This window comes from Anser brachyrhynchus, assembly GCF_964034855.1.
Source record: "Anser brachyrhynchus genome assembly, chromosome: 9".
Lineage (NCBI taxonomy): Eukaryota > Metazoa > Chordata > Aves > Anseriformes > Anatidae > Anser > Anser brachyrhynchus.
The window spans coordinates 11,827,956-11,943,468 of NC_137703.1; the positions used below are offsets into that span (position 1 = coordinate 11,827,956).

Consider the following 115,513-nt stretch of genomic DNA (forward strand, 5'->3'; position numbering starts at 1 on the left):
CAGGGGTTCATCCTTGCTGCCCTGGGGAGGCATCAATAGAGGCTAGAAGAGACCATCCTCAGATGGATCCACTCTTTAACTGACCTGCAAAAACTTCACACCTGGCCAATCGTGCTCCTTATCATAGGTGGGAGAAGCATAATAGCCTGCAGAGGGGCTTTAAAATAAGACAGAGCCTCCCAGGGCACATCTCTTCATGACCCCGTTAACTCAATTGTCAAGGAATTGCACAGAAAAAATCTTCAGAAGTCACATCCAGATCATCTTGTGCAGAAGCTGCAGCCTGTACACAGCCTTCCCCAGATAAAGCTAGAGAGCAAAGCACTGCTGCAAAAAAGCAGCCCTCCCAGGAGGGCTGCAGCTCCACACCCCATCCCTTCCCCATTCCTGCAGCTCCCTCTCCCCTCCGAGGGATCCATCTGCCTTCTCCCTGCCCCTTCCTGCTCCACCCAGGGTGCAGCCTGCCTTGCTGAGGAGCAGACCTTCTGGTTCCTGGGCTGCAATCATAGCAGATTACTGGGTGAGTTTGTGCCAGAGGCCACAACTGCCTGACTCACTGAAGAAGATCTGTCCCCACCTACATCTGCTGTAGATACACAGCTAAACAAGCTCCATCCTGGCAGGCAGGCTCCCAAAAACTCAAGTGCCACTCCTGTCTTCCATGTACGCTGTCCAAGTTCCACTGAAAACATGAAAATGAAGCAATGCAGTCTGATTTTCCTTAAAAAAGTCCATTTATTGAAATTGTTTAAACACTTTATACAAGTTCCCAATACAAGCATCTGCTCCCTGGCTCAGGGTTAACGCAAATACACAAGCACAGACCTCAGCAGCTCTCTGATGTGACCTGAGCTGCCACCCCTTAAGACAAGGTCTCAAGAGGCAGCTCCTGTGCACGGGCAATCAATCCCCCATAGAGAAGTGGAAGCCTTGTGACCCAGCTCAAGTACAGGCCAACATCAGACCAAGCCCGAAGCAAATGCTTTGGTTGGTTTAGTAACTTTGATTTACGTTGCAGAGAGTCAGGTCAAACAGAAGTACAAGGCTTATACGAACCACTAATGCTGTGGTTGTACATGCTCAGCCCTAGAAGCTCTCCCAGTCTACAAAGGAAATCAAGAAACCTGATGCCTCTGAACACGTACACCATTGTAAAGCCTGGTCAGAAGCAACCAGATTCCTTTCTTAGAAAAATCAAGGCTGAGCTTTGGAGAGCTGGTACTATACTTCTAGGAATAAAAAACCTTAATTCCAGCCAGCCTCACTTGTGTTGGTCAGACACTGGTGACAGACTGGGTGTTTCAGAGGAAGGGGTGGGAACCTTTGAGCTGCATTTTTCATATGTGACTTCATATGCAATGATGGCTTTATCTTTTAAAATGATGGGTTTCTTCCTCTTTGGTGAGCTTGGATTAAAAGAAAATGCTATAACCTTTGGGTCAGTTTCCTTGGAATTTGCCTTCATATCACTGAAAGTGTTTGCAGGAGTAAAGACAGGGTCAAATGGCAGCACATGAGGTATCTGGGGAAACATCAAGGAGTGGCAGTGCATTCTGTTTGGTTTAACATTTTTCGCTGCGTAAGGCAAACAGATCAGTAACTTGTAACTAAGCCCAAATGGGAACGACTCAAGGGAATAGGAGGGAGCTTGCTAAAAGGCAACCTGTAACAGACAAGGGCATACAGCCTCAAACTCAGTTAGGTACTAGGGTGAGAACATCAGAAACAGTCACTGGCAACACTCAGTGTCTAAGGAACAGCAGCAACAGCCCCACAGAGACACCAGCGAGAGCAGAGAGAAACAGGAATGTTTCTCTGCCTCTTCCCTGGCACCAGGGAAGCCTGCAGCTGCTTTGGGCATTTGCTAACTGCTGCAGTTGCAGTGTTGCTGCCGCTGGCCCAGACACAATCAACTTACCAGATCTTGTCAAAGGAGCGATGACATACAGTTAAGCCAAGCTGCCTTACGTACTACATCTCTTGGCCAACAGCACATGCATGGACAATTACAGGTTTTAGTTTAACTCACAGCAGTTTAATTCTCTGACCATTTGTCATGCCAATCTGCACAGAAAGGAAGGTGCTGAATATGATGCCAATAAAAAAGTACAAAAACATTTTAGATCTCTTCAAACTTTCCCACATGTAAAAGTCATTTCCCCAGATTATGTTTCCCCTCAAGCTATTGGTTTTCTCTTTGTATATATGCTCCTTTAATTTCTACACACGCCACACTGGGCTCTAACTTAATGGGGTATGGGACTGAATTGTTACCATCTATTTTTAAAAAAACTAAAAAAGCACCAACATCCATCTAAAAACAGTATCATTTTCCCTTTTACTCCCAAATACTAAACTCAACCCAAGCTTGGAGGCTTCATCTTTCCAGTGGCAATACCTACAAACCTAGGCTTAGCCTTCCTCCACAGGTTGGGAGAGAAAGGAAAAGTTATGTCCAGTAGCAAAGATGATTACAAAAATATACACATTTCTGGGAGAAGAGGAAGGCAGAACCTAGAGTCTGAACTCTGCTCAGGACAGTGGCATTGTAGTGTCCTCTCTGAAACGCTTTCACTACTAGTTCTGGTGGGTCCTCTTCCTCATTCCATTATACGTAATCCTTCCCTGTGGAGGGGGCATTTTTGGGGTAGCCTCGGGTGGGTGGATAGGAAGTTTCTCTCCGTGGGCAGGAGCAGCAGAGAAAGGCTCCCCCCAGCATGGCCAGTGAAGCAGCTGCCCAGCCAATGAAGAGTGCTGATCCAAACTCAAATCTGGGGAGAAACAAGGAAAAGTGTTATAAGTAATGCCTCCAGGTTACAGGCATGTCCACACAAAGCAGAAGGGAGCAGAAATTTATACAGAGAGGCTTCCTGCAAGGCTGCAGTTTAAAGCTACCTGAGACCCTGCTGACACTCAGGCCCAGAGCTTTGCCCATGCCACCCAGCCAAACCAACCTCTGCAGACTAGGCCTTAAGCATTTAGTGGAGAGAAAAACTCCAGCAGTTAAATCTGTGGCAGTGATGCTGCTTTAAGTGTTGGCTTTAAAAGTCACAGGTGATGAGATCTGCTCCTAATGCTTCTTCTGCACAGTAGGAAGCCAACCCAAGTAGCTCAGGAAGTCCCCTTCTGTGTTTGGAGCCACTGCTACTGGAAACTAAGCCCAGTGAACATTTGTCATGCAGTACAGTAGTGTTAAATCAAATGGGTCTGTACCTGGTGTTAACAGGCGTGAAAGGGTCATAAAAGGCCCGAGCCACTCTGTTGCCATACCATGATGTGGCCACCAACGCTGACAAGCCTGCACATGAAGGGAACACAATGCCATGCCTTATTATTAGGAATAGAGCAAATCAACAAAATCACTACAAAAATAAGCACATAGCAGAACCAACATCTGGAATGACACTGATATGCTGGTACTTTGGGGAGATGCAAGCCTTCCCCTGCACTCTCTCATCCTATGCAGTACAAATCATTTAGGTACTGGCAAATTTTAATATTAACAGATTTGTAAGTCACCAACCTGCAATTATGAAGATGACCCCACCAAAGACAGCCATCCGCATCTTCTTCACCTGGTCATCTTCCATGCACTTCATGCATTTCATGCCGGTCACGGCAACAAATACACCGACAAGGCCCAGGAGTATCGCAGCCACCATCAAAGCCCGCGTGGCCTGCAGACTGCCTAGAAGACATTAGGACTTGAGTTACCACAAAGAAAACTCAAGGTACAGATAGGAAATTCAAATTCCTGGGCTCAGCAATCACACCTCAAAACACCGCTGTGTTGTACAGGATACAACCAGGAGATTCCTTTCTAGCTTTAAGCTCCAGGGCTGTCATGCATGAGGATCAGAGGACTTTCAGCCTCTTCTAAAAATACATGGCAAACAAGGGCATACAGCTCTTTGCAGGAAATGACCTGGGAATTGCCTTCAGACATCTTTTGTTCCCTGATCATTTGAATCCCAATTGGAAGGACATATCTGTTTATCAAAAGGAGCATTCAGATTTCGGTTCCACCTTGACAAAGCATTTAAACATGTTTTAATATGAATAGTACCATACATATGAATAGTCCCACAGCAGGCAACAAAGACCCTTTATTGCTCAACACTTCCAAAACCTGTCTTTTATACAAATACCTCAGTGCTGATTTAGATATTTTCATTTAGTCTTCTGTATGAGCCCCAGAGGGTTTTAAAAAGTCACAACTGCAAAAGAAACAGGCTTTTCCCAGCCAAATTAAAAACTTTTTGCCTGAAATATTTGACTTAAACACAGATAAACAAATGTTTTAAGAGCTTCTTGTGGTTTTTAAAGAATTGGATCAAGGGATGATGCCTTCCCACAGGCGAGGGTTGTCTTAACCTGGGTTCTCAGCAGACAGACTCAATATACTTCCTTATCCAGAATTTGGCTTTATATTGACTCACCACGCTAACCCTATGTACAATAGCTACAGAATTCAGATTTTCTCGATAACAAAGCAGGAAAAACAATGACAGAAATTAAGCCATTACTGATAAAAACTTTCAGGTGACAAAACACTGTCAGGAAGAGTAAATAGCAGTGAAATGAGCCTGAGCTTTATTGCCCGGCAAATCAGGCTTGTTTGAACAGCATGCATTCTAATATGCAGTCCTATAACGACATGTGAACAAACAGGGCTGGATAATCACGGGAACAAGCTCCCAGGAGCATGCTGTGACTAAGGCAGAAGTGTCCCCTGACACAGAAGATTATCTAGCAGTAAATGTGACATGCACAGCCTTAGCAAAGTATCGCCAGAATCTACTCCCGTCTGGAGCCCAAATTCTGTAGACCTGTGTGCACTTGGACCTTGGACAACAGCAGCTGCTACTTGACTATGCTTTGCAGGAAAATTCTTCTGAAGCACAACAGGCTACTGGCCTCTAGTTCTGCTTTAAACTAAATCTGCACTAGCCTCTACGCACAACCACCGTATTGTTCTAGTAGTTCATTAAAAAACTGAAAAACAATACAGTAAAAAGACATTATTTAGAGCAATTAGGAAGTGACACACTTTCTTAAGAAGAGTCTTGGCTTTCTTAGGAAATATCCCACAATCAGCTCAGCCAGCTGACATCTCACTTCCTTCAAAGGGGAAGGGTGATACACCTCTGCACCACCCAGCTGTTAATCAAAACCCATCTGCTGCTTCGATTGCAGAAACCCATTTACAAAGCCGTTTATCACAAGTCACAGTAGCAGTATCCAAACACATTCTTGGAAAGATTGCTCTCCAGTGTCAGGGATTGCACACTAAAAGTAACTTCTAGCTTACAGAATTTATGCCAGTTATTCAGAAGTACTTCTGCTGACGGGTCACCACCTACTGCCATACATTTAAGGCTAAACTGTATGTTACAGCGGCAGCTCTGGAGAGGCTGATGGCTGAAGACATCAGCTCATCCTTTGCATGGGAAAGTACACATTCTGCAGAGGTACGAAATCATTTCAAGTCTGCAGTAAACCAAGCTTAGTCTTGCTGCAGAAATTACTCTTTCAAAACTTCTACGGAGTTTTCATGAAGCTAAAAAGCTACAGTACGTTATCTTAAATGCAACTACAAAATTAACTGTAAGAGGGGAGAGATCTCTCACGTTCAAACACGGGACAAAGAGGTTTAAGCATGGGTTCATAGGAAGATGTTTGAGAAGTTTATATGACCTCAGGAGTCCTACCTATGAAATCAGCTCAAACATGAAATGTACAAGTATTAACTGGATGCATGCCATGACAGCTCTGCAGAAGCAGTTGAACAACAAAAAAAAAAATCAGCATCTTCCTCGAGGTAAGAAAACAGATTGTGAGCTTTTCCCACGGCCACCCTCTTCCAGCATGGGACCCTGTAGGGATATCCTTGGTGCTCCTTACCTCCAGTAAACAAACCCTTCCCTTATCTACGTAAAAGAACAGAGGCATTTAGAAAACTTGCAGCATTAGCAGAACAGACTGTCCCACTATCTCAGGAAGTTTCAAATGTGACACCACTATTAGCCAACTGCCCTCCTCTTCCCCCAGACTGACTGCCCTGTGCTCTGGAAGGCAGCACGTTTGTCTGTGGTTAATGATAAAACAACTGATTAGTTATTATTTACTCATTAACAACTGCATTAATGAAAGCTGCACATCCATAGGATGAGGGAACTAGTTTAGTATTACAGCACCGTGTGAGCAACAGTCACCAGATTACACAAACATGCAGAATTGTCTTAAGCTGCTAAACTGGACATGGTAGCAACAGCAGGCAGAAGTACTCTACAGCAATTTAAACTTATAACTCTATTCTATTAGAGAAAAACAGAATTTCCCCTGCACTCCTGGCTGTAGCAGCTGCCCGAGGAGCGGGACCTGGTGCTGCTGTGCAGAGCCTCCCACACCAGACCAAGGCTGCTGCAAAGCCCAGGCTCGGAAGCCCTTGGGACAGAGCAGTCCTGCACCACGCCGGACAAACTGGCTGGACATCTACCAACAGATGTCAACAGTGTTTTGTCAATATTACCCACTATTTACTTAGAAGCCAAGCCTTTTTATTGCTAGTTAGTAACTGAGACCCGGCCTGAAAATGCCTGTAGCAAGAAAGCAGTTAAGTAAAGAGTCTTGAAACTACTGAGAAAGGTTAATAGCAACCACGAATCGTGCAGGCCATTATAAAATACCATACAAGTCCTTGTAGGTGACATAGCAGCTCTCACTTGTTCCACGCTGTGAAACTAACATTTTATTTTTAAAATTTGTTAACAAACCTGCTCTGACTTTGGGGATTTGAACACAAACTACACGATGCAGTTTTATCTGAAGCCTAAATAACATTCCCACTGTCGTTACCAGACACAGAAGCAACTGGTTAGTTACAGAAGAGAACTTTATCACCACAAGTTCGGGTTATTTTTGTCATCACATTTCCTTATTTATTCTATCAACTATATAATAGAAAAAAAAACTACTGGCAAAGTGCCACAGGATTTTTGTAATGCCTATTTGTAATGCAAAATTGCTGTGATGGCTCTGTGTGGAGATTGTTTTCTGATAAGAATGCTCATTGACTGTCTCGTTTGCATATTTTATATGGACTTTTCCTTCCCTTCCTATGGGCCTCCATGCAAAGTGATGACAGAAGACAGGTGAAGCATGGATGCTGTACAGCTCCCGCTAACACGTGCATGGCAAGTTGCCCCGGAGTTACAGGCATCCCCGTAGCATAAGGAGCACGTTATACCACGCTGAGCTGCCCCTGTTTCGGCTGGCTCCACCTTGAAGAAAAGTCGGCAGCCTTCAAAGCCTTCCCACTGGGGTTTCATCAGAAAAGCCTGATCTCATCGAAGGAGCCGATTTGAGATCCTGCTGCTCTGCTGTAACAGCATATAAGCATAACTTCTGGGAGGCAGGCAAGGGACTGAAGATCTGAGCAAGCAGTAAGAGCTTCAGGTGCAACCAGCACGACTGTCACACTGCGACCACTCTGGCTGGACCTAAAACCCTGCTAATGGCTTGGAGGCTTTCAAAACCCCGTTACCAGCCCCTGCAGAGACCCATCACACCCATCTCTGTCAGATATCCCAGCCTGGATTCCTCCAAAGCACCTCCCCACAAGTCTAGAAGACCACACAAGAGAACTTAGGCAGGATAGAGACTCAAGCAGGGCATGGGAAGGCTGGGGAGCCCCCATTGCACATCCAGATCAACAAAAACATGTTCAGCAAGCAGTAGTGGCCTTGCACTCTGCCTGCCCCAAAGCAAGCACGGTTCAGTGCCCTCCTGCATTCACTCAAACAGCAGAGAAAGCTTATGAGTAAGGGAACACAGCACCACCACTTCCAGATTAGTGGTCAGAGGAGACCTGGGCAGTCTGTTTTTCTACAAAACCTGCAAATTTCCTTGCTGAGAGATTTAGTGAGGGACTAACAGTAACCACAAAAGCTGCTTAGCAGAAGCTGCTTGTAGAGCAATAAAGCCAGTGTATTGCAACAGACTCCTGTCCCCTCTACAGAGAGAGCACTGCACAGAACAGGAACAGCCTCGGTGGCATTCCAAGTAACCCTCTACCTTGTCAAAGCACAGCACAAATGAGACTGCTTTATCACTCGATCACAATTTTTCGTGAGGCAGGAACAGGGATTGAGAAACACTGGAGCAAATTAACCCTTAACCCACATGAAAGCACACATACTATCAGGTTCTACCTGCTTACTCCAGATGAAGAGGGGTGACAAGTGATTAGGACACATTTGTCCCTCCTGCTAACTGAAAGGCCAACCTCCCAGCTCCCCCACCATCACCAACAGCAGCCTGAGGATGAACCTTCCTCCCTCCCCCTCACTCCCCCCATCCTTTCCCCAACTCCGGGAACAGGCTCAGCCAGGGTGGTAAAGATGTAGGAGGGAAGATTTCATATTTCCATGATGTTGTTTGACCCAGAGGGCATCCAAACCCTTGTTTATTTTCTGAGCTAGGGCACAAACGCTCATTGTGGATGTGCTAGGTTTGGTGATGAAGTAGTAGATGAGTCTCAGCTTGTCTCAAGCACAGAACATCTCCAACCAACACCATCAACCAGGGCGATGAGTATCTGCAGCTGAAACAGCCTAAACAGGACACTGAACATCCCCTGCTTTGAACATAAATGGTCAGACAGTGCTGAGAACTTCCAAAGACAGACACCAGGAGGCCCTGTCCCTCCTGGCTGGTCCCATTCCCGAGACCCTGGAGGAGCACAAAGCTGAGCTAGCTCCATGGACGATGCTGGAGGGCTACAAGAACAATGCTGAGGCTGGGCAACAAAGCCTGGTTGCAAGGGTGGCTTTTGTGCCTCTGTGCCTGCATGTGGCCACGCTTTTTTCCCCCAAGCCAGCAAAACACAGCTTGAATAGGAGCACGTCCCGGCCTGACATAAGCCCTCAGCTGAAAGCAGCTGTGGGAGAAGAGCCAGCATGGGTGCACTCCAGCAGCGTGGCCACACAGGGAGCCAAAGGCCCCTCAGGTGGCTAACGGTGCCTCTCAACCTTGTGCCAACCCCATCTCAGACATGCAGCATCAGCCCAAGCCAACATGGATGTATCTAGTGAAGTGGCAATAGCTAACAAGTATCCAAGAGCTCACTGGCAAATTTTTTTTTTTTTTTTTACTGTTCCCATGACCATGAATTACTGCAGGTGAGGAGACTCAGCCTCTTTTTACAGGGAAATAAAATCGTTGCAGGATCTGTGTGCACCTCTCCCATCAGTGCACAAGGCTCTGGACACCTGGCTTGGGGCACTTAGGGCACGTGAAGCCCTGGCAGAAAGGCACAGCCAGCCAGAAGTTTCCCTGCCCTCGTAGCTGTAGGACCACAACCTAAACCAAAAGCAGTAAGGGAGCTCTTACTGCACACCTGTCCCAGGGCACGGCTGCTGAATTGGGTAAAAGCTGGGGGGTGTCATACCTCCAGCCCAAACAGCATTACTGTCACTGCCCAATCCTTTGTGGCTGCACAAAACCCTTGAGGGGAGGACAGGCAGGGAAAACAGAGAAGGTGGATGTCAGGAGGCACGAGTGCCTTGAAGTGGAAAGGGCACAGCCCGCCAAAGCAGGGGTGCCAAAAGCAAAAGGAGTATTTTAAAACTTTTGCCGACTTTCCCAAGCAAGCAAGCATCCCCTGCTACTTCCATATTTCTTATGTGAATGTTCAGCCGCCCCGTAGGGCCAGGGGCTCTGTAAGGGGATAAAAGGCCGTTAACAGCTCGGGGTCAGTCCCCAGCACCTCACACCTCCCCTGTAGCCTTGGAGGAGCCTTCATTGTCCGCAGAACAAAGGTGAAGGGAGCAGCTGCCATTCAGCACTCAGCCCTCAATGGGGCAGGTCTGGAGGTCCTCGGGCAGGTTTTCGGGAGTCAGGCAAGGCTTGGGTCTGGTTCTACAGGCAGGTTTCATTTACAGCACAATGGGCTGCAGCCACAGCCCCCCAGGCGAGTTTACCTTTCGCAACTGATCCAGGGGGTGGCTGGAGATTCCTCAGCCCTGCTGGCATCTTGGCCCCCCACCCCCAGAGCGAGATAAAAGGCTGGAAGCTGAGCTTACACATAATTACCGCTCCACCACCCCAGAGCCTGTGCTCAGCCCAGCCCTGATTATCCGCAGCCCCGCACCCTGTCGGTGTGAAATGGGTGCACCGTGCTCCCGAGGGGGTAATTTGCACCTCCACCTGCTGCTGCAGGGCCCACGGGGGCTGAACGGGAGGGACCGATGTGGGATAGCAGTGCAGGTGGGGCCAGGGCGGCCAGCTCCGCTCCGACACTGGGCAAGGGCTGGTGGCAATCGGCCTTGGGGACACTCCCAATGGTCCCTCTGCGGCGTATGCGAAACTGCGTGCTCGTTCCTCTGGGAAAGAAGGTGACCAAGCTGATAATTACTATTTTATTAATTAGGGAGGGAGAAGGCTGATGTTCCAGGACACACTGACCTCACTGGTGTGTCCTTATTGGACGGGGAATGAAGGGAGGGAGATTGGGAAAGGACTTATTTTTTAACCCCTTTGGGTGTCAGCGTAAGTTAAGGTCTGAGCAAGTGCTGTAGCGCTGCGAGCCCTGGAGCCAGCCGAGATGGGGGCAGCTCAGTGCGGACCCCCAAGTGCCGCCCCAACAGCAGGCTGCTGGCCCTGCTTCGGCACCTCCGGATGGGAGCAGAGCCCCTGCGATCACCTGGATGGGCCAACCTGCCTAAAATCTGCCGGGCTGGAACCCAGCTCACCTGCCAGCTCTTTGCTTAAAGCAAATAATAATAAAAAAAAGTCACAGGAGAAAAAGTGGCTTTCCCAGAGAACAAAATTATCCCGTACAAGAGTGCAGCAAAACCTAACAGTCAAACACAAAAAAAAAAAAAAATAGAAACAAAAAAGAAATAAAAAAAGGATCCGTGCTGAATAGACAACTTCATCGCTGTTTTCTCGAGCTTTGCTCGCTGCTGAGCCGTACCCGAACAAAGACAGCCCCTGCCAGAGTGCCTTCCTAAAGCTCTTGCAACCACGGCGCTTCCCCAGACACGCGTGGAGGACCCGATACCCACCCCCCCACACACACTTTCCCGAAGTTTTTTTGGTGGGCTGCGGGACGGTCCCGGCTCCCCCCCCCAGGTGCTGCCTACCCCCGGTGCCGGGCGCTGCGGAGCCCCGACGGGGAGGGCAGCGTGGATGGAAGGGTCTCCCGGCGGGCTGGGACACCCCCACCCCCCACCATCACCCCCCCAATGGACAGGTGGGGATGTGGGGGGGCTTCAACAGGGCAGAGGCACCTTGAGACCAGCCCCCGGCCGAGCACCGGCGGCAATAGGAGCCGGAGGGGCGAACCCGACGGCACCCCACTAGACAGACAGAGGGTGGGGGGACCCAACGGGTCGGGCACCCCCGGTCCCACCGCTTCAACCCGAGCCCCGACAAGACCAGCCAGGGCTTAAGGCGGGAGGAACGACCCGATGGGACCGGCACCCTCATCCCCTACCGGAGGGTCATCGGGGTACAGGGGGTGACCCCGACGGGACGAGCACCCCGCAGCTCCTAAACGCCAAAACCCCGACGGGACGCGGCCGGGCAGCCCCCGTACCCCCTCCCCGACTTACTCTCCAGCTTGAGCAGCGAGTCGTACACCTTGCACTGGATCTGCCCCGTGCTCTGCATGGCGCACGACATCCACAGCCCCTCGTAGAGCGCCTGGGCCGTCACGATGTTGTCCCCCGCGTAGGATGCCATCTTCCACTGGGGCATGGCGGTGCTGATGATGATGCCGATCCAGCCCAGGAAAGCCAGCACGAAGCCCAGGAGCTGCAGACCCCCGCTGGCCATATCTACGCGGGGCTGCTCCGCACCTGCGGAGGGTGACAGCGGAGGGGGGGGGGGGGACACGCAGGAGAGCTAACCCGGCTCCGCGCAGCGCACTGGCACCCGCGCAGCGCCCCGCGCAACTTTTAAAGCCGCGCAAAAAGCGCCCCCTGGCGGCCCCGCCCCGGCCCGGCGTGGGACACCTCGGCCACCCCCCCCCAGCCCCCAGGGGTGCGCTGGTTGTGTTCGTGGGTGTCCCCGTCGCTTACTGCTGGGGGTCCCCGGGGTGTGAAGCCGCCTCCGGTGCCCTCCGCAGTCGGGTGGTTTCGGTGGGGAATGGGGCAGGGGGAGGTGGGCTGTGCCGCTCACCCCACTCGTGTCCTGTCCCCGCGCCACCCCAGTGCTGCCAACGTGATGTAAAGGTGGGGGGAATTTCCCACTGGGCACAGAGCACGTGTGGGAATAGACTGCTGAGGGGGAAGCACTGGAAATTCTCTGATTTTAAAGGGCTTTCCAGGAGGCAACTGACCAAACCCTCGTCATCTGGGTACAAATGCTGCCGAGACCCTCAACCCAAAGTCTGGGGTCTGCCATCTCAGTAGGGACCACGTGCTGTGCCTCTTGGCATTACTGGGTCTCTCCTAAAGCAGAAATTTCACTTTTTGAACGCCTCAGTGAGCCCAGTGACTTAAAAAGGTTTATTGAACAAGGGGATTACAGACCAGGAAGGAGAGTCCTCTTTCTCAAGCATGTATTTGTCTGGCTGCTATAGTTTCCCTTTCTCCTACATGAGTATTTGAATACTGAGAACAGGTGGGGTGAGGAAATAGTGTCTCCTTCGGAGAGGTGCACATGGCGGGGCTGGGTGGAGCTGCCTGCCTGTAACCCTGGGCTGGATGGAGGGCCCGTTCAGCCTGGACCTGCTGTAGTTCGGGGCTGTGAAATAAACAGGTGATAATTACTGATAAAGGTCCTGCTGGAGGTGGGGATGGGGTTGTATTGTTTTGACACCGTGGTTTAGTGCGTTCTGATGACTTAGGAGATTTTGCTGGAGCTGCTTCCTGGGGTTTGCAAACAGACAAACAAACAGGCTCGTGATTACCTGACCAGTACTGCGCAACGATGGGGGGGTCAAAGGGGAGAAAAGCTACTGCAATCTGACCGCACCGGGCAGGGACAAAGCCAGGCTGGCTTGCTCTCAAAGCACTTGCAGCTGCCGGTCCCCGGCTTCTGCGCAGCAGCAGCACTGCTGTGATGAAATCGAGCCTCGTTACTCGGTAGCAAACTTTTCCAGTCCTGTCGTTTTTCACTCGCAAAGGAATTAGGCAGCTATGATTCTGTAGCTGAAGGAATGGTGTTTTTCTGGGTCTCTGTGGGCCCCGGTTTTGTAGGTTTGGGAGTGAAGAAGAGGGAAACAGCAAAGTTTTCCTTGGCAAAGAAGAGGGAACAAAGTAGCTGCATCACTCTGCACGTTCATCAAAACCCTGCTACAGGGAGCAGAAAACCCAGGGAGGTTCTGGCTCCTGGAGCTGCTCCCTGGGAGAAGCAGCCCCTTGCCTGATGAAGAGGCACGGCAGAAACCCACGCTAACCCGAGGAGAGCAGGGTTAGAAGTGTCTGGATTTGATCATTGATGTCTGGGTAGTCATATCAGCCTGATAACGTCTGTCTGCAAAGGACTGTGTACTGTTCCTAGGTGCTTCACAACCCTGAACTGACTCACCTCACTCCTGACCATCCTGCCACCTCCCTGCTGACTCCTGCAGCTGAGGGCAGCTCTGGACAGGGGGACAAGTTCGAGATGCTTCTAGCAGGCTAAGTACCTTTGGCTACAGGCTCCAAGCAGCTGGTAGGAAGTTCTGTGGGGGAAGGACTTGGAGTTTCTACTGGAGCTTATAGGAACACAAGAGGAGGATTCCTGGGTGCCATCAGGCTGCACTTGCACCAGGAGAGACATCAAGCGTGGGCCTGAGGAGATGCATGTAGTGTGCATAAAGGCATGGGCTTTGTCAGGTAGCACTCTGACCGTGTTGCTGGCTCCTTGAAGGGCTGCGATCTGTACTTGGGAAAAGCTGGACTACGTGTGTGTCCTGATGGCACTTTTGGGCCAATTTGTTCCAAACCTGTCTGTAGCATGAGTCTGACTGCTTGGACGTACAGTAGGACACCATGAGTCCTCAGTTTTTTCCCCTTCCAGAAGGCCGTGGAACTTAGACTGAAGACAGCCTTACTCTGCGAGGGGGGCTGTGGGGTTAGAGCCTGCAGCTGCCTGGATGTGTGTGTCTGAGGGGCTGTGTGGGGTCCCATTGCACCTCCATCCCCAACAGGTATTGCACTGAGCAGTGCTACTGGGTGAATGCATGACAGAGTTAAGTTGAAAAAAGCTGATGTAAGGCCATACTGGGGTATAGCCATGTGCTCTTGGCCTCCTGATTTACATTTTGCTTTCCAGGGTCAATCTGAAGTTGATACTTCTTAGTCACATTTCATGAAAGATTTCAAAACCCAGCAACTCTTTCTGTGGACATCACAAGGAATTTACAGATCAAGATAAAGCACTGAAACTGTGCTTTCCCCCTTCATCACTCATCAGTGTTCTCAGCACTCTGGAATTTGCTGAGAATTTTACAGCATTGCTAAAATCATCAGGTCTTCTCTTCTGGCCTTCCTTCTTTAATTTAAGACATGAAATATCTTCTTTCTTTTCTTCAAATGATTTTCTGCAGTGGTTCAATGGGCAAAATATACATCCTCTTTACTTAATAGTCACTGTCTTTCCTCCTCTGCCTAGGATTATTTTTTTTCTCTGAAGGTCCCTAAGAGTTTTCACATGCTAGCACCAGTTTTTTCTACCTGGCTTCTAAGGAAATACCATGCCTTCACATCCTTAATCTCAGCTGAAATACCTGGTTTTATCCAAGATGTTGCAATATCCTCTGTATTCTCTAGGCAAGAGGTCTGCACTGTCGGTCTTTAGTGACTGATCTGTTCTTAGATAAACAGGTGAGTCTTCATTCTTCCTTCTTTACAAAAGCAGCATCAAGTGCGAAGATGCTAAAGTACATGTATATAGATAGTTACCAAGATCCGACTGCAAAGTTTTAGTCTGCAAGTAGACAGACTGCTCTAATTGTTCATAGAGATTTTCCTCCTGCTATATACATGCTGTGTTGTTCTGTGCTGAGCAAATGCTTAACGCCGTGGTCATGTTTTGTTCCCTTGGGTGGTGTCAGGCAGAGGAGCAGCCTCACATTCATGCTCAGCAGAGATTTGTGCTCTGTGGGTAGTTAATGATACCCATTTCCTCTTCTGGCAAAAACAAGCTTTAACGCTTGCCAGGACTTGCAGGTGAGAAGCCTGGTTTCCTTTTCTGTGAGATATTTCTCGGGGAAGGACTTGCAGGTGTGCAGAGCAGGCACAGCTGCATGGACCAGGTTTCAGAGCAAAGACATGAACTCCACATCTGGATCAGAAAGTGGGAATCAAACATCAACCAGCCCGCTGTGTCTGGTGACAGCCAGTGGCAGGGCGAGGGAACAGCACAAACACATAGTGATCCTTCTCCAATATGTGCTGCAGCCCACCTTGATCCACGTCTGAATGCATCCTGAGCCATTGCTGTTACTTTTAATTTTAGCTGTGCTCACTGGAATTTTTTCTCTATAAGTTTGGCTGTTTAATTTTTGAAATTTCTGGCCTCTACAGCATCCTGCAGCAAGGGGTTTCACAGATTAACTCCATGTTTCACAGGAAAGTACAACACTTTGTTTATTTTTAATCCTAACTTGCTGTTTCATTAGTTGTCCCCGAGTTTCTCGGGAAAAAGGACAGACTGGTGGGACCACATGCATTTAGCTTAGGTTCACATTGCCTAGAAAAACCTCCAGCATACTTTGCTGTATGTCTGCAGGCTGCTTGTTCTTCTCTCTCTCCCCACCACTCCCCCATCCACCCATCCATCCAAGAGGAACAACCCTGCTGAACCCTAGCTCCAAGCACCGTTTTGCAGCCAGCACTGCTGTGTTGTCTTTCCCCAGATGTCAGGAGGATCAGAGGCTGCTGCAAACCTTCCCTGGGATTAGTCAGGGATTGTGTGAGAATGCGTCCAACCCAGTCTGCAGTGAGGGGCAGACGTTGTGTTTGACCATGGGGGCAGCTGGAGCAGCCAAAGATCACAGCTAGCAGGGCTGGAGAGCACAGCAGCGCACACACACACACACAGAAAAAAGCTTAACCCTTCATCAGCTGCTCACTATCGCAGGACCGCAAACTCAGTACAAAGTTTTAAGGAAGGTTGTTGGAGAAGACCAGCTCCAAATGACTCACTGCCTAAAAGGCAACAGGATAGCAACCAACACCAAAATTGGAGCTTTTCCCTGCACACCCAGGTTGAAATTTCCATTTCCAGTAGGAAAGCTCAGATTTCCTCTTTGGAATTAAAATATGCAGTTGATGAAGGAAGAGTCAGATGGACTGGCTGTATTTCTTTGACACTGACTACCCAGGGAGAATGTATTGTGAAAACTGGATTTGAAATGGGCTGCATGAATTATTCCTTTTCAAATTCTGAGGGTCAGAAACAGCTCAAACCACCCAGTGTTTGGTCAGCAGACACGACCTGGAATTTCTAATCTGCTAGAGATAAACCAAGCTAATAATCAACCCTCTCCCTGCAGTCATTCAAACATTTGTGTTTCCTCACTGGCTATAATAAAGCTGCAGTTCTGGGAGTAGTTTCACTCTGCTCTTCACATGATTGATTTCATCTGACTCTGGTTAAAATGTGCTTATATGCCACGTACTGAGGTTGCAGGAGGCTGGAGGGTCTTTGATCGCTGGCTTCTCCTCCAAACCACCCTCTGGTGAGGACTCTGGATGGGATCGTGCCTGTTCCCCGTCTTCTTGGTTTTCACCTGTTGCCATTGTTTTTCCTCCTCTCCTGAATCAGCAGCCCACAAATGACCACAAGGCCTGAGAATGTTCCTCAGAAAGCCCCAAAACACTGAAATCGTTCCCATCTGTAAACAAGTGGTTTTGGCATGTATAAAGCTGCATCGTGTCTGTCATTACCCGCAGTGCTCAGCTCGCAGGGCTTGTCTGTGCAAGGCAGCAAGCTGCTGAGAAACAAACGTGGCCCTGCACCCGGCCACTCATCTGTTGTTTTCCAAAGTGATACTGGAGGCTCTGATAAAGACTCCATGGCATGAAACCTATCCCATGGAGGCCAAGAGATTTGACCCATACGGTAGGATTTGTTTTGCTTTGGATTTTTCTATTTTAGGATTGTTCTTTTGCTGGACGTTCTGTACCAGAGGCCAGAGAGAAAACAAAAGTTGGACGCGGTCAAATTCACGGAAAAGATGAGCTTCACAGTACTAGAGAGGTAAGGGTGGGAAAAGCAGGGAGTTATTAAACTGGCTTCTGTGTGCTGTTAATAGAAGGCAGCTCTATGCCACATCACTAAAAAATGTCTCTCTCAGATTGTGTGGAACCCTAATCATGGTGTCAGATGGTGGGACAAATGTGGTGGACCATCCAGGGTCTCAATAGGTAAGTGACAGGTGGAAAGTTTGCCTTGTTGGAAGGGTCAACCAATAAAAATGTGTCTGTTTTCTGCCTCAGTGGGAAAAAGTGTGCCAAAAGGTGCAAGTGGAGCACAGCAGCTTCTGGTGTTGCAGTTCTGGAGCAAGGGAGGGGAGTAACCTGCGTGAGTGAGACCCAGAGAGGGAGAGAGAGGCAGATCCATGCGTTGCAAGTGTCATACTCAGGGCATGAGTGCCTGAGATGTGCACCAAGGTCCAAACAAAATAAAATTCATCCCTGGTACCTTCATATCCACAGAAGAGTTTTCTAAGAGTAGTTCAGAAAACATCTCTGAGGTCCTTCTGGGCATGGGCTCTGTAAAGATCTAAGCCTTGTCATCCAGCCATCCTCCTTGCTCTCACCATGTTCCTGATGCCTGCAGGGTCCCAGTTCTGATACACCAGGAACCAGTTATAGTAGAGACACACTTTCTACCTATATCTCCCCAAGTCTTCACCAGAGGCTCAGTGATGCCTGTGCTCATCTCTGAGCTTGATGGCTGAGCTATGGAATGAATTTCCTGAAACTGGCACATGAAGAATCTGATCGCCTTCAGGATCACCACTGAAAAATTTTCCTCGTTGCTCATGTGGCTCTTCCTGAAATCAGATGTAGGAAGGAGGAGGAACTAGAATGGAAGAAAGGTATAAGAAGCAGACAGAAGGAGGCAGAAGAGAATATGCCTCACTCAGATGCCTAATGAGATCTGAATGCCCCTTCAGGAATGGCTGTTAAGCCAAGGTTGGAGACAAAGTCCTCACCATGAAGCCAGAATTACCGCCATTTATGTTGCTCACCCAGCAGAGTACCTGTGAGTGTGGTTTCGGGGCAACTTTCATGTCAAGGAAAAGCCCAAGCTGTAGTCAGCATTTTAGAGATTGCTCAAAGATTCCCATCCCAATGTATGTTTATGTCTCACCTCTTTGTGCCTGGACCACATCCTCTTTCCACTTCCTCAGCCTTTATGACAAGTCAAATAACTGACGCTAGGAAGATAAAGTAATCCAGGGCCCTTCCTAGAAAGGCTGTGCCATGAACTGCTGCAGGGGTTGTAGATCAGACTGTTCAAGCTGTTCATGTGCAACATAAAGGCTAGGGCATGAGTTTTCAGGTCTCTTTGGATTTCTGAACTCAGCCAATTTCACATATTGCTGGGAATTCCTCTGGGGATCCATCAGACCTAACACATTTGGGATGTGTTTGGATATTGGAATGATTCAAGGTACACAGATTACAGCGCAGTAGAAAATCTTATGAGAGGCTGGGACTGGTGAACTATTGCTCAGCATCCTCACAGTTATGCTCAACCTGCACAACCATCCTCCAACAAGTTGTTGCCTCTGCAAAAAAATGAGCGGAACATTAGGATGGGATTTGTAAGCCCCTACATTCAATACGCTTCAGTCCCTCACTGAAATCAGAGCCAGGTATTTCTGAAGCACTCAGCAGCTGCCGCTATGGCACAAATGGCTGGATTTTCCAGCAGGGAGCAGGGTCAAACCTGCAGAAATCTTTAAACGTATCTGGTTATTCAAGTGCCCACATGAGAATGAAACACTTGAAAATCCTTCGCTAAGTGCAAGACACACCTGCCTGGGAAGCAGCATGTGCGTGCCTGGGTGTGCAAGGAGGAGGAAGGAAGGAGCGTCTCGCCTGGCCTTGGTGACACACCTGTCCTGCTGTCCCTGTCGTTAGGACGGGGAGAGCACATTGGCAACTTGGGGTCATATTTCAGTGCCTCGAGGGAGTTGAAAGCCCCAGCTACCTGGCTGCAGGCCAGAGGCTGTAGGTGTGTTCCTCACAGCTTTGCCTCTCTTTGTTCACGAAATCCCTTCCAAGGCCTGTGCACACCAGAGGTTTGGGGCCTGCGGCCTGTGCGGTTGACGAAGGCCTGAACGAAGCATGAGTAGAAGCAAGGCAGAGAAACTCCTCGTGGCTGGTGTCCTGCACCAGTTCCTTAGTGAAAACGAGGACTTTGTCTAGGCTGCATGAAAAAGGCCTTGAGAGTGTAGCCTGGGGACTTCTGCTGATGTGAGTTTGAAGCAGTGGGACAGCCAGCATGACCTGTGGAGGCAGGGGCCCAGCAGGGCTCCCAGGTGTGACACATGAAGTGAGAGGAGCCCTAGTACTTGGGAGAACAGGAGAGGGATGGGAGCAATGCCCAGTGAATGGGCAGGTTGGTCCAGGCCCCCGTTAGGAAAGAAAAGTGAATGCCCTCCTCATTTATTTGGGATGCATGTAGGATGCAAGGAGTGGGAAGTCTGCCTTGGGAGAGCTTAGATGAGAAGCAGCACATCTGCAATCAAGAAGAGAAAGGGAACCTAGCCCTGCCTGGACAGCCAGCTCTGGGGTACAACAGGGACAGAAGAGGAGAAAGAGGAAAAGAGCATGCCATGGTCTCCTCTCTGAGTGCACGGAGAGATTCCAATGCAGAGGAGAGGCCTGGGTGAGAGAGAGAAGAGGAGAGAAGGCCCCTGCAGACACTCCCTATCTAAATGCTTTGGCCAAGATGAGTTCCAGAGGCTGGAGTCACCACTGCCATCTCCTATCCCAGGGCTGGGAGTGCAGCTCTGTGCCTGTGGCGCCCATTCCTCAGGGAATTTCCATCGAGGACTAGCCTGTCCTCCCCGTCCTCCATGCCCTCGCTGCTCCCTCCCAGCCTGCAGCAGGGCTCTGCTCCCGGGTGCTGGCAGAGGGTGCTGGGCCGAGTGCGAGCCACCAGGGGCTCTGCTCAAATTGTCGGCTCGGCAGCACAGGCAGGGGTTTTTCTGCCCTGTCCCCTCCTGTGCGGGGACAGGGCTGGAGACAGAGCACAAGATGCTCTGGCTCTGATCCACAGCACAGGAACTGCCGGGGTGCACCAAAAACTTGTGGTGATGATTGACGGGGGAAAGGGTGCCTCTGGTGAGGGGGCAGGCGAGTCCCCAGGGTGTCTGCAGGTGGCTCTCCTCCCTCACCAGAGCCCCCTGTGATGGGCAGACCTGGGGTCGCTGCTGCATCTGCTCTGGGCAGTGTTGGATGCGCAGCAGGGGTGCTTGGTGTTAAACAAGGGGACAGAAAACAGGTAGCAAAGGACCGGTGCCAGGCAGGTCAGCAGGCACTGACCCACACTCACCCAGTCAGCTCCAAAACCTTTCCCGTGCTCATGGACTGTGAATCACAGCCACAACTGTTTTCTCCCAAGCCTTAACTCGTTCTCTTCTTGCTTTTCTGTAGCAGATCAAACATCCTGAAGCCAAGCCATTTCTAACTGAGCAGTCCCTTTTATCCCCCCTCAGTGAGTCTCCTGGAGGGTCTTTTATCATTCTCTGATAAGAAAGTCAGCTGAATAGGAGCGGAGGGGGGGGTACCATGGCCTGGAGCGGATGCTTCTTGTGCAGTGAGTCACCGGAGGGGCTGGGCTGCAGCAGGGAGCACGGCAGGGCAAGAGGCACGCACACAGCACCCCTCCGTGCCGCGGACGTGAGCCCTGTTCCTGAGAAGCAGCAGCCGGAGAACAAGCACAATGCAAACTCCTTCTGTGGAATGATTTCTCTTCCTTGGCTTTTCTCTGAAACTGTGGAAAGAGCGTAAATATGCTCCCTTCTCTCCGTGTCCTTCCAATATGATTGCAATTAGTGGCACGGACCTTGTGCTTCACTTGCGTTTTATCACTTCTGCATCAGGGTGCGGGAGAGTTCAGACTCACGCTGGGAAACCTGTGCTTGGAAGAGGATGACGAAGACACAGGGAAGTGGCAAGGCATCAACAACCCCCAGGGTGCCTGGGGACAAGGGCTATTCACGGGAACTAGTGACATGCCGAGAGAAGGTGTGTCTGATCCACTGCCCTGCTCCTCTGTCCATACACGCCTACGTGAACCTGGTATGCAGCGACGGCACTGTGTGTTCTCGGTGGCTGCTTTCAGGAACCCGGAGCTGCTGTCATGCATGTTTTGGCGGATAAGGATCTCACCACTCCCATGCAGAGAGTGCAGCCACCGTGCTTCAGGAGGAGCGGGGCTCTGACTCCTCGCTCTCGATCTAAGTCACTTGCTTAGTCACCGCCTCAGTTTCCCCGCTCTAAAATGGGGTTAGTAATACATCCCTGAGATCATGTGCTTGTCAGCTGTGGATTTACTATACAGCTATAAAAGAAAATGTATCTTACTGAAGAGAGATTACAAGGCGTATCAGAGCCTGAAAAGTCTATATTGAAATGTTTGTTTTATTATTTGTTGCATTGTAGTAACTGAAAATACTGTTTTAAAGGAGTGTATGCAGGCATCGTATCTACATGTGTATTACTCATACACACACAAACGCACACAGTTTTTACTTACCTTTAAGCCCAACTCTAATAGAAAATGCATTTGTTTTTCCACTTTCATTTAATCCTATATATTGCCTGCTTGAAAAGCAGCAGGTTGCTCAGAAATTTTACTGCCCTCTGTGGGGTTACCCAGCTAACTCCAAGCTGGCTCCCAGGGCTCTGTGACCACATGCGCACAGCAGGACAGGTATGTTGCAGCTGACACACACTGCCCAGATCTCTCCATCACCTCTGGCTCCCATGCTGTGCCTGTCTGACAAGCCCCTGGCCCCGAGCATGACCATTGCACCACTGACGGTGTGCTTGCTTGCAATTAGATCTGTATTTCATGTATTGATGTGCAGCATCAGGGCATCCGTCTTGCTCAAGGCCCTCTGCTACACTGTGTGTTAGATAACATGGCAGCAAAGGCAGGACACACTTTTTCCTGCTCTTGGGACTGCAGCCTCGCTGCGGTGTTGTTCAAGAATGATTTTGTGGATGTGCGGCTGAAAACCAGCTATGATCCCCCCAAGCGTGGCAGTAGTATCTATCACTCTCTGTAAGTACATCCATAACAGAAATGAGACCATAATGGCTTGCCTTTGACAGGGAGCACAGACCACCTTGTATTAATGGAGTAATAAAAGCAGTCGACCCGGAATGCACTCATCTCATTGCTAGGAGCATGTAGCCCAGGTGATAAGGCTGTTGTTGCCTTAGGGAAGTTGTGCTGCATTGATGCCACGCAGTTTAAAAGCCCTACAAAACCAAGCTCTGATAATTATTAGGACACCCCAATGCTTTTGTTAGTGTCAAAATACTGCAAATGTTAGATTAGCTGACAGAAAAAGATACAGTTTGTGTATATACTGCAGCCTACAGATCCATTTGAAAGCTATACTGAATCACGTCAGCCTGGTTTTAGGCTATACAAAAACATCTTGGGATATTTTGAGTGAGCTGATTTCCAAAGATGAGGGGACATCTGTCATGCTAAGCTAGGAACACATTTTATAATGAGAAACTGCTACAGACTTTGCTTCATGAAGATGTGGATTTGTTTTAAATAAAGACGATTATATATTTATCCTGTCGATTTCTATTGTATAAGAATACTGCATTCTTTCTAACAACTCCAGCAGTTTCCATGGGACTGTTTAGAGAGGTGAGCCTAATGAAGGAGCAGATACTGTGCTGGTCTCTCTATCAGGTGAAAATCACAGACCATCATATTGCACGCTGTGGAGCACTCTTACACTAGGGGAAACTGGAGCATCTTGACCTGCTCTGCCACCAGAGCCAGGATGTTCCTGAGCCCTGAGCAAGATGCAAATGGCTGGTGTGAGGCCACTTCACGTCCTTCGTCCTTCGGTGACTCATGGCCAGGGAAGCACTGGCATCCTGCTCTAGGAAGGGTCATTCACATGCCCTGCCCTACAGGAAGGGGACACAGGGAGAGATGATGGAGCTGGGACAGCAACACGAATCACTGGACATGAAGAAAATAAACAAGGTGTTGTCAGAGCTATGGAGAGAGGGAACAAGCCACTGGCAGCCCTGCACCTGAACACGCTGCCTACAGCTCTTTGTGGAGTTTGTTCCTTGGGCTGACAGGCACAGACAACTGGTGTGCTAAGCCAGAAGAATTGAGTGTGATGGGCTCATGACAAAACTCCACTCTGGCTGTTAGTTTTATTTTTATTTATTTATTTATTTATTTGTTTAGTCTGAGTTCAGGACAGAGTGAGAAGGTAGGGAGATACACATGGCCATAATACGTTCTTTGGTTAGTCCAAGCTCTGCTACTCTCAAGCTCTGCACTTGTCCTCTCTAAGGATTCAGTTCTGTTTGTGGGAAGGCTCACTCCAATTTTCCAGGTCTTTTCTGAACTCACCACACCACTTTTTCTGAGTTACTACTAATAACAGTTAGCCACAGTACCTTACTCTGAAAACTGGTGCAGCCACAGGTTAATTAACATAGAAGAAGGCAGGTACAGGAAGGTTATGCATATTGTCAGTACCTGTCTCATGTCAATGTAATCTATATACCTGTGGCTAATGAAAGTCATTACTCTTTATGAGGCGTGTGGCCAATGCCATGTCCCTGTGGGTCAGAACTGTTGAAAACACCAGCTTGCCCTTGTTATAGAAAGTTATAAAGTGAAGATCATGGTATTTTTTTGCCTTATATAGGCACTTGGAAGCAAGAAAGTTCAGCAGAAATCTTCATACCCACATAACCATGTCAAGAGATGAACCTGGCAGAAGGAAGAAAAGTTCCTCGGTGGTCAGCTTCTGAGAATGGAATTGGAAAACACAGAGCAGGGAAGGCAAAGCAGCACAGAGTCCTACAGACCCTGACTTTTTGACTTGGGCATTTTGTTCTTTATCCGGTGTTTCCCAGAAGCACGTACTGAGGACTTCTGCAGTGTGTCCTCTGAAGCACAGAGTGATCCTGGGGTCGAGGCAAAAAGTTAACTCTGACAGTAAAACTGCCTCATGAGGTTATGAGAGGAATTCTGCAGGTTATATACTACTGTAACAACAAACTCGTTATTGCTATTATTTTTGGAGGGAACTCTTGTAGAAGAGAAAGCAAGCTTCGAACAGCTCTGTAAAAGTACAAACTGGCTCCATCTTCAGGTGGCAGATGAGGTGACAGACACGCTAGGGTTGGGAAAGCAGATTGCAAGCAGAGCAAGAATCTGCTCCTCAGCCCTGCACTGAAGACTTGCTCACTAAAAGTAAATCTCCACTCTTTTACAGCTTCTCTTTCAAAAAATAAAGATTATTGAGTATGTGATGGTTCTGTGCATATGGACCTTTGGGGCGGAAGGAATTACTAGTCCTTTTCCCCCTTGGTTTTCCTGGAAGGTGGCCCTTCAGCCTAGCTTAAAAAGGTCAAGATTCCCATGTGTGATCTGCAGTAAGGCCACAAACAAACTGATGACCAGGGCATGAGAAGTATGTAGGTTTGGCTTAAATGCAGAATAAATAGCTCCATATCTGAGCTGGGATGGTTGTCGGTGGTTCTTGGTGTTGGTGCTGATGGCCCATGACTGCTACCCTTTCCCTTCCCTTTCTGCATCAAACTAGATCATCAGGGTGCCAGAGCCCAACAGGGTAACTAAAGGGCCTGGGATGTTCACCTGTACACGCTATAGTTTCTCAGTACTAAGGCATGAACAAGTGCGGAGGAATAAATATTAATGTGCTTCATGCATGTGTGCACATGGATACTCTTTTGTGTGACGCCTAGAGGTGCTCAAAACCGCTGTCCTGAACAACGAGTTTTGATTCTTTTACAAAATCCCTACTTTGCCAACCCCTGCGACGATACCTTTTCCTTCCCTTGGAGGCCCAGGACTCCAGCTACGTGTGTGTCACTTCTGCACAGTCCTGTTTCCCTTCAGCCAGGCACGACAAGAGCTCCAGCCGTGCAGGGCTGATTGGCTGCAGCAGCTCCACGTTTGGCGTGGGCTCCCTCCTCCTGTCCCTGCTGCAGCTCTGCTTTTGCAGAAGTCAGGAGTTCCCATTGTTCATGGCCACTGGAAAGGGCAGCGGCGACCTGGACACGAAGGCTCTGCTTCTATTCCAGCTTTAAGAAAACAGACACGGGCACTGTTTTTCTCATGCCGCTGGATGTGCTACAGCCTTCTGGGATGAGGTTTTTCCTCCAGTATGCTGGCTGTTTTTTTGCTTTTTTCTCTACTGGGTTTTTGATAGCATCTACCTGGACAGACTGCTGGATGGTGAATGCTGATGATTCCCTGGAGGTAAGATCTTCTGGAGGACCTGATCTCCAAATCAAATGTGTCCTAGGGAGAGCATGGCATCATTGCTCCACTCTCATTTACATTTCCTCCGTTGGGCTGGATGAAAGTGGATGAAAATGAAACAAATGACTCTGGCAAGAGCAGGAGAAAAGTGGTCATTTTGTGTAATTCTCTCTGCCAGGCTCTGCTCTCAGGAAAAGTCTAGAGGCTCCAGATTTAAAGGTGCACGAACTGGAGCATGTTACCCAGCATCTCCAGCCTGCACAGATATTTTGGAGATGTTTCTAGTTCTGTAGGTCAGGCTTCTTGGTGAAGAAGTCCAACATGTACATCTGTGCTCTGCAAGCATTTTTCTTAACAGCCATTGAGCTCTAGGGCTAGCAGAAATGTATGGGGACCATGGGGACCACTGTCAGATCCAGCACTCGAAAATATTTTCTTGAACTTGTGCAGATATTAGCACTTTCATGTTAGAGAAGGGTTTTGGCAGAAGTAAACTGCAAGAAACAAAGGGGCAAAATGGCACATACATGTAAACTGTGCCCCAGACTCCAGACCCCAAACCATCCCTATTTCACCAGGACTCAGTACTGCAGTTTTCTTCCCCGAGCAGGCAGCATTTTCTGCATGTTGAAGGGCTACAGGGCCACAGCATGGAAATCTGCTCTCTGGAAAACTGGGTGCTTTGTGCCGAGAAGGTGAAACATCTCCCAGGACAGAGAGTTTGGCTGAATATATCAGGAGGAAACTTTCTATCTGCAGCCTAGCTCAGGAAACCAGAGGAGCTCCTCTGCATTCAGTGACGGTAATGCAATGTTCAGCTGTTTGAAGGAAGCACAGTTGAAAGGGCATAACAGGCTCAAGGCTGCTGACTTGAGAGGAATTGCCAGTGAACCCCAGCAGGAAAAAGAGTGTGGACCCTCTGGTGCTGGCTGGGATATTGCTCTTCATTTATCATCCTAATTTGGGAGTTATTTTAGATTAATTTCAGGAAACCATGTGAATCATTTGGGATCAGCTGAGGATATCAGTATGCTCAGAAAAGCCAAATGGATCCCAAATTAGGCATCATTTCCAAGCAAAACGGAGGAGGGATACCCAATCCTGAATAAAGTGAGTCCGGGAAAGAACAGAGCCTGATACCCCAAGGCTCTGTAACCTTGTCTTCTTGGCACAAAGGCACCTGTGCTGGGCTGTCCCTAAGTGCTCCATTAACACCCAGTGTGGTTATTAGCAGCCACCACTCTCACATTCCTGCTCTGAGTGTGAATACTAAATACTGGAGCAAAGTGCCCCCAGCCTTAATACCTGACCAAATGACCGCCCTAATGGCCCTAATGACTCATTGCCTCTTGCAATATGGGAACGCAGGGAAACTGTCCATGGCCAGAAAGGCCTGGAGTGCACAATAACTCCTCTTTTCAGCTAGGAAAAGGGTTATTCAGACAACTTTCGACTTCAGGAGAAAGCACCTCCATCCTCCTGCACGGAAATCCCCCTTGCCTTTGACCTTGGCCTCCAGCATCTCATCTCCACTGCAGGGCTCAGGATCCAGCAAGATGCAGCAGCACAGAGCTGGGCCCAAGCTTTTGCACTCACTGCGAGCATCAAGGCAAGCCTGGGTCAAGTTTTGCAGTGGTTTGTACTGGAAAAAGCCATAAGCTGCTTCCCAGCGAGCACTGTTGTGTACACTCAGTCCCTCCCTGTTGCAGACGGATTAAAAGTATCACCACCACTGTTAGACGCTGCCTGGTTCACTCTCGTGCTAGGCTCATCATCACTGTGTGCTGGCACCTTTTACAGTGCGGTAAAACACTGTGACTAATGTCTCTCACACGTTCGTCTTCTGTGCTTTCCCCAGAAGGGTAAGCGTGTGCTTGTTCTGTCATTTTTTATATTAGAATTGTTTTAGTAGTAATTATACATCCTGCATAGGATATGATTATATATATTACAGTCATTATGCAGTTTATGTTTTACATGCATACTTGTGTTAGGGAAAGCAGGTCGTGGCGATGAGTTTTGTAATCAGAGTGGGAGATGAGGAGTTCTGGCTGGGATGTGCAGCTCCTTGGGGAGTCCTTGGCTGGGCCTGGGGAAGCTGGAGCAGATTTGCTACGAGAAGAAAGAGGCAATGGGGTGCTACCAAAATGGTGCATGGCTCTGGCCATGGGATGACAGCATCAGTGCCGTGTCCCCATAATGGCCCCAGGTGGCCCTGACCCCTCTGTTTGCAGCAGCAAGTTTCCATGTGCCGTGTGTGTGCCTGCCCAAAGGCAGATGCCCAAGGCTAGCTCAGGAGCAGACTAACAACCATAAGGACAAACAGCACACAAAGCAGAGGGGAGAAAGGGATGGCCAAGGAAGTTAAGAAACTGATAACAAATTCTGGAATAGTTCGGCCATGGCTCAGGCCAGCCAGAGGGTCCCCTCTCTGACATCTGCTCCCATCACTCCTGCATCAGGCAATGAAACTTTTATCCCTGGCTGTGCATGTGCTGCAGAGTTCCTTGGTTTTTCCCATTGTCTGTGCTAGCAAGAGTAGGTGACAGGTGGCACATTCCAAGAATAAAAAAAAATTCATCATATATTTTTTTTCCAGTCTGGGAAGGGGGTAGGTTCACAAGCTAGATCATGATGAATTTTTTACCTCTAAGACCTGCCTCTGTTTTACTTGGAAGCAAATGAAGCCTGGAATGTTGTTAGCCTCTTTTTAAATAATTTAGATGAGGATGCTCCTTGTAAGATTTAAAAAACAATACTAATGTGAGCAAGTGAGGAAGTACATGAGAGTAGTAGCTGAATATAGAGTAGTATGAATAAGCCTACGGAGATTTGAGATGAATGTGAAATGGTATAAACACAAGTGGAACAAAATGCAGTTTAATAAAAATATGTTAATTTCAAGCACGGCACAAATGCTGATGAATTAAGACCGAAGAGGGGGTGCAGCTGTATTGAGGGCCACAGTAAAAGCTTATGCCTATGCAAATTGTTTAACGTGAAACTGTTCTCTTGAAAAATAAGAATCAGTGAAAACAGTTTTTTTTTTTCTGCATTGCTCGTCATTTTGTGATATTTTTCATTTGGCTTGCCCCCAAATTCTGAGAAATTGTAAGTAGTTTTCATCTTCACAAAACGAAACATGTAGATTATTTTCATTAAAACTTGAATGACAACTTTTTGCCAGCCTGAAATAGTGAATCATTTTTAGTCACCTTTAATCCACCGTGCAGTATCACGGAGAGCTTGTACAATTTGTACGCTGTGCTGTGAAGAAAGTACTGTGGCTGGCTACAGGTTTCAATACATCGTGGATTAGACTTTATTAAGCAGCTGAGACGTGTTATTATCTGCTTTGCGATTTACAAAGCATAGGAAAAATGAATTTTTTACATCACCCAAACCAGCACGGTTCCTGTCCCCTTTGTGAGACCCATTCACCCCAAATTTTTCTTTCCACTAGCAGCAGCAGGGTGCCCCTGGCAGCAGCGGGGGCAGGCTGGAGCCCAAAGCTGCACCCACATTATCTCCGCTCCTTTTATGAGCAATCCCAGGAATGTTTTAGAGGTGCTCGTTGCTGTATTTGCATTGGTAATGAAAATGCCTCCCATATTAAAGCGATTTATGAAAGGCTGGGCTGGGAATGCTATCTAAGGCTTCGGCAGGACAGAAAGGATGAGCCATGATGCTACTGCAAGGTCTGCGAAGTCTGGATGTCTCGGCGATGAGTGGCCGGGCGCATGCGGTCCCACAGCCAGCAGTGCAGTGGGAGCCCCAGGGCCAGGATCAGCACCAGCTGCCCCTGCTTTTCCAGACAGTGTTCAGGGCTGAGTCACTTGGGGCAGCCCTTCAGAAACATCTGGGAAGGGGCTCACCCCTTGCTCTGCAGCAAAACACTCCCGTATTGCGCTGGGGCCAGCTCTCCTGGTGTGAGGCTTGTCCCCATGAGTCACGAGCGGCTCCGTCCTCCTGAGCCTTCTCCGCAGGAAGGTGGTGGAAAGGGAGTGTGATGGCAAACTCATGGGTCGTCTGGTCCACAGCCCTGCCCAGCTCAGCCTGGGCAAGCAGCTGGCAAGGAGACAGCAAACCTGCTCTTGGTTACCTCCAACCAGCCACCCCCAGCTTCTCCCAGAAATTCCCTTCAGAATTTTTATCCTTCCCAAAATGATGGTTTTGTGCCCCAATGTCTCATCTGAATCTCTTTCATTCTAATTTAAAACCATGAGCAGGGACACAGAAAACCTTGCCCTTTCTCCCCATCCTGCTCCTTTTTCAGTTCTTCATACTAAACAAGTCCAGCTAGACATTGACATAACTGGACCAGGGTTCCTGCTGAACTGCCTAGCTGCCCACCTACTGCGTTGGTGGGTATAGTAATTTATGGTTTTTTTTCTCCTCTTAACCTGTAGGTGAGTACAAAATGCCGTGGCCTGTGGTGGGAATGTGTCACAAATGTTTTTGATGGGATCCAAACTTGTGATGAGTACGACTCCATCTTCGCTGAGCACCCTGGTACGTAAGAGATAAAGGTACTTCCATGAGCAGTGGGGAGACCTGAGTGAAGAACAGGGAGACAAAAAGAGCAGATAATTTGGTGTACCCATGTATTGCAGCCATATTTCTTTTCTCAGTTGGGTATTACTCCCAGGGGAAGCTGGAGAAAGCTTCACTCCAGGAAAAAAACGTTCCCACAGGACCTGACCCCATTACCCACCCACACGGCCATTCCTCACGCACTAGAATGATCTGCTTCTGTTCTGCAGTGAAGCTGGTGCTGACCCGAGCCATGATGATCACAGCAGATATCCTGGCAGGATTTGGATTTCTCTTCCTTGTCCTGGGACTGGATTGTGTGAAATTCCTTCCGGACGAGCCACTCATCAAGCTGCGCATCTGCCAGGTGTCTGGAGTTACCTTGCTCATCGCAGGTATTCCTCCACATCACCCCTGCCCTGCACAACACCCTTTAGCAAGAGGGGGAAGCTTTAAAGCCTTCCCTTATTTGGGGACAGGAGTTGGTGATTTTCTAGAGGGTAAACACAGGGGAAGGATGTTTATTTGCTTTTTTTTTGTGCAATATAGCTTCCACTATTCACCACCTGCCCCTAGCAGCAAATAGCTGAGTTTATCTGCTTTCATTTCATTTATTGGCCAGATGCCTTGGCTGCTGTGTTGACTGACTTCCATTTACTGCTGGTTTGCCGTGAGGAACTCAGTGTTGTTGATAGGGCAAAGAGGCAGAATTGCTGAAGGACTAGAAATGCCCTGGCACCCTGGTTTGGTTCCTTGCTCTGCCACAGATTGTGTGACCTTGGGCAAGTCACTTAGCCCCAAATCTCTGCAGTTGATTTGTAATAAAAGGATAATAGCACAGCTCTCCTTCCCAGGTGATAAATACCTGGCTGACCTAGGTGGTTTGCTGTTACAGCCAGTGGGAGGTTTTTAAATACAAAAATAAATAGACAGCTGACTAGGTACCAAATCATTTCATTTGACTTTTTGCCAATATTAACCATCTACCTCTACTTTAGCATCTGCAGATTTAACATGCAACTCACCCCAGCTACTGGGAGCACATGTACTTTGGGAGTACTTTGGGAGGTTCTTCATCCTCCATGTACTTCCCAAAGTTGACCGTTACAGTTCAGAAAGTCAAAGGAGGTTAGAAAATAAAAATCTCAAAGCAACTTTACAACAAGCTGATAAAATGAGAAAGGAGAAGCTTTATGCCTTTTAATGCAAAACACTGAGTGCTACCAACTGGAGCTAATGGTGACTGTGGCCACAAGGTGCAAACACTGCCTGAAAGGGCTCAGGTTGACATCAGTAGGGACAATGGTAAATCAGCCAAAGTGACTGGGCTGAGACAGAGCAGGGGACAAAACTTCATGTCCAAGAAAGTTCTTCCCATCCTAAAGTCTGCTCCAGAAGAGAGCAGGCTGTAGCTCAAAATTCTGTGTTTGTGGTCTCTTTGAGATCACTGCGGCCTGTGTGGGAGCTCCGTGTGGCACCTCCCTCCTGTCCTGCAGGTCTCCCAGGCATTACTGGCTCGGTGTGGTACGCCGTTGACGTCTACGTGGAGCGTTCCTCTCTGGTCTTCCACAATGTGTTTCTGGGCATCCAGTACAAGTTTGGCTGGTCCTGCTGGCTCGGCATGGCGGGGTCACTTGGCTGTTTCTTGTCCGGGGCCCTGCTCACCTGCTGCATGTACCTCTTCAGAGGTGAGGAGCTCTTTTAGGGCTGAAACGCACCTAAGAGACGGAGATGTTTCTCAGGGCCTGCTATAGGCACATGGCATTGGGAATGTCCTTCAGGTATGTCCTTCAGGATGGTTGCTCATCCCCAGTTGCAGCATCTTCAGCTGTAAAATGGGAATAGTGCTATTTCAGCAGCACTATAAAGCACATCAAGGGCTTTGGGTGGGAGCTGAGGTGTAAGTATGACATAAAATGTGTTATTACATCATATCTTTGAGTGCTTCTTTCTCTGTATTTCAAGGCTTTACAAGCTGAAAGTCACCAAGCCCTTGTTAGCAGATCCTATTTCTCTCCTCACAGAGACCAGCTCTGGAAGGCTTCACTCTGCTTACTCCTTGAGAAAAGGCTATTCCTCAGCTGGGACAATTGTAACCAACGTGCACTTGCCATCCTCACAAACAGCTACTGCCAAAATGTATGCCATGGACACGAGAGTGTGAGGAGGAGGCAAACACACCAGAAAGAGCTCCACTCCAGTGGGTTGTGCAAGGACCTGAGCTCCTGTGGTTGTGGCATAGAAGAAAAGTTGAATTTTGAGGATGTACTGTGTGTTACAATATTTGCATTATGAGAACTTCACAAAAATTTCCTTCAAGAAAGTAATCTCCACGAAGACTTTGCTTTAGGGATTCCAGCTTTCTCGAGTACTGGGGCTGCTTGCATAAGCACAGACTGAAATAGCCAACACAAAATCTTCCAGCTTTTGGCTCATCTCTATCAGTGCAAGTGAAATAAATCAGCTGCTCCTGAAGTCAGCCACCAGTGTTCAGTGTGAAGATCCCCACACTGCAAGATGGATCTGCTCCCTGTCTGGCAATGTGTTGAAAGAACGTACAAAGCAGAAAATACAGGCTCCTGTGGAGAGAGGGACTGATCATCTGGCAAACATCTGGGCCCTGTGCAGCCAGCACGGGGGATGCTGCTCCTGAAGGCAGCTGGGGAGCTCAACAGAAGATAAAGAGCTGTGTTAAATGCCTGGCCACATTTTTTGGCCCATAAACCCCTGCACTGAGGAAACACTGCAAATTCAGGTGCATTCTTTCCTGTAAAATATAGACTTTCTCTGTAGGTGCTAAAATGTACATTAGGGATTTGCTAGATTCACTGAGATCTGGAAATTGCCAGCTTCTTTCTGCTTAGTAAAAGTTTTGCCTGGACAGACGGTGAGTGAAGATCCAAGACCTGGCCTTGTGTATGGCAATGAATCTATGCCAGCTAGGAAGCAGGATAAAGGATTGTAAAAACTTCTGTCTCTTTCCATCAAATGGGTATTTAAATCCAGTTCAGGACTGCTGTCCCCTGCTGCAATCCAGGCTGCCTTCAGCACATTCCCTAAGGATGGGTGCAAAAGCACTAACAACCCTTCGATGCCTCTGAAGGAAAAAGAACTTGAGACATGGTTTTCTTAGGTTTGGTAGGAACTGCTCAAATCCAGTCTTTTCTGCCATGAGCACCACTTCATTTGGTGATGGGCACCAGAGAGTGAGAAAAGGCCCTCAGCACAGAGAGGTACCTGCCCAGGGGTGGTGGAGAAACATCAGCGGAGTTTCATTAGGGGTGTGCGCACCCTTGGGAACTGAGGGCCCACCAGACACAGGCTTCCTCCACTGACCACTTGGTGGACTGGAAGGAAAAACTCCTTCCTCTGATACAAAGTGAAGCCTGATGGCCAGAGGCAGATGGGATGGAGTGGGTTGAATCCCTCTGAGAACCCCTACAATGGAAGATGAGGGGGAAGAGAGGGAGTCCTCTCATGGGTTATCCATGGGTTATCTTTTTTTTCTGGGAAATTTTGTTTCTTGTTTAGAAGAGGAGGAACAGTCTGGGATCACCTGCTAATGCAGGTGTACTGGCAGATCTCAGACCATTGATTTCTCCTGTTCTTTTTCTGGGGTATGCTGTAGCTGGGGAGACTTCTGGGCCTTTGTCCTGATGGTCTTCAGCTTGTTTTAGGATGCCAGGAAGTGTTTTGTGACTTGCAACACATGGGTCACAACAAGTGGTCATTCAGTAGACATTTTGGGATTAAATGTTTAAGCTCTGGTCAAGGGTAAATATAGAGGACTGATCTTATTTTTTCCTCCAGCCTTGTGCTCCTCCAGGGGTACCAATAAGGCATATGCATACCCCAAATACTGTCTTAAATCACGGTGCACATTCCTCAAATATACATGTACACAGAGATTGTTGCATAAACATTCACAAGATTTTCTTTTCTTCAGTAAAGATGTGGAATAAGGGTTAATTCTGTTCTTCCTGTGCCATACAGTAGCTTTTGAGGATCTACGTCCTGCACAAGAGGGCTAAGAAAAGGTCACGGCAGCCCTTATGTTTTCTGGGTTAATGTTTTGTAACCATTCCAGTGCTGCATTGGTTCATTCAAATCCCACTGACACTCCATCTGATGTTTTGCACAGTTGTTAATATTTAATTGTTGATTCACTGATTGATTGAACTCTGATTTCATGACTGCAGTGTGCAGTCTTCATTAGCTTGTCATGATGCCACGATGCCAATCTATTTTTGTGTGGTCATTTACTCATTTGCAACAAACCCCCCAGAAAATACATAGGTCTTCCTTTCTCTTTCAAAATCACAACCAGTTGCCAAGACTAAAGACATTGCAGGTGAGATCAGGTATTAATGTGTTTTCTTTAGTTCTTCCAAATTCCTATCTGCAGCCTACTCAGCTCATGGGAGGAATGGGGCTGGATATGACAACAGACTGCCCTTTCCTTCCTAATGGCCACTGGTGGTTCACAAGAGTCTATTCAGCTGCACTTTCCAGCTGAGGCCCAACATTTAATCCTTCGATTCCAACAGGTTTTTAGCCTTCTCCCACTTTTCACTGACTCCTAAGGAGCATTTTTGCCTATTGGGGCATTTAGTCCACTTCAGTTTCCTTGTTTAGTTTATGAGGCCACAGAAAGAGCTGGGAACTGAGCCAAGACCTCCCCTTCTTCCTCCCTGACATCTCCTCAACCGCGTGTCTCCTCGACCCTGGGGCTCCCCATTGCACTCCCTACTCACATCACGCAGCCCAGCGCAGCCTGCCAGGACTCCAGCAGGCTGCAGGTTACGGAAATGAGCAATGTCTTGTAGGTAAGCTCTTTGCAAAGCTCATTTCATACCCTACAAATAGGTATTGATTTCCCGTTTTGATTTATGCAAGCAAGAAAGAGGCCATAAAACGATGACATCTTCAGTAGCTGTCCTTCTCTGCCTACAGCATTTCGTCCTCTCGCCATCTCAATGAGCCTTGTTCACAAGGGCTCTTACCCTAGCTCTAATGAGGACTCACTCTTCTGTCCTTGTAAACGAACATCTCATGCAGGTACACGGATATGTTCCAAAATATGGATTTCCCTACTTTTTGCACGCATTGCAATGTGATTTTTTTGTGTGTGAATTCAGTAGATCTCAACAATTATTTTAATTAGATAAGAATGCTACTTCAAAATTCTGTTTTCCTTACAGATTGTCATCTTTTTGAGATAAAATAAATGCAGTTGCCATTGAGTGTCAGCTTCCTCTAACACCACTTCCAAGTTTCACCCAGAAAGGAGTTTTGCCCTAATTCCTGGGAGGGAAATCTCTGCTCTATTGACAGGAAACCAGCCCCTGGGACAGTGGGGTGGATTCCAGAGGCTGCCTGGACCTTTGCCATTACCTGCAGATGCCAGACCCCAGTGCACATCAGTAGCAGCAGCTCTTTGAGAGCTGACAGACTTTGTCACTCAGCACATCTACTTCTAGTTGTTTTTTTAAACTTGCAAAGAGAGAAAAATAAAATTCCACCAAGAAAACTAGGCTTTTTCTCTCAGCTGGGGCTGGAACCCCACAGCTTGCTCTTCTGCAGCTTTTAACTATTGTGGACAAGCAATTAATGACTGAAATATTCTGCCCAAACACTGCTACAGGGAGCAGAGGACAATCTTGTCCGTGTAGCTATTGGATTCCTGCTGTAAGATGCCTTTGAGCAAGAAAGGAAAGAGCCAGAACTGTCCTATCTAGTGACCCAGAGAGAGAGAGAGCATCTTCCCACAGCCTCATCCTCTTCCTTACACAAAAGCCTTCAGATGACAATCAAAATAATAACAATAAAAAACACAGCAGATTAAAGAATATTTCTATTTTTTCACGTCTTTTGTTTGCAGCCCTCCTGGCAGCCTTGGCCAACCCCCCGTTATGACTCAGCTGCCTTTCTTTTTGCTCTGTTTTGCCTGAGAGCCAGTTTATGACTTTGTTATTCAGCTGTTGATGTGTGGAGGTGAAAGTCCAGGCCTGCACCTCCCCACGTTCCCTTTGTCTTTTGCTTCCAGATGGTCACCAAGCAATTATCTCCTCTGCTCTGCTCCCGTTTCCCCCTGTCAAGGCTTGCTGATGAGTTCACTCACAAATACTCCTGCCTTCCAGAGTTCTCCGGGCTTTTATAGAGCAGTTTGCTATTTCCTCTCAAAGTCAATGGGAAATAGAAATTACAAAATGGGTGGAAGTCAGAGGGTCACAGCAGAACAAGTGCATTTCCAAAACAGACCCAGCTCCTAAGGTGAGGAATTGTAAAGAAATGGCTCATCTTTCCTCATAACTCTGGAAACATCGGCCAAACTGCAGCAACTGACCTTGTTAAGGGCTGAGTGCTTACAAAAGCAGAAGATGCCAAGCAAAGCTGCTGCTGTTGTAAGGATGGGAACAGGGGACTGGAAAAACCTCGCCCACTGTGCTGGAACACCGGGGAGTAGGGGAGCGGGCAGGTAGAGGCAGCTTTTGTGGGGCAATGTGTGGTTGGTGGGGCCATCCCAGCTACATTGTCTGAAGGAAAGAACTCATCCCTTTCTCCATTTGCATGGTAAGGAAGCCAAGGACCAGGACGAGTCTTCATGAACTAGGCTGCCTTGCCCACTGAGCCATCAGTGTCCCCCCGCCCCCCCCAGGGGGCTCTCCTTCCTCACCCCAAACCAGCAGCAAGATGGGTTTACACCAAAAGCCCACCAGCTTGCCCCAAAACAATCCCACATGGACCCTTTTTGGAGATGGCTCCTGGTCTTCTGCAGATGTTGGAATTCCCCAGGGCTCCCGGTGTGTTACACAAGTACGGCAGTGCACGTGCAGGTGTTCCATGCTGGTGGCTGCAGCTGGAGCCTGACTTTGTGACAACTACTACTTCACTTTACTGTAAGCCACTTGCTGTGGTTTTGATTTAATTATTTTGTTTCCTTTTAAATAATTAAAGTGCCTCGAAGATGAAGCAGAATGCACTTGAATGCATGCTAGTAGCGCAGGAACACAAACCTGCTCCTGGGAATGTTTCTGCAAGAGCAGCAGCCGCCTCGGAGCACTGCTGAAAGTCTCGCTTGCCCTCTGTTGGGTGGCTGGGGAAGGATTTACCACCTCGGAAACACATGCTGCATGCTGGACCTTGTGAAAGAGGGACTCAGAGTGATGGAGGCACCGCAACCAGATCAGTCCTTGCTTGTTAGCCTCTCCAGTCATCTGATTAGAAGGTGACATTCAGTGAAATTAGAGGTGGCAATATATTTAGAGCCGAGCAATTAATAAGCGGGAGACAGCAGTGTTTTATGCAGCATGTAATGCAGACAGCCTGTGGAGTTCACTTCCACGAAAGGGTCACTGGAGCAAATGCCGGGTGGAGGTTGGAAGGAAGTGGTGGCTGATTTAATGCCCACGAGCAGGCTGCGCAAGCTGAAGTGACAAACATAATCAAATCTCATGCTTCAGGGCATAAATTGAAGGGGTTGAGTGGTGGAAGCAGTTATGTATGTAAGAGGTCTGATCCCGAGAGGTGCTAATCACCTGCAATTCTCACTAAGTTCAGCAAGCGAAAGGAGACTCAGGAACTGCTCGACTTCTCCGCTGGCTGACTCCGTACTTGCTAATTTTCCTTATTAATAAACCCTGCAATATTTCAGCCTGCTGGCACAAACATTCATTTTGCTACAGTAACATTTATTTCCTTTCACACAAGCGTCAAACATTAAAGCTGCTTCTAAAATAAGATTTTATGGAGATAATTTGTGGTGGTGCTGGCAGAGAATTTGTCTCTCAAAATATGCTATTATTCTTTATCTAGCTAAGGTACTTATATAGCCTCATTATGAGAATATGTGAGCACTTCATAACCTTTACTGGATTTATCTTCCCAGTTTCCTTCCTGAGCAGGGGAACTCATACCACCCCCACTCTACAGGTGGGGAGCTGCTCTACCAGGCAGGCTGTGGGCTTCAATTTATCTTTTGTGGTGCCTAAGATGGACCCAAGTGCCCACTTCAACATAGAGCTCGCAGTTCCTTGGGCACATAGTGCACGGCACTAGGTGTGACATTTGCGGAGGTGGCTCATAATGCAGCCCCTGGCTCTTTTCGGTGAGAGAGCAGAGGAAGAGAGGTCAGGCTGACCCCAGGCTTCAGTGGCCAGCTTGTGAAAAACAAAGGAAATCTTCTTTCCTCTGGAATCCAGCTAAGGGGGAAATTCTACATCTTTTCTCTGCAATTTGAGAAGTAGGCAGACCATGCCTCCCAGGAATAGCTCAGGTAGAGCTGATCCCAATTGAGTATAAGGCAGTCTGGATGGCTTCTTGAAGTCTCTCCCCATCCCGTCCGCAATGCTCACTTCAAAGAAAATGACAGTCTTTATCCTCATAATTTTCTGTAACCGAGCACCAAATCTCTGACCCCGTAATTCCTGTGTGTGGGGAGTGGCTTTGTGGGTCCTGGGCCATACAAGGTCTGCAGGCATGCTAGGGCAAGAGTAGTGAATTGGGGGCAGTCACCATGAAATTAAGAACAGCTCAAGTGAGCAAACTTGGTTTTTTTGTGTGTTTTGTAGCCTGCTCCCGCTGCCAAGATTGTCCCTATAACCTCCAGCCCTTGCTTTCCTTCTTCTGGCCTTAAATTCCCTGCTTTTTGGATTAGAAAAATCTGATACGCTGTGCTAAATATTTTAAATGTGGCAAATGATCCTTCATCGCAGAGTGGCATGATTGCATTACAATGTATTAGAACGTCATGACTTTGCCAGAGGGTGTTTGCTGGCACTGTTCCGAGTGAAGGAGGCAGCCCAAGCTTGAGAAGTAACTATCGAGTCATTTATCAACATCCAGTCCTAAAATACATGGGGTTGCACCAGCTTGAGCAGCCTTCAAGAGAGAAACCCTCAACACAGACAGACCTTTGAGGGAGTTTCTCAAAATTAAGTCGTATCAAAATGTCAATCTGAACCCCTGTGACAGATTCAACACATGCTTTTGGTATTTATTCTCTTGCATTTTGGCTCCCCTTTTAGGTTCAAATGAAATATGTGCTGCTTTTCAGTCTTTTGGGCAACCTGTGGAGAGAGCTGATCTGCTCCCACACTACTGCAGCATCATGGAGGGTCTCCGATGAACCAAGTGGGATCGCAGAAAGCTAACGCGTGGTGTCTAGAGCTTGTTTTCCTTCATGATATCCTCATAGGATGGAGGCAACTCAGTTCCCCCAAGGCTGAACCGCGGGGCAGGAGGAGAGGACGTCTCCATGTTCACACAGGGGTTCGGAGATCCGGAGAATGGGCACTGAGGGGCTTCACTCGCTGGGGAAAGAGCAAAGCCGAAACTGTAGCGCAGACAGTGAAGAGCAGGCGTGGGGGTGAGCTGGGGAGGAGCTGCCAAACCACTCGGGAACAAGAAAGGCATGGATGTAATTTTTAAATCACAAAACCTCTCGCCACAAACTCCAGATGCAAGAAGTGAGAACAGAGGAATTTGGGTGGGTTTGGGTGGGTCCTCCCTGTGGAGACATTGTTCATGGCCACCCAGAAAGCAGGCCGTACTTCCTCTGGGAAGGGCTCAATGCTACCTAATGACAGAATTAGCTTTATTCTTCCTGGGGGGCTGTTGTCTAGCCCAGCCTGCTGGCAGTACTCCAGGTCAGCACTGGGTGCTGCACACAGTCATTATAGTCCTGTCCTCAAAATTCTGGGTGTTTCTGGGGGAACGCTGAGGGCAGCTTCTGCGATGAGTAACATCCACCAAGACGGCCTCCTGACAGACGCCAGGGTGCATCAGCCAGCCCAGCTGCCTGCTGGGGTGGCTCAGGTAGGCCGGTGTGGTCTTGCCTGAGTGAGAAATTCAGGTGATGTGTTGGAAAGGGCTGCCTGACCCCTGAGTACGTTGGGCCGCCAAGTGCTCTGACACCGAGGAGGAGGCCCCACACCCCTCCAAGTGTCAGTGTGGCCAAGTCTAGAAGGCACCTTCGGGACATATGGACACACAGAGACAACCGCAGCCCGGCTCCCACTCAAGCCTGGCCACCTCTCACTGGGTTTTGGATGGGACCCGTGGGACCTTGCAGAGGGCAGGGAGAGGACTAACCGCAGAAAGCATCCGAGCTGCTGAGCGCGAAGACGGCCAGGGTGCGTGGGTGAGCGAGGCAGCTCCGCCGCTTCAGCCAGCACTGCAGGCAGCAGCAGATCCCGCAGGACAGGAGCAAGGCCAGGAAAAACAACATCAGGAACCTGAGGCAGAGGCAGCAGGGGAGGAACAGAGCCATCACCATCTGCAGGCAGCACCAACAGATGGCCGCCTGTCTTCAAATTAACATATTCATTAATGTATTTTGCAAATGGCCGTTAAACGTTGCGGTTTCCCCATCAGCGTGCTGGACATGATCAAAGTCCTGGGAAACCAATGTCTCAGTGCTGAGTGCTGCCTCGAAATTCTAGCATTTCTCTCTGAAATCATTCATCAGGTTTGCCCAGCTCAGTTGTCAGCGTACAGTGAGGATATGGATTAATGATTCCCATTAGTCAGTAAAGACAGAACACAGGGACAGCCCAGGAGCAATGATCTCCAACTATCAGTCTCTCTTAATGCCTTTCTCTCCATATATCCATCAAAGAATATTATTTGCCAGTTTTCCCTCTAAAACAGAGCTGAGCTGAAACTTACCACACATACCAGCTGCTAAAGTTTTCATCGCCCTGCCCAAGGCACCTAACAAGGGAGAAATAAGAGGAAGCTTCAGTCCAGCGAGTGGGGACCAGATTGGCTCCAGCACACGTCTATCAGCATAAAGAAAAGCATCATTGGTAACTACATGATTGAGAAGTTTTCCTCCATCAAGGGAACCTGATCGTAAGTTTCTCTGTTTAGATAGGAGCAGATGCAGACTTTGTACAAAGCAGCGTGCAACTGGTTTGCCTTACAACACCAGCACCCGCCACCAGTGTTTTTGCTGAAAACCCAGAGGAACAAACAGCTGCCAGCTTCCCGTTCCCCTTTTGGAAGAAAAACCAGGCAGCCAGTTCCTGAAAGCCCGGTGTGGGAGCAGCCACGGCCGCCTGCCCGTCCCTGGCTGGCAGTGTGAAGGAAACCGGAGAGACACACTCACCTCTCACCAGGCTCACAGTCGGACTCGGAGCCTGCTAACTGAAAACACACGTAAATCAGAGAGGGCAAGTTGTGCTTTCTGTTATTGTTGCTTTGTTTTAAGCCAATATAATTACTGATCTTGTCCTGGAGAGGAAGAGCAACAGAGGTGCTGGCTCCTGCACGGATGAAAACCGCTGCTCTCTCCAGGGACTGCTGTCTGTGTACTTGTGCTCTGAGCTAGCCCCTATTGAAATCAGCAGATAATCTCCCTGACAGCTCAATAAATTCAATAGTTAGCAGATGAAAGCTAAGCCAAGGGGGAAGCATTTCATTTTATGTGAAAAGAGAAGGCTGAGAGCAGGGAGACACAAGCAGGTATCAGAGACCTGTTCACAGAGCTGGACTTTACTCTTCAGAAATGTCTTCTGAAGAATTTCCCATGACTAATTCTTGGTTTGTAGCTATTTTCCAGAGGTTAATTGTGAACATAGCTGTAAATTGGAGTTGTTTTGACTGAACATGTGCTGTACCCAGCGTTTTTCTGTTTTTGGATAGTAGTAGTGCATCATTCCCAGAGTCAGGTTTCAGGTATGTGTATTTGCAATCGCAAATATGTGAACCTGAAACTTGTTCTTCAGGTCTATTTCCTACCCTCCATTAAAGCAAGTTTACTTTTGCAAGCCTTGTTGATCTTAGCCTCAGTTTCGTATTATCTGGGCAAAAAGTAATCGGAGTGGTTCATCAACAAGATCGAATCAAATTTGTTAGAATTTTTGGACAACTCACATTAAATGTGTTTTAACACTTACCCAACATTGCTACAAAAATCAAGTTATAGAATTGCAATAACACCAGGAAACAGAATAAGCAAGATGGAAGAATGCAGATGCATTTCTTGGAGAAAACTATTAACATAAGTCATGCATCATTACTTTACTTTGGATTTCCTTCTCTGTATACCCAAAAGATACAGAGATTTCAGACTTTGAGTGAAACTAGAAAGCTCTATCAAGTATTAGAAATTCGTATCAAATATGTATATTAATACAATATCTCTTATTAACAGGACTTCTTGTGTCTCTGTAAACCACAACAAATTACTCCATAAATCTCTATTATCTGTCTGATCCTGTGCACACTGCTTTTTGGTTTAATGGGGGCAGGATCAGTCCCTAGTTTCACCAGAAGGCTTTAGGTATAACTCTTTCCTTATCTATGAAATTTCATGAGCAGTTGAAACTAGAATGAGGAATAGGGAAAAAGACAGAAGCTTCAAAATGAACTCTTTCAGACGTGTCCTTTGAAAATTGAGCTAATTTGCCATGTCACACATGTACCCTGGTGCAGAATATTTAAGACTTTTTTTGCACTTCAACTGATTATTAGAATAACAGGTCAAAACCAGACAGCCGATTGCTGTGATTACGCGTGCCCTGAGTATTCTTCATGGCTGAATGAGAACCTCTGGGCTCTCCTTCATCATTCTTCAAACTACTTCAGCCCAGCTACCACTGCATGGTTAAGCTGCAGCAAAGAACATCTGCTCTGAGGCTGTAATCCATCAATGCAGCCAAACACCCACCCTTGCTGGAAGACTCACGCTCTTCCATTTCAACAGCCATAGATAGAATAAAAGATTAAGGCAGTCATGCTTTCATTGCCCCTTAGCTGGAACTGTTGTGAATATTAAACCCTCCCCAAATTTACCAGGTCCTCAAAAAAAAAAAAATGTTGATTAAATTCTATAAAAGCTGAATCTTTCTCCCACCTCCAAATCCCTAAAATCCCAGTGAAGGGTTTGGTTACCTGGAAGAAGGTAAAACACAGGACCCCGGCTTCTGTGATCCATGAAGTGAAACACAAAGCTCTGGGTCTCTGCATCACTAACTGGAGAAATGCGGGAAGAGCTGTGTTTGCAGCACTGTTTTACCTACGCAATTGGGAGCTTTAAAAACTTCTCTGCACGTTTAGCCACACAGCATGCTACCCAATGGCTTCCCACCCTTTGGAAATTACAACTAACCAGGGAACGAACTCAGGTTTGCATGGACACACTCAAACAGCTGCTACAAGTTAAATGAACATTAGCCTAAGGTCAGCACTTTGCAGGTGTTTCAGCATTTTCATAGCTGTTCACAAACTCCTGTTGCTGAATTTCAGTTCCATATTAACCCGCACTGCTATTTAACAGGACCAGCTACAAATAAAGGATCACTGGAGGCCATACTTTGAGGCTGTGCTTTCATTAGGCATTGCCTTCAGCTGCAATTCTGACATTGCAGGAAAAGTATCTCTGCCTCCAGCCACCTCCATGCCTCGTGCCTCCGGCCTCAAACACGTGCATCAGGGATGAAGGAAACCCTTCCCAGCCTGAGGCCACCTCCACCAGCACCACCACTGCTGCACACAGCTGCCAGGGGTTGATTGGAGAAGAAAATGCATCAAAAAAAGACACATCCCAAGTAGTTTTCATAAGGGACACCAAATTTTGCTGCAAGCACTGGTTTAATCCCAACTGATAGCTATGCCCAGATGATGAAGCTAAAACTGGGGTGGAAGACCACTTGCACCATAACTCTGATCACCACAAAGTGGGGATGATCTCAGTGTGTTTGGCAGTCAGTAATAGATTGTCACAGAAGTTTACAGCCCTTGGCAGAGATGCATCATTAGCTACGGTTCTTCCAGGTTTAACACAAAGGGTGTTGCTGTGAATATGTTTAGCCGTCGCTCCAGAAGTTAAGCATTATGTCGTGGTGCTATTAATTCAGTAATGATTGACAAAGCTAAGTTGATCTGGAGGCATGTCTCCATGGTTTTTCTTCAGCTAAGGGGTCAAGAACTCTAACCAACTTGGATACATGCTCAGGTTTCTTAATTATTGTTAAAGTTTTGAATACACACAGTCCATACCCTGTTCTTCTCAAACGTGTATTTCAGCTCACTGTTAATTAAAGGCAAGTCTCTGAAATGATGCCTTCTGAGAAAGCACCTCTTACACTGTTGCTAAGTGGATGTACTACACAATATAAATGGTCTGAACATGTTGGAGTCCTGGTTCAGACCAGTCCTTTTCAATTTCGTTCAAGAGGGAAATGCCAAACCAATTTCTTAGCTGTTTTCTTAAAAGAAAAAGATCCTGTAGTATAAAAATGTGCACAGCCTTGCTGGGAACCTTGTGACTCTTACAGTTTCAAGCTTCAAAGAGATCATCCGTCAGTGCACTAATTTCAGATTTCTTCCTACCACAATTAATTGCCTTGAAGCTCCCTCCTCTGCTCCGGCGAGACGCCTCTATCTGTGCACCAGTGCCAGCACCCAGACAGCTCCCACTTTATTGCTGCCCCATGCATCATCCCCAGTATTTAGGAGGGAAGTTATCACCATGAGCTATTAGTACTGAAAAATAATGCAAAGCTTCTGTTTTGGGCCAACTTCTAGAATAAAAAGGTGAGAATTGAACTCTGCCACTACTCAGCTTCCTGGCCCCGGGGGCAAACTTTGAGGTTTCCTGTTGGTCGGTCCCATACAGAGGTTTCAGATGAGCAAACAAGGACCTGACACAAAGCTGAGAGGAGCTCTGCACTGAAACCCATGGGAGGCTGTGACCCCTCCTGCCTCATCCTCTGCCTTCTGCCTTTGGGGCTTTGCAAAGCCCAGAGACTCATCTTCTGGGTAGCCTTGTGTCCGACAGTTATTTCTCATTTGACGCATTTTCTCCAGACTTTTTGTCATTCTGTGAGGATATATATACCTATACATACACACACACACACGTATATATATACACACACATGTATATATGTTTGTGAAAGGCAACCCCTACTCCCTTCTCCTTGGGTTGGGTTTCTCTTTCCTTCTCAACCAATTGCGTCCACCTCATCAGTGGACTTTGCAGGCTGGTCTCTGATAGCTGTTGACTCATGGCCATTAGATTAAAAATCTGTTATTTCCTCATCACCTTGTGTCGTTGCTAGGTGACAAATGCATCTCCCAGGCAGCAAGAGGGACTCCTGCAACATATGGCAATTTATGACTGTCCATTATCCCTTCTGCTTAATGGGCCTGGTCCTTTTGATGGGAGGAAGATGTGCAACTCCAGGATCATCAGAAGGGTGATTTTTAAAGTGGCCACAGAAACCAGCTCCTTCAGGGTCTGGCTCTTGCTGGGTGCCATGAGAGGAGATGCAACAGTGGGACATGGGGAATTTGGGGAGGATCAGGTCCGACAGGGCCAAGACTGGGTTAGGGGTCTGCATTTCAGGAACTGAGCTCATTCTTGCATGTACATGCCTTGTTTGCTTGAGTGTCATGAGACAACTTTCACTTGTATTTTTGGTTTGAGCCAAGGTTGCAGGGAACACATTGAGGACCTCTGGATTTTGGTGAGAGTGGGAGGGGATTTGCCAGCAAGTAGGAGCCCACACAGAGCCCCTGGCAGCTGATAAGCCCAGCTAACAGTTTAAACACATTTAAAGCTCTTTAGCTGACTTCAGAACATTTGGTGGCTGCTGGGGATGCTTTTTGAGGCAGCAACCACTTTGCTGAGCTCTGACCAACCTCCCAGTGGAGTCCAGCACGGGGCCATGACTTTAAGTAAGAGAAGAGAGGCAGGAGGAGGAGAAGTGGGACAGGCACATATACGATGTGGGAAGGATATGGGTCAGGATGGAGAATGTGGAGAAATGTGATGTGGAAAGAAGATGAGGAAAGGCAGGGCTGCCTGATGTTGACCAACAAGAGTTAATTAAACATGTATTGGCTTTTTTGTGTCTCTGTGTTTTCACATAACCACCACAATCAGTTTTTTTGTCCAGTACATGTCTGCTGGGAGCTTCCCCTCCCTACTCGACCTCACTGCTGTGGTTGGCTCAGCCTTTGTTTTTGCAGCTGTGTTCTTGGCACCTGGGTTCGGCCAGACTGCAGTCATCCTCCCAGTCTGTCTTGGGAAGACTTGGGACAGGTAAATTCAGTTCAGTCCAAGAGAAGAGAAGGATAATGGGAAGACCAAGGGATGAACATTGCCTCTCTGTGACAGAAGACCTAAAGGAGCATGGTTCTTGTCCTCACAAAGTGAAAACTGTGGGGAGCTGATTGCTCTCCCCCCCCAAAAAAAAAAAAACAAAGCACTGGAGAAACTGCCCCAGTCCATCCTTAAACCCCCCAATCCCATCTGCATATGCAGAAGTCAGCTAAGACTGCTCTGGGCTTGTGTGAGCAAGGCAGCATGAACTCTCTAAAACAAACCTTGGTGGAGCTGGCACAGCTTGTTGTCTTTCAAAAGGATTATAACTAGTTGCTGCTCAGTGATGAATACGGCCCTTTGTGAGCCTGTGCGGGGGACGTGCTGCACTGGGGGAAGGAAAGACTCCGGGCACTAATTTAAATGAGTGCAAACAAGGATAACGTTGTTCTGCTGCATCCTCCCCAGGAGCAAGGCTCCGCAGGTCACTCTCACATCTGAGTCAACTGCAGCTCGCTGCTGTTCCTGGCAGTCCAGGGAGCCCTTCTGCCTCTGCGGGTGTTTCAGCAGGGAAAATCCAGCAGAGAACAAGGGGTCAGAGAAGCCTTTTGCCTGGCAGAAAGCTAATGGAAAAGGAATCTCCTTTTAGGTTAGTTATTCATAAGAGGGATTTCTCCGCTATGTGAGTGCATATCACGGACTGAGAATTACAGAAAAATGTCTTCAGCACTTACGTGTTCACAGAGTCCTCAAATCCCTAAATTGCACATTCATGGGAAGTCCAATCTCTAAAACTCTTCAAAATAAAAAGTCCATTGAGCAGTTGTGAGAAATTGCTGTGAATTGTCCAAAATACCCCTGTTCCAGCCCTATAATGAGCAAATGAAAAATAGCTACTGCAACAACTGAGATATTGAGCATACATAAAAGGATTTAATCAGGAACTTTCTTGCTCTCATTTACCAGGGGAAGCAGCCTTGATTAGTGCACCTTTGCAGCAAGTGCCTTATGTGTGCTTACAACTCTGGTACCAGCTCTGATCTCACCATGAAAAAAAAAAAGGAAAAAGGAAAAAAAAGAAGAAAGCCATGGACAGTGTTGCAGTTTTGTGGAGAGCTGTGTTGTGGTGCATCAACAGCAAGCTGAAAGGATGAAGAAAAGTGTTTCTTTCTCGTCTTGCAGTGGTTTCATTTTGAAGACTTCAACTGGATCTTAAAGAAAAAAAAAAGTGTAAAAATAACGGCATTTGGGCTAAACCTAGATGTTGTTTGGTTTTACAGAAGGTGGGAGAACTCAGAGCTCAGAATTACTTTTAAAGATCTGTTGCACCTGAGGAATGAATGGCAGTTTGGCTTCTCTTATTTCTGGCTTGGACATTAGGACTTGAGATAATTCCCAGCTCTGTCACCAACTTCCCATGTAACCACTTCTCTGTATTAGAGTCCACCTGAAAAAAAGCATGTAAGAGACCTTTCTTCCAGCTCACTAGCTCTCCCTCCCCTAGAGCATGTCAGAAATCAGTTCAAAGGGCTGGATAACTCTTGAGACTTGGTAATAGAAAAGTAGAATTAGGGATAAAGCTGATAAAATTAAAAGGAACTTGGATAAAGAGAAAGATGGAGTATACCAAAAATACATGCAAAGTACTCACCAGCAGAAATTTTCCCCTTCAGGTTTTTAATGTGAAGTTGAAGCTGATTATGGCTACTTGAATCCTGAAACCTGCTGCTGTCTCTTTGTGTTCCAACAGGTCCTCTTACTTTTAATCAGTTAAAATTGTATTTGTATTTTAATCATTAGAAATGGTATCTGCATTTTAATTCTTTTCTTTCTTAATTTCCTTTCATTTTTTGTTACTCTGTTGCCAGGAGCTAAGAAATTACAGTTAAAAAATTAAATGTCTTTTGTATTTTAATCCCTGTAATTTACTTAGCTGCTGGAAGTAAAAAGACAAAAGGAGAATAAATTGCTTGAAAGCAGATAGAGGCTTCATTTTCCCCTGCCTTTGAGTTACTGATATCACATTGGACACCACATGGGAGGTTTAGGCTGAGAAATTAGCATGAGAATATCTGGCACATCCTGAAACACATTTTCAAGTCAATTTTCTAGGCAGAACCACTTAGCAATGAACACTGAAATATATCACTGCTGCTGGTCATTATAAGCTGGCACGTGTGCTACGTAGCCAAGAAACCTCCCAGGCTGGGGCTTTGCCCTGCAAGAGGGGCCACACAGGCACAGGGCCACCCCTATGTGCCTCTTGGTGCAACACCCAGCAGCCAGGCTCAGTGTGCTGTGCCCTTCAGTGAAGATAACTGCTGCCTTTTTCAGCTCTTCCAAATATCTATTGACCGTCGTCACAGTCCGTTGCTGAGCCTTATATCGCATCTTGAATTTTTGCAAGGTGTCCTTATTTATAGGCTTATTTAAAGTTGCTGGAAGGTCTCAACCCATCAAGTGCCCCCAGCCCTCCTGGGCAGGGCTGAACAGTGCTTTCAGACCCTCATTTCTTACCTGCAGAGCCAGCTCAGGACAGGCTGCAGCCAAATAGCTGCAAACTCAGAAACTGGGAGGACTCGTGTCAGTGCTTATGTATTCAAGAAACGCAGCAGCAGCAAGCTGCTCTCTAACTTTCCTCTTGGTACAGGTGAAAATTCAAATATTCTGCCTGGGAATATGGCGATCCTTTGTGTGGGGTGAAATGTTGGGGAGCCACCTGTCTTGTGCTCCCCAGGAGCTGTGTAGGCGGGATCAGGGTGAGGATGAACCGAGGGAGCTCCGTGGGGTCCCCCTCCCCACCAGGCTGCCCTCCAGCCGCTCAGCTCCCCTTCTTGCCTAGCTGGTGACAGGCTGAGAAACGCGGGCTGGAAACGCAGATGGAGAGCTCTCATTTTCCTCCCTGCTCTGCAGGAGCTCGCAGCACACATACACAGACAGACAGAGATGGGGGACTCCTCCAGGGCAGACGGGGATTGCAAGTAAGGCTGCACAAGGGGCTCACTTGGTGTAGCCCTTTCTCCCCCTCACCTTGCAAACCCCCTTCCAGCTTTGCTGTTTCACTTAGTCTCAGTTTTATATCTGTCCCCTGTAATATTTCTGAAGGATAACCTCCTGTTTTTAATTCAACACGTTCAAATATACTTAGACTGCTGCAGCAGCTCCATCCTTTAGCTGCTCACCAGCCAAGCTCTGCATGCTTCCTTCTTTCAACCTGTCCCTTGAAACTCATCCTTTGATTTCCCCACTGACTCCTCCCGGTGCTGCTCCCTGAATTTCCCTCTGGCCAGGCAGCATCTTCCTAGCAACATGAATCTTCCAAAGCCCATCTCCCCTCCCTGGAGATCTGGCTCAAATTCACCAGAAAGCCTCAATTTTCCCTGAAGCAGGATTTTATAATTCCCCCATCTCTCACAGCCTTTTGCAGCTCAGGAAGCAAGGGGTGCAAACACACAAAGCTGCTCTTAACGCAGGTGAGGACTTTTGTGCAGGACCTCTTCAATAGGAGGGGAGAATGATCTCCTCCACCCTTTTTTAATGATTTGCTCTCTTCTAGAGTAAACAAACCACAGCTGGCCACTTTCAGAAAGTACTTCCTTGTATTTGCAGGGTGGTTTTTTTTTTCCCTTTTTTTTTTTTTTTCACTATCACTTAGGTTTGCAGAGTTCAGTATAAATGCAAGACTCTTGGTACAAACGAGAGCCTGGATGTGATGGTCTTCTCACTTCCACCTGGATTGCAATCAGCATTAAATATGGATCTATTTTTTTAGACCTTCACATTCTTACAAGGGGGAGGTTTAAAAGGCCAGAGCCTTCCCCTGCACCATGATGGAGCAGTTCCCCATTGGTAAACCTGGAAAAGGACAGCCCACAAAGGACCCAAAGGTCCAGGAAAGCCAGATGAAAAGTTGCTCCTGCAATGCCTCTCCAAGTCCCTCCAGTGTGCTAGACACTGATTAGCCCCATTCCTATGAGAGAACAAAATGTTTAGCTTGTGTACCTCTGAGGATGCTTGGACACAGTGTGTGAGTGACTGAACAGTCCTCCAAGGACTCGGTGGCAGCACTGGGGCCTTAACCCAGGAGTCCTGAGGTTCACCTGCATCTGTTAAGTAACACACCTTGAATACCTGAAAGAGAAGGCTTTCTAGAGGAACATCCTCTTCTTGGAGCATTTGGAAACACAGCAGCACCAAAATGAACACTGAAAACCACAGCTCAGGCACCCACCTCATCTCCTGGGCACAGCCCTCATCTTCTTCAAGGCTCCCATCCACGCTCCCATTTTCTCCTTTCTCTTGCAAGCTGTGGTGTCAGAGGTGGAAAGAATGGGCCTAATCCTGCAAGATGAGGGGTTCCCACTCCTGCAGGTAGGGCGTATGGTGCTAGGCCATCCTCAGGGTGAAACCTGGGTGGTGAGCTCCTGCCATGGAGGATGTTGCACCAGGGGCCTAACCCTGCTCTGGCTACAGCCAGTGAGAGCAGAGTGGGCCCTGAATGGAGCACAACCATCTGTGAATTTACTATTCCTTCTCAAATGCTAATTAGTTATTTACATAAAACTTTGGAACATTTTAATTAGTTGCGTTAATTTAGAATTCACAGAAAGAGAGCTATAAAAGTCTATTATATGGGACGTTTATTCAAATGAAGCTTGAAATGGCACATGGCAATGTACTCGCAAATCTTCTGCCAACACAGTGAGAAAAAAAGAGAGGGTGTCCGGGCGTCGAGCAAGGCAGCCGGAGGTTGGCATTTCAGCATTTCAGAGGTGCTCCTCTCCCACTCCAGGTCTCAGCCCAACAGCCCCATGCCACTCCCGTTGTCCCAGGGTCCCCATATCTGATGTGGCCTACGTGGCCTACAGAGAAGGGGTGAAAAGCCTTAGGCCATTTCCGTGGGGGTGAATGCCTGTCAAGCACACAGATCCACAAACAGGAGAGCTGGGTTTGTTTCCTGAAGGATTTGTGCCTCATGGGTGAATTCCTCTGTGTCTGATAAGACAGGTGTTTCCCTGCTGTGGGGCCACAGGCAGTGCTTTAATTCTTGTTCTTTCTCCTTTCCTTGGTGTCCAAGAAGGCCGAGCTCACATTGTCAAGCTTATGGAAGTGTTAACACTTCTCTCTTTTCTGCTTAGTCAGACTTTTTTTCCCTAAATTTGCAGAAGGTCACTATTATTTTTCAGAGGATTTGCGAAGACTCACATCAGGCTAAAAACAGGCCGCAGTTTCTGGAGCCACAGGAATGAGTCTGACAGCCAGGCAGAGACAGAGTATGATCACGCAGCCCTGTTTCTTTAGAATAGGCAACGAAATAAAGCGCACCTCCAGGGCAGACTTGGCAGGTGAGCTATAAACTCTCCTAGGACTGCTTCCCAAGCCTCAGGATGCCCTGGGGTGGGCACGAAGAGCAGCAAGCCTCCTTGCTGCCCTTTGCTCCCTGGCACCCTCTGTGCACCCACCCAGGCGCCGTTCCTCTGCTGTCCTGCCTGCAGCTCCTGCCTGCGCTAGCTGTAAAGGCAAGGCATGCTGCTCCTGCCTCAGCTGGACATTCATTCTCAAGGCAGGAGGAGGAGGAGTTCCTTTCATCAAGTTCTTCCTTTCCCAGCACTAAATTCAATTAAAGCAGAGCTGCCTGTATGTGGCTAGACTGATAACTCTGTAAATCCATCTGTCTCAGGTTGTTACAGAATCTAAATTACACCATCACCATTAATCCCAAGACAGAGTAATGCCCAAGCAGCTATATCAAATAAGAGGCACTCTGCCTTCGGATTTCATCTGGCAGGGAAAATTGTTTTCTACATAAAATACAGCACGTTACCTCTTGATGTTAAAGACTTGATTCAATAAATCTAGGTATTTTAAACACCAAATATATTTTTGCTTGGAGACCATCTTCCTTGAAGGGCGGTAAGTTCCAGCATCACACCCAGCTGTGACAGAGCTGCTGTCTGCCTAAAGAGGTTGACAGCATGGAGCAGGGGGAACACAATGCTCTATTCAAAACATTACAGACGGAAGTCACTGGTGGTGGAATTAAAAGTGAGAGAGAGTCACAAACTCTTCTCTGCTCCATGACAAAATACCCGTTCTCTCAGGACTCACAAGGAGTCTAGGAGTATTTTTATGTAATTTACCAGAAATAAATGGAACTGCCAACAGTAGGAGCTTTGGACTAAAATAGATCCACTCGGATAAAATCAGTGGGTCAGTTGGGCTTCATATACTTTGATTTCCCACAGTCTGGCCTTTTGCAGGCTGTTGGGCAAATAATGCTAGAAAGATAATGTTTTCAAACCAGAAGGAAGGTTTTGGCTGCACAGACTCCAAGGACATCTGTTACACCGCACAGATATTGGAAAATGTAAGTCATTGCCCGTAGCAGGCAAAGATCAAAGGACTGTCACGAGAGGCATGAGGTGGCTGTCAGGAGCAAATGACTTGTTCGTTAGCCTATGAGTTATGGTTGCAGGATAAGAAGAAGGAATAAATCCTGCTATGAAACCTATTAAAAAGGGGATTGGAGAACATGTTATAAAGTTCAGTTCTGTCTTGTCAGGGAAAGCAGATGGACCAGGTAACCTGAGGATGGACTAGCTAACCTGGACATGGCTGCTTCCATCTCCAATGGTTTTTGGCTCTAGGAGAAAGGCTTACAGCATACCCAAGACTGTGTAGTCCCATGGGAATAGATGTGTTGATTTGATGGATGTTGTTTCATTCTTTATCAAAGAATAAGAGCCTGAAGATAACCTTTTGAGAGTCACTGCCACTCTCAAGGCAAAATGTTAAATATTCTGTGGCCAAGAATTTACTTTGATAGCAACAACACAGGGAAGAGAAGCTAGAAGGCACTGGCAGCCAACTGGCAGGTAGTTCATGGGTGTCAAATCCTTTAATCCAACCTTTAAAAACTCATCAAAAGATTTCACAGCTATTGTATAGATGTCCTGTGAAATACGAGGCTGCTGGAAATTATTGAGAACAAGAGCCAAGCACAACTGTGAAAAGAATTGGACATCAATATGGAAAAGGAGAATTTGCAGAATGATGGAGTGTTATTTGGAAAGGCTGTCCATTTTGATGCATAACCTAGATTCAGATTAACAGAGGTAAAGAAGAAACATAACTTGTAATTTCTCCCTTCACTTTCCTCTAGCCATTGTGGGAGCCAGGACACCAGAACTGTGCTCAACAGAGCAGTCCCTATTTCCAATTTTAGGCTCTTGCTGTTTATTCAGAGCTCATCCATTGACCCATATTCTTGTCACAAACTGATTAAGTGCACATGTCAGAAGGACTGCCTGAAATATAAAGCAGTCAGTGAAAAGGAAAAGGGATCTGGAGGGTATGAAACAAGCAGCTTTGCACTAGCGAGTTCACAGTGATGTAGCTGGAAGTCATGGCAGGGCTTTGGTACGTGGCAGGACAGACTGGAGGAAAGACATGGAAATGGTTGGGGAGCTTAGCCCAGAGAAAGCACCTGCAGCTTTGCATCGTCCAGAGTACCCATCCCCTTCCCCAGGTATATAAAGAAAGGAGGCTCCCAGGGTGTGCTCCAGAAAGGTAGGCACAGCCCAACCCCATTGTGTGGGAAGGGTGAGCAGGGCTAACTACACTTCATCAGAAAACAGTTTTGCAAAGCTTGTGTATTCAGGTGCTGAAGAATTGCTCTTGGCAGATAGCAAATGCACATCACATCCTGTAAATCTTTTCTAAAAGGGCATCACAAATTAATCTCCCTGCTGGAATTTTTCATTTTTAGAGCATCATTTATCAATTTAATTTAACATTACTTCAGTTGCTAAGGAGCCATGATTGGGAACTTGCACCAAACAGGTTTGAACAGTAATGCCTGGTCACTAATGAGAAAATATTAAAAAAATCTAGCTAAAGTCTGTCCCTTCCAGCCACACTGTGCACAGACACACAGAAATTCTCCGTTATATATAATAACACTTTTTTATTAGTCAAGACTTGTAGTTGTTGGAGAGAATAGCAAAATCACAAAAGGTTCAATAAAAGTGACTTGCAAATTAATCTCATTAGGTTTGAAATTGAACTGCTTTCCATGCTCCTGGCAGAGAATTCAAGGATACCATAATTGCCTGTGCCTCTGTATTGCATTTCATATCATGATCCTTCTGCCGTACAATATAACGCAGTAACTCTCCACCATGCCAGTGATGAGAAGGGGGATGTGTATGCAGTGATATGTGAAATGGTGACTAAAACTTCAGGAAGCTTTTTGGGGAAGGGACAGTGGGGAGAGCTTTGCTGCATTATTAGGTCATCACCGACACTAGAAACCTAGAAATTTTGTACATCTTTCAAATAACGAGCATCAAATGGGGGGAAAAAAGGAACACTCAATGCCGGTTCAAATTTCTGCACATCTGAGAATGTATCTGCATTTGAATTAAATCTTGACCTATTTTCAATCAAAAGAGCCCTCTCTTCCTTGCTCCCTCAGAAGACTGGCACTTCCAGCAGGATGCTGAAGTCTCTGGTGCCGGCTCCCTGGGTCTCTCACGGCATTGCGGTGTGCCTCTCATCATGGCCATGGCTGCAGAGTGGAGCTGGAGCAGGCACAAGGGGCGAAACCACCTATCTGGTGTGGTAGAGCGGGTCTTAGAGGTATCAGCAGCTGGACCCTGGAGCAGGAATCAGGCCCTGCAGCTCCCTGTCCCTGCGCGATGGAGGCTGTGGCACTGTGCTGAAGCCCATCGTGGGGTCACACACAGAGTCCTGAGATGTCACTGAAAGGAACAAGGCAGAGACACAGGTCCATGATTTTTCTACATGAGTATTTTCCACACTCTACATGAGTGTTTTGAATAAGCTTCCACAACATAAATAATAAACAAAATAATATCAATACACAGACATGCACACATGCATTATGAAGAGCTCTTCTTTACTCATTAATTCCCTTGAGAGGTAGGATATCACAGCTGAAAACAATCACTTACACATGGAAATACAGAATTTTCTGCTTTTAACTAAGGAGATACATTTTGGGCAAAAAAAAAAAGTAAGTCATAATAGTGTAAAAAAGTGAAAAAAAATTTTGAAAAAGGAAGGAATAAAAAAAGATCAGTTTTTGTGTTTATAATTCATTTTTATAAATTTTATATTTATAATGGCATTTATATTTAATCTTTATAATGGCACATTCAGTCCCACATCTGCCCCAGCCCTTCCACTTGTCAGTTCGATCTTCAAGCCACATCCCATGAATCTTCAAGCAATAGCATTTGATCTGATATTGCATAATCTGCTGAACATATAGAAATCAGGGAGACCAGACTAATTTCTCTCTTGGACCAGCTGAACAAGTTTGATGTTACCTCCTGACATAAAATAAAATAAAATAAAATAAAATAAAGAAAAGAAAAGAAAAGAAAAGAAAAGAAAAGAAAAGAAAAGAAAAGAAAAGAAAAGAAAAGAAAAGAAAAGAAAAGAAAAGAAAAGAAAAGAAAAGAAAAGAAAAGAAAAGAAAAGAAAAGAAAAGAAAAGAAAAGAAAAGAAAAGAAAAGAAAAGAAAAGAAAAGAAAAGAAAAGAAAAGAAAAGAAAAGAAAAGAAAAGAAAAGAAAAGAAAAGAAAAGAAAAGAAAATAGATATTTTCCCTGGGTCTGGGAAGACAATATGCTCCCTAACACTTGAAGTGATTTCCAGTCAATGTTTCCCGCAGCTTTTTTTTTTTGGCCTTTTGCAGCATCCCACAACTTTATTTCTGATCTTAAACACTCAAGATTTAATCAATCATTAAATGCTCTTGGAAATTTAATCAATCATCCTGTGCTCTTGGAGTAAAGCAGTTCAAAGCACTTGCATTTACTGAATGTCATTAGGTCACGGTGATGAACTGGCTCTGCTTGTATCCTCAATCCCCAGCTTATTACAGAGGAACACAAGATAGAGCTATCTCTGCCCGATAGCACTTTACTAAGTTAAGCCACGGACTCCGTACTGAAGCACAGCGATGGGAGGAGGAAAGGACAGATCTTCTACGTTTCTTTAGGCTAATCTTAAAGGTTAATGGAAAGAGGACAACAGATTTCTTGTGAGTTATTGCTTTGCATATTAAAACTTCTTTCCCGTGTTGAATGCAGGGCTGGAGTGTTGTTTGTTTTGTTACAGAAACTCGCAGTAGCTGATTTTATCCATAGTGCCACCAAAATTTATCTACCTCTTGCCTGGAGAGCTGTTTCAGGAAGAGATGACAGATGCTACCAGCAATAACAAAAGCACATGCCCTTTGGAAATATAAAGGAAATGCAAAGGACTCAACGAGCTGCTTCCAGAAGTGCAAGCACACCTGGCTATGGGGAGAAAAACATTCAGAGCTGCTCCCTGGGGCTTTGCAACAGCTCCTTTCCTCTGCAGGCAGGTGGAGGAGGAGGCCTGCGGGATTCAACAGCTCTGTTGTGCTGGGTGCACCCACCGCTGCTTTGGGCACGTCTCTAGCAATCCACCTGGCTTGGTGTTTACCATCTAGAGCACGATGCATCAAGGACTTGTGTGATGGTTATTCCACAGACCCCACACCACTGAGCTGCAGAGCTTCAGGGGCCAAACGCTCCCTTCGTGGAGCTCACCAGGAGCTCAGCTAACTACAATATTTGTTATAAATGCTGTCAGGAATGACTAAACTTCACCCCGTGTTGCAGTTCAGTTGTCGGCTGTGCCATGCTGTTCATAAATACAAGCAAAATATTTTGAACAAATCAACCTTAAACTATAGATTCTTCCCTCCAGGATATTCCCCGGTGGCAGTTTGTACTTTACATCGAAAGAAACTGCTTCCTCATCCAAAAAATGAAATGTTTTCCGGAACGACCTAATAAAACCAAACTCTCTTCCCATCTGCCACCAGGCAGAAGCCACTTTTAGCAGCCTGCGGAGGGGACCATGCTGTTGTTTTACCACCAGCGCATCCTTCAAGATTTCCCCGGAGCCCTCCTCGTGGTGCTCTCCTTGCCTGCACCTCCGGCAAACACCCCCGCAGCCAACGCACTGAAGGTCACCATGGCCCCTGGGGACTGCACAGAACAGAGATATCTGCCCAGAGACACTACTTGCTAAAGCCAAGTACACACAAATTCTTTCACAAGCATGTGCACCATCTCTGAGCTCTTTTGGTCCAAAGATCTGGAACATTTCTTTCCCTTGGACAAGTAATTAAATAGGTGTTACCCTTGCTATATACAAAGGAGCATTCACGTTTGTCCTTTACTTGAAGAATAACATTTAAGGTTAAGATCATGCTTAAGCAACAAGTATTTTTCTTTTAATTAAGATTTATACAGGCTCCCATCTGCAGACTAAACGATGAAATCCTAATAAACAACGAGCCTAATTATGGTCATTCTGTAACTGAAATAATGGTGTGCCTCAGAACAAGGCTATTACGTTGCCAGATAATGGACTAATGAGCTCCAAAGAAGGACTAACGAAGGTCTGTAAAAGACTTGCAGTTCTTATGAGGACATGCCTACTTGCAAACACCTCATTGTAGTATTCAAACGTGTATAAAGTGATATATAGTATGACATGTCCAAAGATTTATATCAAGGTGTTGGCAATGGCTGCAGCCCAAGAGCATGCCTAAAAGCAAGGGAATCAATTATTAATGCAAGTCAGAAGAAAAGACGCCAGAGAAGATTGCATGATGTTATTGTAGGAGACGGATTAAATGTATAAAAAGGGAAGTCAGTGGGAGTCAACACCAGGAGAAACAATCAACATCTGCCACAATATTGGCCCCATCAGCTGAAACCAGCTCCTTCCATGCTCTGATTGATGAAATATGCTTGACATCGATATTTTTTTCTTGCCTAAATGACCAGCTCTAATCATGAGCTCCACACATTGCTTCTCTCTTCATCGTTCAGCTGGCCAGGAAAGAAAAGATAATTACAGAATGTTTGTTTAGTAATTGTCTGGTTCTATTTTGGAGTTTGCTTCTGGTGCTAACGAATGCGACTCCATTATGTCATTTATCATATGAACAGTCAGGTTGAGGAACATTTTAAATCAGGAACTATTTTGGTTTGCATGAGAAATAACCCCACAGAACGACTGACAGCATGTGTGAGCAGAAAAACTCCATGCCTGTAAATGATAGGTGAGGTGATTTCACAGGATAAAAAGCTTAAGAAAGTCTCTTTTTTTTTCACCAGCAGAACAGAGTGGTCATGGGGAAGGGAAGAGTTGCAGCGCGCCATATTTATCCGCACAAGGAAATCCACATTATGAGTTGTTTAATTGGCTTGCTAGGAGATGTCTCCATAGAAAACTGTCACCCATTGCAAGATAAAGCTTTTATTTTGAATGTGAGCTTGCTAAATATCCTCCAAACCTGACTTAAGTACAGGTGAAATAGGTTGTAATTATATCTCAGATGGGGCAAGAGCAAGAAACAGGAGCACTCATCCAGTAGGGTGGGATCTCAGGTGTATCCCCTGCACTATGGACAGGAGTCGTTCACCAAGCATGGTGACTTGGGCTCAGACAAAAAAAAAGGCAGCTGGGAGCACAAGCTGTGTCAGAGCAAACTGAAAAATTACTTTAAGGGTATTTTTGACCTCAAAATAAATTGCTAACTGATTGCACAACTGTGGGTTGAGAAACCTGTCTCAAGTGACTGGTCAAAGCAAAAATATCCATTCAATAGGGTGTCTTCCCAGTAACAGTGGAACAGAAGTTGTTTGACAATACTCTCTGGATAATATCTTGAAGGCTGTAGGTGACTAATAATAGCAGCCTTTTTTTTTTTTTTCTAGAAATATGAAAGTCAAAAAAATGATGGTTTAGAGGGACCAAAACTATTTATAAACTGAAGAAGAATTCAGTGAAGAGCTTTGACTAAAAAGAAGTGGAGGGGAGAATTTTAATGTGCTGGAAATAGAAGTCAAATCTTAAAGTAAAAAAAATGCAAATTTAAAGTATTTTAAATGGTTTTTAAAAGAGTTGAGTGGCTTATACATGAAAGGACATCTTTTGTTTCAGATTAGATTAAGATTTTATGTTTATTGGGATGAGCAACCTTGCTTTGAAACGTCCTCTAACTTTAGCCTTCTGAGGATGGGCAGAGGTCTTCATTTCACCCAGGACCTGTCATCTGTGCCATGTTCTAAGACATAATAAGACAGGGCAGTGTAACTGAAAAAAAAAATAATAGAAGTTCCCAGGAGTGTTAACTTCGATCATAGGCTTTATCGTTAATTCCATTTCGGCCAATTACCCTCCTCAGAAGTTTCCCCAGCGTATTATCAGGACTAAGCATTAAACCCACGAGGTCATTTAACCTGCAGCCTGTCGAGCACGTCTTCACATCGCTGGTTAACGACTTGTGAACCTCAGTGTCGGAGGCTGCCTTGCGACTCTGCCTCTCCCAGCCGATGGCTTCGTGCCACCAACCGAGCAACTCAAGGTTTGAGGACGCCTCGCGCCCTTGTGAAATTCAAGTTCATTCTTTTTCTGCTCCCCTCGCTTTCTCCCTGCAAATTTATGACTTGCTAACAAATGCATTGCTCTTGAGTCCCTCCTCTTCAGTGATCTTTAAGATCTCTCATTTCATAAGGAAGAGGCAGGTGGGTGATCTGCTTCCAAAAAAGAAGAGTTACCATAAGTATGGCTTGTGTCTTAAGGCTGCCTGTGTTTCTATCAGTTTTCCCTTGACTTAATTCAGTCTTTTTTTGTCAAATTACATAGCAGTAATTAACTGCCCTAACCAAAGCGTTTTCCTCAAAGGTGCCCACATTCCTGTAAGAGCTGTAGGTTGCTGTACCCACACATGCAGGCAGCATCCTTTCATCATTCTTCACACAAACTGAATACTTCCTCTGCTGATTTTTAAGGCTGCTCTCTGAATATCATCCACAATTAATGAAATATTCCTGTGGCTCAGCCAGTCATTCAAAAAACTTTGTCCAACCTTGTTATGCCCTAGGAGGCTAATAATATTTATTGCACCTTGGCAAATTTTGGCTCAATTCCTCTTCATGCTACAGGAAAGAATATAGTATTAAGCACTGCTGATTTTCCCTTGAATACAGAAGAGGAAACCCTGTACTGGAAGTTACTGCAAGCATCCCTGAGTCCTGCCCTGTGTTTTCACGGAGCTCACAATGACATTTATAATCCCACTGATTTCCATTTAGAAATTGATCGCTCTGTTAGGCTATTTTACTGCCTTTTACCAGGAGGCTGCTCCAGAAACTTTCCTCCCTGGTGCTTCAGGAGGTGAGGATAAATGTGGGGGGTTCAGGGTTCATCTGCACCCCTTGTCGAGCTGCACCAGCATGGTGCTGGCCCTCTGCAGATGCATGGGCTGCATTGCGCTGCTCCAGTGCCCAGGAAATCAATAGCATTTGGGCTGGGAGGAATTGGAGCACATTCCTGGTAATTGCGCAAATGCAAATTTATTACTCTGAAGTCCTGTCTAATGTAAATCTAGTGAGGTCAATGGAGTTAGAGCAAAACTAGCCATTTCGCTTTGTCTGTTATGCTTGTTTTTATAATGATGGATCACTGCTATTGAGAGAAAGGAACTTTCAAGTGCCTGGAAATACACTAACCTGGGAAAAGAGCTGCAAGGATGCCAGGAATCACTCTTTGTGCAGATGTTTATGCTGCCTAACCACAGCACTGGACATTGCCAAAAATCTCCACCAGCATGAGCCACTACAGCTCCATTAGCAGAGGGTCCTGCCCTTTGTTTAAAACATGCCAGCCTGATGTGGAGGAATTCCCAGTTTTGAGACCTATTGCATCTGTACCTCAAAGCCTTACTAACCTGCAGCTGCCCTCTCCAGGGACCCTGTAAGGTTTTCTGCAGTTTCTGAGTTTGCTCCGAAAATCTTCTGTTGCTTGTGTAACCTTTCATAGAGTTACACAAAAGGATTGTTTTCCTTAAGAAATCCTTAACTTATGCACAGATAAACTGAAAGTCTAAAGGTTAATGTTGTTTCATCTGTGCTGAAGTGAAATCAAAGATTTAAAAGGCCATTCTGCAGGATGATCTTGCATTTTTAGGAGGAAAAATAAACTCTTATTGATTATAATAATAAGTCTGTGGAATGTGCTAATGGAATTTTTTTCATTCCCCAGACATGATGTTCTCTTTCTTCCATAAGCATTGCAGTTCATTATGGGACAGAAAAGTTTCTCAGAAAAGCTGGGTTGTGTTCAGAAAAAAGGACTATTGAAAGGACTATTAAAGCATCAAAACATCTGCATAGGCATATGTCAAAACAGGGAGAGGTTTTACAGTTAGATGAGATAAAACCATGATGTATTAAGGCCTTTCCTTCTTTTCTAAGATCTTTTCAGTGACTCCATTGACTCAGGAGAGACAGTGTGTTACTTCAGCACCTTTTCCCTTTGCAATGGTCAAGCACAACACCGTCAGCGAACCCTCAGACAGAAGCACGGTGTCTGAAAACAACTCCAGAGACTGCTCTGTGTAGAAATACCCAGCGGTAGGGAATCGTCTAGACAGCTAAGGCTGTATCCAGACTATCTAGCTTTATTAATCTGCTGACAGCCTGCTGCTTCTCGCTGGCACCGGTGAGCAAGCGAGGTGAGCTGCAGCTAATTAATGCCTAGGTTAGAGGCTTTCTTCAAAGGCTGGTTGAGACAGACGCTGCTCTTGCCCAATGAAACACCAACCCAGTTGAAGGGTCCCTACAAACTCCACTGTCAGACAGTTTTTACAAATCATGTATGATTGAATGAGCTGTGCAGAAGGATGTTCAGGCATCCTAAACCCAAACCGTGTCCTGTGTGCGTGCTGGTGAGTCAGATACCTGCCAAAAGTTGAAACCTTTGGCAGGATGAGAAGATATTCCTCTCCATCACTGATTTGAAGTGGTTTTAGTTTGTGTTAAACACAGACTCACAGGACTGGAAAATCTCTCTGGCCTTAGGCAGTATCAAACCATTTGTGACAGAGATTTGAATGGACTTAGGTGCAAGTCATGTAAGGTCAAGTTTCCTTTTGCGAACTGTTTGCATTAGCAGTGCTACCACCGTGGTAATGCAAAGGAAGAGACACTAACGATATTTAGCACATGAACATGGACAACAGCTATTTGCTACATCCCCAGGAATAAATGCAGGCAAACTCCTAATGATGCTGTGCTTAAAGCCCTCCTCACTCGGCAGGGCTTTTGCAGAGGCTCACACAACATGCTTCACTGTGGGGAGAGGCGATTTGAGATCTGGTCTGGACAGTCAACGTGGCAAATAACACACGGTGTGTGTTAGTCAAGATCACCTGGCACTGAAACAATTGCAATTCTTTGTGCATTTTGGTAAAAGAGTAGCACATATCTGTGGGAAAGCCACGTGTGCTTGCACAGCCAGCACAGGTTCCTCACCAGAAAATGGTCTCAGCAGAAAATAGCCATCCCTACGTACGTGTGTGGGTAACCTCAGCATCCTTGACACAAGCAGATGGGAGGTGTGTGTACTGCTGTGTTAGCAATGTCTGTCATTCTCTGGTTTCTCCTATGTCCTGTACCTTAGGTTATCAGGCATGCTCTTCTCAATGCCTTTTAAAACGTAGGTGTAAAACACAGAAGGCACGTTCATTTATAACTACACAGACTATAATTATATGTAGTCTAGGGCTTGTTTCCTGAGCTGGGAAGGAGGAAAAATGGGTTAGGTGGGTGTGAGTAAAGTAACAGGCATGAACATGTCTTTTAGAGGTTACAAAACCGCCTTGGTCTCCCAGTATCAGAAACGCTGGCTAAGAACAAACAAACCAGAAAACCATGTGCAGGCTGGGAGCTGGGACAAATACAAGAGAATTGGGAACTGACAGGAGAATAGTAACAAGACTCTGATCTAGCCTGGGGACTTACCACTGGAAGTAAAAATGGAGAAGTATGAGGCCACCAGTATGGCTTAGTTACAGAAAGATAAATGCAATCGTGGAATTAACAGGTGAGATATTTCAGTGAGAAATGGGGACCTTAATATCATTGTATAAAGCATCAGTGAGACCTCCTCCCACTTAATGCTATAACTGCTTTGGGTCATCCATATGCACTTTAAGATTAATTTAAATGAGAGCACATTCAGAGAAGAGGTTTGAGGTGAATGGAGAGTCATTTAGGAAAGAAGATTGAAAAGCCAGTCCTTTGGAGCTTGGGGGGGAAAAGGAGGCAAGAATGAGCTCTGATCTCTATAAAATCCCTGAGTGAGGAGCCATGAGCAAAACAGCTTCTGAAATGAGAGCCAGTGCTGGTGCCAGAACGTGAGGGAGCAAACTGGTGATGGAAATGACAAAAAGGTTTCTGTTCATCAGGGACATAGACAGTCAAATTGTCCTCCTCCAGGAGGAGCAGCAGCCAGAAAACAAAACCTGGTTTTAAGTTGGAACATGGCCCTTTTGTAAAAACACCACACACCACGGTGCCTGATGTGACAGAGAAGTGGGCTGCATGATCCATGCTCCTTGTGTGCTTCTAGCTCTAAATCAGCGAACAGGAATAGCAGAACAGCAGCAAACCAAGGCCCAATTTGGCCACTTGTTACTGAAGTTCAGTGGAATATTTTTGTTGCAGTTGCAATGCCAGCAGCTCCAGTGTCCTGGCTAAACACCAACACGTTCCTCTGCTATTTAAGTCCCCCCCTGTGGTTTCACTTAGTAATGCTACTTTTTGCTCTCTGCCCAAAAATTGTGGTATAATGCTGCTTTTTTGTGCTTAAAAAATGTTTTCTATTTACTGAATTGCTCTTCAAATTGTAGTACGATTCACTCTGGGGTGTAACTCTGTTGCATTTTAACCTGCACAGAAATAGCATTCACAAGCATAGAGAAAAGATGGGAGAAAAAAATAGCAATACAAAAATAATCCTTATGAAAGCCCTGAGCCCAACTGAGCAATATTACCCTCATTTTACAGTAGGGAATTGCAGATTTTTTTTCATCTATAAGCAAATAAGAATCTGAAACATTTCCTATGAAAACACAATAAGCAGGTGTGGCCTGGGGCTTTGCTATCAGCTGTCACCTTAAAACTCTGTGGAAACTTGGCCTTGAACCTGAATTCGTGAGCCTTTCAATGACGTCTAATGTTGAATTCTAGCTTTCTGTCAACATCAGGGAAAACTGATGACATTGAGGCAAAGACCCTAATTTGCACTGATGGAGCCAGGCTAGGATTTTGGAATGGAGGGAATTTCTCATGGTATTTGTGTAAATGACTGTTAACCTGCACTGCTAGTATTGCAACAGTGCCTGGATCCTCCCAAAAGCGAATAATGACATGTCCTATCCAAGATCTGTATCTATGGATGGATTATATTGCACAGAACAAGGTAGCATTATTATTATTATTTAATTCTTCTAACAATCACCAGAGCAGCTGAGCTACTCCCACAGCTGCATTAAATATCTCGACTAAAATATGCAATCCTTTTGTTATTTCATCTTCCGTGAGAAAAGTGGACTGTCTTGTTTCAACAGAAGATTTTAAGCTTATATTTCTTCATAAAAATGCTGCAAAATGCAGCTCATGAAATGTGCCTGGCTATTCCAGTTTTGTCCATATTCAGTATTGCAGCTGAGTGTATGGATACCTAAAGTAGTTCCAGACAAGATAGCTTGGATCCTTGAGCACGGGGCAAAACAGTTTAATCTGCACCAAGGGGGGTAAATCAGTCCACACAGAGCCTTAACAAGTTGCTTGTGGTACTGGGATGGATTTGGGTTAGAGGTGGCTTGAGTAGAGCTGACTCTAAGCAAAAGCCATGCAGGCAGTTTTTCAAGGGCATTCACCGCTGGGACAAGAAAGATGCTGAGACAAGAAGCTTTCTGCCTAATTTTGCTGTGCCAGAGCCCTGGAAAGGGAATGGTAGAAAGGTGCAAGAGGAAGAGCTGCTCCTGCCTCCCACCACAGCTCCTTCACACCCAGTGGCCCAACCTTGGGGTGGGGGAAATTGCAGTGACGTGCTGGGGTGGGCTGGTGAGGACAAGTTCCCCCCTTTCACAGCAGCGGGGTGCGTGCAGTGGTGCCTCCTGTGGCCTGGAGGGGAAGGTGGGGATGGCTGTGCGAGGCTGCTGCAGGCTCCTGGCCAAGCCCTGCTCTCCAGGACAGGCAGGCTGCAGAGAAGCTTCAGCAGGTGGAGTGATGTTTGGTCTCCTTGATCTCCTGGAGCCCCATCCTGGGGATACCAACAGAAATCTCGAACTCAGTCCAAGGTGGAAGCAGTGCCGTAGCCGACAGTGCCAAGAAGCGCTGCAGCGCTTTGAAACGATAAAAGTTTCCTCAGCTTTGTGTGCAGACACATCGCTTTGCTGTCCGTCTGCCAAGAGGTGACAAAAGCATGAGTTAAGCCGGGCCATTCGCTGGCAGGAAGTCTCCTGGTCACCCTGCGAGGGGGGGAGAGCTCCGGACCCTGCCCGTGGTAAGGGCACTCCTGCGCTGCAGGCTGCGTTGGTCATCGCTGGCCCCATTGTCCTGCAGAAGGTGCCAACCCCAGTTTCTTCAAATTCTTCTTCCACTCATCAGCCTCACCGTGCTTCCCCTAGGGGTCTGCTTCAGGCCTTCCCTCCTCACCCACGAGCAAATTCATGGTCATCACCAACCCGGCACCGTGCCTGGGGCAGGGCTGGGGCAAAAAGCGCCGGAGTTGCAGGCGGCGAGCTGGGGGCCAGGTGTGCGGGGCTGCCTCTGGGGATGTGGAAGGGGAGATGCAGGGATGAAAACTGGCGGAGCAGCACCCGCAGCATCCCCCGCAAGTGTCCTGGCACAGCATGCGTGTTCCCTTAACACCCGCAGCACGGTGCCACGGCTCCCACCCACGCCCCCTTCCCTCCCCACGCTCTGCAGGGGGGCAGAGGGGGCTCGGCACGGAGCCTCTTCGCCCCCAGCCCCTTTTCCTTTCCACGGGGGCTGCCGCAGCGCTGGGGCCGCGCCTCCTCCTCCTCCCCCCGGAGCAGCTCCAGGCTGGGAGCGCAGTTCGGGCCAGGAGGGGGAGCCCTGGCCCACGCGTGGCCGTGCCACCCGCCTCCTGCCGGCAGGACCCCGCCAGCTGCGGGAGGGACGCGGCGGGGACTTGGCCGGGAGCCCCCTGCCTCCCTCCCGGGGTCCCCCAGCCCGGCTGCTGCCGAGTGCCCCCCGCGGGCCGGGGGGGGTGGGGGACCCGGAGCCTCCTCCTCGGCGGTGCAACGAGCGGAGGGGCGGGGCTGGAGAGCGCGGGCCGGGGAAGAGGAGGAGGAGGAGGAGAAGGAGGAGGAAGAGGGAGAAGAAGAAGAAGGAGAGAGCGCGGCGCGCGTGGGGCGCGCGTTCTTCGCGTGCCCGGGTGAGCCACGGTGATCGCGCGTGGGGCTGGGGACGGGGATGGGAATGGGACAGGGATGGGAATGGGACAGGGATGGGAAAAGGGATGGGGATGGGAATGGGGACGGGAATGGGGACGGGAATGGGGATAGAGATGGGGATGGGGGTAGGGAAGGGGATAGGGAAGGGGATAGGGAAGGGGATAGGGATGGGGATGGGGATGGGACCCGAGGGTGCGGGCAGCGGGAGGGAGGCGCAGCCCCTCTGCGCGCCGGGACAGGAAGGGTGGCCCGGCACGGCTCGGCTCGGCTCGGCTCTGGCCGGCCGTGAACTTCCCGTACTCGGAGGGAAAGTTTTGGGCGGAGGAGGCGGCTTCCAGCGTGATGCGGGCGGTCGCGGCGCGCTGCCGGTAGCACCCCTGGCTCGGCCGGCCCGGCGGGGAAAATCACCCCTAAAAAAAAAATGAAAAAAGAAAGAAAAAGAAAAAAAAAAAAAGGTGGAAACACCCGGCTGCGGTCGGGAAGGCGCCGGGGAGCCCGAGGTCCCCGCACTGTGGGAATCGCCGGGAGGGACCCGCAGCTCTGCGCCCCCGGGCCGGGCTGGGGGACGGGGACAAGGGGACAAGGGGAAAAGGGGAAGGTCCCTGCGGCGTGTGCTGCTGCCGGATTTGCACCTCGGCAGAGGACGCAGCCGATGCCGAAGGAGGCGTAAAGCCGAGCTGCGGGAGCCCCGCTGCCCGAAATGCGGAGCGGGTCGCTGGTGGCCCTCCTCTGCGCCAGGGGCTCTTGGATTATCCGGCGATGAACGCAACTTTAATTTTCGTCTGCATTGCAAACGCACCGGCCTGATACGCGCTCTCTCCAGTTAGAATGGAAGGGGGAGAGGAAAGGGGACAGATTCAAGCTGCGGCAGGAAAATAAAGTGGAAGGGACACGTCCGAGAAAGGCGCCTGCAAGCGACCAGGTGCTGGCGGCAGGTGTGTGCTGGGGTCAGCGTGTGCCCTTGTGCCAAGCGTTGTGGGAGGGGGTCTGGGTGGGAACAGGTCGGGTGGGAATGCTTTCCTGAAAGGGAAGGGGGGAAAGAAACGATCGGGGCTCCAGTTCTTCAGGTGGCCCTTTTCTGTGCCACTGTCGCTTCCCCTCAGTGCAGTGGCAGTGCTTGTTCCTCAGGCTGCTTCCTCGGACTGTGCCCGCACGGTGTTCACATAGCGGGATCCTGTTCGCAGAGCCCTCGGATGCTGCTGAAAACCAGATTATAAATACACTTTCACAGGCACACTCTCTCTTTCCATCCCAGCCTCTGCTTTGTGAATAGCTGGTTATAATGCATGGAAAAAAATAAAATCTGTTTTACGGATCTTCTTTTCTTATTAAGTACATTTAGTTTTGTTGTCATAGGAAAGGGTTTTTATTCCTGGATTTGGGAGATTGCAGCAAGGTTCTTATCTTTTTTTTCTTTTTAATATTTGCTTTGTAATTAAAAAGTAGTATTTTCCTGACGCTCCATGTTTAACCGTGTCCTCCCTCGGATAAGCAGAGCTGTCACAGAACTTACAATTCCATACACAGAGGGATCGGAGTATTATTTATGAACCGTGCAGTGGAGAGTCCATATCTCATAACTTAGAGGGCCATTTATAACAGGTTGCTTTTGGCAGCTCCAGAAGATTTACGTGCTGTATTGTGTTCCGTGCAGGAAGAGTCTCTCCTGCTTGCATGGAGAGAGCATCACTTGAGCCAAGGACTTTCTGGTGGGAGCGCTCCTTGCCCAGATTTCTGCCCCCATTGCCTGCCTGGCTGTGGTGAGCAGGGAAGGGTGAGCTGAGAGGGTTAAGCTCTAAGACCTGATGTCCTCCTTACCTGGATTAAGTGCAGAGTGGTTCAAGTCACTCACAGCACCCTCTCCACAGGAGCTTTCTTTCCGTTTCTGGATGGTTCAAGTTGGAGGATAATGATGGGCTTGGAGAATAAGGCTGTGAGGACCTGGGGTGGTGGAAGCAGTAAGCTGGGAAGGTAGGAGCTGCTGCATGGAGGTGGAGCAGGGAGCGGTGAGATGAGAGGTTAAGCTGCTAACACAGTGCCAGTGTGCAAGCAGAGGGCAGGTTTACATGCTTGCAGCCCTGTGACTTTCTTTCCGTGTTTCTGGGTGTAGCTTGAGTTCAAAATGTCTACATATTGCTTGGGAAGAGCTGAGCTTGCTCAAGTCTGTCCATGCCTGGTCCCTCTGAGTGTCGGTGAAGGAAAGTTTGTGTCTGAACATGTCTGGGCTCTCTCCTTCCAGATCTTTGGGGCTCTGTGCAGGTATCATGCATCTGAGTGCTGCTGGTGTGCAACAGGGATGAGTGCTGCCAGGTCTGGGCTAGAGCAGGCTCATACCCTGGGCCAGGTCACCCTGATGAGCTTGGAAGGATCGTGTAGGTGGGAGAGACTTCAGGGGGGTGGGTGAGCAGCGTGGCAGGAGGTTAGATGATGCCTGGAAATGTGGAGGGATGGGGAATGCCTCCTCACTGGCCCTGGCGCTGTAATGTCTTGCTCAGAAATATGCGTATGGGAAGGAGGAGGTGGAGGGAGAGCTTGTCCCAGCTCTGTTCCTCCAAAGCCAGCATGTGCCAGATGCCAGCACCAGAAGAAGCATTTTGCTCCTGCAGAATAAGAGGCAAGACCATGCCCTTTTTTCAAAAATTATTATTATTATTCTTTCTTCTTTCCTCTCACTTATTATGTTTGGATTTTTATGCTGGCTATTTTGGCAGGCACAGGATTCATATGTCTTTTCCCATCTGTCCCGGGTTCCCCACTGTTGTCAAATGCCCTCCCTTTTCGGCAAGGCTCTGACTTGCAAAAACTTGCCATGGAGATGGCCACTGCAGCTGGCACCATGGCCAAGGAGCGTCCTGGCTTGTCTCTCAGAGCACAGGTAGCATCAGCAAGGTGCACAGTTAGGAATATTACAGCCAGGATGTGAACATGTTCAGACAGCTGACAACATCCACGCCGTCCGATCCTTCTTTTCATCATACAGCAACAGGGAATGCTTTGGGAATAAAAATAGATATATGGAAAAGCCTATATAAGCTGAAATCTGTGAACAGCGCCACGTTATCTGGGAACTGAAACACTTTCTACAGCGGAGCTCGCAGTTCAGACGTCGCCTGCTCTCCTCCTTCCTCCCCAGCCTCTCTCTTGCCACAGCGGACGGATTTTGGTGTCCCCACGAGCAGAGCCAGCATCGCTGTGCCCAGCAGGTGAGAGCTGGTGGCCCTCCGGCTGTGCAGGGTGGGCCAGCTGCGGTGCAGGAAGAAAGCAGAGCCCACAGCTGTGTTTGCCACGCTTGAGCTGACTTCCTCGACGAAACCCTGCGGGCTGGGTGTAGCTCAGGGGCCGGTGGGTTTCCTTCCCCGCGCTGTTTGTAACCGCTTCGTTCTGCTCCGCCGGCAGCAGAACGGATGGCTGAGATTTGGTCGCCGTAAAACTAGAACAAAAGAGCTTCGTGTTCTGGGAGGTGTTTTAGGGTTTCTCCTCCCTCCTCTCCAATGTGTTTGCAAAGCAGAAGACTCATCTCACGTTTCTCACTGAAGTTTCGTTACATGTGGGACTTTTGCGTGCGACTGAGCCACGTGTACACAGAGTGCAAAAAGGAAACGGACTTGGGGAAATTAGTTCCAGAGGTGCCTACACCTTTGGGATCTCTGAGGTCAAGGGTAGTAAGTGCACAGGCTGAGGTCCAAATTCCCAATGAGAAGCATAGAGAAATCCTGATATTTGTAGATTTAGAGTCTTATTTGATAGAAAATAAAATACAGGAACATGAAAGTACGAGCACACATTTTGTTATAGGGTTCCTTACTAATAGTTGCTGGTAAAACAGGATTTCTGCTACGAACAAAGAATCGTTTCTTCAGTCACCCCCTTGTTCGTTTATCAGCTCTCAGTTTTATCAAACGGGCTACCTCCCCAGGAATTCCTCTGACAAAGGGTTTCCCTGGGGTCTTGGAGATTATCCAATTACAGTTTTAACAAAATTGCAGCAAGGATAACTGGCTGAAGATAGAAGTCTGAGAGAGCATTAGGAAAAGAATAGGAAAGTGTAAGGGAGCCAGAGCTTCACTTTTGTTTATCAGTAAATTGGGGAGAATTATTCCCATCCTTACCTTTTGTGATGAGCAGAGACAAGGTCCTGGTGTCGTGTGGATCTGCTTGCTTTCCTTCTTTCTTTCCTCCTGCTTCTTGCACTCCATATTTATAGGAAAACCTTACATTGATTCTCACAGAGTCCTTTTAGATTTACATGTGTTAAGAAAAAGGGGCTGCTAACATAAAGGCTGTGCGTGGGGCAGCATGGGCAGATAGTAAGAGATTGCTGTGGGTCCTGGGCTGAGAGGAGGCTTCTCCTGGGAGCAGAGACCCTTTACCCTGGAAATCCCACCTGGAGCAGGGTCTTCCAGAGCTACCAGCTCTTCCCAGCTCTCTCCAGGTGCTGGTAGGTGCCCGAGAAGGAGAACTGCATGGTCCCGCACTCCCACCCCACATCCATCATAGCTGTGGGGATCCCCAAGCTGTCACGGGAGGGTGCCCAGTTGGTGCAGAGCTATTTGAGACTGCCTGCCATCGAGCTCCTTTACTCTTCTTTACCACTAACATCTCGCTTACCACGGCTGGGCAAACCTTACTGTTTAACACAGTCCGCTTGGGGCTCTGCCTGGAGATACCCCACTAAGAGGTGGGTAATTGCCTTGGCAGGCAGCTCCACGGACAGTTTAGTGGTGCAGCTGGGAGGCAGCGAATCACACCCTCATACAAATAATTTAGAATAGAACTATCTTCAGCTTGAGTAAGCAGAGGTGTTATCAGAATTAGAAGAGGACTTAAAAAAAAAAAAAACAAAAAAACAAACTTTTAATGCCTCTGTCTCTATCTAGAACTCTAACTAGAAAAGATGCTGTTTTTTTTTCCTTTCTCTTCTTCCTCCCAGTTTTGCTTAATCCCTTTCATTACTGACATAAAAGTGTAATGGAATATCTTGTCTCTCTTAGGCCTGATCCTGTCCACTCATGTGGTATTTTCAGATCTTCAGAGAATGATTCTTATATATTCAGTGAACTTGTGTGTAAAAGCTTGCAAAGCTGTGACCTAGATGTTTATCCTTAGTGCTGACAGGATGCTGTGGAGCTGTTTAACTCTATATTTATAACAATTATGTTGCTTGGTGAGAAAGACGTGACACTTCCTTCTTAGAGGGAGTTTTTACTTATTTTTTGCCTTTTTCTGCCTGTTATTTGTGGTCGCAATTGCCTTTCTTTATATTTTACCTTTTGTCCTACATGTAAATAATGAGCTAATTACAGTTAATCTCAGAGCAAAGGAATGAGACTTTTAAAGAGTGAAAAATAATTCCCATCTGTTAGATCTGCAGTAGCATTTTGGGGTTTGCCTTCTACTCGGAAGGAAGCCAGAACTTATCTTGCTCAATTTCAAGTTTTCCTTGCAATATTTAAACTGGATTTTTAATCATTTAAAAAACAAACAGAAATGGAAATAGCTTTTCAAATTATGTTTGGCTGTGTTCTTAACACATTGGCTGATAAACCTGAACAGCTCTGTTGTACCCCTACTGAAATGAGTTGAAATCTCACTACCAAATTCTATAGAAACAGGTTTGAGGCTTTATTCTGGAAACGCATTTATTTTTTATAGTCATATATTGCATTTCTGTGTTTCCTGCCTGCTGGGGCTCCCAGTGCCCAGCCAAAGAGGACTTGTTCCAAGGGAACTGCTGCTTAAGTACTTACTATTTAAGACAGGCTCAAACCCAAGTTTTCTGTGGTGGGTATGTGGTACATTTATCCCCATCAGCTCCAGTGGCTGCTGAGCCTGGGAAATTAATCTGTACTTTGCACTCATATGTCATCTTTCCTCTCAGCATCTCTAAGCATTTTAGAGACATTAAGATGCACAGCTGCGGTGCGAGGTGGGGAGAGGCCATTATAAATGTGGCTAGGGAAACGGAGGCACAGTTTTCAGGAGCCTCCACTAATGTCTTCAATTCAGAGGACAGCCATTTGTACGCTGTCTGGTGCCTGATTATCAGGGAGGCACTACATCTTTTCATACACTACATGTGGTGATGGATAGCTCTGTAGTTTTCGTGTAGATTAACCAGATACTCATATTGGTATGCTAAATTAGTGGACTGTTTAAAAACTTCAGCATTAGGAACTAACAGGAGCACAGCACAGGGGTGGGAGCCCAAAATTCTAGTCCCTTTTCTTTTTTCCTCAAGCAAGCCTTATGGCAAAAAGGCAAACTTCACCAAAAACCAGAATTAAAATAACCTCACCTCCATCCCGCTGTGGTAACATCCAGGGCCCCACCTACGCACGTTGATCAGCAGTTTGTTGATTCAAAGCTCCAGGATCTGTAGAAAATACTTATTCTGAACAAGAAGGCCGTACAAATTCACTCTAATACAAGTAATTGGATTTGTTCTGCTGAGATATAGCTGCCTACCCCTCCCCACCCCCAAGTACAACTGCCTTCCAGCCCATGTTTACAAGGGGGATCCTGATAATGGGAGGAGGAGATACGTGTTGCCACCTAACACGATAATGGTGGCAGGCTGTGAGGGGCTAGTAGGGCACGCAACCTCTCCAAACAAGCACAGGCGTGCTGCACGATCCCAGAATGTGTCGCTCTAGCAAATCGTGCCCAGTACAGCCGAGGCCCCATGGGTTGTCTTCCCTCCTCCTCCATCAAGCAAAACCAGTCACAGCCTCAGTGCATTTCTCTTTCGCCACCTCCCTGGTTCTGTCTAGCACTGCAGTGGGGACTTCAGGGAGACTCTGGATAATCTGGCTCCCTGGGAGGCTGCGCACACACAGGCACCCTGAGCTGATGCTGCAGAGAAGGGAATGCTTTTCTCCAGGCTTGTGGTGCCCTCTTCTTCCATCACACAGAAGAGCCACACCTTGGAAGCAGCCTGGCATGCCAGTCCTATCGAATGGCCCAGACTGTGGCTACCCAGGTGGGCATTTCCCCTCTACGAGCCTTTTTTCCTTGCCTACCAGGTGTGATGACTTTGTAGTTGTTGACAAGAAGTGTCAAAGAGTGATGGGGAAGCTCAACCCAGCTTTCCAAGGGCACTCAGCAATTGCTTCCTTGTGGTGACAGAGCAACCCAGGGCAGGGATCAGTGCAGCTTTGAGAATATTAAAGTACCCATTTCCTGGCATTAAGAGAGCTCAGAAAAGACAGTTTTGGAGACTTTTCAGTGTTTTAGCCCTTTGCAGCAGGGTTTTTAACACGTAGTGGTATTTCCTCGTGTCGCTGCTCCTTTAGAAATGTCAGCAGTGCTTATATTGCCTTTTGTTTGTCATTCAGCTGGAGAAATGAATTCATTGCCCTCGAGAGATCAATCATATTCTCCCCAAATAATTAATATTGATGACAATCACAGCTTACTGCTGCCTGCAGCTCCCTCTCGGCCTTCCCACCGTGTCGGTGCTGGGGTCACAGAGCAGACAGGAGAGCCTTGCAAGAGGTTGCTGGACTCGAAAATTCAGGGTGCCATGGTTTGAAGGTTGGATGGTTTGAAGGCTGGGGTTGTTACAGACAGAGCTCAAGCAAGTTCTCTGTGGGGACCGGCCCATCATAAGGCTAAATGCGATTAAATTAACCTGATTAAAAGAAGTGCCAGGTGCGGAAACCCCGTGTGGCCCAAATTTGAGAATGAAAAGCTCAGTTGGCTTGCTTTTACCCTTGAATATCTTGCTCATCCCAAGATAAATGGAGTCACCTGAGGAAAATCTTTCCTTATGCTGTAGGTAGAGTTAGAGACCAGCTCTTCACCCCTTAGCAGCAGCGTGGGTAAGCCTGTCTGTAGTGTTAGAAATGTTGCAGTCTGCGTTGGGGGGGGCAGGTTGTGGTAAGTGTATAGTAGGAAGGTTGCTTAGAAGGGGAAGTGAGACTTTGTGTTGTACCTCAGGGTGCTTGGGGTTTTTTGCCTGCTGTGGGAAACAAAATGGGAAAGAGGCTGGAGCTGAGTACCTATCCTGGGAACATGGTCTGCAAGCACCTCGGGGTATAAAGGGAAGGAGGCAAAGTGAAAGAGCAGGTATGTACCTGGCAGTAAATGCTTGAACTTAAAGAGAGTGGCTTTTTTTTTTTTTTTGATGTTGAGTGCTTATTACAGCTAGTGCTTAGCAGAGCTTGTGCAGTCCCTGTTGTGACGGGTGGGCTGTGCAAAGACGCTGCTGTTCCCTGGCATTTGGTGCCAAGCACTTGCTGTTCTTAGAGGGAGATGCTGTTGGGAAAGCTGCTCTGGGTCTGAGAGCCCCAAGCTGCTCCTGTGAAAGACGGTAAGCCCAGCTGAGAGACCTGCCTGGGTCTGCATCGTGTTCTGGGTTTAGAGCCTTGGGCTGAGCAAGCTGGGTGAGCTGCTGGGTGCTCTATTGTGCAGCGTGGATGTGCTGCTGTATCCACATGGAGCATGGAATAACCTCTCAGGGAAGGCAGTGGCATTGCCTACATCTAAAAGCTATTAAAAAGGTTAAGGGGAACAATATATAAACTAAATACTCATTTTCAGATGTCTGCAGATATTCCACAGGAGCTCACCAGTGCTCTTGAAGAGAGGGAGGAATCTCTTTCTGGATTCCTTAAGTTTCCCCAGGCCACATTGGTTGCAGATTTTTTTATTTTTATTTTTCCTGTGCAAAGATTAGTTTGTCAGTTTATTTTCTGCTGGGGCAGCACACGGGTGTTTCTTGGAGCTCTTCTTTCACTATAACATCGTCATCCAAAATAGAAGCATTGTCTGGCTTCGCGGAAGGTCTCAGCTCTCTTTGAAGCTCTGTTGGAAGCTTTTCATTCCCTGGCTATTCAGACTTAAAAAATAGAAAATCTTGGCTGGATACCTTTTGCCTGAGCACAGAAGTGCTCTTGTAGGTTGGTGTTTGAACTGTTTGGTGGCCAGCATGTATGCATTAGTAATCTGTGCCGTTTGATTTCATAGCCGTGGCTCAGCCTGTCCCTCTTCAGCCCACTCCACAGATCTCTCTGTAACAGTCACAGCTGTTTATTTGTCCTGTCCAGGTGTGCATACATTTCTGAGAGATGCTGGATTATTGAACTAGTTTATTTTAAATGTATGAAATGCAACGTGCTCTGCCTGCTAAGCAGCTGCTGGAGTATAATCAGTGGCACCCTGGGCTCCAGCAGAGCAGTGTGTAGGATCTGTAGCACTTCTGCTTTGCCAAGCCCTGGGAGGACCCCACAAAAACTGAAAAGGAAAAGCGGCAATGCTGGCTTTCTCCAGATGTATCTTCAAGACCTCTGTTCTCCTCTCTGCCTGTCTGGGTCACTTTCCCTTTTTTCTTTGTGTGTGTGTAAATGGCCCCTTCCTCTGAATTCTGCTTATTAGCTTTAAATATTTTGAGCTGAAAGGACTCCAGGAGATGCTATCTGAATGTCAATAATATATCACAAATTTCCTGCTTGGAAGTCACCTGTGTGACCCAAGCAGATGAGCATCGGCGGGGCCAAACCTTGCACCACCAGAAAGCTCCCAGAAATGACTTGCTGTCAGGGAACCTCTTCCCACTTTCCTCTGAGCTCAAGGCTGCTCTCTGCTCGCTGGAGCTTTTGGCCAGCCTTCGACGGGCACCTCGCTGCTGCAGTTTGCTTTGCTGCGTTGAAGCAGAAATAGCCTGGGAGTTGTTCTGTCCCCACTTCCCTGTGTGACCCCTAGGGTGATGCACCTGTGTGTCTCATTCATCCACAGGATGGTACATTTACTGTCAAAAAAAGCGGAAGAAAAAACGTTTCTTGAGGTCAATATGTCTTGCCTCAAAGGATGTCCTTAAAACCAAGGTGATGAAAGGATCGTGTCCTTTCAGGACAGCAGGGCTTTAGGGTGACGTGCAGGAGGAAATGAAATCCATCCTTCCTCCTGCTCTGACGCCCTTTGTGTAGGCAGGCTGGCTTTGGGCAGGGCAGTGAGCTCCAGCTTTCCCTTGGGTCGGCTGCCAAGCACCAGAGGCAGGTGTGTGGGACCCCTGTGAGGGCTCCCGTGGGCCCGGCTTTCCCTTGGGATCTCAGGCGTGGCATGGGATGCAAGTGCCTAGCAGGCTGCAGCCCTGCTAGCCTGGTGTCGTGATTGGGAGCTGGCAAGGAGCTTGTTGAGCTACTGACCAAGAAGATCGCTTCCAGGTCAGGTTTCATTGGCTTGTTTCATTATTATTATTTTTGGTTGGGTGGGGAGTAGTTGCTCAGTAGACCTGGGTGTAAAGCTGAGTGTGAGTGCTGTAGCTCCCAGTGCTTCCAGCGCTGGTGTAATGGAGACCAGCTCTGGCCAGAGAAGACAGAAGATGTTTTGTGCTAGCAGCAGGGGAGCTGTCTCACCAGGGCAGCTTTCCATCTGACTCCCACTAGTTTCCTTTGCTTCCCCTCTCTGCAAAAGCAAGTGTTTAATAGTTGCTGTGATTTTAGCTGGTAGAGAAAGTTTGTCTGCCCAAATCTGTTTCCTTTGTTTTTGATGGCATATATTGCCTTTGAAATGGAAACACTTCAGAAGGAAATGCTTTCAGCCTGCTTTGCTGTCAGGTGTGTAATTGCCTGGTGAGTTTCTGTGGATGGGAAAACTGGGGGGTGCAAGGGCTACAGGGACAACCATGGGTAATATGCAAAGCTTGTGGCAGAAGTGGGATTTCTGTGTTGGTCTTGCAGTCTCCGCACTGGATGCGTCACCCTAGATGTGCTGACTGGGTCATGCTTGCTGCTCTCGTGCTTGCCACTGACTGAGGGATGGGGTTAGCCCTGATACAGCCTGCCAAAATGTGCCTGGCTCATGGAGCTGCTGCAAAATGGGCTCCCTGCACTTAGGAGAGATGCAAATATTTTTTTGAAGGAGTGTTTGGGACCCTTTGTTGGTCAGTGGGCCTGTGTTTGAAGTGATGTGACAAGGCTTGTCAGAGAGCAGGGAAAATGTGCTCGGCTGCTTGTGGTGGTCGTTATCAAACCACTGCTGGTTTAGTGTTGATGAATGTGCTGCTTCACCCTGGAGAGGGAAGGCTGGACTTTCAAACCCTGTCATCTGTCCTTCAACTCATGTCTCCAGGGGCTTCAGTGTAATGTTACATTGCTTGGGAGGGCTTTCTAAAGGGCTGGCAAACTCGCTGCAGGAGTGGCTTTGCTTTGGGCAGGGACGCGAGTGGAAACCCTGACTCTATAGCAGAGGCTGGTGCTGCTCAGCACCCCAATGGCCTTGGGAGGAGAGGCAGGGGCAGCATCAGCTGTACAAGTCCCAGCTAAGTGGCACTAAGGCTTATGCTGCAATAATCCCCCCTATTGTCTGACTTGGTCCTAAACGTACTGAAAAGCAAAAATGTTCCCTGGAGGGCTGAAAAGCCTTTTCCCACTCAGTGTTTTTCTCTTTCCATTACTTGTCTGCAGCTGCCTTTGCAGCCTACCCTTTGTCTGCCTTTTAGGTTCTCTAAATTTGCTTTGATTGTACACGTAAGAAACACAGTAAATGCATTGAGCAGCCTTCTCCAGCGTTGTGTGAGGATGCAGGGACCCTGGGCTCATGTGCCCATGGTGACATGGGAGCAGAGGAGCCCTGCCCCTCTCCTGCATGCTGGCCCCGCTATGCAGCACGGCACTGCACAGCCAACTTGCCTGCCAGTAAAGGGAGTGGGACTCTCTTGCTGATGTGTGCTTTGAAGCCCTGGCAGCATCAGCCCAGAAGTTTGTTCCCTTACTGGTGCCCTGAAGAGCCCCAAACCTATTTAGTTTAGAAGCAAAGCAACTCTGAAGCTGGCCTACTCTTGTTTTTAGTTTGTCTTCCTTTGTTTTCCTATGTCAGCATCCCTCTTCTTAGAGCCAGTCCTGTACTCTCAAATCCCTTTGACTCAGGGGGGCTTGGGACAGAATTACATAATGAAAAATATGTAACACCATTCAAATGACCAGAGCAGTTTTATTTTTTTCCCCTCTTCCCAACAACTGTTTTATTTTAAATGCCCTTTCAGCCAGAGTACTTAGTGATGACGCTTTGAAGGGTGCTTTTGTTCTGCATACAGTAGTGTGACTTCAGAGAAAAGGAAAAAGGCTGTCAGTTCTCTCTAGGTGCCTGTAGTTAGAAGGGACAAAGGCAGTTTCTTAAAATGTGGCATTGTTCTTTAGAATTAGCATGGTTGTCTTTAAGAATAAGTGTACGGTAGCTACTTTGAGAACAGCTCTCTTCATTAATTTTTCGATATGCGTCTTTGTTTTTACAGTTGTTGGGAAAATGCAAGAGGCTTTGTGGGGTCCATGCTGCTAAAGGCAATAGTGAACAATCCCTCACTTAGGTCTGTTTGGGAAAGGTGTTTTAACAAAATATGTTTTATATGAAAATACCACGTGTTTTGGTGACATTGTCTGCTTTTAGTGAGTATCAAATACAAACCCAACCCTCTCCACCACCCTGGTTTTGAGAACAGGAGACCCCACCGTGACCATGCTCCCCCTGCTCTTTTCTTTCTTGCCCAGTAAGTGGAAGGTGAAAGTTTGAAGCAGAAAGCACTCAGAAACAAAAAGAAAATAAATTCCTTAATAGAATTCTTAACGGCGGTGATGAATTGTTTTCCCCAACTGCTCTATGAATTATTATTAACATGTTAATTTATGGAGGCATTAAGAACACTTCAGAGTATATTGGTCTCATGAGAAGTTCCTGGAGTGTTGAGGATGTATCTGAGCTCTCCAGCCTTCTTCTGGCTGCTCTGATTACCTGCTATCTAGCTGCTGTGTGATTTCTGAGCCGGTATGCTCCTCTGCTCACTGATTTATTCCTGGCTCCCATTAGGGTTTGCTTTTTGTGCAATTTGCCTGTGTGCTGGAGGTGAGGTCCGTGACCTCTTTGGGTGAATGCAGCTGGGGGAGACCCACCAGTGCAGTTCGGGGTTTGCACTCCTTGACTTCTGGCTCCTCGGTTGCAGCCAGTGGTGCTGGTCTTGCAGGCAGTGATGCCAAATTGTGCAAGAAGTTACCCAGTCACCGCTGCAGCTGTCATGTACTGGTAAAATTACAACATGCTTTCCGGTGTCACGAAACAAAGAAGCAGGTTGCTGGAAAAGGCTGAGGAAAAATCCTTCTGTTCCTGGTAAGAGCGGGTGGGTTTTAGCGCTGTGGCATTATGTTCTTACAGCATTACAAAACCCATCTTTTCTGTCTGCATGAAAGTGGGTGCAATGCTCTTTTCCTGATGTCATGGGCAGAATCACGTTGTGCTTCTGGGGATAAATGACCACACTGCGTAACCGCAGGACTGTTCTGTGAACACCTTTCTCTTTGGAGTACGTCGCAGCTTTTTGAGCCATGTAAGTAAAGCATCACAGTTCTAGCAGTATTGGGGGGGTGTCTTTCAGCTTTTAAATGCTAGGGTGGTCAGGCCATGGAGGAGGTTGTGTCTGCTCTCCTCAGCCAGCCCGTGGTTCAGTGCCCTGTGGATTTCATAAAGTGTCAGAGCAGCCAGGGCTGAGGCGAAATGATTCCCATTCCAGTAATGGAGAAATTGCTGTAATCTGACAAGCTCTGTGTCTGTCTGTCTCCACTGATAAAATCTCTGGAGAGCCTGGAATGAACCAGAGGTAAATCAAGCTGTGCAGGGCTTCTGACTTCATAGCTAGGTAGAAAAAGAAATGAGAATTTCCATCCTAGTAGGCAGGACCTAAGAATCCTGGATACCTTGCTCATGGGAACAGAGAACTAGTGCCTCTGAGACCGCTGAAAGGAGTGTGTTCTTACAAGCAGTTAATGGATGTAAATATTAGCTCACTGCAGAGTTTATGTATCACTGAGCGAAATGTAGTAGTTTATTTTGGCCTTGGGCCACATGAATGGCCTTGCTGTAAAGGAGAGAAACTCATCCAAAGTCAGTAGTTGCTCCTGTTTGCCTGGTCAGGACTGAATTCAGTCTGATCTGTTCAAAACACAGGAGAGAATCAGTGGAAAATAAGGGTGAATTAGGACATGCTGTGCACTTATCTAATGGCAAATGGAGAGGGAGTTGTGAGGAATCTTTATTATGGAAATGATCCCTTGCTGTTTTTATGCCCTCTGTTCCAGCATCTGAATCCCCAGAAGCACTTAAATTCCTGCCGAAGGTGCAACACACTGGTTCTTTCTCATCAAGCTGATGGTGCAAAGATGTTTCAACTGTTCTTGATCATTTCCAAAGGGCGGATGTACTTAATCATGTTTCTTCCCCATGGAGACTTCCTGTGGGGCATTAGAGGTGGTTATAGATGGTCATAGCGGAGGGTTTGGGTAGTGGCTGCCCTGTCAATTTGGGTGACAGAGGTAGGGGATGACCAGCTGCCTCAGCTGGACCTCAGGGAATAAAACTGAGCAGCTGCCCGCAGGTTTCTGAAGGGCTCCTGGCTTCCAGGGCAGCCAAGTGTGTGGGCTGTGCGGGGAAGAGCAGGCTTGCTCCAGATTCCCTTTGTTTCTTAGAGATGAGCCCGATGTAGGGAAAGCATTTTCTAAAGGCATTTCAAATCCAAGCATTGAAAAAGAAGGATTAAATATCTGCTGCTGGATTTCAGGAAGTTCACGCATCCCATTCTTGTTAATACCTGCAATCTGTGCAATCTTAGCCGCTCTCTGCTTGTGCCTGAAGACATTCAGCATAATGTGTGTATTATGGAGAGGCTTCTGAGGGACGTGTCGAAGGGAACCCTGCGGCTTCTCTCCCTGCCCTTGCAGCGCACTCTGATGGAACAGGCTACCATGTCACCTCAGGAGCGTGCTCCTGGCAGTGTTGCCGTGTTCATTACTGCGTCTGCCTGGCAGGGCTGAGCTGCTTTGAGGCTCATCCTTTTTAACCATCTCTTCTCCCTCTGTGCTCCGACGGCACCCAGGAACCTCACCTGCAACCTTTGCTCCATTCATGAGAGCGCCTGGTAAATGTCAGCTTTCGTGACTAGCAGCTCCTAAGTTGCGTCCTGGAAAACCTAGAAACACGGGGAAATTAAATCTAGTGAGTGAGCAGCTCTCAGAGCAAGCCGAATGCCAAACACCAGAGCACGTGGCAAGTGAAACTGGCAGCGTTCGTTCATCTCAAATTACAGGAAACTGTGCTCCGTAGCAGGAGCTGAGAAGCCTGGGATTGTTTTCAGCCTGCCTTAGGAAGTACAAAGGTTTGTTTGGATCACTTCTGAAGTGTGCACGAGTCTGGGACTTGTCCTGTGTGGGGAGGGCTTGGCGGTGTGGCTGGCCTGTAGGGCCACAGCAGCGTGCAGGCCCTGTAGAGTTGCTCTGTGTGGGCCTTTGTTGTGCTCAGCTGTCAGGCTTGTGTTTGGAGCAAATGTGCTTCAGCACTCTTTTCTGAAAAACAAGCGTGTGCACTGGCAGAATGACTGCTGAAATATTGAGGTCCTTTGCTGAAACCTCAAAGTTTGGGATTTCTCCCCTGCTGTATGTGACAGGCAAGTAGCTTCCTTACTCCTTGTGTGCATGGATATCGTCTGTTCCAGTGATTGAGTCAGTAAGCTCGGCTGTCCTCTTCTGAGCTGTCATCTCCTAAGCTGGGAGAGCTCCTGCAGGCAGGACAACACTGTCATGCAGATAGATGCTCCTCTTAGAGTATGTTAATGAAAAATATATATATATACAAGAACTAAAGGATCTGTGGGTGGGCAAAGGATCTGCGGGAATAAACACATGCTCAGTTTTCTTAAAAAGTAACAAATGCCTGCAGCAATGAAATGTTATGGAATAACCAGAACCCCTTGGTGTACTGTGTTGGCAGGATGAAGATGGTCTGTGCCCTGCTGGTGACGCTGTGGCTGTGCGTGGTCCCCTTCTGCAGCAGCTCTGGTAAGTGCCTGCTTATCGCAGGAATTACTCAGCTGAGGCCAGCAGAAGAAAACTGACTTTCAGTCATTTTAGGTGTTTGCGTGTATCCTGGATGAAATGGACATGTGTAAAATGCTTTGTGCGTTTTGCCAACGCTGGTTGTCTGTAGGGGTTGTGTAGCGCTCATGTGCAGTGGCTACGGGCATGTCGTGAACGGGTACGTAAGCAAACTGATAGTGGAAACCACCATCTCTGACTAAAAGCATTTTGCAAATTCAAGCCCCCTGCTTGGTCAGCATTGTTATTCCCCTTCTGCAAGGGATGAAACCAGGGCTCAGCACGTGGCAGCAACTTGTCGTGGAGTTACAGGCAGGACATGGGCTTGAAATCTATTTCTGCTTGGTTCCGGAAGGGACTGAAATTCTGGCTCTCGGCTTCTGACTCATGCCTCAGCACTGCAAGGGGAGAGGGGAACTTCTCGGGTAAGAGGAGCTCTTGCAGCCGGCTCACTGAGTCACTTTCCTGACAGGAAATATGCTGTCATGCTCGCGGCTCCCCTGGCACGCAGTCAGCCGGGCTCTGGTGAAGAGGCAGATTGTGTGTGTCTCGGCTCTGGACTTCCTATTTGGGGGTGGAAGGAGACAGCACGATTTGCAGAAGGCAAGGGGGAGGGAGGAAAGAACAGGCAGTGGCTTTGAGGGGACAGCATTCAGAAATGAACCCTGGAGATTTAGCAAGCCCCCCCCCTTTCCCCCAAAGTGCTTGCCTCTCTGCAATGCTGGCCAACAAACAGCAAAGGAGAAGGAATACACGGCCCAGGTCTCTTCTGCTACTTCCCACACGTTAGGAGTGCCTGGAGAAGAGCGACCCAGCCGTGCAGATCCACTGCTCTCAGGGAAAATCCCTGCTTGCGTGGATTTCTGGACCTGCCATTCTGTTGCCGCTGACATGACGTCCTTCTGCTGTCACAGCAGCATGGTGACCTCCCCAGGCAGTCACTGCAGGGTGTTGGGAGCTGGGTCTGACGTGGTGGGGACTACCCAGGAAATGTGGCAGCAACTCTGAAGGCCCAGAGAGTGAGTCTGTCGTTTGGATTACACAGGCTCGTGCCAAGTGATCTGACAGGGCCCTCCCTGCTTTTCTGTGAGGTGTTCAGTGCTTTTTAAATATTCTTCCTAAGGTTTTCTGTACAGTATAGTTAGAGCCATTGTAGAGTGCTGCAGGAGGATAAATGTCAAAGGGTGATGCATGGGACATATGATCACTTGAAACATTCCTTCAGCAAAACCGCTATAGTGTATGCATTTAATTTTCTGGATGTCTGTGGATGGCAGACCCACTGTTCAGTGCAGAACTCCTTTTTGTTTTGTGTATGCCATAAGCCAGTTTGGCTGTCAGAACATTTACTGTTCTTGCTAATGGGCTTTCATGGCTGTTTGTGTTTGGATGGAGGGGCAGCCGCCTGTGCAACCCTCTGCTATGCTGTGTGGTTTCCTGTGGCTGGCACCGAAAGGCAGCTAAAGCCCGTTTCACCCCAGCAAAGCCATAAATAGTCTAGTGTGGGAGACTGGAAACACTCTGGTAATGGTACAGTGTTTGGGCTGTCTAATTTCTTCCCAAACTGCAGATGTTGGGGAGGGAACTCAGAAAGGTTGGCTGTGGCCTGCAGCTGCCCCAGTGCTCTCCTGACACCAAGCAGGTCCACGCAGGTGTGGGCCTTGCACCATGGCACCTGGCTCCTGGGATATTTAAGGTGCATTCAGCTGAAGGTTTTTCAGATGCCTTGGAGCCCAGTTTCACAGGACATTGTGTGGATGAGAGCTGGCTCTTTGTATGGGTATGAACTGTTTGCCTGGGCACCTCTGCTGGCTCAATCATCATGGAGATGAGCCCCAGCTAACAAGGTGGGTTGGGTTTGTGTCAGGGCATGGTCTGCTTGGGGAGGATGGAAGGGGAGGTGATGAGTGGAAAGAGCAGGCTGGTGCAGGTAGCTACACAGTGTGGGGTAGAAATGGGCCTGGGGAAGGGAAAGGATTTGTCATTTCAGCTGGATGCCTGAGTCTACTACTTGTTCGTGCTGTGCACATGGGCGAATATCTTCTGGTCTTGAAAGTATCTATAACCTGCAGTGCCTGGGTTTGAATTCCTTACATGTGACCTCAGGGACATTGTTTGCAACGGTATTCAGGGTCTTCTGCTTTCCTTGTCTCAGCTAAGCTATCCTTAAGATGGAAATAAGGCTTAGATCTCTACTTGTGTTGTAGGATGCTTAATGAACCCAAATGTCTTCATATTCAGAAAAAAGACAGCAAAAAACAATGAATCTAGTTTCAGTCTTCTAATGACTTCTTTGACAACACTGGGGTGATGTAGATACGCAGTGGTTTAAGAGATGAAAAACCAGTCCAAGACCATAACAGTCAGTATGAATACAAAATAATGTTATCCCTTTGTCTCCAAACAAAGCTGGCCTATGTTAGATACTGACTTAACAGGTAGCAGCAGTCTATAGATAATCCTTCGGTGCCAGGAGGCACTGTGCTTGTGTAAGAAACTCCTCCGAGAGCTGCTCGGGGGGTATTGGACAGGCTGTGTGGTAGGGTGAGCCCAACATGGGCTCAAATCCTGCATGGATTTACATCTGCAGCTGTGGCTGTAGGGCAGCCAGGAGCCCTGGTCTGACCTGGGAGGTCAGAGCTGCCTCCTGCACTACCGCTTGAGTGCCAGTCTGCACCCTGTGTCTCCCTGCTCTCTGCGGAGATGCAGAGTAGTTACTTGTGGCCAGGGGAAATCTGCGGATTAATAAGTTACTGTCTGTAAAACACTTTGAAGATGGAAAGCCCTGCACAGCTCCTCAGGATTATTACTGTATCGCTCTTATTCTACTGATGGGGTTCCAGTGGCCTTATTTTCCTTATGATTTGTGACAGCCCCAGAAGCTGAGAAGCTTATTTTAGTGTGTAAAGTCAAAAGAAAAATAGATTAAACTGCATTATTGTCTTCTAAAGAGACTAAATCCCTCCCCCACCATCTTCTCCTGGGATTTCCTGACTTCCTCCTACTCTTCCCATCTCAGCTTCTTGCTGTCCTAATTTAGGACATAATTTTATAACCACCCATACCAGTCTGAGTTACTGCAGTTGTAGAAGTTTATGGCACTTGGAGGGCATGAAGTTGAGGGTGTGGCCCTGAAGTAGAGACAAAACCTGCAGGATGGAGCTACCCAGGGTGTCTGCATGTAACTGTAGCCTTCAGCCTCGCTCCATGTCAGCCAGAATCATGCCTGGCAAGGAGAGAGGAACAGCGTTTGCTTCTTCTTGGCCACAGAGAGGCCGAGAGGGGTGAACTTTGTACAGATGTGAATGCAAGGTGACCCTTCTGCGCAGAAATGCAGAAGCACGTGGAAGAAAGCTCATTTTGGGAATGTCACTGTTACAGTATTAGATGGTCACTTCTGCAGTCGCAGTGCAGGATCTTTTGCTGTATTTTAAGAAGGATGGGATACAACCAAGATCCTGGCTCAGTGCAGTAATGAGGCTGCACAGGTTTAATTCTGCAAGACCACAGCAGGGCCAGGAGTTCAGCCTGGACCTTGATCTGACCGGATGTCCCGGGTGTGTGGAAGAGTCCCTGCCAGCTTGAGCATGGTTTTATCACGGCATGAATCAGGCGAACCACCTCTGCCTTTCGTACAGATAATATTGCAACAGGCTGTTCTGTTTTCTCTTTCTCTCTCTCTCTCTTCCTCCTGTGTTGCTCTACTTTGCTTCATGTGGCAATTTCCTCAATGAAGCGGGATGGAAAGTAGCTATTTGCTCCTTTTCTCCTTCAGGCTTTGAAGCAGTTCATACCCCTACCTTTATCATTTTGATCTCATGGTGGTTTTTTTAACCTTAAGGAAAACATGTCAAGCTTGCCAGAGAAAACTGAACACTTTTTTTTTTGTGCCTGGTTGCTGGAGGTAACCAAAACACTGTGTCACATTCAGTAAATACAGCTTTAATCACGGATAGAGATTGAAGGCACAGACCTCACTGTGGAGGAGTCTTAAGACAAACAACAACCACCCCTCTCCTCATTAGACTGTGCTTGATTGGTAAGGAGGCTCCGAGCCGAGAGCTATGGGCTCCATTACAGATTGATCATTTTTGGATGTCATGCTCTGGCTGCTTCCTCTGAAGTCCTGGCTTGTGCTGAAGTCAACAGAAGTTCACACAGCTTGTTTTTCATGAAGCTGTTTGAACTAGACTTGCAGGACCTAAAGTTTATCAACTGCATTGTATAAGTGCTTCTGGAAACACTGAATCTCTTTCCGCCTTCCTTTCTTGTCCGTTCCATGTACTGAAATGATAAGCATTCAGAGGGAGATGCTGCTCCGTCAGCAGCTTCCCGTGGAGATGCTTTCACAGCAGCACTGCAGCTCAGCAGCATGGCAGAAGGAGCCCTGGGAGAAGCGTGAACCCCATTGCTGGTGCCATCGCAGCAGGATCGCGCGCATGGGGCTGGGCTGCACGCTGTGCCTCGCAGCTCATCACAGGGAGGTTTGTGCCAGCACCACTTTCACCTATGTTGGAGAGCCTGGGGGAAGGAGGCAGTGAGGTTATAACAGGCTCTTTTTGATGTGTTCACACTGGAAATCAGTTTATAAGCTCCTGCGGAGTTCATGCAGCTTCTAGGCTGAGCCTCCAAGGTGGTGCTGAGCTTGTTCCAATTTCCAGACCCTCTGACCAACATCTCTGCTTTGGAGATGGTGGGAACAAATACTAAAAGCTAGCTGATCTTGGCTGGGGCTACCTGAGTCCTCTAATACCCACTGATTTCAGCACGTTTGGATCTGCTGCTTCTCCCAGCACAGGGAGATGCTCTCACTTGCTCTGCTTGGTGCCACCCTTCCTCCGTTGTGTGCATGGTCAGATGGGGTACAAGCCAAGTGGGAGATGCTCTCCTGCTATGCTGCCTCATTTCTCAGCTGCTGAACAAAACCTGCTGTCGTGGAGCACGCTGTGCCACACTCCTATGCAGGATGCACGTGTGAAAGCAAAACCTCAGACCTAGTGGAAGTGTGGGCGCTCCTGGCACCCGTGTGAATAGAAAGTGCACCCACGCGTGGCGGCTGGCCACAGCTGGTGCCTCCTTTACTCTGAGAGCAGCTCCGCCATTCAGCCTGGCTTTCTCTGCTTCCCACTCGCTGGCAAACTGCTGTGCGCTCGAAAGAGGGTAGGGGGAATTTTTTTTAAAGGTGGTAGTGATTAATTCAGTCTTAATTGCTTTCCTGGACCAGCTTTCTTTGATACTCGTATCAAGCTAACCATCGGTTTGACTGCCCTCCACGCAGGAAGATGGACTCAGCTCAGCTTTGCTTTAGGATAACGCAGAAGAAGAAAGTAGGATGACAGTGCAGCCCTTTTTGGCACTACGGGTGGCACGGAGTGGGGAAGAGCATCGCCCAAATGTCAGCACAGCCTCTCTCTGCGTGTGGGTTGGGCCCCCTCCTAAGGATTAGAGACGACTACGAAGGACACATCAATTTGGCAAATGGCAGGATGATTTGTGCCGGTGTGATGGATGGCCTGTCACAAGAGTGGCTCTATATTTCTTCGCAGAAATTTTAGCTAGTGGAAGGCTTTTGTTTGTAGCCCCAGGGGAGGGACAGAGAGATGGGGTGGAAGCAGGGTGGAGCTGGTGGTTTAGTGGTGGAGATTTTTTTCTTTAAATGGAGGTACCATGAGTATACTTAAAATGACTGCGTAGAACTGCCAAACAGGAGGGAGAAAAAAGGGCATTGCGCTTCTTGATGTGGCCTTGCTCTCTTATTTATTTTTAATCTGTGGGTTCTGCAGTTTGTCTCCCCTTGAAAATCCAAATAATTGCACCAATTTTATCTCATTTTGACTGTGTGGGTGCTTCTAATAGGTGCTGCAGACGCATCTTGAAGGAAGCGTTTCAGTTGGGTGTACTCGGTGTTCAGTTCCCTAGGGGGTAAATCAGAGCGGTAAATTAAAGGTTGGGAAAGGTTTCCAGAAATGTCTGTTTTCACCTCTGCAGCTAAGCAACATCATTATTTTTCTCTCCTTTCATTTTCTGCTTTGCGTCTGGAGAAGCCACTTTCTTCAGCTTTGTTTGGCTTCTGAGGAGCAGTCTGCTTTGGGATGCCTGATGTTGAAGAGTGTTGCAGCACCAGATTTTGAAATGGGGCAGATCAGGCTGTTTCTGCAACGGAAGAGCTTGCTGTCCCTAGTACAATAGTAGATATTCCCATGAACGAGGACTGCAACATACAGACCAAGCAAGGAAAACACTTGGAATTAACTTTGCTGATTCACCTGCGTGTGCAAGCTACTTCTCAGTGTGCGCCAGGGCACAGCTGTAGTGCAGCAGCCTGCTCGTGTATTTATCTCGAGGCACATGAAGCAGCTGTACCGCGGCCTTTCTGTGCTTTTTCCTGTCTTTTTCCTTCTGTCCTTTTCCTGTGCTGGAGGTGTGTTTTTCTACTATGCAGCCTCCCTCCCTCCATTCCACTTCTGGTGCTCTCTGGGACCTGTGAAGCTCTGGGGCCTTTAGGTGGATCAACCCCTGCTGGCAGAGTTTGGTGTCAATGCAGCGAATATATTTAAAAATATACACCTTCCTTACCTCCTTATCTGTGTTGTCTGTCAGGGAAGGTGTTATCGGTCATAGATTGCTTTGCTGCATGGTTGCAGAGTACTCACCATAAGGGGGTCAGTTGAACCATGAGTAGTAATAAGAAAAGGGGGGCTGTTTTCACATGTTCTGCAGAGGCATTTGTGGGAAGATGCATTTGTGAGATGGTGGATTTTTCATAGAGTTTTCTCTTCATCTGTTACGGGTATAGTGCTGTTTGCTGCAGTGTGGAAGGGACTGTGGTGTTGCATATAGCTCCCCTAGCTTCACTGGGTTTCCATTTGTCAAGGGAAGCCCCAAATTCAGAGTATGAATACTGAACCCACTTGATTTAAGCCTTGTCACTGCAGTGGCAAGCACAACCTGCAGGCTCAAGCCACACATCTGCTGCTGTGATCTCTGTGTAGCAGCTTGCTATTGGCTTGGTTACGTGCTGCACTTGGGGTTGAGCTTGGAGCGTGCAGGACACCTGAACACAACCTGACACGGGCAGCCTTAGGGTGTGTTGTCATTCCTGAAGTCATGTGAACTGGCCAGCTCCGCGACAAAATCTCCAGGTACTGCTCTTACAGTGCAGAACAGCAGCCTCTCTTCCTCCCCCAGCTAAGAAAGCAAGGCCCATACAATGATGTATTTTTTTCCCCTCTGGATTACTCAAAAGCAATATATTTATTTTCAATTACTCATTCAGGTAGAACGGGTAAGTAGCTTTACAATGCTGATTTATGAGCTCTTGCAAAATGCAAGACCTGCTCATGATTGCAAAATTCATTGATCTTGACTCCAAGAATTTCAATACAGTAATTTTTTATATAGTTTTCTTCCTCTCCAGTCCTGCTATTTGAAGTAATAAGGATAATTTTCCTTTTTGCAGCCCAAGAGGACCCTGCAAAGTCAGGTGCAGGGAAGAGAACCTGGGTGTCCTGATGTACAGGCACAGGTCTGCTTTGAGACCTTGCCCCTTTCAGAGAGGAAGGCTTTCTTTATGAAAACAAATGCCCCTCACGTGAATGGTAATGAGATCTTCATCATGCAATTAGAGCCAGGCACTGGCAGGCTCATTTGTCTTGTTTTTGACTACATGGAAACTTGACCTAATGCAGTTGCCTGACCAGCATGAACCAGCATACTGGTTCCAGTTGGCCTCCACCATGGTGGTGCTGGGTGACTCTGCACCTGCTCATGGTGTGAGATGTCTGGTAGTGATTTTGGTCTTTCAGAATGAGCCTTGCCACTGGCTGCAATAGCAGTGGTACAGGCTGATGCTGAGTACTTCTGCAAGAAGTATCTGTATGTCTGAAATGATGAGCTATGGCATTCCCCATGGTTCGGGTTTTGTTTTCCTAAAACTTGGACTCTTGTTAGCCTCACCACCTCCTCCCAGCCTATTTTACTCTGTCCAGAAGTAGCGCTCCATCATGTGGGAGTTTGCCATGCTGTAGCAGCTGTGCAGTTTGTATTTACAGTTATGTGTATAAAACAGCCAGAAAGCATTTCTATTATTATTGGCCCCAATTCTGCCTCCCCATGACTAAACACTGCTGAGCCACATGAGTTAGCATTGCTGCCTTAAAGCACTGTGGGCCTGTCTTCTCAAAGGTTTCTCTTTGCTTTTTTTTAATTATGAATTTGGGGCCAAGCTACATCCTACTGTCTATTTAAGGAAGATAAAATGCCAGAAAGCCTGCTTTGGGCCTGTGAAGTCAGTTCAGAAGAACTGGGCTCAAAGAGCATATTGTATTCTGTTTTTCCTTTCTGTCCAAGTTCTTCTAATATCTGCAAACTGGAGAAGCTTTGCAGTGCTGTCTCTGGGGTGGCTGTGATGCCTCTCCTGGGGCAGCTGCAGGCAGCAACCCCTTTTCTGTAGGACTCATTTAGGGCTCTGAGACATCAGGCTGCCCTAGCTAATGCGTCGCAGCAGCTGCAGGGGTGTGCTGGGAAGCGTGCCGTGCCACCTCTGCCCTGTCAGCATGGGGGCTTGGGAAGTGCAGGTTGTTCCCAGGTTAGCTGGCGCCCTGCTTTGCTTGCACCCCATCCCTTTGTGATGGGGCATCCTCGTGGGTGGGAGGAGTAGGGTGGGAAGGAGCTCTTAGAAGATAAATGGGTGCTGAGCATGCTGTTTCTCTTGATCCTGTTCACTAGAAGCAATTTAAAAAATAATGATAAAAAAAATCATTGAACAGCTTTTTCTCTTGCCACCCAGTGTCTGCCAGCCTGAGTCTGCCGTGAGCCGCACTGATCCCGTTGGACAGTACCTGGGGAAAGCACCAGGGGGCCGCTTGTGATCCCCAAGCGAACCTGCTGTTGTCTCCTCCGTAATGTCTCTCCTGCTCCTCAGCCTCCCTTCCCTAATTTTGCTGTAAACAGTTGCTACATGTCACTTGTTAGTGTTTGTAGTGTTAGCATGGCTTGCACAGGAGTCTCACAAATCCAGCACAGAAGAGGCAGTGCTTGCTCCCAGCTCCACCAGCCCAGCTTCCTCTGGAAGGGCAATGGCCCAGAGCTCTAAGGGATGGTTGATATTTGCAGTGCTCATTTTTTTCCTCTTCTCAAGACACCTCTATTTCCATCTTCCCTGTCACTCTGTGGATGGACACACCTCTGGCATTGTTTTCATGCAAATCGTATATTCCCACAGCAGTTATTTTTTTAGGGTTGAATTATCTTGGAGCTCTCTAGGAAGCCTGGTGTTAGGCAGGATTATCCTATCATATTTACCTCCCATCGTGATGGTACCTTGGAAGAAATATAGCGGGTCTGCAAATGAAAGTAGAGGTTTTCAGGTTCTCTAGAGCTCGTCACACTGTTCTTGTTGTGCTTTGTGAAAGCCAAGTTTGTTTCCACTTAAAATGCTAGACTTTTGCCTCTGACTTCAATGGAGATGGGACCAAGGGCTGTAGGGAAGGGGGGGCAGATCTGGTTTCCTCCTGCAGATGTGCAAGCTCAGGCACCTTGTTCTTCCTGCTTGCAGAACGCTGTGATGACTGGGGCGTGGACACCATGAAACAGATCCAGATTTATGATGGGGAACCTGCCAAGATCAAATGCCCGCTTTTTGAGACCTTCTTGAAGTATAACTACAGTACAGCCCATTCTGCTGGCTTAACCCTGATCTGGTACAGGATCGGGCAGGACCGGGATCTGGAGGAGCCCATTAACTTCCGTCTCCCGGATAATCGCATCAGTAAGGAGAAAGACACTCTTTGGTTCTGGCCTGCTCTTCTCAATGACACAGGGAATTACACGTGCATGCTCAGGTAGGTTGTGTGGTACAGCTTCTGTAATCAAAGGACTTTCATGGAAGCAGGAAAACAATGCTGTTAACATCATATCTTTCTGTAGGGAGAAGAGCATTTACATAAGCATTAATGGGAAAAGAATGTTACAATTATAAGACCACTCAGCACTGAGCCAATTTACATCGTAATGGTGCTTGGAGCCTTGCAAACATTAATGAACATGACTCTCCTTGCTAACTGCAAGTGTCCATGAAAATATTATTGCTGAGCCCATGGCAAAACCTACAGGCGCTCACCATTAAGAAGTGATCTGTATGTCTAGAGTAAAAATAGCTTCAGATGCAGGGGTGATGTTTTGACTGCATGCTAATTTGGCAAAGATTCATGAGTTTCAGACTTCTAGGAAATTAAGTGTCTCTAAGTGTGGTACAAAATGAGCATAGCATCTGCTATGCACTGAGCACAAGAGCTCTTTCTGATCTTCCTCGTGTTGTCTCTTGCTCATAGTGCCTTTGACCCTATTATCTGCTTTACCAGCAGGAGAGTGGATGTTGCTTGTTAATCGTGTTTATGGCCTTTTCTGAGCTGGTGCAGCCATCTCTGATGGCGCTTCCTTTCACAAATGTAAATGAGTCAGCTAAGGCTGTATATACCACACCAGAGCTACAAAGCTCATTATTGCATGTGTGATTCCTATTTCATTCCCCTGATACAGAAGTAAGCCACTCTGATTTAATCAACCCTATCCTCCTCTGTCCTTAGAAATACAACCTACTGTAGCAAAGTTGCCTTTCCCTTGGAGGTTGTTCCAAAAGACCAAGACTCTTGTGTGAGCCATTCAATAAAACCCACTGAGCAGAAGTTCTACCTGGAGCATGCTAATGAGAAGATCATATGTCCAGATATTGATGGGTTTTACCCTGCTAGTGTGACACCAACTGTCAAGTGGTACCAGGTAAGAAGCACTTTTTGTCTTTACCTGGGCAGTGGTGGGATGCAGTGTTGTATCTGAAAAGGCATGTGTGACATGAGAATCATGGAGCTGTATTTCAATCTGCCCAGCAATTAAAGCGTTAAGATGAATAAAGCTACAATAAAAGCTTTGTTTTCATTGAGTTTGAGAGTAAAACTCTCCTTGGATAAGAGAACTAACACTGATTTTTTTGGCTAGTGTGCTTAAGTGGAGAGGGGTCAAGTAAGGGGCTTGTATGCTTGACCTATAAGGCAAGCAAATCAATATCCCTGTGAAGAAAACACTTTTCCATTTTTAGTTAAACAAACAACAAAACAAGAAATCTCTTAAGCAAAGGAAAATAACCCCCTTTCCAAATCCTATGAGATCAGGGAATGAAGCCGTACAACAGGGCTCTGCAAGGACCATGGATGCCCTGTTTGCCATAATTTGGCAGACTTCTTTTCTGAAGATGGAGACATTCCTACTGCCCTCTGCTCTGATAATTAGGCTGTTTCCAGCTATCCTCATGCACTTGCCTACACAACTACTGCTTAATTTTATTAGATTTTGACCTCCAGTGCTTTTTTCTAGATGGATGCCTTTAGTCAAGAGAGAAAAAGAAATTCTCAGGGGGTGCACAGCCAGAGGGTATGGGACTGAATTCTCTGGCAGCTTTGTAAAGCACTTTCAGATTTCAAGGTAGAAGGTGCTGTATGAGCAAATTTAATAGTAAAAAAAAAGTTGGCAACAAATATATCTGCTATTGAAAAGAAAAAATAAAAAGTTAAAGAATCCCAAACTCTAAACCCTTCAGGAAGAACTTAGGTTTGTAGCCAAGAGGAGCAGTTTCACTCTTGTAGTTGAAATGCTTTACTTGTACTGTTCATTGAAATTCACATCTCAACAATCAATTAGCAGAATGAAACAAAAAGCCCCATGGAAGTCATTTTTTAGGTAGAAAGTCATCCTATGCCTAATAAAAACCATTAAGAATGGTATATGACCCCTGTCTTAAGCTGCCCCATTAAGATATATCTGATTTGGAAACGTACCATTCAGAAATAATCTCTTAGAAAATGTGTATATCTTTGAGTTTTATGACAATCAAGATGTCATCTGCATAACCCCTTCCTGAAAAGGGATCTCTAGCTTGGTAGTTGGCCAAGGTTTCCTGCCTTCTCTGACAGAAAGAGAAGAGTTAGTAAGGTTTCTGTACTATATATTCTCATTTGTCAGTTGCCAATGCAGGGGCCTCATTCTCAGCTGATGTCAGTCAGGGTAGTGTGATTAGTCCCGAAAGAGTTAGAGATGCTGACATCAACTGGGACATGTCCTTTAGTGTGAGTATCAATTTGTGAGTACATCATCATTTTCTTGTCTCTTCCTGCTTTCTCTCTTCACTCTGCTGAGGTGTTCACCTTGATTGCAAATGCACTTCTAGATCAGAACTAGATTTGTCTTTGAAATCCTCTATATTTTTAGGTGGGATAAAACCATTAGGGCCATCTGTTTCATCACCTCGTTTTCAAGGTGAATGTACTAGTTTGTGTTTCAGGGTTCATGGCATTTAGGTCTGACCTATATCATATGCCCAAGTATTATATCAATAGTCCCAAAACAAATATTCTTAGTGGGGATATAAACCAGTATCTCTTTGAGTCCCAAAGCACAAATGTTGTTTTCTGCTTGACACTAGACCTGCAAGTTGGTGGATGGCTTCAACAACCGATACCCCCAAGGGCCGAAGCTTGTCATTAGCATTGTCCGCAGTGCGTACGAAGGGAATTACACTTGCATTGTGACATTCAAGGACCACGGACGAACGTATAATCTCACCAGAACTGTAATGATGAAGGTGGTGGGTAAGAATGACTTTTAGAAGTGTAAGCTGCAGGTGGATAACACCAGAAGCGGTGAAAATGGCTAGAAAAGCCTGTCACTGGATTTGTTTGTGGTTGTGTTCAGTCGGCATTACCCAACTGACCTCTTTTTGCTCGCTGGGCTCAGTCTCCTGTGACTGTCCAGGGCATGTCACGCTGGAGGTCCTACCCACCATCATGTCCCATGCCCTGAAAAACAGAGGGACAGGGTGGCCGGGCTTAGGCTGGTGAGGTACAGCCCATGAGATGGTCAGGGGTACCCTCTGCTGGCGTGTGAGTGCATTGCCCTGGCACTGTTGCTCATTTTTGTCTCCAGTGCCCTCTGTTCATCATTATTTGATGTCCCAAAATAGCTAACTTGCCCCAGTCTTCTTGCAACCTCAAAGCCTTGTGTGCTGAGGTTGAGTGCTAGTCAGTCAGACATGATTCCAGCTACCCAGCCTAGTGCTTGGACAAGTCTGTGCCAGGGTCAAGGGCTCAGCCTGCCTGCAAGTGAATTGTCGATGGTGCTTAACAACCTCGTGAACAGTAGAGCACATGCTGAGTTCCATGACAACTACTGCTTTAAGAGCAGAATTGAATGCTTAGGACAATAAATTGTTTATTTTTTAGGAGCAGAAATAAAAAGAATTTCTGGGATACGTTGTAATTTGAGATGCTGAGTATTCAGAGGAGCATGGGCTCTTCTGATTTGAGAAGTCCACACCTTGTATCTAGACTTACTTGAACCTTGAAGGAGCGTCAACATTTGGGTCTGTTTGGGAACTAGGATTAGATCTCTTTTTGTGCAAAACTCTGCAGCAGGATGGTGTTATCATCAAATTTGTGATGTGCTCCAGAGCAGGAGGGCTTCACAAGCAAGGCTGCAAGGACGACACTTCTCACAAAGCTTCTGATGGGGGCCTATCTGTTCTTCTCCCACAGGATCTCCGAACAAGGCCTTGCCACCACAATTCACGTCTCCAAATGAGAAAGTCATCTATGAACTGGAAGCAGGTAAATTGCAACGCCTGCAGGGATGGGAAGGCATGGCCAGCTGGGCACAGAGGCTCTCCTCTTCAGCTGCTTTCCCAGTGCTTCCCCTCGCCAAGCACTCAAGCTGCCACAAGCTGTCTGGCAGATGGTGTGGGGTGTCAGTTCTCCATGACTGAATAGGAGAGCACAGCTTTAAAGTTTTTGTGCACACAGATTTTATTTTTTTTAAATAATCAGGCATGGAGATAGAGGACTCCAGCAAACTAGTGCAGCTGCAGAAGCAAATGAAATGGAGGACCCTCAACTGCATAGAGAAATTCCTGTAGGACTTTGTATCAGCCCTGTCCCTGGCTGTGGTTTGCTCCAACCCTCCTTTATTCAGCACATAGTGGTTTCAGCCTTCTGGCCACTTCTTTGCTCATCTCTTCTCCCTTTTGGCTGTTTACTTCCTAATTAATGACAGCTCTCTGTTTGCTGGCCTTACAGCATTGTGTAATGGGGTATTACACCACTTCCCCCACCCCATCTGTTTAGACTGACAGCTCTTTGGAGCAATTCCCTACACTGAATGGATCATGTCCCGTTACACTGCTGTAATAAATGCCATGCCGATGATGATGATTAGCAGTGGAGTCTTCACTTTAAAGCAGTGCTTCTTGTCTGAGAAGATCAGACTTCTCCCACTGTCTCTCTGAGACAAAGCCATGTATGGGCTGATCACAATATTCAGGCTCCCAAGCCTGATCTTGGGGGGAAGTGAAGTGCCTGAACAAGTGTTTCCACACCAAAATGCTTCTCTTTAAGGTCTCTCCCCCCTATGCAGGGGGGACTATTAGCACTGCCAAGCTTTCCAAGAAGTGGTTGGCGTGGAGCACCTCTCATTGGGTGGATCACTTGATGCAGTCAAGAAGTTTCTGAAGTATTTAGGAAAGCAGAATAATTTTTCCTGTTTGTCTGTCACAAGTCAATGTGTCCAGGATTTTCAACAGTTAGAAGTCTGAAAGGGTGTGCTGGCCTCAATGCCTCCTGAAAGGGAGGCAGAGCTCAAGTTGGTAGGGTCACTGGGAAGCTCAGAAGTCACTGTGGTGCTGTTCCTGCTTTGCAATACTTCACTGTGGTCCTTTCTTCCCAGGAGATGATCTTGTTCTGTCCTGTGAGGTCTTCTTCACCTTTCTGAAGGACTCCCGGACTGAGGTGTGGTGGACCATAGATGGGAAAAACACAGATGACATCATGGACCCCAAGATAAAAGTCACACAAAGGTAACACTCAGTAATGTCAGCCTTGGCTTGTGTCTAACCCCCTCCTGCGTCCCACAGAGGAGTGTGGGTGCAGATGTGTGACACTACCATAGCCCTGCTAGAGCTGCCTTTGTCTACAGGTTCACATCATCACTTATTCAGGTCCTGGTAGCAGTACAAACAGCTGATGGTACTGTCGGATTTCTAAAACAGGGGCAGACACAATTCTGTTTAGAGGAATGCTCTGTAATAGCGTAAACGATAACGTTTCAAGAGACAGAGGCTGAAAACAGATATATAGTATTATGCATAGTATTGATTAGGGGGAATAGAGAGAAATGCAATTATGTGAAAAACCCAAATGAGCTTCAGAAACCCATTTGTTGGGTGCTGAATTAGATGTGGAAGGCAATCACTGCCTGATCAGCTTGCAGAAAAAAAAGCAAAGGGAAAAACTGTAATCAGGTTAAAAAAAAATCAGATAAAGGAATAGCTGCAGCTGCATTAAAATCTGAAGTATCTTTCAATTTATAAATATCAGTTTAGGTGCCTTTTCAAATAAGTTACATCAGGAAAGGAGTATTTGTCAGTAAGAACTCACTGCAGTTTCATGTGTGTAATACTCTAGTTCTTCTCTTGCAGTGAAATTATTGGACGTTTTGAAGACAAAACTATCATAAGGACTCTAACAGTTGCAAAAGCCACACCAGAAGACTTGAAACAAAATTACACTTGCTATGCCAGAAATGCCAGAGGGGAGACCTATAGCCAGGCCATAGTGCGCATGAAAGGTAAAGCACTTGCAGAGCGTAGTTGTGAAATGAGGCGTGCTCAGGCTGGGTTGTTGGTCCAGCCTTGAACCTTACCTTGCAAAACAGTAGGGGAACAAATAATTTGCTCAGGCCTTTTTTCCCCAACACACGCTACTCTTTATGCATAAATGTATTGTTGCTGCTCATAGTGCATTTCTTCTTAGAGGTGGGGAGCAAAGTCTACATGTCACACTCCCATGCCATGGTCAAGTGTCTGGGGGGAAAAGGGAGGGGCAGAACTGTTCTCATCCCATCTGTGTACCTCAATTGATGCAGACCCAAGGGGAACAGGCTGTTTGAAATGATTTTAGATCACTTTGTTGTGTGAGGGCTTTGTCTGATGCAACAGCTACCCGTTGGCAACCTGCAGAAGGCAAGCTGCACTCTGTGATATTGCACAGGGAGTGAGGCGTTCTGAGCATGATGCTCTGAGGTTTTATTTCTTACTGTGATGATGCTCCAGTCTAGATACAACCGTCTCTGCGTGACTGGTATGGACTGATCCAGCTCTGCTCAAGCTTTGTTCAGAGTGTGTTTTTTCCTACATCTCTTTCGTCAAAGGCATTTTTCCTGTTTCACAGACCCATCTCTGAGTAATAAGAACCGTGCCTTCACCACAGGTATATGAAGTTTCCTGAGTAAGGCGGATATTTCTGCCTCCTTATCAACCTCATCTAGAGATTCAACACCTGCTTGCTGTGGGTCAGACCTCCCCTTTCCTATATGAGATGCTACTCTGCCTTGTGTAGATCATGCTAAATACCACCTTCCTCCCACTCTTCCCTGTTAGCATGGAAAGGCTCACAGATGTGTTTACTCAGTGTTCTTTCTCTTCCTTCTGAGTCCTTGTCCTCTTTTACTTTTTTAGTCCTCCTTGAGACAGACCTTTCCTGAACCATTAGGAGGGAACAGTAGTCCCAACACAGAACTGAAAGGCTGAAGCAGTCTGCTAGTGCATTCACCCTTCATCCCTAATTCTTCTGGGATGACAATATTGGTACATGTAGCAGAAATAATTCTAGAGCCTTCAAATTCTTTCTGTATACAGCAGTGCCTAAATGCTGTTTCTAGTGGACTGATCTGCACTATCTTCTCTCTTCCTCCATATGCTTCTGCTGCTCCTGCAGCAGTTGAGTGGGTTTGTTCTGAGCAGACCTTGTTACTCACCACACCTCCTTTCTTCTTTGTTCCACAGCAAATTGCAAGGACCAGCTGTGACCACTGTTGGCAGAACAATCTTAAGCTAAGCTCACTGCAGACCATCCACCCCACTGTACATAGGAATGCTGCCAAGCAGTCTAGAACCTAACCCCTTACCACTTGCCTTCCAGTTTCTAGCAAGTTGCTATATATTTTGGCTCCAGCTATTTTATTACATTAGGTTATATATGTTTCCTGATTTTTCCGGATGCTTTCCCTTTCATCCTCATGCACTTTTGCTCATCACCTTATGAAACTTGTTAAATTCCTTGTGTTTTCTCGCTGGTAATTAAGTCTTATTAGAAACTTAATCTTCGAATGTGATGTTTGTACTCACTGCTGTTCTTCTATCATCCAGTTTGTCAGTGTGCATGTGAGCTGCCACCTGAATCACCATATGAACTTGAGTTGCCCAGGGATACAGTTTTATTTTATGCCCTTAATATAAAGAAACAGCAGTGGCATGACAGATGCTGTATGAGTTGGGGGTGGGCAGGGGAGGGCTGTGATCTTGTGGCTCGATGCAAACAAACAGGACAACCTGTGGGCAAACGTTTAATCTTTTTTGGTATGAACTCTGATTCTCCTTTCCTGACTGGAAACAATCAGTTGTGGCTAGTTTATATCCTTGCTATCAGTCAGGGACAAGACACGACAACTGTGTACGTGTGATGGGGAGGGAAAGTGATGGCCATTGCCTTTATTTTGCTGCAGATGAGCTTTAGCTGGCTCTCCTAGAAGTAAGTGCAGTTCTGTTGCCCTTAGAAGCTGCATATCCTCACGCTCAGAGGATCATGTGCATGAGCTGTATGAGCTGTCGTTGGACTGTACAGGTGATGTCCATGTACAGGTCATTCTACCATCCAGCTGCTCCCAGGGTTGTGCTCAGAGGCAGAAGCCCAGCCTGTGCTGCTTTGACTTGCCCTGCTAGCCCAACCAGACCTGGTAACCCAGAGTGGGGACACCTGGGTGGCCAGCCACGGCGTATCCTGCCAGAAAAGCCTTGGCTTGGCCATATTCCTCTGAAGGGCCAGTGTTTTGGCTACATGTGATACAAGCTTGTTCCTACTTAGCTGAGGGCCCAGCCTGCTTGGTAAATCAGACCTGTTCTTTTGTTTTGAACCCAGTTATAGCACCGAAGTACACCGTGGAGCTGGCCTGTGGACTGGGAGCAACCATCCTGCTCGTTGTTGTGCTGATCGTTGTCTATCACGTCTACTGGCTGGAAATGGTCCTCTTCTATCGGGCTCATTTTGGAACAGATGAAACGGTTCTAGGTAAGAAGTTAAGGGCTTACAAAGTAAGTAATTCCCTGGTTTCTCTAGTGACCCTTATGTAGGGATTCATGAATCGGGAGCAAATCACTTTAAAATGTAGGAAGGCATCCAGAAGGATGAGATAATTAAACACCTGAAGTACAGGGTCTGGAAATCACTCATCTGCCTTCAGTTTTTCCACAGCTTCCTTGTGCTACCAGGAATCCATCTTAAGAGACTCTGAGCTGGGATTCCTTCCCCTGTAGGATGAGTAGGGTGTTTGAGGACCCACTGCTTGCTGTGTGAACCTGCCAAGGGGGTGTTGTGGCTCTCAGAGCATAGGCAGGGTGCAAGCCTGTCTGGTGGGATTGCCCATATAAGTAGGCAGCAATGGGAGGAAGCAGTGTCAGAGGTGAAAGAAGACAAGGATGCTGGACAGAATGGGGTAGTCAGATTGCTGCAGTCTGGTGCCTACAGCAACCCAATGGTGTCTGGATGCCGACATGCTCAGGGTGAGCAGTCAAAGGCAGCACTGCTGTCTCATAGCTATGGAAATTGATGTGTACCTCGGCTCAAAGTGAGCCTTTGTATTTGCTTTTCCTCTGAAGCAAGTCAAAGGCTCAGCATGCACAGTATCACAAGTGTCTCTCTGCTGTTTGTGTTTCCCTGCATTCCCAACGCTCAGACGGGAAGGAGTACGATGTGTATGTGTCCTATGCACGCAATGCGGAGGAGGAGGAATTTGTGCTGCTGACGCTGCGGGGAGTCTTGGAGAACGAGTTTGGGTACAAGCTGTGTATCTTCGACAGAGACAGCCTCCCTGGGGGAAGTGAGTATTTCACAGGGGGCTGTGCTCCATGCACATCCTCTCTTCTTTATTCGTCTTTAAGGTACTGAAAATTGATAGGAGTTGGTCTTTCCATACTAACTTCTATATTTTTTCCCCATCTCTGAGAACAATCTCTTGTTGGTATCTTCTAATGTTTTTGCTTCACATTACAACATCAGGTGCTCCAAGCCACCAGAAAGGCTTCTATGTGAAAGTGGTGTATGTTGATTGTTTCAGTTGCTCTCTCCAGAAGTGATGTGCAGGAGCTGTCAATCTATCAACATGAAAGAACCAGTCCACTGACCTTCACAGAAAACCTCTGAGTTGTCTTAAGAAAGGGGGAACAAAGTCAAGGCTAGAAAGAAAAGAGAGGGGAATGTGATCCTGGGCCAGACTGGTAGCTCGCGTAGGGTGTTGGTGAGCACCTGTAAAAACCAGGAGTGTTCGCTTCAGGGAGGTGTGGGGAGCACTGTTCCAGCATCAGTGAGAAGATAATGTGCCCTCCCAGGAGGCCTCCCACTCACCCTTGTTAATTAGAATGTCTGTGTCTAACATAGCGTAAAATTAGTTGCTATGGTTAAGAATACTTTGCATGTAGTGACACTCATCTCTTCATTAAGATGGAGTGTTTTATTTTGTTGTCTCAAGCTAAATCATGCACTAAGGTTTTAGACAGTGTATGCTAAAGGGATACAGGAGTCACCAGGAATGGAACTTTGTGAAGCTCTCCAGATAAACATACCATTACAACCCCCCAGAGCAAGGGGTTGGATGTATGAGCCCTGATGCCTACTAAGATTTCAAAGACTGAGCTATTGTCAGTGCAGAACCTTTGAATTCATGGGCCTTGGGTTTGGACCCCAATGGTCAGAACCTGTGCAGACCGAGTCTGTTAGAGCCTCTTCTGGAAAGGGCAGGGTGGATTGGCAGAATCCTAGCACAGCTGTGAGACAGAGCAGAAGCAGTTTGAGGTCCTTTCTTCTTTCTCCTAGATCACTGCCAGGGCACAGCACCTCTAAGTTTGAGGGCAGTTAAGTACAGGTGCCTCAGCGGGAAGGGAGGCAGCTGTAATCCTGAGGGTGCTCACTCTAGAGAGCACCTGGATGAGGTGGCAGGTCACCCCCCAGGCTCTCGATGCTTGTTCCAGGCTCAGGGCAGGTTTGCAAGCTCTCACACCCAAGGCTGGTTAATCTGGCACTGACAGAGTTTATTCTACCTCTCTGCTATGCAAGATTGCTGTATGCCAGAAGTGTATTCACCAGCTGCACAAAGAAACTTTAGTTTGCAAGTCTTCTGGGAGTGCTGCAAATGTTGCCTGTTAGCGGTGCTGTCTGTAGCCCTGCTGCCCTCAGCATTGCCCACCAAACTGTGCTCCTTGCTGCTGGCTGCTCGCAGCAGAGGCCTGGGGAGCAGCAGTTCTGGCATGACAAAACCCCAGAGCAGGGCTGCTGAAGGGGGGATTGCAAGAAGGACACTTTACCTTGTACTGTAAATGATCAATAGTTGAGTAAATGCTGGACACTACTTGACATGAAAGGTTTGCCAGATCATTAGGAAGGCAGAATGGACAGATGCTAGTCTGGTGCTTCTTCCCTTGTGCACAGACATGGGATTGCGAAAGGGAGAGACGCTGTACCAGGCAGCCTGATGGTTTCTCTGGGTTTTGCAGATCCACTGCTGGCTGAGCAGACAGACTTATTCCCACTAGTTGTTCCTCAAGACATCCACGTCCTTTCTGTTCCACTCTTCCACTTCTTTCCATCCTTTCCCTTTGGACAGTCTCGTTTTCCTCCCAGCACAGCTCTTCTGGGCCCCCTTGCCTTCACCATCACCCAGCGCGTGCTGCTGGCCTCAATACAGAGAGCTCCACGAACCAGCACTCCCCAGCTCGGCTGTGGTGGCTCGTCCTTGCTCTGTATGCAACACTGCTGGGGCTTCCCTGTTGCTTCTGAGCTGGGATTTGATTAATCTTCTTGAAGAAGCACGGCAGGCCAGGAAATAGCTTTTGGCAGCTGGTGTCATGCCTCTGGAGTGTACATCTGTGTCATAGGTAGAGTTATGTTGTCCTTGATGGAGAAACAGTGGGAGATGGATTATCCTCTGAGTTTGCTGACAGGAATTAATCAAATGTGCTTGACAGCTAAATGAAGTTGCCTGTCAGTATTGTTTTATTCTCCGTTGTATTTTCTGACCAGTCAAGAGCATTCCCTTGTCAATGAAGTGTGGGAGATCCTGCAGCAGAGCGTGTGAGCACTGGAATTCACACTTGCAAAGGATTTTCACATTAATTACAGAAAGGTGTCTAAGGACAATTTACCTGCAGGTTTTAGAAAATCAAAGAGGATACAGTTACCATGTCATGCTCTGAGGCTGTCATTTTTTGGACACTTCATTAAAACTTCATTAAAAGTCCTCTGAATATTTTACTTGTCACTCTTAGAAACACTCAAATCTGGTTTCATCAATGACAACAGCAGGAACAGCTGGATGAGTATCACTAGTTAGGATGACAATATTGCCAAAGTAAATTAACCTTTGAGGCTGCTTAGGGTGAGTGTAGGTACTTATTGTACGTATTTGGTGTGGGAAACTGAGGCGAGAGGAGCAAAGGGATTACCCTATTACCCTGAGTCATTCTGGACATCTTCCTGATAAGTGCAGGCATGCTGGCTTCCTGGTGCCTGTTCAGGTCGAGTCTTTTACTTGAGGTCCTGTGTTGTCCATCTGGTGATTCTCCTGCTTTGCTCCATGGAGCCTCTTTTCCCACTGTCCCTAGACCAAAGCTAAATCTGACCCTCCAAAGCTCTCATGCCAGATGGCATCCCTGTAGCATCAGGTGCTGCCAGAACAGCACCTTCCAGATGTAGCTACATCAGGCACTTCCTCTGTAGGACATGGCGAAGAAGAAACACATCTGCAGGCAGTCTGGGGCTGGGAATAGATGTCCCTCTGTGGGCAGGGGGTGCCAGCCATGGGGTAGGAGGGACCTACCTGAAATCCCTTGTAGGACTGGGAAACACCAGCGTAATCTCTGGAGAGAGCCTCTGAGGGATTTTGTCCTCTTCAAGAGAGATCTGCTAGCGTGATTCCAGGTCAGCAGTGTGTTCTCAGCCGTCACTAACCACCTTGATATTTCTTTCTCCCAGTTGTCACAGATGAAACCCTGAGCTTCATCCAGAAAAGCCAACGCCTGCTTGTTGTCCTGAGCCCCAACTACGTCTCACAGGGGACACAGGCCCTGCTGGAGCTCAAGGCTGGTCTAGAGAATATGGCCTCCAAGGGCAACATCAAAGTCATTCTAGTGCAGTACAAAGCCATCAAGAAGAGCACAGTGAAGGAGCTGAAGCAGGCCAAGGCAGCCTTGACTATCATTAAATGGAAAGGCGAGAAATCCAAGTTCCCAAAGGTCAGGTTCTGGAAGCAGCTGCAGGTGGAAATGCCAGTAAAAAAAATTGCTACAAGTTCAAGCCTTCATGGGAAAGACCCCTCATATGTTTGACACCATCAAAAAAGCAAACAAAAAACAACACAAAACAAAAAAAAAGTTAGGCTGGGGGGTGGGAAGGAGCTCAGGTTTTGCCATGAAAGGCAAAAAAAAAAAGGTCCTGGGCATTTCAGAAGATGGTTATGCTTCTCTGCAGCTTTTCTACTGCCCTGGCAGTAGAAAGACCAGACTGCACACACCACCTCTCTGCAAATGGCACACCTTTGTGTGCAATCCCTGCACAATCCCTGGTCTCAGTCTGAATTTGGGCTCTTGGGGTGGGGTGCAGCTAGCACCTTGTGGTAGCATGGCATTTTTGCAGGCCAGTACTCTTCCACCCTGTTCCTCTTGGGCATTCCTTAGCTTCTAGTGCAGGGCTGCTTTGCTCCTTCCTGATTGTTGGTCCCCATAGCAGAGCATGGGGTGCAACTTAACTAGTGTCTCCAAAATAGAGCCTTTCATGTGTGTCCCTGCCCTCTAGTCCTGATTGTGGTAGGGCCACAGATTTCTGCTTTGGTGGGGAAAGCATAAACTCTTAAGGCTCCTCATGTTTTTTCCCCTGCATTTTTATAGGAGCAGATGCATTCAGGTAGTTTGGCAATGTGAAATTGCTGATACAGTAGCAATTTTTTTTTAAAAGCTCTGCTAGGTGCTTTTTGTATTGTAGCATTTCTACTAACAAGTGGGCCATCTCTAGGGCACTGCAGTCTTCCAAGTATCCTAAATCCTTCAGGGCTGTAATGCTCATAATCCAGGGACAATCTCTCGTTAGCACAGGCCATGGAGCATGTCTGAGAGATGCTTCTTTGTAGCGTAAACTCAGGGACTTCACAAGCACTGCAAGGATCCCCGATATACTACTGAACCTGCCTGCTGTCTTTGAGCTTCTGGCTGGGGGAAAGCATTGTGTAGGGTGCTGCTGAGGACTCTGGGATGACACTGGATATAAGCCCAACTCCCCAGGGAGCCCTGCAAACTTATTTGAGCTTACTGAAGGCCCTGTCCAGCTGGCTAAGACTTGGCATGCCCTGCCCAGGTGTGAACAGCATCACTGTTCATCATTTGGGGCTGAGGTTTAAACTAGCCTTGGTTTTACAGAACCTCCACCTGTCTTGTTTCCAAACCAGAGTTGCAGAACAGAGCATGTATCTCAGTTTCTGCAACCTTTGCACAAAATGGAAACCACTGAGTACCAGTCCTTGCTTCAACAGAAGGCAGCAGGCATGGGAAAAGACGTGGTGAGTTAACCCCCAGCCGCCAGGCCTTTCAAAGCAAGGATGGGGGTGTCCCCTCCCTTGTAGGACAGACCAAAGCACAGTGGGACCCTGGCATTGACTGGTACTGTTGTTCACAACGTATTCACATAATACTACAAGCTCCAGGGGTGCCTGCACTCCTGTAGCTCCCCATCCAAGGGCCTTCCCACTTAATTGTGGAATTCAGCACTACGCACGCTACGTGCATGCTTATCTTTTGTAGATAATGGTTACTCCTGAGTCACCTCTGACTCATGCTTTCACTCTGCTGGTGTCCAGCAGGTGAAGTATAGCCATTGTGAATGGCATTAAAAAGCACTATGATGTGGAGTCTATGCACTATTCACTCAGTGGGGTTTGAGGGCGTCCTGGTGAGCAGCCCAACCTCAATGGTGTGGGTCTGAGTCCTGACATCAGCAAAACGCTCTGCTCATAGCATCTTGTGATTAATAATAAGTATGTTGGGGCAGCTGGCAGCCCCAGCTGCCCATGTCATTGGGGAAGGTACTGTACAAACGTGGAACACGTAGCAATTTCTTCTCACTTCCCTCTCCATCCCTTACCCACTCTTCTCCTCCACCCCCAAATAAGCTTTGCTTTAAGCAAGTGAAAAATTGCAGTCAGCCTCACTACATGTTGTGGAGCTCCTCGTCTGCTCAGAGCGCATCAAAGCTTTGCTGTCAGTGAGCCTTTTCCTGAGGCTGTCTGTGGAGGGGCAGAGCTGCTTCCCACACTCCAGAAAGCTTCATTTGGATGAAGTACCACCCAGGGCCATGCTAAGCTTTGAGAAGCCTTTGCAACAGCATTATTTTGCCCAGCTTCCCCTTTGCTTCAGTGATTTCAGCGTCCTTGTAATCAGATGCCAGATCTGCAGGCAGAGGGAAGGCCCTGAGGCCAAAGCAGGACTGCGTTAGATTCCAGTTTGATTGTTAAAAAATTAACTCAAAAATATGCGTAAATTCAATTAACATCCCAGACCTCACCACATCACACCACGCTTTTGGCTGAGGTACCAAGAGATCTGCTGATGTTTCAGTAGGTCTGATTATTTTAGGAAATAAAATCCACTTCATTTATTATGCTGATTTTGTTCAGTTTTCCAAATAAGCAATGGGCTAGGTCTCTTCCTGGCATTCATAGCAGTGCCTTTTGGTGCCACTGCAACCCCAGAAGAGGATTACTGAGAGACGTCCGCAGAGCATCCACCAGGCAGAAGATGCAGTGGTGGGAGGGGGCCTGAGGAGCGCTGGTTCTGGTGCTGCTGCCCCAGGAGCATCACCGTGGGCTTCGCTGGGAGCTGCCAGGCCAGGGATAGACCCCAGTCCCTGTTGTAATGTTGATCTGAAAACGCCCCTCAGGTACACCCAACCATTCCATCCAGTGCCACCTGTGGCTTCCGTGTGAGGCTTCCGTTGCAGCCTCTGTCCAGTTTCAGTTGATTCATCTGCTTGCGTCTCCCTGCTGTGACCTAACATTTATCAATATGCAGCTCATACAAAGCTCCTCATTGTTATTTCATGAGGCAACAGCATTGCATGAATTGGAAAGAATATTTATCTCCCCATGCCATTTGATGTCTTACAGCTGTTCCAGAGTTTTCCCTTCTCTTTCCTGTACGTTTTTGCCTTTGTGTTATTTGGTCTGTGAAGTGTCAGTATTATTTTATTTTGCTTTTCAATAAAACATTTTCACTTTTGCATTTCAGTCCTTGTGCATTTCTCATGAGTATCATTCCCCCCCCCCATCACGTCTGCAAATGGGTGTGAAAGAAGGATGACTGTGTGTAGTCCCAGCATCAACACCATTTGGGGATGCTGCCTTAGAGGGGGGATTTTCCTGGCTGTTTCATGATGTACCTGTACAGATCCTTAGGCATTACCACTGCTGCAAAGGCAGAAATGTGGAGGCATACAGCATTCAAATATCACCCAGCAGTCAACATTCACACACAGAAAGCCTCTGAACCAAAGAACAATCACAAGATAGGAAAATGGGAAGGAAACGTCATCCCTTTGCTTGAGGGAGTAAGCCATGAGCCAGAGTTTTGAAAATCTGCCCTGAGTACTGAAATCAAACTGAGTCTTAGGCTTCTTTGCCCGTCACCTTCCAGGTAGTTGGCTAGAAAAGGTGTTGAGAATTTATTTTTATTTTTTTATTATCCAATCAATTTTTTAGCTTTTTCCCTTGACCATATGCTACCAGGTAAGTTCAGAAAGAGCCCTGAACTTTCAGACCACCAGCAAAACAAATATTTGTGATGATCTAAGGATTTGGGGTCTATGGGGTGTGGTGTCTGTGACCCCACAGCTTTTATTAGGCTGGGACAACTCTGTGGGACTTGACATTCTCTTTTACATCTTGGGGGTGTGCAGACACAATCCCACAGAAATACGCAAAGTCCTTCATAACTGTGTAGTAAAGATGGAAATTTTTTAGTGAGAGCAGATAGCCAAGAGTATTGGATTTCCAGCTCTGTTGTTACCTGGAGCCCTGCGGCATTTTTCCTATCTGTCCCGTGCAGTGCTGAAGGTGACACTGGCAGGAACCGCCCTGCCTGCATGCTGTGAGATGGCCACCCAATGGTTTTTGTGAGCTGGGATTACACTGTAATCTGAACATCCCAAACTGCCCTGGTCAGCCACATCTAAAGGCATCCCATTCTCTGGAATAAAACATATCTTTAGGGATTTGAATGTCTATGCTGCCAGAAAACATTGAGTCTGAAAAGGCTGCAAATCTTAAACTGGTAAAAAGGAAACCTTCACAGTCAGCTCAATCAAAATATTTCATTTCAGCAGTTTTGTAGTCATTCACATTAACTGAACCTGTTCTTTATGAGCAGGCGGGTAGAAGAGGTGACCTCCCAGGGGCTGCTCCTGCCTACATCCCTCTGTGATTCTGTGATTCTGGTTTCAAAAAGAAAGACCTTTCAAGCCAGCAAAGGTGCTTTTTCTTTCAGAAGATGCTGAAGCTTGGCTGATTTCAAAATAGATCTCAATCAGTTACAGAAAGGTTTGAATGAAGCCTGGACTCAGTAAATTGGGAGATTGCTGCCAATTCTTTGTGCCTTTGAAATAGGGTGTTTAGAGTGCTTCACGTCTTTCAGTTACAGTTCTGACAGAACTGACTTTATCATCTACTTCTGGTTTCAATGAATCAGTGTTTTCCTGTACTTGTGTGTGTGGAGGGGGAAAATCCCTCAAACCTTTTACACAAGAAAATAATAATCCAAATAGTTTGATTCAAATTCCAGTGTTATATTAAAGAACCAAACAGTGCCCTACTTTCTCCAGAAGGATATTAATTTTTCAATCATTTTTCATAGCCCAAGTCTTTGGTCCCCACATAATCTAGGGACAATGTGTTTTACAGCTAGTCACGTCTTTGAAAAAGTATTCCTTTGTAGAGTGTTAAAATAAGATGCATTCAGGTGCAACGCAGTGCACCTTCAGCTATGAGGTAAGGATACAGACGGCCAAGGGCTGCAAGAATAAAGGCATTGCCACCACATGGAAGGAGCGGTATTTTTATGTGTATAAATCTCAGCTCGCAGAAGGGAGCTGGGTGCTGCTGAGATTCCTCTGCCTGCCTTTGCCTAGCTCCTCTGCTGCTTTAGCAGCAGCAGCAGTGCCAGCTCTCCTCCCCGCCGCAGCTCTTCCCGAGGCGCTCTCACCCTGCCCTGCTCCAGCACCGCCTTGTCCTCAGGTGCCCCTATCTCAGGCCCCCGCATGCAGTAAGTGGGTGGCCTTTCCACCTCTTATCTTTTAAAGTTTCACCGTTCTGTTAATCAGCCGGAGTTAATTTGCTAAGTGCCACAGCCTTATTAATTCCCATCCTTTCCGCCACTCACCCATTAGCCATGACACCTTCAATATGCTCACCACATCCCAAGCCATAGATAGAAGCCCAAGGACATCCTTTGGGTTTGCTGCTTTTCAATGTTCATAATTAAAGAGATGCTGCTCTTGCCTGGCACCCTTCCAGCCAAGCATCTTGCTGAGCTTTACGATCTGCAACCAGCCCCAAGAAATGTTTTGGAGGACAGTATTTTCATACACCCCCCATCACACTTGGGGAACTAATGCAGATGTTTAAAGCCGGCATTTTCCTCTTTCTAAATTTGGAGGCTTCTGTTTCTGGATGAGCAGCATGAGAGGGAGGTGGATCTCCACCTCGGCAGCATGAGCAGTGGCACAACGGGGCAATTGCTTCTCTTTGATGCAAAGGGCTGCCCGAGTTGTGGGCAGGTGGTCCCCAGCCAAGACCTGTCTTTTAGCAAGCTCCTGCCCTTCCCTGGCAGTGGTGGTGCCGTGCGGTGCTGAAGTTGGAGTATGGTCCTGGCTTATCCTGCTGTTCCTGGCCTCTCATTTACCACTTCAGCCTTCTCAAAAGCTAACTGCAAAGCAAAAACGCTGATACTGCTCCTGCAGTCCCGGCTGGCAGGAGTGTGGGCAAGTGGAAATCCACTGGGTTTGTGCCAGGCTCCCCTCAGTGGGAAGGGGAGGGGGTGTCTGTGCAGGTTTGCCGTCAAACAGCTTCCTTTGGCTTTTCTCTTCCCACTCCCCTACCCCTGTGCACCCCAATTCCTCGCCCTTGTGCTCTTAGATACCACTGAAGCAGTGTTCGACTTCATTCAGAGGAGCCGCAGGATGATCGTGGTCCTGAGTCCCGATTACCTGACGGAGAAGAGCATCAGCCTCCTGGAGTTCAAGCTCGGCATCATGTGCCAGAATGCCATCGCCACCAAGCTCATCGTGGTGGAATACAGGCCGCTGCAGTGCACCCACCCCAGCATCCTCCAGCTGAAGGAGTCCGTCTCCTTCGTCACCTGGAAGGGGGAGAAGTCCAAGCGCTCGGGCTCCCACTTCTGGAAGGCCCTGCGGCTCGCCCTGCCCCTGCGGAGCCTGAGTGCTGGCTCCGGCTGGAACGAGAGCTGCTCCTCGCAGTCCGACATCAGCCCGGACCCTGTCCAGAGGAGAAGGAGCCGGTTGAAAGGCCGGCCTGAGCCGCTGGGTGCCACGGTCGCAGGCCTTGCGCCCCAGGGGAGGGCTGCGGCCTCCACGCCGAAGGCCAAGCACCGAGCCAAGCACTTCTTGACCTGCCGGTGCTGTGGGACCTACTGTGATGGCGGCAGCAGACTGAAGCGCAAGCACCGGGCGGTGGCAGAGCCCTGGTGGGAGACCCAGATCTGCAAGCCCGGGGTACAGGGGGGGCCGGGCAGCAGTCGCCCTGAGCCCCCGCCCGCACAGGCTCCTGCTCTCGCGCTCTGCCAGTACAGCGACCTGTCGAACAACAACGACTTCTACGTCCTCTAGCCAAGGGGCAGCGCTCGGTGGCACCACAGGCGGTGGGCCCACGGCAGAAATTCACTGTATCAGACGTTTTTGCAGTATTGCAGGCTGACTTGGCGTCTTTCTGCTTCGCCTCACTCACCACCAGGCACAGGGGACTGCAGCAGCATCTGGGGTGTCTCGCTGCTGCCGATCTGAGCCAGGGACCTGCGACAACGCACAGAGCAGCGGCTGGGTGCTGCCTGTGTTGCTGGGTCCTGCTTAATTCACACGGCAAACATGAGCTGAACACACCTGAGCATCTCCCCGGTGTTTCTTTTCCCCAGCTGTGGTCTTGTTGGCTGCAGGGCTGCTGCTGGGAGGGCAGGGCCCGCCGGCGGGGTGGGAGGGAAGCAAGGGTACGGGGATGCAGGGATGGACACAGAAGCAGTGCACCTGGTGGGAATGTCTGGGAAAGGTGGAGGCTTGCAAAATAAGAACAAAACTTTGCAAATTGAGTTCATCAGGAGCCCCAGCTGCGCAGGAGTGTACCATGCAGCATGGTGCTTTATCCACTGTGGTTTAAAAGAACTTGGTCAAAACCTTTAAGTTCCTCCTCTCTAAATAAAACAGAGTTCTTTAACTTGCTGTTGTTAAGTGTACAGTCTCGGGAACAGGTAAATGCTGGAGTCTTGCTCACCAGACAGTGCCTGGGAGGTGATTTCCCTACTCTGGTTGAGGTCCCCCCTGATCCCAGTGCCTCCAGTCTGCTCCTGGGCTCGGTCCCCTTCTGGCTTCCCCAGTGATGAATTTGTTCTGTCAGCTGCATGGCCAGCTTCTGGTTGCTGCCTCTCAGGTTTGTACTATTTTTTTTCCTACCTTGGAAATATGAGCTGAGCCCTCAGGGTACAGTGTCTGTGGCTCCCAGGACAGACCCTTATTTGACATCCTCAGCTGCAGCCCTTGTAGAATTGCTGGAGCAATTCACTTAGAGCCACGTTTCACCCGTGTTGACAGTGCTGAAGCCCAGGTATAATTCATACATCGCTTTCCTTCCTTCGCCTCTTCCCCAGCAGTGCCTCGACTTTTTCTGCCCTTTCTCTCTGAGATCAAGCAAAGCTGATGGCTCTCCCATTACAAGTTTCTGTGAGCTGAATCCTAACAGCTCTGCTGCAGCAGACTGAGCAAATGGAAACCAAAAACCTGGTGCTGAGTCAATCTACATAAAATAAGGAAAAAAAAAAAAAACAAACACCAAACCCTACCAGCTCAGAAATTCAAACTCCCGCACACTCTCCAGACATGGATTTCTCTGTAAGTTCAGACAGATGCATTTTAAAAGGCTTAGAAGTTTTGTCCATACACAGCCATTCTGGGTGATCTAATAGGAAGAGGGGGAATGAGATATTTGGAAGGTGAGTTGATAAGTTGCAGAATGCTTTGTGAGAAGTTATCAAAATCACATTAATTGGTTAAATGTTTCTGGTTGTCCACAACTAGATTGTCAGTGAGTCTGGTAGAGCTGAACACAGAAGCTACAAGATACAAATAATTTGCAATCAGTCAGCCTCCAGAGCCAGCATGTTTGTTATTTGTTGGCATTTACACAGTTTTTACTTACACACCTTGCTCTTATTTGACCATGTTGCTGTCTCGGTCGACTACAGCAATCCAAAACTACAGGAAACAACAGCTGGAGCTTCTAACAGTTTTCCAACTGGCCTACTCCAGCCTTTTTGGGCTAAATGTCATCCCTTCATGAAAGAAAAAAACACAAACCGGTAAGGACCATTGCTACTCCTGTTGCTTCAACAGAGCTAGCTTAATTTTATTACCTTTATACTGCCCACCAAAGTGACCCAGGGCATTGGTTGCTCTCATAACAAATGCTGAGAGATGCCAGACTCCAGGGTGTGCAGAACTATGGGCCTTTGCCTCTGAGGCCAGGCTCACAGAGCCCAAAAGCACGCTGTGCTGGATGGGTTGTCTCTGCAAGGACACAGGGATGAAACCCTAGAACCCATTTCAGTTGTATTTGTTTCTCTTCCCAAGCATGTAGTTTAGAAATACCCACAAGCACCCAAACAAGGTCCTGATTTAGGATCAGAATAGACCTTTCACATGGTTTGAGTTCTGCTCTATGAAAATCAGTTAAATCTGTTCACATCCCATCTGACGCTGACTGGTGCAGATGGACTGTAGTTACCACTCTCCTCGTTGGTACACATATATTTGTCAACTGCATAAAAAATGCAATTGTCTCTGAAGTTACCAGTCAGCACAACACTGTTATCCCCTTCACCCTTCCCAGTCCTCTTAAGAGATGACTAGAATTAGTACATATGGTGGATTTCCACTATATTCTAATTTAAAAACAAAACATTTATTTAATATTCTTATAACCTGGCATATCCTATCTATGGCATGCAGTGTTACAAGGCTACTAGGTCAAAACATGCAGAACCTATTGTACAATATTTCGGCTGTTACCTAGATGTTTTCAATCTGTGGAAGGCTGGTGTCGTCATGAAGACACTGAACATAGCTGGCAAGGAAGCTCAGGAACTTAGTCCCTCTGGATATCAATCTATCTACACTTCAGTGACTGCAAAGCTTGGGCACTAAGGAGGTCTCTCCCTGGCAATTTCAACTGGACATGCCAATATTGGGCTGCTCCTCACATCTACAATCCGGATATCAACAACAAGTCTATTCTCGTCTGTTAGAGAGCTGCTGAGCTCGGAGCATTTGATCTAAGCGTATTTATAGCAGATATTTTCCCAAATGATAAGACTGTGAAGGAACTAACACATGCCAGAAACAGAGGAAAAAATACCTCAGATCCTTAATTCTTGCTGCACATAAATACACGTTTTTCGTATTGTTGATCCACCACACAACTCTGTGAAGGGTGATGCCACTGCTGGGACAGGGTCTGCCCAGTGTGACATCTCAAGCACAAGGTACATCCCAGAGCCACCTCAAGCAGGTGGGGGGATGTCATTGGGAGGGGGGCACCCATAGGTCCAAGCTGTACCCAGGGGTGTGGGTGTTCCCTGCTCACCACCCAGGCACTCAGCCTCATCTGGCACCCAGGATCGATGAGAAACCACAGTAATGCATGAGTTACAAATGCTTCCAGTAGCAGGGAGACATGCTACTGGGTGAGCCTGTAGTTGCCTACCCTTATCTGTAGGAAGGAGACAAAGCTTGACACTTGATCTCATGGGCGTTCGTGCTACCTACCATTACTGACCATGCTGTGGAGAGGCTGCAGCTCTAAAAAGACAATGCACACTCGGACACCTTCTGTAAAGGTGTTAGCGAGACACATAAATGTTGCAGAATGCTTTGTAAAAGAAGATGACTTTAATTCTCCATAACATCAGGCACAGTGATGGTCAGACACAGGGGAAGAATCGTTTACACTGGCACACCTGTAATCAGTCTAACAATTTGTACTTCACTAAAGTATGTCTGCCACAAGGTCATTTGATTGCCATCAGAGGGTTTTCCAACTCATCAACAGTTTGTTCAAGTGAATAATCAGCCGCCTTCTTAAAATCATGACTGATTTTTGTGTTGCCTGTTTTTTGCTTCCAAACAAGGTTCTTGTTATACTTTCCTCTGCTGCAGCAAAGAGACTTCTCAGGGATTTTTCTATTAGGGTATTTGCACATTTTTGACAAATCATCTGCCAGTCTATTGCTCATGAGAGGTTTCTTCTCATTTTTTCCTAAAGTTTTTCTTCCTTTTCTTTGTCATTTAATTTTTCAGTGTCATTTTCAGAACATGGGTGACAGAGAGGGGGCTCCTCTTGCCTCGTCTGTGCAAGGAGATGTTTCCCTGTTATTCACGGCTTCCTGCTGACTCCTTCCTTTGTGCCACCACAGCTCAGTGGGAAACCAGACTGCATCGCTCGTCCACTCCAACACCTTTCCCAAGGAGGTGTTATGGCTGAGGTGCCCCCCAGCACTCCGCCGGCATGGTCTCAGATGAATTTTCTGTTATGCTGCACTGTATCTGCCTGGGGCCAGTTCATCAGGCAATCCAGATCACGTCGCATGCTTGGTGAAGCGGGAAATAGTGATGACAGGCAATCTTTGTGCCATCTGCCACAATTATTAGCAACTGATGTTTTATTTATCTCCAAATCAGCCATGAAGACACTGACTTCCATTAGAAACATGTTCGATAGCAAGTTTTCATCTTTTGAGATCTGCTGGTTAAAGGATGAAGAACCACAAGCCTGCCATTAATGCACACGGGGTT

At 47.4% G+C, this 115,513-nt stretch overlaps 4 protein-coding genes and 2 long non-coding RNA genes across 19 annotated transcripts; 2 read left to right on the forward strand and 4 right to left on the reverse strand.

Annotated features, from left to right (window-relative positions):
* Window positions 1-715: 715 nt before the first annotated feature.
* CLDN1 (claudin 1) lies at window positions 716-11,968 on the reverse strand. The gene is made up of 4 exons (XM_080604487.1): window positions 11,619-11,968; window positions 3,524-3,688; window positions 3,214-3,298; window positions 716-2,771 (listed from the first exon to the last, which is right to left on the reverse strand). The coding sequence occupies exons 1-4, from the start codon at window positions 11,839-11,841 to the stop codon at window positions 2,609-2,611; spliced, it is 636 nt and encodes a 211-aa protein (XP_080460613.1). The 5' UTR covers window positions 11,842-11,968; the 3' UTR covers window positions 716-2,608.
* Window positions 11,969-23,235: 11,267 nt separating this feature from the next.
* Window positions 23,236-33,785, forward strand: CLDN16 (claudin 16). 3 transcript variants are annotated; one of them, XM_080604484.1, is made up of 5 exons: window positions 23,236-25,470; window positions 29,883-29,985; window positions 30,105-30,401; window positions 31,503-31,694; window positions 32,031-33,785. In XM_080604484.1, the coding sequence occupies exons 1-5, from the start codon at window positions 25,327-25,329 to the stop codon at window positions 32,168-32,170; spliced, it is 876 nt and encodes a 291-aa protein (XP_080460610.1). In that variant the 5' UTR covers window positions 23,236-25,326; the 3' UTR covers window positions 32,171-33,785. The 3 variants fall into 3 exon arrangements, with proteins under 3 accessions (XP_080460610.1, XP_080460611.1, XP_080460612.1); XM_080604485.1 differs by having other exon boundaries at window positions 30,237-30,401; XM_080604486.1 differs by lacking the exon at window positions 31,503-31,694.
* A 3,093-nt stretch (window positions 33,786-36,878) lies between these two features.
* Window positions 36,879-43,257, reverse strand: TMEM207 (transmembrane protein 207). Of its 2 annotated transcripts, none has more exons than XM_080604415.1 (5): window positions 42,904-43,257; window positions 41,117-41,154; window positions 40,684-40,719; window positions 40,099-40,241; window positions 36,879-39,317 (listed from the first exon to the last, which is right to left on the reverse strand). In XM_080604415.1, exons 1-5 carry the CDS (start codon window positions 42,976-42,978, stop codon window positions 39,169-39,171), a joined length of 441 nt encoding a protein of 146 aa, XP_080460541.1. In that variant the 5' UTR covers window positions 42,979-43,257; the 3' UTR covers window positions 36,879-39,168. The 2 variants fall into 2 exon arrangements, with proteins under 2 accessions (XP_080460541.1, XP_080460540.1); XM_080604414.1 differs by having other exon boundaries at window positions 40,675-40,719.
* Window positions 43,258-45,187: 1,930 nt separating this feature from the next.
* LOC308199830 lies at window positions 45,188-50,332 on the reverse strand. 2 transcript variants are annotated; one of them, XR_013955001.1, is made up of 3 exons: window positions 48,578-50,332; window positions 47,712-47,819; window positions 45,188-47,507 (listed from the first exon to the last, which is right to left on the reverse strand). It is a non-coding gene; the product is annotated as an uncharacterized lncRNA (long non-coding RNA). The 2 variants fall into 2 exon arrangements; XR_013955002.1 differs by having other exon boundaries at window positions 45,188-47,271; window positions 47,371-47,507; window positions 47,712-50,332.
* Window positions 50,333-66,091: 15,759 nt separating this feature from the next.
* Window positions 66,092-111,879, forward strand: IL1RAP (interleukin 1 receptor accessory protein). 8 transcript variants are annotated; one of them, XM_080603768.1, is made up of 11 exons: window positions 66,092-66,389; window positions 82,156-82,223; window positions 91,816-92,101; window positions 92,846-93,038; window positions 94,735-94,900; window positions 95,843-95,914; window positions 97,026-97,155; window positions 97,777-97,925; window positions 100,274-100,423; window positions 101,088-101,231; window positions 110,577-111,879. In XM_080603768.1, the coding sequence occupies exons 2-11, from the start codon at window positions 82,157-82,159 to the stop codon at window positions 111,284-111,286; spliced, it is 2,067 nt and encodes a 688-aa protein (XP_080459894.1). In that variant the 5' UTR covers window positions 66,092-66,389; window position 82,156; the 3' UTR covers window positions 111,287-111,879. The 8 variants fall into 8 exon arrangements, with proteins under 8 accessions (XP_080459894.1, XP_080459887.1, XP_080459890.1 ...); XM_080603761.1 differs by lacking the exon at window positions 110,577-111,879 and adding an exon at window positions 104,378-107,675 and having other exon boundaries at window positions 66,117-66,389; XM_080603764.1 differs by lacking the exons at window positions 66,092-66,389; window positions 110,577-111,879 and adding exons at window positions 74,093-74,228; window positions 104,378-107,675.
* Window positions 68,302-73,935, reverse strand: LOC308199507. Of its 3 annotated transcripts, none has more exons than XR_013954692.1 (3): window positions 72,704-73,935; window positions 70,518-70,598; window positions 68,302-70,421 (listed from the first exon to the last, which is right to left on the reverse strand). It is a non-coding gene; the product is annotated as an uncharacterized lncRNA (long non-coding RNA). The 3 variants fall into 3 exon arrangements; XR_013954693.1 differs by having other exon boundaries at window positions 70,518-71,230; XR_013954691.1 differs by lacking the exon at window positions 70,518-70,598 and having other exon boundaries at window positions 68,302-69,838.
* Window positions 111,880-115,513: the final 3,634 nt, after the last annotated feature.

Coding starts and splice junctions, on each gene's coding strand:
- CLDN1 (XM_080604487.1), bottom strand. CDS start 11,841: ATGGCCAGCGGGGGTCTGCAGCTCCTGGGCTTCGTGCTGGCTTTCCTG. Junction 3,689..11,618: donor CTCGCTGCTCAAGCTGGAGA/GTAAGTCGGGGA, acceptor AATGTCTTCTAG/GCAGTCTGCAGGCCACGCGG. Junction 3,299..3,523: donor GGTCATCTTCATAATTGCAG/GTTGGTGACTTA, acceptor CTTCATGTGCAG/GCTTGTCAGCGTTGGTGGCC.
- CLDN16 (XM_080604484.1), top strand. CDS start 25,327: ATGCCGCTGGATGTGCTACAGCCTTCTGGGATGAGGTTTTTCCTCCAG. Junction 25,471..29,882: donor ATGCTGATGATTCCCTGGAG/GTAAGATCTTCT, acceptor CTTAACCTGTAG/GTGAGTACAAAATGCCGTGG. Junction 30,402..31,502: donor AGTTACCTTGCTCATCGCAG/GTATTCCTCCAC, acceptor CCTGTCCTGCAG/GTCTCCCAGGCATTACTGGC.
- TMEM207 (XM_080604414.1), bottom strand. CDS start 42,978: ATGCAGAGACCCAGAGCTTTGTGTTTCACTTCATGGATCACAGAAGCC. Junction 40,242..40,674: donor TTTAGCAGCTGGTATGTGTG/GTAAGTTTCAGC, acceptor CCTCTGCCTCAG/GTTCCTGATGTTGTTTTTCC. Junction 39,318..40,098: donor CAGCTCGGATGCTTTCTGCG/GTTAGTCCTCTC, acceptor CTCTTTCCCCAG/CGAGTGAAGCCCCTCAGTGC.
- IL1RAP (XM_080603768.1), top strand. CDS start 82,157: ATGAAGATGGTCTGTGCCCTGCTGGTGACGCTGTGGCTGTGCGTGGTC. Junction 92,102..92,845: donor AATTACACGTGCATGCTCAG/GTAGGTTGTGTG, acceptor CTCTGTCCTTAG/AAATACAACCTACTGTAGCA. Junction 94,901..95,842: donor TGTAATGATGAAGGTGGTGG/GTAAGAATGACT, acceptor CTTCTCCCACAG/GATCTCCGAACAAGGCCTTG.